At 39.6% G+C, this 144,179-nt stretch overlaps 1 protein-coding gene across 7 annotated transcripts; it reads right to left on the bottom strand.

Annotated features, from left to right (window-relative positions):
* Positions 1-39,304: 39,304 nt before the first annotated feature.
* CCSER2 (coiled-coil serine rich protein 2) lies at positions 39,305-104,971 on the bottom strand. Of its 7 annotated transcripts, none has more exons than XM_029964833.1 (13): positions 104,912-104,971; positions 104,105-104,289; positions 91,160-92,637; positions 90,082-90,284; positions 74,659-74,749; positions 71,555-71,717; positions 70,742-70,937; positions 63,909-63,992; positions 62,311-62,397; positions 60,905-61,003; positions 52,742-52,826; positions 48,221-48,260; positions 44,172-44,342 (listed from the first exon to the last, which is right to left on the bottom strand). In XM_029964833.1, exons 3-13 carry the CDS (start codon positions 92,595-92,597, stop codon positions 44,279-44,281), a joined length of 2,550 nt encoding a protein of 849 aa, XP_029820693.1. In that variant the 5' UTR covers positions 92,598-92,637; positions 104,105-104,289; positions 104,912-104,971; the 3' UTR covers positions 44,172-44,278. The 7 variants fall into 7 exon arrangements, with proteins under 7 accessions (XP_029820691.1, XP_029820692.1, XP_029820694.1 ...); XM_029964837.1 differs by having other exon boundaries at positions 90,082-90,281; XM_029964834.1 differs by lacking the exon at positions 48,221-48,260 and having other exon boundaries at positions 44,067-44,342.
* Positions 104,972-144,179: the final 39,208 nt, after the last annotated feature.

Raw genomic sequence — 144,179 nt, 5'->3', positions numbered from 1 at the left:
GAAGTAACTGTTCCCAGGATTTGCCTGGGGGTTATGACTGTTTAAAATTCAAGTCAATTTTCAGAGTCCTAAGTGTCAGATCTGAGGGGAAAGGTTTAATATTTTCAAAGCTTTTGTGTGTAAACCGAATTTGCCATTTAAAGCCAAGATCTTTTCTAGAGCTTCGTAATTAGAGAACCATATACACCCTAGAAGAGCTAAGAACAGACAGTATTATATAGGATCCAGTTTCAAGTCTCTCCAGTCCTTACCACAGACTTTTGACCTTTTGGATCTCTTACTGCCCTGATCACAGGAGTTCTGGTCATTCTGTCTGGCCTTTTCCCCCAACACAAGCAAACCCTCTTACAAAGTGAATCAAACTCAAGGAACCTGCTGAAAGGTCCATGAAATCCACCACATTCTTACAGATTACACATTCTCCCAACCCACTCTAACCAGCATCACTGAAGATCCTGTCTCATAATCAACATTAGTTACCAGAACTACACAGCATAAGTTACTCAACAAAGGGAAAAAAATCCCCAATTGCAAATAACATTAAAACACAATAAAATCCTCTACCAAAGTAATTATTTGAACCACTGATGCAGTCAAGTGCAAGAGGCATCTGATCTGTAAAAGGAATTTGTTTATCCAGCAGAATCTCAAGCCTTTAAGAAAATAGCATCAGCAGGAACAGGTTGACAATTTAAATCCCAATACAGAAGAATCTCAGATCTTAAGTAAACATTTTGCCAACAACTTAGTTAAACTTGAAGAGGAGGGAATGCATAGAACCCTAACTATTTTCCTGCCTCTTAATAGCACAGAAGGCTTTTCAAAGAGTTTTTTCCTTGCACTAAATTCAATCAAGTCATTTAGTAGTTTTATTTTGACAGGGCCCATGAATGAACAGTTCCCATTCTCTCCTTTGCCAGTCAAAGCAGTGCCAGATTTCACTGCAGAGCTTTCTGAAGCACTGAGGTGCACAGAGGAAAACATGCTCAGCTTAAAAAGATAAATGTTTGTCAAAAGCAACTGCATTTCCTGCCCATTGTTTCTCCCCTATTCATTAAACTTATTGCCTTCATTTTGTCAAAATAGAAATTCTGTCGCTGCAAACGTAGTCCTAAAGTCTACAGTTACCAGATGTGAAAAAGTCTCATCAATATATTAAACATGTGTGTACACAATGCACTAAGAAACTCCAGCCAAGCCACCAGGCTTTGTATTTCTTTACTCATTCTTTCTCTGAAAAAAATGTGCTCTAGAAAATTGAAGTGCAAATGAGAACGTGCAGTTACCAACACCACTAGTGATTTACAATAAATAGCAAAAATGAGAGGTTCTCTTCACATTTGCATCCAGCAGAATTAACCAAATAAGAAGAAATCCATTTTATTCCTAACAGATTAGGTGCAGTCACAGGCAGTTCTGTTCACGGATATTTACATCATATATAATGACTGAAAAAAAAACCCACAGAAGAGTACCTGGGTTTCTGAGTTTGATTAAATTGCAATGGAAAGCATCTTTTTTATATATATACCTCAGTACTTTTAAATTAGGAACTTATATATTCGCACTGAAGATGGATTAATTTTCCAGAAGTCTGTGTTGCCTTAGGTAATTACTTATTTACCAGAATGAGAAACAGATAAACCATTGTACACATCTCCGTGAAACCAATCAAGGAAGTCTCTCCATTGACTTCAGTTAACTTAACCAATGTTGGATGCATTTCTGTGTAGAGCACAGAATTCTCTGCCTATCTCAAAAGCCTGAAGATGAGCGTTTCAGCATCAGTTTGGCATGCTTTCCAATTCAGGGTTGCTGAAGGAAGTTAATACACTCACTGGGAAAATTTCAAACCCATTTTCAGCTTTGAACTGAAACATTTTGGTCTCTTTTTTTTCAAGTAAAAAATAACAACTGAAACGTATTTGCCCAAGTGGTTCCCTTTTCTTGGGGGAACAGACATTATCTGTAGCCAATGAAGAAGGGGGGTGATGTTACCAGAGTTAGGTGGAGGCCTGTGGTTTTGTCAGGTTTCAGGCAATGCTGTCAATCAGGAAAGTACACTTACAGTTGTCTACAGCAGCAGGTGTGGTATCTCACTTTTCCAAGTTATAACTTCCCCTCACATTTTTCAGAGTGAGTAAAAAGAAAGTGAGTATTTTATTGATGTAACACATGAGATAACCATCTGAGAAATCCAATATGCTATTGAAAGATGACTATTATTGAAGATCGCAGCAGTTCAACTAGAGCCTTTTCAGAAGTGAATCTTGAAATTTCCCATCCTGTCCCTTTGTTCTGTAAGTGCCCATTGATTAAGACTACGATGTGCATCCTCAAGCACTAAGGGTTAATTACTGTGTATCACTTTTACTTAAAATAATTTCACTAGAAAAGGCAGCTGTAATAGCCTATTGTGTACTTACCTTCAAGGAGTCTGAGCACATTTTCTTTAGAAACCATAGCAATTTTAATGTTCCTGGCAAACAAAGAAATAATTACCCTTGCAGTCACTGGAATCAACTATGTGCACAAAATGAAAAAAACAACTAGAAAGAAAAATGTCCATTTCAGCCTACTCAGACTGCAATAAATTACCCAAACTTAAGATATAGTCAACTTTAGCAACGAAACTTGACAACCTTTTCTCTCTCTCCCTCTCTTTCTTTCATTTTATTCATTCTTTGTTAAAATATGGCTAAAATTTCCGTGAAGAAGCAAGGCTTTTTAAGGACATACAGGCATTTTAAAAGCTACCTCTCTGTGTATTCTGTGAGTTAGAGAGAGGTAAACACAAAAGGAAGATAGAGAAAATGAAGGAAGATTGAAAGAGTAAAGTCTTCTGACAAAAGCCTCTCCACTGCACTTTCTATAAAATTTCTGGGTAGCTTGGAAAGCATTCCTGGTTGTCCACAGAAATGAGAAACTCCCCTAAATGTGGGATCAACTGTAATGAAATTCATAAATCCCACAGAGCAGTTCAGAGAAGACAGGGACACACTGTGTCTGTGGTAGGACAAATGTTTGCAGAGTCTGGAAAGCAATGATAAAAGTCATAGCAATAAATTATAGTCATTCCCAGGTTTTCTTGGGTTTATTCTTCTGCTCTGCAAACTTAGAAATACTGAAGACAAACGCTTAGCTCTTCATTAATTCATTTGCAATGATTCCTCCAAACAAATCACAAAATATAAATGGAGGAGACAGTGAACATCATTGTCTCACAGAAATGCCAACAGCACAGAGAACTTGGTATGGACTATTGAAATCTAATGGAAAACCAGGCTTCTCCTACCACTGCAAAATTTCTGTTCACCCAATGTCCATCTAAGGTGAGACTTTTCCCCAGTTTTACCCCAAATGGTCTTCTTGTCTGAGATGGAAGAAGAACCATTCTGCCATGTTAGCAAAAACTGCCCTGCTTAATACTGATGTGCAGCATTCAAACCCAACACATACACAAGACTTGTTATACAAAAGAGAAAGGGATTTGAAGAAATTATCAGTAAGAATAGAAACAATTTATTTTCTTAGGGGAAGCAATTGTGTGCAAATGATCTCCCCCGTACAATTAAACTTTTTCTTCTTAGCATGCTAATAAATGTAAAAGGATGGACTTCCTAACAAAATGGTTAAAAGAGGGAATGGGGAATAACACAGCTTATTGTGTTTCAGATTAGCTATGCTTTCACAAAAAGACTGCTCCAGCAGGCTGAACAAAACACCATTCCCTTGTGGGTTAGAGAGGAGAAATTACCTTTTCAGGTTTTTAATTTTAAGCTTAAATTTATGAAACGCTAATCCACGATCCATTAAAGATAGAATTTACCAGTACAGCCAGCAAAGCAGGAACGCTTACAAGCTTTCAGAAGCATATTTTTAAAGGAGAAAAAACACTGGAGTCAGCCTTTTCCATTGTTCACATACTTCCCTCTTTGGCAACACTTCAAAAAAGAATTGGCATATGAAGCTGTACAATCTGTTCTCCTTAAACAAGCCAAAGATTTTGCTTTTCTTTCGTATTCTTTGATATATAGGGATTTTTTGCAAAGGGAAGGGGCAAAGCAGAAGTCAAGACACTGCTTCTTTTCTTTTTTTTTCTAATGTACAGGTAGAGGTAACCATAGACCAGACCAAAGAGTTCCCATGTCCAGCAGCCCAGCCCAGCCCAGCCTGTCTGATATATCACGAAGGAACTATACAGGCAGGACAAATGTAGTGTTATTTCCCTGAAGTACCCTTTCAGTCTCCAGCAAATTGCAGTTTGGAGATTTCTAGAGCCAGAAGCAATGTCTTGATATTTCAAAGTCCTCAGAGGAATTGTCCCCCTGGTTTTCTGAGCTCTTGTAAGCTCACAGCATGCAGAATATTCTGCAAGCTGTGCAATCTACTGCTGCTTTTTACCAGTGCTGAACTGACCACCTGCTGATTTCATTTGATATCCCTTAATTTTTCTATTGGAGGAGGAAAAAAAAATTAACAAACTTTTCCCTGTCTCTGTCTCTCCATTATATTCTCTCTCAGACACTTGTTTTCTGACCTAAAGAATCTTCCTCTGTATCACTGACTGTGCAGAATTTTCAGTTCCTCCTTAACACCTTCTTATGCAAGTTATTTCAAGTTATACCCAGAAGCCTACTGAGCAGGGAGAACCAGGGACGGGCACAGGACTCTGGATACTTTTGATTCGCTCTATTTCTTCCACAATATGCCCAGCATATTATTTGCTTTTTAGGAGACTACTGAGAATTGAGCTAATATTTTCACCACATCATCCATCAGGGTGCTAAAATCTGATTGCTAATTGAAAGAGACAGCTCAGAACCCAACATTTTATATGTACAGATAGGATTTTTTTTTCACTTTGCATTTATCTACACAGAGTTTCATCTGCCATTTCTTTCACTCAGTGACTTCAGCTCATATGATTTTATTTGAGGTTGGTCTCTGTCATTAATACCTTGGCATTCTTAGGACTGTCAATAACTGTCACCTGTCTATTCACTCAATTTCCAGAATTATTTTGACCATGATCTTTTGAAGATTATATGTTGATCAGCACTGACTCAAATGCAAGTTTCTCTCTAACAACACCAATACTCTTTGAAATCTCATCATCCATTTCTATGTTATTTTTTTCCATGCAATGACAAGGATATGCAACTTATGGCAACTCAATGGGCATGTTCATTCTTGAAGTTCCTTTAGTGAAGGCTAACTGTCAAGCACCTCTTCAATACTAAGGTAATCTGCATCACTGGGATTGCCCTTATCCACTTGTTTTCCAGCTACTCAAAAAAAAATTGATAAATCTGTGAGGCATAACTGCCCTTCACAAAAATGATGCTATTTCTCCCTCCTGTTGAACCCATTTCTGCAGAGAGATCTCCTGTAGAGCCTTTTCAGTGGTTTCCCGGTCACAGGGTCAGTGGCTGATATGCACTGGTACAGGCCCATGAGACCCCAGCTAAAGAGCCACAAAACTAGGAAAGAGAAAACCCTGCAAGCACTTAAAGGGGAAAAAAAACCCCAAACCAAACCAAAACCAAACAGCAATTACAGAGTCTTTCAAATGTGATAAAATGAAAGGAAAAAAAGAAAGGTAAATCAATAACGTTTTCTCTTTGTACTATAACTTATACCCAGCTCCACTTCTGTGTACGACACATTCATTAGCCATGACAAATCTTTGTTCTCAACCAATAGACAAAGGCAGACCAGCAGAGTATATGAAGGATCCATTTGGCTTCCCTGTAGTAGTGGTGAAGACACTTGTCCCTCTATTCCCGCAGAAACTGAGCCAACAGCAATAATACTTGCAAAGAGTATCTCACACAATTACAATGTATGTTATCAAAAATCAATATTTGCAAAATATCTGAACATGAAAATCATTCTGGACAATTTCACAGGAACAAGAGATCGGAGAAATTTACTCCTCCCACACTGATACTTTAATGACCATAGTTAAAATTAGGTATTTATCTGCAAATGTATGCTTCTCCAAAACATTCAGAAATTATCTCTATATTTTTATGACATGATTAAGTAGCTTCAGTCTGCTACTACTTGCTCATCAGTCTTTGACGAACAGTTGTTCAAGAATATTTAGAGATGTTAATATTCTCCTAACTACTGTAGTAGCATGGAAGTGGAATTGTGTATTTAGGTAATGTTATTTATTTTGCCATTAGTTTTGAATTATTTAACCGGTTAAGAATGTTGCACATTATCTCTCCCAAGCAGTACAACTCCAGTTAAAGATTAAATAAAATCAGAAGTATCTACTTTAGGATGCAACAGAAAATGCACAGATTTTTTGTGTCCCCATTTGATTACTGCTTAGATTTTAAAATAAATACATAAGTCATGCCAGCATATCAAAATTCAGAGAGTCAGGTGGTCCCAGATCAGAGATATGGGGTTTGGTTTTTTTTCTGGAGTACAATAGCAGTCAGAGAAGGAAGTCTTTGAAAAACGGGTTATTGTCCTTTTCCCCAAATACCAGAGAGAACATCTGATGTACCAATAAAGTTTTCCAAATTCCTTTAAATGTTGCCTCCTTTTTTTTTTTTCCAATTCTGAACTCAGTGCTTAAAATGAATGAGTCATCTTTTTAACAATACCAACTGAAATATCCACATAAACTGTTGCAGAAGAGTATTTGTAAAAAGATGCTGGAGGGCAAGTGAGCCACTGATAATGGTCTTATCTCGATGGCTTGGAGTCTGGGCTGAGGGCTCAGTACACTTTACCAGGTTGGTCAAATCACCCCATCTTACAGACTGAGCTGCTGGGCTGACACAGTGCAAGGCACTTCTATGAACTGGACAGGAAGGGAAGCCTTTGGCAACAGCACTGAACAGGCATTTGCTAAACAAAGATATCTGAGCTGAAGTCATTGGTAAAAGTTTGTCCCCAGCTTAGTTTAAGCAGCTTTGGAAGTGAATGGACACAAACTGAACTAAATTTCAGCTGGTTAAGTTTGGGAGCATCAGCAAAAGGATTAATGTGAAGTAACTATTCCACTCAAGAAAGTAATTCAGATTTTGTCCTTTTGTTTTTGTCCTCACCAAACGAAGAAGCTGTTTATAAATCAACCCCCCACCCCCATTCAGCTGGACTTTTAAGAATACATGGTTTAGAAACACAAATAATTCCATCAACTCCAAGAAGCCCACCTCCGTGCTTAAAGGAGTTCACTTCTAAATTAACTAAATTGGACCTTATGCTTATTTGCATACTTTTCCCTTTGGCACACAAACTTTTACATTAGTATTCAGAGAAATCAGAGTAAGGATGTTCTGTATTTAAGTGTTCCACTCCAGGGAACACTATTCGTATCTTGTATTATTACCAGCATACTCAAAACACTGTCTTTTTAAAAGAAATGCCCTAGTCAAAACAGAAATTAGGATTTTCTGCAGAGATTATTAGGAGAGATCCTTTGGTCTGTGCTGTGAGGAGGTCTGATCACACCCTTGTGGTCTTCCCTTCCAGCCTCACATCTCCAGGAAACCAATGGAAAGTGATTATTGTTTTAGTCACAAGTTTCAATAACCAACCAAACTTAGGGCAGCTTCTCTCTATTAACAATACAGCCTTTCTTAAACTCTTCCATTAATAAAATCTGTTGGAAACCAGAGGAAGCAATCATGTATTTTGTGCGACATTAAAATAGAAGTACCAAGATGTCTCCAGATCCTCTTCTTCTTGCAAAGCTAGAGAGCAGAGTTTCTCAAATATTCATACCTTCAAAATGTATTTACTGAATGAGAAGCATGAGCCCAGAAAAAAAATTCTAAATGCAAAGATCAATTTTTTAGTGAAAGAGAAATCAATCTGTCCAAACCCTACTGGAGGACACTGTTGTAACAGTCCTGTGGCACATGGTGATCCTCTGATGGATCTTCCAGTTGCCCCTGTGTCCAATCAGCCTTTCTAAACTTTTAACCATCAGTCTTGTCTGTCTGGATTGGTGCTCATCCTGCATCGACAGCCCTCAGATTCCCCTGGAGCCCAAGTGTCTGAAGGCACGGGCTGAAGATGCAGCTGTAACACTCGGATACTGTGAAACCATCTGTGCAGTCTCGCAGCAACTGTTCATCTAAATGTCTTCAAAACGCAGCACTGATGAGCCTTTTCACTTCTGCTCAGTAGGTGATAAGAGAGCATTTTACCCCAAGCTGTGGCCCAGATGTATTGGACAGTAAATACATTACTTCTATTTTGTTTTCATTTTACAGTGACAATTAATAAATGCTCCTCATTGCAATGCATCAGCTCACTCATCTGTTAGTTACCATGGAATTTTCTGTGTGGTTCCTTCTAGTCACTTCCTGACACTGAGCTACTACAGAGTCGTTCATAAACCTCAAAAAACCTCCAGGTCACTTTGCTTATTTTATGAGTGAATTTTCTGCATGCATTGGAAGATGCCTGTACTGTTCCCTGCCACCTCCTCTTCCCCCTTTCTCTCTGTCCCTCCAAGCTTCCCAAGCTGACTTTGTTGACATGCTGTCCAAAAAAGAAAGCTCTCACAGAAAGTCACTGCTTCACTAACTGATATCTCTGTTCTCGCCTGATATTGCCTGAACAATTTTATTCTCATTTACATACTTATCTTCCTATTGCATGTAATTGTGTGTCTATCTAAGTGGTTAATGCAAGGGTAATGATGCCAATTTCCAGCCTATCAAAGTTATTCCAGGGATACAGGTCAGTGGCTCTCCTACTCCTCCCCTTCATTGAGCTGATTGTTATAAACTCACCCTAGAGACTGCTAAAGCTGGAGGAGAGCAGAGGTAAACCAAGCAGCAACTAAACCAGAAACTATGGAGAGCAAAAAGAGCTGGGAAATATTTTATTCATTCGTTTTCACTCCACTTACTCTGAACGTCAGAGCTTTCTTTACCTCTCTGGTTTTCCTTTTAACAGTGGAGCAGAAGGTGAGAAAACAGTACATTGTTTGTACAACTAGAGATAAATGGGTTATCTATCTGAATACTTGAGATCTGCAGTTTAAGCAGCAGCAAAGGGATGTTATGTCTAGCTTCAGACTTTCTTCTTTATCTAGAAAGGCAGTAGAGGCTCCAGAGGAATGTTTCAAAGGAGTCAGGCAGTAAAAGCAAGAAAATTGGGCTAGAGGAGCATGAGGAATAGCAAGTTTGGAGACTCAGCAGCATGTGGAAAACCTCCAGGGAGCATTTACCTCATTTACATGATGTTTGCCAACACGTCATGGCACTTAGGAACAGTCACAGCTCCAAGAACAGAGGTAATTTTCAGGGCAGAGAGGAAGGACCATATGCTAGAGCAGAGTGTGAAAGGTAGATACATAAGGTAAGAGCTTAGATGGTACTGGCAGCCACAGAGAACTCCAAGTACTGCCTGGTACTCATCTGCCAACAGCTTAATGGCAACTACTTGTTCCAGGTAAGAACAACACATCCAGGTAGCTGAAGAAACAGCTCCTTTTGCAACCAGTCTCTTTAGACAGGTCTTCCTGCACTCCCCTGCCAGAGGGATCTCTCTTGACCATCTCAGGAGTCTTTCTTTCAAAGGATTCCAAGAATTCCCTCTGTAGATGAATCTCAGTGCAGTTCTTGTTCAGATCTAAGACACACATTTTTCATTTTTCCATGTAAGATGCCACAGGAAAAAAAAAATCTCTTGCACTCTATCAGAATTTAGGAATTGGAAGCCTGCCACATCTTCATTTGCACTAAGAGAAGTGCAAATGGTAACATCTAGTGTGTTGGAGGAATTTTGGAAGATGTAGTAGTAGGTAAAGAAATCTTTGGACTTGGGTCAGACATGAGAGTCTAGAAGCATAAACAGTGTTCATGTTTTTGAAGCTGAAGATTTTGAATTTCACTCCCTACTGTTGACAAGATGCTGCTTTATGAGAGACAATCTGTTAGGAAAGGCAACTCTTAGATACCTGTAGGGACTACAGGGACACAGAGAGTAGCATAATCAGGTTTAGTGTGAGAAGTTCTCTCCCTTCTGGATTATGAATGGGATCACAGCCCTTGTTTTGGGATAGGCTCAAGGTCTTAAGGTCATTTCTCAAAACTCAACCACAATTCAGCCCGAGAGAAAGTTTGGAGATATCACTCAGGTGCTCCTACGTTGGCCCAAAGGACAAAGCTGAACAATGTCCTTTGTCTGCTGCTACCATTTCTAGCACTTTGCAAGGAAAGGACATGTCCTATCTGTGCTCACTTAGAGAAACAACAGGAATCACTGCAGATTGATCACTATAGAATGACCAGCTGCCCCAAACTAGCAAGAAGCATAAAAATACATAGATAAGCTCAGTGTTCTCTACCTAACACCCACCTTTTGCAAAAACACACATTGCCATATCTTATCTGATCTTGGAAGCTCATCCAAGACACTGATTGGGAGAACACAGAAAAACACCTAAACTGATAGCTTCCTTCAAAACCAAAAATCCCACTAGCACTCATGCAGAATGGCCAACAGACAACCCAAATCAGAGCACAGGACCTGTATCAGGTGCTCTCCTGAATCAGCCCATAAGAATGAGGGCAACATCACAGACAAGATCATTAAAAGCAGAGTGCTGGGCCCTGGCCAACAGCACAAGTAAATGACAGGCTGCAGTCTACTGCAAAACAATTCAGTTCAGTTTATGGAAAACTACCCCACAGCAAAGCCTTCCCCACAACAAGGAGGAGAGGGAGAGGGGGAAAGAGAGAGAGAGAGGGGGAAAGAGAGAGAGAGAGAGAGAGAGAGAGAGAGAGAGAGAGAGAGAGAGAGAGAGAGAGAGAATATACAATGGCTACACTAACTCTGGGGGAAGTGACACCGTGCTAATGGGTTTTGCTGAATTCAAATGAAATGGCAGGATAAATCTACTGGAAGAAAAGTTGTTCTACTCCTTGCTGATAAGGGCTTAGTGATTTAAAGGCTCATCAGAAGGACAACTGCTGAGGTCTTGAATTGCTTGTTTGGAAATAAGTTGAGGAAGCTGTGATTTACAGAGATTCCAAGATTTGCCTGTTCGGGCTTTGTTTTATTGTTTTGGTGATTTGCTATTTTTCTTTGTTTGGCTTTGGGTTGTTTGTTTTAAGCTAGTAAGAATTTAGTTTTATTAGCTATGATAAAATAACATTTCAGGGCTCCTTTTTTTTTAAATCTGATACTGTGTGACTGGGGTTTTTTGTGTGTCTTTGACTGGGTTTATCTCTTGCCTCCAAAAAAACAGACAGCTATACCTTATGCTTTACACAGCCTTGCCTTGCAACCTAATATTTATAACATTTATATCCTAACCTTTTATACCAACAACTGTTAAGTTATCTCTCTGCCCTTTACTTGACTTTATTACATTCAGTGAGAACAGGGTGGATCCCAGGGGTATTATATGCTCAGTAACAAAAAATAAAAATCACAGTATTTGATTTGTCACGGGTCTCATTTCACATCTCATGTCATGTGCAATGATTTGTGCATTTCTTATTTTTTGATTCCAAACTGCCCCAAGTCGATCCACTGATGTTCCTCCGCACCACCAGATAATTGCAGTCTAATGGGTCTGACACACAGAGCGTGTCTGCTCAGCACACTGGCATTCCTCGCAAGGAAAAATGGTTTCTGTGAGGTTACTTTCCTGCCAGTTTAACTCTCGGAACCCAGCACACCCAGGACAGGATATCACCTGAGGGAAGGAAGAGGAAATAGGTAGCTACACATTAGACCAGGTTGTGTCATCAGCCTGCATCTCTCCCAACAGCTTTACTTGAGGCACAGGGTATCAGGAAGACTCCACTGCACCTCCTGAAGGGACCCAGCCATTGAAAGTCCAGCTTCACACTGCACTGTGGCTCAGAAGAGTGCCTTCCTTTCATTTGATGTGTTCACAGCCATCACAGGGAAGATAGCAAAGTGGCTAAAGAGATACCCTGAGAAGGACAAACATTTTGGTGGTATGACCTTGCTTATCTGTAGAACTGCATAGGCAGATTGTAACTACTTGATTCCAAATGCCACCTGTACTAGCAGGAATGGGAAATAAATGGAATCTAACAGTCCCAGTCTAACAGTAAGATCACATTTGTACGTAAGATTTGGCATGAAAGATAATTCAGTGGAGTTTTGATCAAGCATTGTTTTATTATTTTATGTTTTATTATTATAGACATTACCTTGGAAAACTGCTAGATGGTGCTAGAATATATACATATTCAATACTATGCTACTACAGTAGTTTAAACTACAGTCCTTCTCCCTAGAATTAGTCTTTGATGCAATTGCCTTGTGATTGCTTGTTGTATATAAGACAGAAAGCTGTGTCCAGGATGGCAGAGCCTTATTTTCTCTGCAGGGGGGGTGAATGTAGAGAAACACTCAGCTGTGATCACATCAGGGCCCAGGTCAAGGAGATTAATTGATCCATACCCTGCTCAGTGAGAACATGCTGGTCACAATTCACACACATGACAAGCAGGCAGCTGTATGGATTCTATATTGCCAAGCACGAGCCATCCTGCATAAAAAGAGCATCTTTCAGACACCATTGTGTTCTTCATCAATGCAAATATTCTTGGAAGAAGAAGAAATAAAAAAAAAATAAAAAAAAGAAGTAGTGAAAGCAGGAGAAGGGAGGGAAAAAAAAACCCTAACAAACAACAAAACAGAAAAATCTGCTCCTAAGCCTGTCTACAGCAAAGGAGAATTTTGATACCCAACGTGTCTGCAACTCACATTACCGGTCTATCTGATGTTATTAACTTTAGAGTGGTTTGTATGGGGAAGTTTAAACATGATATAACATAAATACATGGGATTATAAATGAGAGATGCACTTAAAAAGAAGTATGATAACAGACAGAGGAATTGTGTTACTCTGTGGAAATTGGGGTTACACAGCACAGACTTGGTCCATAATCTAGTAGAGGTTTTATGTGAAAAAAAGAAAAATAGATATTTTAAAATGATATTAGTACACTTGATTCTTAACATTAATGGCTAAGCATGTGGACACTGAGGGAAAAGAAAGCCCCACGCAGACTAAGAGTAGCTTTAATTACTGTTAATCTGCAGAGACATTCACATCAGAAATATCACCCTGGCATTTTCCTGTTTACCAGCTGCAGATCAAGCTCTGTAACATTTAATCTTTGTAAGTACTTGCCCTTTGAAAGCCTCGCTTTCCATAGTCTTTCTCTCGCCTCCTCTGCTCACGCTGCACAGCAGTTTCTGTCAGCCCCTCCCTGACTGTTCCCCCACAGAGAGAGATGGGGAGCTCTTCTTCCTAAACCCTCACCCTCTTTGTAGTCTTTCCTTCTTGGAAGGGGGTATCAGCTTTACCCTGGCAAATAAGCACCCTGGGAGCCCAGGGCATCCATGGACACACTCCTAGTGTCTGGAAAACAACCTGATTTTGCCCAGCAGAATGGTACAGCTGTCATTAAAGACAAAGTCAAGTGCCTGAAGAGCTGTTGAGATCAAAACACACTGGCCAGCCTAGAAGCACAAAAGCTGCTTGAGGAGGTCTAGAGCTACTTTGTTCCCAGATAAAGGCAAAGTTAGCACCACCTCAGTTTAACAAACCTGTAATTAATTGGGTGGCAAGCACCATGACCACAGTGGAACAATGTTTATCCTTCAGGCTGCCAACATCTGAGACAACTAATACCTCTTCACATTCAGTTTTGCCAACCTACTGTATCCAATAAATTTTAGTATAAATTGGGATTTTTTCAACTTTTTATACTTATGTGATTCTCCCATACAGAAGAGTTCTTCAACAGAAAATTTCAGAGCATCAGATGCCCCTGAAATTGTTCAGAATAAGAAGTAAAATAAGAACAGAAATTATAAAGTTAATTCACTTCTCTGAAATAATTGTGCAAGACTAATCTATTCCCCAGGAAAGTAAGCCTGTCATCATATACATCCTGCCTCTTATGCTCTTTTAGAGCCATAAACAACTGGACATACCTCCAGAGGAATGCCAGAAATATCAGTTATGTTTCCTGCTTTCCAAGACCTAAATTGCATGGAACCACCTTGACCTTTCCTTTTCCAGCATGTTATTTGTACATTTTTTGAGAAGCCATGTATAATCATGATAAAATTATCTGTTAATACTTACTTCTCTAGGTCTTTCAACTCAATATTTTTTTGTAAGGCTGTATGACATTTCTAAGAAAACAAATTTCTGGCATTGCATTTATCAACTTCTTTTTGTATTTTCAACATGAAGCATAAGAGAAAATTTTCATTTCATGGAGAAGAACAAACAAGAAAACAAAAGAGAAATAAAAATCTTAGCTGTCCTGTTGTTACTTGGACTGAGGTGAGGATTTGTTCTTCGCTAAATATAAAAAGATGAAAAAAAAACAAATGGGGAGAAAAAGTCTGTGAGAGTAGCTCAGTTTTTCTAAAACCACAATTTCCAGTTTCTGATCAAAAAGCATCTCAGGAGTAAAACAGCCTTATTAACTTTATTGACACTGTGGCACTATTATTATCTGCAAAACACCCACCAAGAAACATTTTAATAATTTTTCCTCTGAAAAAAATTAACCCCACTTGTTCAAACAAGTCAAATTGAGGATTCAAGCAAAGCATTCAAGCACATTTCCAGCCACTGTTCTTTACCTGTAATTGTTTTTGCAGTAATGCAAATATCCACCCATACCAGGCAATAGCTATTTTCCTGTAAAGGGATTTACCTTGAAAGAGAAGGTCCTTTTAAATACAGGAGAGAGCACTAAAATACCAATAAAACATCCAGATTTGGAGAACTACAGCCTCTGAATGGTCGGCAGAACTTTCCAGAGACTATGAATGCCCAGGCCACACAGCTGATGAAATCAGCTCTTCATTACCTGGTTTTCCAAATCAACAGATGAAGTTCAGGTGACAGCTAGAAGAAAATCAAGATCACCTGTTTGTTATTACCCAAACAGTCTTCATGCAAGGTTAATTGTTCAGCGTTAATGGCAACACCTTCACATGTCATTCAGCACATATTTTTCCCCACTCATAGTAGTAAAAAGACTAGGCAAGGAAGGGTGTCATGTATTTTAACTAAAATTTTCTTACCCCAGTGCTCATGGCATAAGTGTGCTTACTGCCTTATCATTAAACCTTATCTTGCTGACAATTGTTTCCATAACAGCCACAGGATACACAATGGCAAGAGATACACATGGTCTGAATGGCAGCAGCTCCTAAAGAGTTACCGAAAGGCCAAATCATCTCCTTCACTTTCTGACTCTGAAACAAAAGCCTGAGCTGCAGGAGGAACGCTGAAACAGTGAAGAAGCTCTGGGGGTGTCAAAGGATGACAGGACATGTGGAGATGTAGCAGGAATATAGACTGACAGGAAGGGAAGGCTGAAAGCTGCTACCAGTGACAAGGAATAGCCTCCCTTGCACAGAAGAGATCCCATGGGGGCTGTGGACTGCACCAAGGGGACAAGCCTGCGTTACTCTAGACCACCTTGCCCTCAAAGGGAGGAAAAATGCCTGGAGGCACACAGGCAGTGCCCAGAAGAGCTGCAGACTGGAGAGGGGCCCCAATCCAGACATTCACAGCTCTTGGGTCCTCTGCAGCTTGAGCCCTTTGGTTCTCTGGCAGGGAGTAATCACGATGCTTTGATTCTGCTGTGTCACATCAGGGTCACCAAAGAAAAGCACTAACTCACCAAATGACCCCCTGCCACACACACATACCCCCTATTACCACTCACTTGGGAAAGGTAAGAGAACTCATCAATACAGAAATTAATTTGACCAGTAACCTTGAGAGAGTTCAGGAAATTCTTTTCCTTGTCTAATGGCTACAGAGGGACCTTTTGCACCGGGATTTCACGTAATCTAACTGTTTGCTATTTAAACAAAAAATAATCTTGTAGAGCCTGCAACTATCTCGGACTGAGTCCCCTTGCAATTACAAAAGTGATTGTGTTTGAATAGCTGACTTTCTCCTTTGCTGCTCTGCTTCTCTCTCCACTCTGGTGACTTCTACAGGGAAATCATCTTTTGGGCATCACGGTTAACTGCTGCTCCAGGCATTATTGGGTTGGCCAAACCTCAGTATCCCAGCCTTACTGCTAGTACTAGTCAGGGCAGAGGAGAAATGAACTGTTGCAAAGAAGGGCAGTTGTTTAGATACCTTTGAGCCCTTAAGCGCGTTGGGTAAGTCTCCTATCAGCACTGGTTACTAGGAGTCACTTAACCTTTCACTACTTAACACAACCAAATTCCATGATATATTGGGCCACCACTGTAGAAATAATTAAGGAAGACAGTAGAGGAAATAATAATTTACACTGGCATGTCTGCAATCCCAAGTTCTCAACACATTCTACAGCTGTTAATGAAAAATACGTAGAAGACCATGGGTTGTGTGTTATGTGATTAATGTTACAGTCCATCCCAGTGCAGAAATGTCATGGAGGGAGGATGACACCCTCAAAATTGAATGGAAAAGGGAGAGTGCCTGGGGTAACAGAATGCACTTCTCTTGTTTTACAGATGCTACTTGCTTAGTTTTACTTTAAAGAGGAGCTAAAAGGTATGAGGCTGTTATAACTTCATGCAAGCTTGCAAAGTTGAGTGTCCTTATAAAAAGAGCAATTATACACACACTTTAAGCACGAAGCAGCACAATAATTAAATGAGTAATTACCTTCCCACTTTTAAGCTGTCATGCAATTAAACTTAATTAAACATTCTCTATACTTCACTAATCTTGTACAAACAGAAGAAGGTAAGAAGGGTGTGGCAAAGAAAGGGCATTTGGCAGAAGGTTGAGCCTATTATTCTGTCTATAATATAAAATAACACTGTACAGGCAGCACTAGATTCTCATGTAATTGCCTTGTTCCTAGCCAGAATATAACCTGGCCTGAGCTGCAAGACAAGCAATACACTGAGGCAATACAATACCATTTAATTTTATGTAGCATTCTTCTATGTACTATTGCAAAACACTCCTCAGAAGAAACTATTTCAAGGAAAGGGAAATGCTGGTATTTTAGAGCAGAGGAAGAAAAGAATTCCATGCAGAAAACCAGTGCAAATGTAAAAACAAAACTCTTAATGTAAACACAAGTCCAAGGTTTCTCTTTTCCCCAGGAGAGGAACATTTGCAAAGACACAGTAGAGAAAGGGCCAAGAAAAGACATGGGAGTTTTGTTGACAGGGAGACAATTGTGAACTTGCTCCTATCCTGGTCTGAAATACAAATGAGCTTTGTAGGGGCACAGCCCACGTATGTACTTCTGCTAATTATTTATTCGTTCCCAGAAAGGCTGTATCACCTCTACTTTCTTTAGCTGCATGTTATTCTTATGCTAAATGATAAAATTAAGACAAAAAATTCATTCTTTCAAGTAAAAGGTTTTCTGTCTTCCATCTCTCCCTGAGGCAAAGGCCAAAACAGGCAGCAAAACAGGAATATCTGGAAGCAAAAACTGACCACGCTCACTCTGCAAATATAATTTTTATTGACTTCAGACGTCCTCAGGATCTGGCCCACCTTCATACCTACATATGTATATACCTCTTCCTGCTCTTTTTCTCTTCTACAGAGTCCTGGTTCCAAGTGCTACAAAAGCAACTTGAGCACATCTCAGCAAAATGTAGCTGGGAAGATGAATTTTGCCATTTTCCACCCTTACATTCTTCCAGCACCCAGAGCTGTTCTACAGAACTGGAACCTGCCATTAATATTAGCAGAAGATTCCTAAACATGAGTTGAGCCTATCAGCACAATGATGGGACAAACACAGTGTGCTTGAAGACAAATGTTAGGTGTCATTATTAAAACCATGGGGAAAAAAACCAATAACAATACTGAGCAACATCCCAAGACACTGACTGTGACTGAGTGCTGAGAAACCTGAAAAACAGATGAAAACCACAGTGCTACACAGCCACCTTGCTGCCCCATACTAACAGAGCTATTCATTTACCATTGCCTGATGATAAACTGCAACTGTGGTTAAAAAGTGTCAACAAAAGTTTTGATGGTTGGTTCTCATTCCACTTCCCACAGTAAGTAAAAAATTACAGTTTGATAAACTCTAAAATACAAATTATCCAAAGCACAGGATGGTAGCAGCTACTGAGAAGAAATTAACTCCATTTCAGATGAAACCAGGACAGATGCATTTCTTTCTGGAAGATAATACTGTTTCCTGTGCTCTGTAGGCCAAAACAAGTAAATAAACATCCTGGAGAACACTGGAAATGCAGCTTTTAGGAAAAGACTGCTCTGGCTACTCTGTGTTTGCCAGCAGACAAGAATGACAGCCCAGGGAACTCTGCTTTTGGCTGCTGTGCCCCTGCTGTCAGCCCTCTGTGCAGGCAGAGCACACAGGCACACAGTGACAGGGCCAGTCCTCCAGCTCCCTTGGTCCATGGCTGATTTAGAAGCTGAGGACGAGGGCTCCAGTCCCAGCTACTGCACAACTGCAGGGAGCCTTCAGGAGCCCCAGCCCCAGCTGTTTAACCCAACCTGACAAGTCCGAAAGGATGTTTTATTTCCTGTCTGGGACATTGTATCATTTTGTTAATGGCCTGGAAGTCAACAGTCCCCCATAGCTGACAATAATTAAGTGCTCTGTGATTTAAATTCAGAATCAGTGGCATAGAAACCCTATCAAAGTTATGGTTTCTGCCTTATGATTCATTGCCCCACCCACACCAGCACGTTCAAAAAGAAATTCCATCAGACCAGAACTCATCCACAACAAATATACCCTTTGTTTTCTCTGATTTAGGCTCCAGTTTGGAATTACTAGGTTTTATTTTTTTTCCCCTGCTTCTTTTATTTCCACATCTTTGCCTTAACTCTTGCTGCTCTCTCACACAGATGCAGCACATCTCCTTCCAGCCTCATGAGTGTGACTGTCATGTGCCACCGAGGAACTTCATTCTTAGGACAGCTTCCACGTTACCTTATCTGTGGGAACAAAGGAAACACTCATGTGAAACTAACTTTCCAGATGGGAATGCCCAAGGCAGTGCTATGGAACATCATGGTGAACTAACCCACACCATCCTGCACTGCTTGGCATAGCCAGCCTGAGTTAGTTTTAGGATATCCATACAGGATGTGAGAGGGATTGTTTCCACACCTTGATTTCCTTTTTGAGTGGTTTCCATGATGATCCTGACATATTTTACTGCATATCTGCAAATATCAGAAAAAACAACTCCTCCTGGACTCACAGTGTGCAGCGACATTGAGGCACAGGCAGGACAGGGATTCACACTAGATTTAGCAGCATTCCTCCCTCTCTGTCACAGCTGTTCCCTCAGGATTGCTCAGAAGGCACAGGCAGGTTTCATTAAAGATATTGGCCTTTTTCACCAAACAGGCTTTCACACTGCTTCTCCAAAAGGCACAGAAACTCTCAGTGTGTGGTTGGGTTGTACAGCGCAGTCATGGGAAGCTTAGAAGCAACAAACAGAGAAAAAGTAAGTGCAGAAGGAATCTAGAGCTCTTCTAGTGCAACCTGCCCTTTGATGCAAGGTCCTCTAAGGTCAGGTTAGTCAGCTGAGCTTTACTGTCAGGGCAATCTATTTCAATATTTCACTACCCTCATGATCAATTTTTCTTTCCTAATAACTAATGAGGATTTCCCTTGTTGCCTCTGATGCCTTTCATCCTGTCATTAAACACCTCCAGGAAGATGTTGGCTCTATCCTTTGTACACTCTCCCTGCCATTACACTGCAAAATAGCAAGTTCATAGTTGAGTTCATAGCGAGACGGACTGAAACACCCCACATTTCCACTTCCACCTTTAGGGTACAATTGCCATTCCACCACCATCTTGCCTCTAATCTATCTCTTTTCCATAGCATACATAGGCAAGGCCTTGTACTCTTGACAGCTCAGAGAACCTCAGGTCTAAGCAGTAGATCAAGAGCTACAACAGCACATTACCCACCTTACATTGGAAAAACATCGTGACTTCACAATAAATAACTGCACTAAACATTGAGAAAATACACAGACATGGATATGCCCTGCTTGAAACAGCCTCCCTGCCACACTGACATGTAGAAAAACAGAGTAATAAAAGACCCCTTCTGGCTTCACTCTGGTGGAGTGACATATGTGTTAGCTGCTCTCACAATCTTTGCTACTGCAATAACAAATACAAACCTGAAAATGAGAAAGAGAAAATCCACTCAGCTCAGAGACTACTTCCTGGCAATCAATACATTCTGAATAACCTACAAAATTGTGGTCTATAAGAGGCAGTCAGTCAAGTCTCACTGTCCATCTTCCTTTAAACACTGATGTTCATAATGGCTCCTCATTAGAAGTGTTCATTTCCATCGCTGCTGGAGCTTGGCTTCATTCTCTTTCCCCAAAAGGGAAGGAAGAGTGAACAGACTGAGGTAGCCTTTGACTACACACTTTCACTTACAAGGCAGTTCTTACCCTTGCCTCTCTGAAGTCTCCTCTAAGCTGATTTGCAAAGATCTGGGGGTACAGAAAATGGGGCAAAACCTGCAGAATTACTCAGATAATTGCTAACATAGTTCAGTAAGGAGAGAAAAAGCTTCAGAGCTCTATTTTTTATAAACCTGGTAAATTAGTCTAGGGAAGAGTTCTTTTTTTGCAAGTCAGTGTGACTGAATCATGAACGTTCATTCTTCAAGCCCAGTTCAGGATATTAGGATGGAAAAGCACACAAACTGAAATCAAATTCAAAATGAAACCCAGAGAGATCTACCTTTTATAAACAGGCATCCAGAAATCTTTTGTTTAGCATTGTTGGAGAAGGTGTTGTTTCTCTAAAGGAAAATGACCCCTTACTCCAGGAAGTGTTCACTGCCAAAACAAGGAGGTGCAAGTGTTTAAAACACTGTTAGCACTACCAGTCCTAGACCACAGATTAGGAAGTGCACTAAACCTTCATGCCAAGCATAAGACAAGGTTTATGAATGCTGTTTCATACTACCCAGAAATGGAATGTTCTCTATTTTTATATACCGTGCTTCTAACTTCTCTTAAGTGCTTTCCTATATAACCTATTAGGCTAATAATGTTGTTTCAAACATGCTAAGGATCACTCCATTCCATGCTGTCTCACACTGCACCTAAACCTTCAGTCCCACTGGCCCATGTCTTCTTGGGGCACTCTCTCCAATCCTTCAGACATAGCTCTGGGTGCAGATTTCTCATTTCCTTTGGCAGTACCTCCCACTCAGTACCAAAGCTATGAAAGCAGCTTTAAGCTCCCACACACGCTCCAGCAAAGCCAGAATTCCCTTGCAGCAGTTCCCACTGCACTCATCAGACTATGGTCAGAGACAGAAAGCCAACCTCAGGCACAGAGCAGCTTCCCAGCCAAAAGAAACTGGATGCCCACGTGTTTTAACAGCACATGTGAGCTGGAAGGTGCTTCAAAAAAAGACACAACAAAGAAACGCTGAAGAGTCAGCTTAAGGCAAGGAGAGAGAATATTTTGGGAAGCTTCCAACAAAAAGCTGTAGACAAGAACTCCCTCGTGCCTCCTGTGGCCACTGGGATGTTAAGAGACTGTTCTTTCCACCCTCAGAAGGAGTATGGGCGTCTATGGACAATGAGTACTAATTAACATCGATTCATTAACTTGGAATTCAGGATGTTGTTCATCACAGCAGCATAAACGCTAAAGGCTGAGAGAGATCGTGCATTAGGCAGCAATTTCACTGATGAGAAAGACAGGTTTATACTGCAAACAACTGTTCACTAAAGGATCAGCACAGGTCATAGATCAAAGCAGCATGAGGACCCAGCTCTCATCCAGCAAAACAGATTCATGACTGACCCAGGCTCAGTTCTTAACTACTTAAGGCAGTAATCAAAGGGTGGTAAGTTTGGTGTATCACAGTCCTAATCCTCTAAGGCAGCTAATCCACAGTTAAGATTTACATTCAGGGGAATGGTCCAAAATGCTGTTAAGGCTTTTATTCAGTTGGCAGCCTTTCACAATCTAAAACTCATCAGCAAGCCTGGATCCCTGAGCATAATTTGGTCAATTTAGTTTACAGAAACAAAACTCAGGGAAAATAGAGAACACTGGTGGAGGACTGATGAAACACAGCTGGAAAAGGGAAAGCAGACCCATCTGAAGCCATTGCAGAGCTGTGTCTGACAATGCTGTCAGCCTGCAGACATGGTTCAGCCATGACAACAGTAACAGGTACTTCCCAGACTGGAGAGCAACCAGTTTATGCCATAGTCAGTACCGGGAACCAAATCTAGGACTAAAAAGCAGAGGCAAATGAGAAGCATACGTATACAGCTCACACAGAGTAAGGTACACCTTGTTGTTCCACAGGGTGATGTAGTGATAATGGCAGAGTTGTAAAGCCCTGCCCTCTTGTTGGGTTGGATGTTCAGCTCCAAGTCCCCCAACTCCCTCCCATGGAGGTGAATAACAATTTCTTCTTGTGAATGAAAGAGCATATCAGAAGCAGCTTGCTTGTTGAAAACTGAAAATGAACATTTCTCCTTTTGACCCTTCGACCTTATTGAGGTATATTGTGATGACACAGTATTCAATCTCTATCTTATTTGTACCCATAATCAAGCTTGTGAAACCTAAAACCAGCAACAACACATTTTTTTTCTTTTAAGAAATGTGCATGATTGAAAGTTTAAAAAAAAGGTGCTATCTCTGTCTTATCATTTGTTATAAAAGTTCTGTTTATGATTTCAAAATGGCAAAAAATACACAATGCAATCCACTGATAAAATTTCTGAAAGTGTCTGAATTACTGGTAGCAACTGAAGTGCTTTGGCATCTTCCTCTTCCGAATATCCCCATCTTTGAGAGGACATAACATCTTAATTCCATTGAGGAAGTCCATGAACAGAACAAACTGTATACATGTAAAAATACATCACCAAATGAGATGGAATAAGCTTCTAGCCCTTGTTTTCATTCCAGGATTGAGAATAATAACATATTAAAGACAGACATCACTGGAACTGCCTGAGTATTCACACTCCAAAAGCAAATCAGTGAGTAGCTTTCAGAGATGAGAAGGTCACACAGTGTCAATCCCAAGATTTGAACTGCCAGTATGGAATTGACCACTAATGAATCACACACAAACTGAAAAGATTCCCAATATCAGTGAGAGAGAAAATCCTATAAATATTTACTAGCACTTTACAGGCTGCATTTATTACCTTACACTGATAAGTACACCTCACAGGTTTAAATTAGTTATATTGCAATTAAGATGTCGAAAACAGCCTCTGAAATGGACATCTATTAACTCTTTCAATAGTCTAATTAGGATTACAAAACAAGAAACACATCACTAGGTAATATAAGTTTCAGCCAGTTAAAAGCAGGAGCTGGCTGAAAGTGAGATAACATTACAATTTTTTAAAAACTTGGAGAAAAAATCTATAGGAAGAGTGAAATTTAAAGGCAATTCTTCTAAAAAACAGTTAGCAAATTAAAATGTTTAAAGACAAAAGTTCTTCACTAAAGTCATCTATCTGACTTGACTCTTTCACATAAATTCCTATGAATTTATTTAAGTGCTTCTGCAACTAAGTTATTCCATGCTAATGTGGTTTGGATTTGGATTGTAGATATGGATTTGGCCTGTAAATATTCTAGCCATAGAAAACTTCTTTTCCACCTTATACCACAAAACAGTTTCTCTGCCATTCATCCAGTAGCCGAGGTCTCTCCAGCTCACTTCATATTTTGGCTAAGACACTTTTCAGTTAGAAAGCCAAGCTGAGAGCAAGTCCATGCCCAGCTGTTTTCCAAAGTGGGTGTCAAAGATTGCCCAAGAAGTACTTGCTAGGGCCATGCCCACCTGGACAAACTGGTGTCATGCATTATCTTCCCACAGCAATCACACCAAGGCTGGCCCTGCAGGTTTGCTGTTTGGACTAGCAGGATGAGAGATGGCCATGCTAATCCAGGAGTACCACAGGGGCTCAAGGAAAGGCCCAGCAGACAGGCAGTTTGTGTACTAAACACACTGTCACAGTTGCTCCTACTGTGCACAGGGGAGATCCCAGAACACCACATACCTGGAATTTAACTTCCTTTGACCTTTTCAGGTTTTCAAGTTCAGGATTTAACTGCTTGACTCCATTAGGAACAGCAGGAAGGGAGCAGTTAAAACCCATAAAAAGGCTTTGAAAGCTACTTGCTAAATGTTCAGGTGTCTCTCTGCAACTGGCAAGAGGGAGGGGAGGCTGAGGAATGGGGGAGCAGGTAGAGTGGGAAAGGGGACAGGAGGAATATATGAGCAAAGTTTGGCTGTTACAAAACCAGCAGCTCAAAAAAGATCTTGAGGAAGAGTCTGGTAGCTCCACCTTCATGCTTCATTACACAGGGCACTATTCTTCTGCTAAGCTTCCCAGATGTGGGAGAAGGTACTGGAGCTTCTGAAGCAGCAGTTCATTCTGTTCTTCAAAGACAGTTTGATTTGGGCTTTTTGCCCCCTGCATCATGCATTTTGACACTCAAGCTGTAAAACTGCCTCTGCAGCTTCAGTGGCAGAATGGATCCTCCAAACATCCCTGGCAGCAAATCAGCAGCTGGAAGTCCTGCAATGCATTTCTCGGCTAAGGCCATTCTGTGTGTTGCTTGTCAGGGTCAGTTAAGAGCAGGGAGGGATGCCTTCCAACATAACACTTATTAAATCCCAGAGAGGTGACATGTCATTTCAACAAGGCTGTTATCTCAGACATAGAGAAGGCTATACACTGCCAGGCAATACCTACAATTCTCCTTCTCACTGCCTTGGAGCCAGATTTGTCTCTGGTCAGTACAGCTCAATTATTTACTTATCCTATTTGTAGATCGATTCTCCTGATTGATGTAGACTTCTGGATGCTGGGAACAAACTTGTGAAATTTGCATTGAAGGACAAAATTAGGTCACTGTTACAGAAGCAGGTTCCTGGAAAGATCACAGCAGAGACCCCACCATGGCCACTCCTGCTGGGATGGTTGGTCACCCTCTCAGTTAGTTGTTCAAGAACCTGCTGAGAAGGCCAGTAAAGATTCCCAACACAGTAGCAATTTGAACCTCCAAGCTATAGGTCCTACAAACATGAGGAATTTGCTTGCCTCTGTTGCAAGAAGGGAAGAAAATCACCAAAATATGCAGAATTAGGCACAAGTTTCATTATTTTATAGCAGAAAATTCTTTGAATGTTCTTCTATTTACAGTGATTTCCAAAGTCTAGTTCAACCATGAGTGGAAGGAGTCCACCCAGCTCACAGTTTTTCTGTCAACCTTGTTAGCAGGGTTACAGATGTGGGAAAGCAAATAACCACACAGAGGTATGACAGACACTACAGACAGACTTGCAGAGGTAATTTATTCAGGGCAGCAACAGTTTAAAATCCATCTGCATTTCTGTATCAATGGGTGAGCTTTCTGTCTGTGAGGGAACACGACTCAGGATGGGAACAGTTCTGGGTGTGGAGAGAAGCGTGCAGCGATTGGCGGGACTTTGTCGTGTGGACTTTGCTGTTATTACGTGATTTCATTGTACTCACACTGCACAGTGCACAGCCTGGACAAGCCCAGGCTTACCATGAGTTTGCCCCCCACTCCTCCCCCTCTTGCCGGTGTCCCTATGCTGGTTTGTCCCTCTGCTTGTCTGTCTCATGCTCCACCCTACGTTCTGGCCCGAGCAGATAAAAAGAGAGTGGGCACGCCTGAATAGAGAACTCTGCTTGCACCCTTAGAGAGTGGGCACGCCTGAATAGAGAACTCTGCTTGCACCCTTCCTCGTGTCCCGTCCCCACTTCCGACCGTGGCATCTGCCTAAGTGAAGGTCTGTGGGACAGTAATCAACACAAACTGCTGATGGTGACAACTCTGGCCTCCTCTGAAAGACTAGTTCAAACTACTCCACTGTGGTTGAAAAGAAGTGGAAAGAAAGAGACTTTTGAAACCACACACAGAGAAAGGCCTGATGGAACACATTCTCCCAGCCATGCAACAGAGAACGTGTGTCTATAAGAGACACACATAGATTATGATTAGTAATGTCAAAAAGCATTTTTATTTCAATGCTTTTATCACAAAAAAAGAAATAAAAAAAAAAAGAAAACATGTGTGGGCTTTATAAAAAGAAGGAGGATCTCTGGTCAGTGCAAATACTGTCCCTGTGAAAGTACAGATTTACCTGAAGTAAAGAAACTCATAACTGTTGACATAATGGCTATACAAGCCAAAGGAAGTACAGTCCTAGAACTTTACCCAGACTACAGATAAAGGAAATCCAGCCAAAGAGGAGAGAATTAGAGATCTAAGGTCTAAACAGAACTGCCTCAATAAATACACAAAGCACTAATTTTGCTCTAGCAGTGCTGGTGCAGATGCCACTGACCAGAAACAGTTTATACACGTTTTTGTTAAACACAAACTGTGCAACTGAAAGCAAATCCCTGTTTGAACAGCAATAAACAGAAATCACACCCTGCTCCCACACAATTATCAGCCAGCACAACATACACAGTGACCAGAGCAGGCCAGTTTAAGAGGCAGTCTGAGGATTTGCTGCTGTACCTCATTAAGGGAGCCTGGCTCAGCACTGCTGACAGGCTGCAGGTAAGGGATGAGTCTCTCCATCACTTCTCCAGGTATCAGATGACAGTAATTTTCCTTTGCAGCACTATCCTTTGCAGTGGACTACTCACAAAGAAATGGGAAGTGTAGGGCACTTGTAAATACATTTAATATCTCTCCAAATTTACTACTACACAGCTTTTTCTGCGAGAGTCAGCAAGGAGCAGGGTCTAGAATGTCTCTCCCCAGTGATGACTAACCATGGGAACTGCTCCTCCCAGTTCATAACTCCTGCAGATATTGTAAGACACAAGACAATGTTCTGCACCATCTTGAGCTTTTGCCTAATGCACAGGCACCAGTTCTGACCAGGGGACTTGGCCAGGGGGTAAAAGACAGCAGGTGTAGGTGCTTGTTAGCATATTACCAGCTTTCAGCACAAAACTTCTAATGGCAACCAGTAGAGGTCAATCAAAAAATACCTGGTCACCTGGCAGTTAAGCTTTTGCTAAAGATACAGGTAGAAATGGGTGTTCCTAAGGGAATTTCACTTTGCATATTATTCCAATTCACAGTCAAATCAATATCTTGCTTTATGTTCCTGCTAGTTTTCTTCATTTCAGCATCCTTATGTCACTTCAGAAAAGTGACATATCTGTATGAGTTTACTCTTGGCTCCATTCAGTGTCACATCTATACACCCCTCTGAGAACACACATGCACACTTGCACACACTTCACTTCTGTCCCCTTAAATCCATTTAATCCGTTCTCATGCAGATATAAAGTCACTTCCTAGAAATGCTTGCAGGATCTGGTTTTGTCTTTCAAGGCTCAACTTGCTTTACTTTCCCTGACTTCTCTCAATTTACTCACTCACTGCAATCTAGCAGTGAAAAAAGGGGACTTGGGTTCAGCTCCAGGTGTAGTTCTCTCAGGGCAGGTACACTTAAGACAATCCACAGGAGAGAAAGGATAACATAATATTACCACTGGCATTTGCCAGACTGTACAGAAAAATGACAGTAGCAATGGCTCTGCAACAGTCCTTACACTTGATTCTGAAGCTTCCCAAATATGTTCCAAGATGAGCCCCATATAAAGCCCAGGAGGCAGCCATACTTTCACATTCTGCACAGGGGTTGAAAACCATGAGTCAAGCAACACCTGAACTCTCCATATTAACGCAGTGAGACAGGCCTTGCACCAGAGAAAAAAATGCCTGAGATCAAATAACAGACTAAAGAGGTAACCAACTGTGGCACCCTCCTGATTCTGAGTGCTCTGCATTGCAGTCTTCATGAGTTTATTTTAATTATTCTTTTAGTGGGCTTTTCTCATGGCCAAGGAAATATCCATGTATTTAAATCAAGGATTCCCTCCAAAAAACATGCATGTTCTTGTATCACTAGAGTGGCAGTCTCAGATGCCTACAGGTAAAATGAAATATCTGAGATAGTTAAAATACTTAATGAGATCAGTTTTTTTCCCCTGGTTAGGCAGGGAGAGTGTGTCTAAAGCAGCTGCAAAGCCTCACTGGCTGTTCACAGGGTCATGTACAGCTCTGACCTATGGAAGCTGTAAAAGAAAACTGGCTACTTTGCTGAGTAAATCTTCATCACCAAAACAGAGCTCAAACTGACAGGTTCCAGTTGATTTCCCTCCCCAGTCTCCATTAATTACAAGCTCTTTTAATTGCTACATGCATGCTAGGGTTGGAAACAACTCTGCTGCTCCTTTGAGATTTAATTACCAAGCTCACACCAACAGTGACCCAGCTTGGCCCCGTGCAGCAGGAGCTGTTCACTCTCACAAATGCTGTTCACTAACACAGCAGCTGTCCAGCACAGCAGCAGCATCCTGTGGCACTCAACCCAGGCAAGCAGTCACTGGTGTAAGTGGGGAGATCTCCTCCATGGCTGTTCCTCTTCCCATTGAAGCAGGAGGTTGGCACAGCTGGTCACCCACAAAGCTAGAGCACAGCTGATGGCAAGGAAAAACTTTGCAACTTTCTGGATGGGCAATATCCATGCTGATTCTCTCCCCACAACTTCTCAGATTCTCTTCTTCTAAATCCCCAGAAGGCAGGGTACAAAGTTCAGGTGTCTCCTGTATGACCCTGACTTCCATCAGCATGCTTTTCCCCTCCTGACACTCACCATGGCTGGTGTCTAAAGCAGACCTGGGCAAGAAGAGAGGCACTGATGGCAGCTCAGCACACTGGAGGCAGCTGTACTTGAGAGGGGGACAGATGGAACCCACACCATCTCCAGGCCAGCAGCCATTTCCCTAAAGGTCATCAGGCCCAGACCCCTGGAGAGGAATGAGTAGCCCTGGTGGGTCCAGCTGCTCTGACTCAACACAGCCTATAACTTTAAAATAGTGGAACAGGGAGACCAGCTCAGTCCACGTCAAACATATCAAGGTATCCAGAAAACAGAAACAATGCAAATAATTTCATTTTGCTCTTTACAGCATGCACATGCACACCCTGCACTCTGCAAGACCTGTTAGCAATACCACCCCCCCGCTTCCCCCCCAAAAAAGGCAGGGAATAGTATGGATTGAAACAAGTGAACACTGCTCAGCCCCTCTGAACAGTGCATCCAGTCCAACTGCAGTTCTGTTGAGAAAATCCTTCTCAAAAAGAGCTTCAGGTAGCAGCTTTATGGGTTTCAAATTGCAGCATGATAAACAGCATGTACAGAAGCCACCACAGTCTATCAGGAAGGATATTAAGACCTTCTGGTAAAGGAACTTCAGCAAAAGCTTAGTCAGCCTGAATTTATGATCTGATCCTTCAGTTCTTGGCTCCATAAGTGACTCGCCCTTGGCTTCTTTATACAAGCTGTGCTCATTCCTGAGTGTGGCTTTTGGAAAAGACAGATGGGAACTCAGCTGAGCACCAGCTCAAAACACTTGGTTGCTGTTTTACTTACTGTTTTCTAGTAATTCTTCCATTAAAAAAAAAAAAAGTGTTAGCTTCCTGCATAAGAGAGGAAAAGAACCAGCAGTAAAAGCTGATAAAAGAATAATTCAGACCTGTGAACATGGATCAATAAATAAATTGCAGATCTGTTCAGTCACTGCCTCACAGAGCTGAGGAGAATTAAAAGCCAATTAAAAACTGCACACCTGCCTCCAAATAAGTCAAATGGAAAGTGAAGGACAATCATAGGGCAAAGATTGTCAAGAGAAAGTGGATCTTTCTGGACCACCTTTTATGGCTGATCAAATAGCAATTAACTTACAAATAAAATAAATCAAAAGTCACTGTATTATAAAGCAGTGGTTCCGGTTTTAGAAAGCAACAGACCCTCATTGATCAGCTCAGCACAGCTTGCATTTGATTCCTGAAACTGTGCCTGAGGTTGCCAAGAACAGAGCTGCTCCTTAATTAATAATAATGAGCACAAGCTCAGGAGCCTCACACTTATGGGACCCCAAAGGGGCACTGGCTGAAGCAGGAATCTCAGCAGGCAACTTCTAGTCAGTCAGAAGCAGAGGCACAAAGATATTAGTAAGAGACAGTGTCTACAGAAGATGCACTAGTGATCTTTGATGTTTTTTCATAGTGTCTCTACCGCTGCCAAGAATAACCTCTTCTTAGTTTTTAGCAAAGCACCACAGCTGATGAACCTACCTAGAAGGGGCTGCATCCATAAGTTTAACAGCCAAGTTGTTAATAAGCTATCAGAGAGTAGCGAGCAAGCTCACAGCTCCTGAGAAATAAAACACATTTGTTTTTCTGTAGCAGATTCTTCTGGAAAGGAGGAAAAAATGAGGCCTTTGAATGACCAAATAACAGGATGTAAAAGCATTTACACACAAATACAGAATGAAAATCCACTAAATGCCCACATTAGGCAGGAATCATTCTGCCTTCTAACTTAGGACACCCACCATCAGCTATATTGCACAGACCAGGTCACTTGTTTGCAGAATTAAATCCACTAAAGCAGAAGTGGCTGATGGCAGGTCAGAATTTTGTCTCCAGCTTCATCCGCAGGGATACACCACCAAAAACTCTGAAGTCTGTCACTGAATCTGACATTCAGTAGTCTGCTTGGCTCAAGCAAAGTGCTGGCACCCAAATGGGGAAAAGCAGCATCTTTTGGTCAGGACACTTATGTTGGTAAGCTCTTCAAGAGTACATAAGGTGCTGTTTAGCTGTTTGTGAAAGAAATAAAAGGTCACCTGAATTACCAATGCTGTTAAAAGTAAACAGAAGCTGAACTGGCTTCCATGAAGCATCTGAGGCACTAGGACAAGAAAATCAGAACCATTTTGCTTTTCAAAACTGAGACACCTTTTTTTTTCCTAGCTTCTTCATTTGCAGGGGAAAAGTAACAGGCATTTACAAGTGCCAAGAAACCTTCTGTACCTTTCAGACCCTGCATGAATCACACCCACATATAGCAACAAACATCACTAATCCTTTCCAAGAACCTGGATGGCCCAGCCTGGTCAGGTGCTGCAGCTGCACCTTTTAGCTAAAAACCTCTGCACAGAGCACTGTGTACCTTGAGACTACAGGCAGCTCCCCCAGGAACTCCCAGGTCCACCAGCAGCTGGTTATTCACAGCCCTTTCTGCAGAGCAGGGGGTTCCCCCTGCTCTCCCAAGCATCCCAAGGCTCCTGGCTCCTGCCCCCAGGAGTGCCCTCTGTGCCATCCCACTGTCCTGCAGCCATTGTCACCAGTGGTCAATGGTGCACACACAAAATGGCCAAAGGGGAGTAGTTGGGGCTTCTCACCTACCAACATAATGCCTACCAATGGCAATTCCCCTTCCAGAAATCTCCAGAGATGTGGATATTTGCACCAGCCTTGATCTCACTCCAATGTGAAGTTCCCTACTGCTCTGACGTGCTCCTGAGGATCACAGAAGTCTCATGGCTGTCTTCAGCAAAACCACAGCCTCTGCACAACATCAGCACAAAAAGTGTCAGAGAAGCATAAAAATCACAAGGGACTCTGGGTTGAGGGAGTGAGTTTCCTTAATGCCTGGCAGTGGCACTGGCACTGCAGGTCACATTGAGCATCATGAGATTTGTCAGGTCAGTCAGGACAGGTGGTCACTGTGACCAACACAGAGCCAAAGCACTAGAGTGCATCCAACCTGAACCTAACAACTGCTGAACAGGCAAATAAAATCTGCAGGACATCCAACACTTGGGCAAACGGCCAGAGATTTCCATGTACCTCCCATCATGGCAGCAAGGCACCTTAGCATTGTGCAGGTAAAAACCCAAACAAAACAAAAAGAACTCAAGGAACCAAAAAAAAAAAATCAACCAAAAAGACCATGTCTGAATAAATGGGCCACTCTGGGAAACAATCTGTTTGACCCTTGGCCATTAGCTTCCAAAACACAAGAACAAAGCAAGGCACAGCTCTGCATAGACCTGTCAGCAGCTGGGCCAGCTGCTTTTGGGGTCAGGGCTGTGCCTTTCCATCAGATCTCACCCAGGTCTCCTGCCGTGGCAGCAGGCTCAGCTGTAGGGAGTCATAACACAGGCAAGTGCCAAAGGTGTGCTGAGAGGTCATACATGTTTTAATGGAGTAAATTAAAGGGAGAAATAGAGGTGGAACCCTTATCGAAGCTGCAGCTTTCAAGAGACTTGCAAATAGCTGACTTTAAATGAATTCAGACAGTGTGTGCTTTGTTTCTCCACAAAACAACCCAAACCCCTGAGCTGAGGAAAATTAATTATTCTTATACCTTTGATAGCACAGAGGGTGACAATGGAGCTTTAGACATCAAGGAGACATCCCCGAGGAGCAGACTTGGGACTGAAAGGCCATTTCCTTGGTTCCACTACTCAGAGGTTAATTCACTGTCAGTTTGCACTCTGCTGTTGAAAGGCTCGTGTCCTTTGTAGTTAGGCAATGAAAAGACAAACTCAGTAATGCCCATGGCTCACTGTGGAAGAGAGCAACAAGGAAGTAGTTACCAATAACCAAATAACTAATTGCCAAGACCAAATGTAACCTCTGACAGGAAAAGCAGGCAAAGTGATCGAAAGTTGGGCTGAGTAAACAATCTGCAGATGGCCTTAAAAAAAGAGAGGAAGACAAAAGCTTTAGAATTCTTTAAGTTATGGGCCGATACATTTATTTATAATTACAAATAAAAGGAATCCACATATTTAAACGGCTAAGAGTACTGTTGATGCATGGCAGGTGGGAGTGAGTAGATGTATGAAAATATCCCACATCCACCACAGGTATCAGTTTGAGTGTGATACAGCTGGCAAGACAGAAGACATCAAAATGAACCTTTGATTACTCCTTTTTTGTTAAAAAATACCTCCACAGATACAGTGCTGTTCCAGCTTGGTGAGGTACCTCCTGCATCCTTATGCTTCCTTTGGAAGTTCAAAAAGGAGCTTTGTGAGCCTTGTTGGCTGATTCATTTTGTAAGGTTGGAAAAGGGAAACAGAGAGAAACAAGAGGCACGTGTATGCCCAAACATGATGGAGTTAACTGGTGCCTACCTGAGCTGATTTATTTTTTCAGCTACTGAGCATTTTCATTTAGTTGGGACAGGCAGAGTTATTAACATTGTTGTTCTGCTACTTGTCTTGAAGTTACTGCAGTCTCAGGTAAGTCTGCTCAGTATTCTGCTACACAGCAAACCTGCTGATTTTATGTTCATTCCTTCCTCCAAGAGATTTTACAAGATTTGATGTTACAGCTTTCTCATACAGTTTCAGTAACCCAGCACCTTTCCTGCCCACAACAGCTCCTGGCAAACCTTTTATAATGACATGAGTCAGCAGCACCTTCCTGTCCTTTAGGCTTAAGTGTTGGGTTGCAACAATAACTCTCACTGAAGCATCTGTGGGACACAGGAGAAAAAGCCATCGTTATTTAAAAAAAAAAAAAGATTGAAAAACTCCCTTTACTGGATTCAGTCTGAAAAAAAAATGAATTTTTCTACAGAATAGTACAAAGCACCACTGTCCTGAGAGATCACACAGATCAAGCAAGAACATGTTTGCTGAGTATTATGTTGTATTTCTACAGAGTTAACAGTCAAGGTATAAAGCTCTGGTTGCTCACTGTTAAAATTCACATAAATTGTCATTTGAGAGTGATTTGTTTGCTACCAGTTCAAATAAGAACACCATCAGAGAACAGAAGCCAGGAAAAGTTTTCTAAATAACCACTATATGGGTAAAGTTGTATGAGAATGTGGGGACAGGCTAACATGGACTTCATTTACTTTAAAGGGATATTTTCACAGTTGCATTTTAGGAGTTATTAAAAATCTTTTTGTTGTGTATTGGAATAGAACTGCTACCAAAAAAATGGTTGAGTCCAAGGTTTCCCAGAGCTCCAAGTCAAACCAACAAGCAAGTCCCAGTGTAAAGCCCCAGGTCTAATACAACACAAATTTAATTCCCTGAAAAATTGCTTGCTTATATCTATCCTAATTCAGGGCAGCAACGTGTAATTCATATATTCTTCTAACCTTAGTTCATACTCACTCTACAGACAGAAATGTTATCTTTAAATTAATATGATCACAACAGGCCTTGGGCTTAATATGAATAAAATCCAAATAATTAAGTTTTGATCCTGAGTTTGTTCCATGTTAAATATTCTTACCAGATTTCAGTGCATCCTCAGTGGTAAGCAACTCAAACCAAGTTCTCAAGCGTGCTCGTATGTAGAAACCTCCTCCTCTGCAGAACAGGAGGCTCAGTGCAACTCACTGTTGTGGCCCCTGCACATCAAACTGCAAATCCTAACAAATCCTAACAGATCAACAGGCACCCAACACCACTGGGAAATGAAATGCAGCAGTATAGGCAGGCAACACAAGTGATGGCTTCCGTTGCTGAAGGTCTGAGGAGGAAGTGTTACCTACTGTATCTTAATTTATTTTTTTTAAAGATGTAACAGAAATATGCTCAAGAAATCAGGCTCATTTAAAGCACACTGAAAACAGGACCCATTAGCGATACTGATTTGTGATTATTTCATCTGTGTCATGTATAGTGAAGTTTACCTACAATTAAAAGGGAAAGTAAATATACACAGGTTCTCCCTGAGTTATTTTCTGAAAGTGACCACCAGGAAAACAAATTGTGTCAAGATAATGAAAAGACCACCCCTTCCCAGGCAGGAAGGATTTTCTCTGCAGGGTATGTGCACTGAAAGAGTGGTTCAAAGATTTCTGCAAGGGCTTGGAGTTGCCAACATATTTACACATTTAGTCTTTATCTCCCACATCCCTTGTGGATTTCCAACCTGAGCAATCAGTGAGCTTGAATGATAAATAGAGTTGGCTGGAACAAGACAAGCCTGTCACAAAGACCGAGCAGGGAAAACAACTAATTTATTCCAGTTCAAATTACACAGATTCTTCAGCTGAGGTTATCAATGTGTGTTTTACCTCCTCCACCTCCTAACAGACCACTGCTTCTTTCCACTGAAACGTTGCTCCTGCCCACCGAAAATAAGTCCGTGCTGTTTAATTTGGGGCTGGCCCCTCGGAGCAGGGAGCGAGGAGATGGATGGTCTGTGCCAGGCAAAAAGTCACAGCCCCCCCTATGGCTGGGAAGGTGTTCGGCAGGCAGGGAACGGGCGGGCTGTGAGCGCCGTGCCCGGCTGCTTGTCCTGCACTGCCCTCTGCTGCCACAGCAGCCGCTCCGCCCGCACCGAAACCGGGCGAGCAAGGGCGGCAGCGCAGCTTTGCGCTATCCAAACCGGGGGAAACACGAACGCGCTTTTAATCTGAGCTGAAGAGCGAAAGGGAGTAGATCGAAGTGTTTCTCCATGGGATTTTTCCCAGACAAAGCATGTCATCTGGCTCGTTCTTATCCACCCGCCTGCTATGCACTTACAATTAAATGCACTTACATTAATAAACTTCATTCCTGTCTTTCTCTGTCAGTAGAGCTCCAGGTGCTTTACCGGGAAATTGCAAACTATTAGACTTCGTTATTTACCCTACAGACAGTGACTAAAACATGTTTGCTGAGGCCTGAGCAAGTGGTACTCAGCTTAGAGCACTTAGCACAATGCTCCAACTTACAGTAACAGCTGAAAAGCCCCTCTGTAACATTTATCCTGCGGCCATTAGTGTATTTCTAACACCCCTCCTCAAATTTCTTAGTTCCTACTCTAGCACATTCCAGGATATGACTGAAGAAAACACACAAAACACAGGTGATGTAGTGTTCTGTGTCAGCAACGTAAGAAATGTAATACAGCACTGAAAATTACCTCCATCACCCTTTTTCTCCTTTAAAAGAAATAAATTTGTATGAAATCAAACAATATAACAGAATAATAACTTTCAAAGATAATACCTTGAGAAAATTAACACCCTCAAAGCAGCTCAAAAAAAAGTGTTATTAGAAACACATTTTAAAGGAAGTACACATTTTTCATGCATAAATACAAACTACAAATACACAGTATTTTTTCAGTGCCCTGACTATCCCAGAAATGCCACACACAGAGCTTTCAACAGCTGTTAATATAATGCACACACAGAGACCTTAACTAATTCTTTTGAAGTCAGAAATTGAATGCCAGCATAAAAAGCACAGGAGAATTATTAGCAGAGATCTTGTGTATCATTAGGCTTCCCTGTATGGTAATGCCAAACCTGCAACAGCTTATAAGCATATGGTTTGAACATCAGACTTTCTAGAAACATAAGTTCAGATCCTGGCAGATCAGCTCAGCCTGACAACCTTCTGCTGTGTGTCTTGAAGCAATAACTGCTTCCCTACCCCTGTATGATATAAACCATCTCACTCTCCACTCTGGTACAGGAAAACAACACAGCAACAGCCCACAGAAATTGCAGAGCAGAACTTGAGGGAATTATAAACCAGGACTGAGCTCAGAGTTGCCTGAGCAGTCTGAGTGACACGGAATCACTTGGTCAAAGGTGAGGGGAATTAAAAGAAGTATCCCACTAATCCAATTTGTTTGTATAAAGGTAATGTACACCTCTGCATAAATGTGAAGTAGATCTTAAGGATTCTCCCAGAAGATGGGGACACAGGTTCCCATCACCCCACAAGACTGCCAGTGTACTGTTTGGGATACGGATTTCCATGAGAAATTCTTTACAGGGCTTCAGAGAACTTCTCTGCTGTGCTGCACGTAACTCACATTAAAAAAACATTCCCTCTCATTTACACTTAACAAATTCCTGCAAATAACTGCTGTGGAACCCTTTTAAGGTGGAAATTCACTGGATCTTGTAGTAATAAAATAGCCTCAGTGAGGTCCACAAAAGTTGCATGCAAGGGATTACTTACAACATTTTATTTAAAGACTGAACAGGCAAATGCAGGAAGATTAATATAATGTTCAAGAACATAAGGGAGGATTCATTTCCCCAGGGAATTGTTTTCATGCTGTCAGCACAGAATCTTGCAAGTCTTGACTTTGCTAACACTGGTATTATACTCATTTTATACATGACGAAACTAAGGCAGAGAGATTAAAGGTAGCATGGGATAATTACTGCAGTTTGTCATACTGAGTAGCAATTAAAATGGAGTAAAGAATTGTGGGAATAAAAGTTGGACTTTTATATTATTGAGCATTGAAATCTATCAAACCAGATGGTCCAAGCCTTTAAAGGCTCATAGATTTTATATACATACGTTTGTGACATAGCTGAATTAGTGGTATTTACCATTCCTAGGCTGATCACTGTATACACAAAAGGTGTTCTACGCTGATGAATACAGGGAGATGAGAGAAATTTGGACAGGCTTATTTTGAAGGATGTCTCTCTCTAACTGTAGCACCCAAGACAACAATGTTATCAGGTCTCTTCAGAATAAAATATAAGTAATTGTTTTGACTGGAGAGGTGTTTAGAACCACATTCCGTCAGAATGTGAAGCTCCACTGAAATCTAAATGTTTCTCGCAAATTGCCACATTTCTATGGAATTTTCTGGAAAAAAAAATTATAAGAACACATAAAGTAACTGTTGGAGTGTCCCACGTCTATAACTGTTTTTGAATGCCTGCCATCTTGAGCTATTTCAGAGGCTTTGCACTGTAATGGGCTTTAAAAGCCTACCTCTGTCATTAAATGCTCTCAGTAATTGAAGGGATTCTCAGAGGCTGTGATGGTGGAAGTATTTCAAACAGCTTAGAAGTTTTCAGATTGTGCTCTGCTTTGGCATAACCAAATTCAAAATCATTCTTAAAACAGAGTTTCTGGTCAATCACTTCTGCCTTCAGCATCTTACTAAGAATTCCCACTGTATTCAGTGAGGACTTGGAGTAAGCATGTATTGTACTAGACCAGAGGGCTCTTACTGCCTGTGGTTTCACAGAAAACAACTAGAAATCCTAACAAAAACCCACCCTTTGAGCTTTCAGATTGAGTGATCAGCACTAAATACTTGAGTAAATCATTTTTAGAGATGTAGCATTTATGTTTAGTGCCCTCTGCTAAAAGTCAATTCTTGCTTGAAACAGCAGCTAATATCCATAAGCCAGAGAAAGCAGAACTGCAGAAATCTGGTTGATGCTACTTGTGCTTCAATATTAACTTGTCTTGTGGTTCAGCTGCCTTCAATTGTGCTCGTAAAACCCCAAAACACTTCTACAGAAGGAAAGGTGCCGAGGGTGTGGATTCTGGCTTGCAAAAGAAGGGAAACGTCTGAAATTTCTCACCCTCTATCACTTTCTCCTCACATCTAATAGTCTGCCCAGTGGCAATAATGCAGGTCTGCTCCAGGGTCAGGAGACCACTCCTCTCAGTCCTGTCAGCAGAAGATTGCTCACTGCTGCCAGGAAGCCTTTCCCTCTGGATGAGAGTGTGCAGGGAAGACAGGGAAGCTGTCAATCACAGCTTTTAGGGACATTACTTACATAGTCATTGCACCAGCTGTTTAAGAGCTGATGATCACACTGACAGGATTAGACATCACTGTAACAGTCTTGTCCACCAAAGTGACAAAGAGCACACTTACCCAGCAGAACAAGGCAGGAGGATCTAAAGTATCTACCTACTTTTTAGGGCCTTGAGGAAGGTACCTAAAATGTGTTTGGGCTTGGAAACCCTATGCAGGAGTTCTCCCCACTCCCAAAACCCACGAAAATTTTCAAAAGTCATCTTAAAGCTCAAAATAAAACCTCAGGTTAAGGATTACAAGTGTCTGCCTGCATCATATTTAAAATATTCTTACTTCAAACTACAGGATTATCCTCCCTTTACGAACTCCCAAATTTTGATTGTAATTTCAAAACTTGAGCTTCCATCCACTGAAACTTGCCTGATTAATTAACAGAGCAGATTTCCTTTCATCTCAAGAAGAGTAAACCATTCAAACCATGGACAGAATACTGACAGACAATTAGGAGCTTACATGTATGCATAAATTGTACTGATTTGGACTTGTGTGGGGAAATAACATTCTCAAAGTAACCTCTTATAATAATGACTTTAACTAGTTAATTACATAAAAGAACTATTAAATACTCTTCTCAACTGTGCACTACAGGTGACATGACATACTTTAAGAACTAGCCACATCAGTCCATGTTCGCCTGGAATCAACACATTAAAAATGTTTAGTCTTTTTTTTTCTCCTTTTCTTTTGTCTTTAATAAATAAAGTCTCACACAAAGTCTGTGGGAGAAAGACAATTCCATGAAAACACTGTAAGCATAAGCATAATCTCCTTCTCTGTCTACATTCTGAGCAATGACTTAAAATAACACACAAGTGAAGAGTCAGGAGAAAGAGATACTTATTAGAATTATGACTTTTATTTTTATTCACTAGAGCAACATTGAGGAAAGAATTTTTACATACAGGTTTTCAAATCAACTTTACAAGCAAATTCCAATATACAGTATTTACTCTGGCCTGGGTTAAAAAACCAAAAACAAAGCAGATAGTAAGAGTACCTCTTGTTTTAGCTATTACTGAATTTAAGATTTGGTTAACACTGGAATTATATTCGTTTTACGGTGGTGCTTTTACAGTTAAGTAGGCAGTGAGCAGCTTTACCACAACAGTGACTGATTTTCCTTGATAGCATCATTGTAAGATGACTATACTGAGACCTACCACCAGGATCATGTATTAAACCCACTCTGCTCAGAAAAAGCCTCTGTAACGAGATAAGGAATAGCTACAGAAGCCCAATTCAAGAACTGATTTCCATTTGTACAGCAAGAAAATGTCCATATTAAGAGGATTATGTGCTGTGCAAAACCAGAAACACTTCCCCCCCAACATGCAACCTACCCAAGTATGACACTTTAGAATGTGCATATGGTTGTGACATGCAAAGGAAATCACGCAAATGGTACTCAGCTTTCCAGCATCATTACAACAAATTGGCATTTAGATCAAGGATGAAATGAAGTTTACTGAGCAATGATGCAGTCTACTTGCTATGTGCAGTCTCACTGCTACAAGATGTAAAGTTGAGGAACACACATGTTTTTTGGAACTGTATCGAAATTCGGTGTCGTTTTGGATTTTCAGGGCCTTTGTGATTATTTGGAGAAAGTCTGAGATAATATTGCACTTCTTTTCTCAAACAAAAACATGGGCTGGGGCCATTATTCTTTCAGAGCTATGCTAGTCCTAGGGAATTTTAGCCATGGGCTTTGATTGGCAGTAGGAAGTGCTGGTTTCAGGGAAGGGGAAGGTAATAATAATCTGGCTGCATCTTCAGTGTTAAAATTCCACGGTTAAATTAAAGTCATTGCACAACAAAAACTCAGTACACTATATGAATATTTTTTAACATGCTAGAGTGCGTATCGATTCTGTGAAAGTGATGTGAAAATACCTTGGAAACAGCAACACTACCGGGGAAATTGGTTTCAAACAAAAGCCACACACAGCAGGAGGCATCTAGATTATTTTAGGCACAACTCCAAGCAATAAAGCTCATTTAAAGTGCAATTCTGTTCTTTTCTTTTGTGTTTATTCACTTGTTAAAACGCGTAATTGCCTCTGTACACACATACTGAACAGTAGTTTAATACTTTTGTGAATATTGCACAAAAGAATGAGAAATCAAAAACAAAGAAAAATGGCAATACATCAGTTTCATAAACCTAAAAAAACCCCCTGAAGATATCAAACACTTAAATTTATGCCTTTTGGATAACTGCACCAGTACTGATGATATATCTGCACCTTCCATAAGGTAGGTTCGTTACCTGAAAACACTTAATCCCATCTGAGAAGCTCTACTCAGCACCCTCTCACCCATCACCCCCCAAACCCAAGTGAAGCTGCAAACTTCACTTCACCACTACTCTTCCAGTTGCCCATCTCCTGACAGGCTTTGCTCATACTCTGGACTTACTATACATGCAACAGAGCCTTCCCTGGGAAAGTCTGAAGAGCCAAAACATGGAGTTGTCTTTAGAGGGATGCGAAGTTAGCAGCTGAACACAAATACAAGTCAGGCTAGCATCTGTCTCATCCATGAGCAAATCCTGCTGTCTCCAGCTCATCATCTCACTAATCTGTCAGAACAAAATGGGGAAATGCTATAAAAAACCCACTATAATCTACTTAGGTTCCTTTAACATAGACACCCCCACCCTTGTATAAATATAACCTTTTTCTTCTGGAAAGAAAAATTAGGAACTATCTTTTTTATGAAAACCTTGATCATCTCAATTTTCTTTGCTTAATTTGCTTTGATCATCTCTCTCCTTAATTTTCAGTAAAGGTGCAGATAGATATCTATACTTTTAATGTAAACATAAAAATTTTAACATCACTAGATCAGGCTGGCGATACCTCCAGAGTAAGATGCAAAAGAATTCAGGATGAAATATCTCTGTCAATACCATTAAATGAAAATCATATTTTTTACACAAAATCATATACATGTAACAGTAAAATCAGGTTGTCTTCAAGAAAAGTAAACTTAAAAAAAACACCTTCCATCCATAGAAATCTACATGGACCAGAAAACAAACCAGGAATCAGATCATTCCCTCAGCAGTCTTTAAACTCCTGAGAAACACAGTTAGCTGCCAGGAGCTAGTTTTGGGGAATATAAGTCAGTTTTATTTTCTTATTGGAAGTAAATACTTACACTAAAGGACATCCAGTTCAATGCTTTTCAAGGAAATAAATTATTCCAGGAGAATAATTGTTACTGAAATCTCAAACTGTAGTTATTTGATCCTATACCAACTGTAACAATTAACATTACACTCCTTATGCCTTGCTCACATTGTCTTTGTCACAGTTCCCAGAAGGTCCTGCAGGTCCCTTATTTCAGATTGATACAAGTAGTTCTGAAATGGAACTTCCCCCCTACCCATTTTCCCCCCAGCCCTTTAATTTTTTCACTTCATTGTCAGTTAAAAAAAAATTAGTGTGACAAATTCAAAAACTTTCTTGAATATTAACTATGCATTGAAAACTCAGATGAGTGTTTTTTTCCTTCACCGAACTGAGGTTTCCATCAGGATACCCCTGGTTAAAGGACAGAAAAAAAAAACCCACCCAACCAGTAACATCAAAGAGAGTCATAGGAAAGAAGGGAAGAATGGTAGATGGGACATAACATCAAATTTCTGGAAAGCTTCACTGGATATGTATATGTTTAATTCCCATGACATGTCATGGTCCCACAGTGCACCATGATGGGCGTATATTTCCAGACTACTTTCAGAAAAAAATACTTCTCCTAAAGAGCACAAAAATGTTTGTTGGGTTTTTTTTGCTTTATTTCCCCAAAAAGCTCCTTCCCAGTTATCATGCACTTCTTCAGAAATTACAAAAAAAACCCAAAAAAAACCCCAAAAAATTACAAAAACCCAAAACCAAAATACACATCTCTGAAAAACTCTTAAGAGTACCAGCTCTGGATTAGGACATAATAGGATTGCTCAAAGCAAATAAGTGGGGTTAATTAATTTTTTTTTCCTTTCTTAAAAATAGTTGCATTTTTAATACAAGTTTTATTCTGTAAAATAGTTTCAAATTCTTACACATATGGCAAAGTTTGTGCAAAATTTCAAGTCAGGTACTTCAGAGCCTTTCGATATTAAACAGAACTCAATAAATACAAGTAATACAATAAAAGTTTAAAATATTAATTAAAATGCATGTTGTGCAACCTCAACATAGGTGTTATGGACCCCATATTCCCAGAGGCTCCCTACTTACCAATTCATAAGAGCCTGCATTGGAAGGTTTTGCACAAGTATCCTTTGCACTGCATTTTAAGAATCTACCCGGTAATGTGTCCATTCAACACAATAAAAACATACCACAATCTTTTAACAAATGATGATGTTTAAGCGAGAAGACTTGTTTCACCCTGTGAAATCTGCTTAATGTCAGTGAACAGTGAAAACGGGATAAATAAAGAACAGAGCAACTTCAGATTACAGCAAAACGAAAACAACACAACCCACCCAACCCATCAGATTAAATAACATTAAATATGTCAGTCTTGAGATAATGATAAATACAAGGATTTTTGCATAGGCCTCTGGAATACAGAGTCAGAATTATGGCCAATAAAACAGCTGCTAGTAAGTCTAACTTTCCACCACGCTGACCTAACGAGTACTCAGAACCAAGAAGTTAAACAGAACAGCAATTTCATTGTCTAATAACTCAAAGAAACAGAGGTAAGAAATAACTTCTGCCATCCTGAAATAGGTAGTGCAGCATTCTGGCATTTGTGGTCACCACAGACTTCAGCATTTGCTTAATTACTAAGACTGCAATACAATCTTTATTACAGACTTATGAGAAGATAGAACACTCTCAAGAGAAACTGCACAGCTCACAACATCAGCCTCAGAATGTCGCAGGGTGGAGCGTGCAAACCCTGAAAAGAAGCTGCTGTTTTGAACGTGGGCTCGGGATTTGCAGGCTGTGGGTCCGGCGGGCTCGAAGGCAGCCGCGACACAGGAAGTGAGTGGTTTGTTGTGTGGGTCGTTGGGTGAGATGTAGGTACGTCCTCAGTGCGTCTTTGGTTTAGGGAGGCGGGAATGCCGGCTGGAGGGCACGCTGTCCCCAGAATGCAAACTGGTGGGGTGTGTTTGCACGTTTTCCTTTCTCTGTACCAGTGGCTTTGGGATGTTAGACTTCAAAGAGGTGTTCTGAGGCTCCGGAGATAGTGGTGTGGATTTCTGACCGCTCACTTGCTTAGCTCTAACAAAGGACATAGTTGGTGGGCGAAGTTTAGACACTTTCTGACTCTGTTTACCCTTTAGGTTATCCTGACCAGATGTTGGCTGTAGCTGAGTTGAACTACTTAGTGGTAGAAGCTCACGTTCCTTGGAAGCAGCGGAATGATTTGCAGATCGTATGAGAACGGCCATTGTAGGAGGCACTAAAGCATTTGGGGGCTTTGCGATTCTTAAAGTCTTTGGCCGAGAAGCCTGGTTTGTGAATGAGGGCTGAACTTTCACAGGTAGTTCAGTCTGCACCTCTCTGGCATCAGCTCGTGTAGAGGTCTGAAAACGGGAACGAGATGGCAATGTACCTTCTTTATTACTCATCACCTCTCCAGGGTTTTCAGTGTTTTTGTTTTTCAAATTGTCCAAATATGATGCATTTTCATCTTTTATGTTTAACTGTAGGCTTGTTAAAGAGTTTACATCATTCAGGCTATCTGGGAGAGAGACATTTGCAGCATTTGGATTCTGATGATTGCTACTTTCATGCAGATCATGTGTAGGATATTCACTGTGGGCCTCGATATGTGGCATTTTTACTAGTTTTCCCTGGGCGAGGTCTGTGGAACTGGGAAGGCTGCTGGAAGGCTGTAGTACTTGAGGCTGTTAAAGAGAAAATAATACAAGAATATATTAGACCAAAAAGACACCAGATAACATTCTGAATCCAACGTGCACTGGCTGGATGTTTGATAAGGGCTGTACATCTGTTTTTTTTAAATCAAAACTTTGACTTCGGCAAAACAGGATGGTTCATGGGACGCATACAAATGGGACTTGTAACTTAAGGGAAAAAAATATATCAGCACTGAAATAAACAACAACATAAAAGACAAAAAAGAAACCAATAAGCTTAAAAAGGAAACATGAAAAGGCATGGTTGATGGTTTCACCTAAATCTGCAGGACAGATCGCTGGTGCCGATCAATTCTCACTGGAGTGCTCAAACCAACACCACGGCTATCAGGCTGTACCCATCTTTTAATTTTTATTCGGGGCACACTGAAGTTAACTATCCCAACCCTTTTACTGCACAGGCAGGAAAGGTGTTTAATGGACCACATGAATTTATAGGGCACTTTTCTTGCCTTAGTGAGGCCAGAAAATTTGATGCAACTGTGTGGTAATCAGGCTACTGACTAGGCTTAGGGAACTGTTTTATCTTGAATTGATTTCAAATGGGCTGATAAAGGAACAGAGTACATATGAAACTAGAGATCACATACTACTACACTGATAACCAAGGGATAAAAATAACTGAATGAAAAGTTTTTACATTTGATCAGAAGATACAATCTGATCAGACACGCATCAGACAAGAGAACTGCCGGTACCTCTTCTGGGTCATTTCTATTCTCTTTGCTCTTCCCTGTAAAAAGACTTGAAAGATTAATGTGTGCACTAACTTCACAGCCATATCCTAGACCTCAAACTTGGATACAGATCTTGGAAGCATTATTAAAACTTCTGCAATTCATGGCAGAACCCAAAACCCATTAAAACTTAAACTGCAGTTTAAGCAGATTTGGATGATTTTCTCATTTTCTTTAAAAGGAGGGGAACAGAACTACTACAAATTGTCATCACTCAACTACTTGAATTCTTAGCAATTGACAGATTGCATGTACACAGCAAACAGGCTTATTCTGATTCTTTATTAGAGAAATACAGCCAACAAAAAAGAAGCAATGTTTGTGTTTGAGAGATTTGACTAACAGCCACTAACAGTCACTTCAGTCACCTTCCTGAATTGTTCACAATTTCCAAATGAGAAAACCAATTATTTGTCTGCTCCTTTCAGCTCTTCTTAGAATCAGCAGGAGGAATGCAAAGATAGCTGTGCATGCCAGACTCCTGTTACATTTCTAGGGTCATAATATGTCTCAGGGTTCTTTAAACTTTTCATCTTTTCCCTGGTAGGATTACTGACAACTGAATCCTCAAAATTCCTCATCAAAAAGTTTAATAGTAATGTGAGAAAAATCAAGGTCTTTCAATCTAATTTTTATTTAGTCGAAGTTTTTCCCTTTAGAATATACTAGTTCTACCTGTAAGCAAGGGAAAATCTAAGCTGAACCAGTGACAGGTACATAAGTGCAAATATCCTGGACTGTCTGAACACAATTGTTTTGGAAACATGAAGAAGATTTAAAAAAAAAAAAATAAAGCAAAGCAGCCTCCAAAATGATGTCAGATGAGTATCAAAAGATCATTCCTTACATGACCCAAAACTAGCTTAGCTTTATGAATCCTTCTTAACCATACGTGATCCTAAATGAAGGAAGTACTAAGCACAAGGAATATTCAATATATTGAGTTACAGCTTAAATAAAATTAATCCTCCAGATATTTTTGTCATTTTCCAGTGTTTATGTAATGGGTTACAGGAGTTATTATGCTTCCAGCCTAGGAGCTAACAGGCAGATGTTAGCCAAAATTATTTACTGATTTGAGATCTCATCTGTAAAAACAAAACTGCTGATAATGAGTGCAGAAACCAAAGGAATATATACCTGATTCTCATACAAATACTTCAACAAATAAATCAAATTTTCTAATCCTACTTGAAGTAAAAAATTAAAATACTTATAACAAACACATAAATGTCAAATATGGAAATATAATTGTCAGAAACCCTTTTCCCCTCACCTAGAAAGGGTTTCTAAATGCCAGTCTTCAAAAACACAGACAAATATCTAATCTGAGCATTATAAATCCTAATTTTATATCAAATAATCCTAGTTTTACTGATCAACAAAATGAAAGAATGTGTAAGTTACAGAAGAAACTAAACTTGTACGGAAAGTTGAGTTAAACACAAACACATCTGAAATAGAACAAAGCAGTAAGCTTTCATTAATGCTATTTCGAGTTCTTTTGACAAAGACTAAGTAGTCTTGAGCTTTTCCCTCTGGGTAACTTTGCATTTTACATATAAAACCAGCCAAATACGTGTTTTACTCATTATCCTTCATAACCTAAAAAAGTCTAAGCAGCTTAATATGCAGAAAGTTAGCAATCCAAAGGTAGAAAACAGCTACATGCTCTGAATTATGACACTAAAGCTCTGCTATCATCTTTGTGAAGTTGTTTTAGAAACACTGTTTTTTAATTTTGTATTTCTACTCTAGTTCTGTCCAATTATCATTAGAGATTTTAATCTTTTCAAATTGCTACATACATTAACATTCAAGATGACACTGAAAGCAGCAACATGCCACTTGCACAATATGCAAGTAACAGTTCATGAGGTATCTCACACTGACAACTGCACTACTGTCACCCACAGCTCACAGCTTTGTCTTATACACAAGTTTTCCTTTTATTAAGGAAGTCTTAGAAATTATGTTTCTAGTAAAAAAACCAAAAACAACAACAAACCAGTTGAAGGATTAGTACGTGATGAATTCCACCACAAGAAGGAGGAGAAAAGATAAAGAAGCATTCTACCTTCCAGGCATAGTACTTTATTTCATGGAAGTCTTAAAAAAAGGTTGCCATCTGCATTGCTTTGAGTGCACTTCTGGCAATATTTTTAGGGGGGACAGACCCCACGACTGCCGTGCTAACCCGACTTCTTTTTGTGTCCCACAAAGAAAACGTGCAGGTGGACAAACACCTGCATTCCTCTGGGATGCTCCTACTATGCAAATTTGGACTTAAACATTTTAAGTACAATTTAACTGAAGAAAATGAGTTTTCCCCAGCCTGAAAGTACATTACTGGAACAGCCTCCCCAGGGCAGTGGTCACAGCCCCAAGGCTGACAGAGTTCAAGAAGCATTTGGATGGCACTTTCAGGCACAGGGTGTGACTCTTGAGGATGGTCCTGTGCGGGGCTAAGGGTTGATCCTCATGGGTCCTTTCCAACTCAGCATATTCTAGGATTAGACAAAATGCTTTTTGCACGTGCTCCTTTCTGCACAAAGAAACAGATTTTTCTGTACTGGCAAGAGCTTCAAAGCCTTGCAATATTGACACACTAATCAAAATTACTCAATTACAGTCCCTACCTCAGTAGCTTAAGAGATTTTTCTATTATTTCTATCAAGTAAAACTGGCTGTTACACCATCCAGAGAAAAATGACATCCATGATGAAGATTACCATTACTGCTCAGTTATCAAACTACTGAGACTGTATTAGTTTTGTGTTGGAAAACTGAAACAGGTATTGTACTGATAAAGAAGTTAAATCAACGTGGTCATGACAGTGGTGTTTATTTAATATCAATACTTGAAAATTCCCTTCAGTTTTGCTTTGCTTCTCTCGATCTGCAACTCCTGTGCAATACCTCTGTAGAATGAAATAAAGGCATTTTCTCCCTGCAGTATCCTGAGGAACAAGGGAAGTGATGCAATGAAAAATCCGAGAACTGCATGCACATCTCTCACAGACATGCATCATGCACAGGGCAAAGGAAAAACCCAACAGTGAAAACGCGTGGGGAGGAGATGGGAATAAATCTGAAGTTGTACTGTACCACGCTTTATCACAGAAGTAATGGACTAACTTCTCAACTCCTTGCCAATGGCATAATGGGAAAGCAGAGACAAGAAAAAGACAAGGACAATGATGTCAGAGGACCAAGACAAAACAATGAGCAATTGCCATGACAGAACTGCAACTTTTCACCATTTCAATTGCAATTACCAGGTCCCCCCTCGGTTTTTAATCCTCCTTCAAGAAACAAAGGTAGCAATAGTGTTTAAGTAATGCAGTACAAATAATACTTATAGCAAGACCTGCATGGAATATCTTTGCTCTTATAACTTCAAGTTCTTTAACACAGTTAATCTCTTACACTCCAAATACTGTAACTAGAACTTGTGTGTATCCTTACAACTGTACACATCAGAAATATTTGCATCCATGCACATACATGTTAGATATCTAACAATGAACAACAATGTCATAAAAACACTGCATTACATCCTTGGATCATGTTGCCCATACTGTCAATAACTCCTTTTTCTACCAACTCACAAGTTGGAAGAGACTCCCAACTCCCATGGTTTGTTTTTGGAGAGGGGCAGGGCAGAAGGGACACAAACAGTGCTACATAATTTTTTCATTTCCTCATCAGTTCTGACATCCCTCATCTCACTGCTTTGGCACAGGATAAGCTGTCATTTCAAAGGTCTGTGCAGACACAGCCCTACTGTAGGGTTGCATTGGAAAGCTCTCATTTTCTACCTCTGGAAAATGTCAAGATTTCACACCTTAAATCTGTAGCATTTGCCAGTACCTTAATTTTCAATTTTTTTTCCTCTCTCTTTTATGTAGCTATATTATATGTGTAGTTCAACACTGTAAAATAGGATTCTGCAGTAAGGAGTACAGCTTCAAAGAATGATACAAAACAACCCTAATTTTTTTTTAAACCACCACTCATCACAGCATGAGAGTAGTAAAATAATCAGTATTATGCCAAAGCATATTTTTTTTCTGCGTAGTCCGTATAGAAATCCCAACTTAGAAAGACTTTCACAAAGAAAAATTACTCCAAGTAATATATAACTCCATCAAGGCAAGTATTTCATCCATAATTACAGACATATTTGCAAAATTAAGTTTTGTTTGCAAACATACTTCATTAGGTACAAGAGACACTTCTCTTGCAGTTGAATCTACAAATATCTAATTTGGCAGAAGGGAGTTTTACCTAAAAGACATTTCTTCATAAAGGTGAACACTTAACTCTCGGAGCAAAAGTAATTACATATAAAAGACAGTAATGTAATGATTTCAGGACATTTTAATAATATGTCACTTTCTTAACATGAGTCACGTAACTTCCTTGCTAATGCTCTGAAGCAGCTTTGTTCTGCTAACACAAACACTTTCTACACCCTACAAAGAACCTGAATTGGTTAATAAAGGTTTGGAAACATTTCAGTGTTGAGAAACCTTTTTTAAAAGAAAATGCATGAAAAAGCACAGCCTGGACCTGATTTCTAGTCACCATGCATACAGTAGCTTTCTTTCTGGTGACAACAAGCTATGTGTCACCTGCTAGAATTGCTTAGATTACCTTTATTTGTAATGCTTACACACAAAAAGTCTAAATGCTTTTTTCATGAAGTGCACAGTAAGCAGAGATGTGAACAACTGCAGTGCTTGAGTAACAGAACCGTTTTCATCAGCGTTTCTGTGTGGAGAAGCACTTGGGACAAGGGGCCTGGAGAAATTGGTACAATATTCTTGTATTACAACATGAGCTCATAACTGGTTCCTTACCAATGTGTATTCTAAGTGTTGTGTTTCTAGAGCTGCATCATTAAAGCTCCAGAATACAAATGGAAAAGTTTTTAATTATATTGAACAAAGTTTGATATATTCTATAACCAAGAGACAAATAAAGGACCATTACCCAGGAGTTTAGTTCAAGACACATGGGAATTACAGGACCAAAATTATATGGTTTTTATTCCTGAAATGACAAAAATCATGTACTATTATCAAAGTGTTATGAAATGAAAAGTGCTGAATTGCTTCCAAGGCTAGTGAAACAACATGAAGTTAATAAATGTGAAAGTATTAAAAATTAATTGTCACTAAAATTGAAAAAAATACATCCAATTCTGAAGTGTGTTGAAGTGCAGTGACATGGTAAATCCCTAGGGCAGTTCAGCAGCAGGTATATGCTGACATGGTAAATGGTGTTAATAGAGAAGAACCATAAGCCTACAGTAGTGTTATAATATTACCTAGCAGGGATATATGACCTGTCCTGTACAGCAGGAGTGAAAATTATATTTAGTTGTTTATGTACTGTAATATGAACAGTTTACCCATTTATACCCCTATAATCTACAGTGCTTGTAAGTGATCTATGTGTTCATCAGCTATCAGAAACCTGCAGTATTCACAGACACAGATGATATTTAGGTTCGGGATCCAGAAATTATAAAAGAAGTGCTTGAATTCCAAGTTCTCCAGACAGAAAACACAACTGGACAAAAGCTGAGACTACTTCACGTTCCCATCGCCTTCTCTATATTACTGCAAAAGAACACTGACAGTGTCAGTGTTTAAGGCTGTGATACCCAGCTCACCACTCGCCTCGAAACCCCACAGTTGGCATTTCTTACCAGCTCAAAAACCTGCAACCTAAAACCACTGAAACAAGTGGGAAAGAAGGATACTAGTGAGAATCCCAGTAATGTTCTACTATATAGAACTCTTCACACAGTGATAAATCATTGATTTCACAAGAATGTTGTTAAAAATGTCCAAGAACCTCATAATTTACACTGTATTTTTATTCCCAGTATTTATCTTTTGATTAAACCTAAGACTTAATGAAAAAAAGCTATGAACACTCTACTAAAGGAAACTTATTTTCCTAAACAATATGTTAATTACAGTTTGGATTAATTAATCAAGGGCCCACTTTCACCTACTTTATTTTCTTTACTAGTAATTCATAGAATTGAATATATAAGATGTATACTAAAAAAAATCCAACCTGCTTTAGTAACAAAAATTTGCTGTGGAATACTGAATAAGAAGCCACTGTCGTTGGTTGAGGAATGAGGCTGGGGCTCAGCATAAGAGATCAGCAAAAAGTTTTCTCCTTCAGTGAAGTCCCTGTGAATGATGTGACACCAGAGGCTCCCACCGGGCAGCTCAGACACCATCCTCTGGTCTGACTCTCCAAACTCTAAGCCCCAAAACCATAACATGTATACGCTCTTCAGGTCTAAAACTATCTCTTTAAACTCAGTCTCTGCTGATAGGACAGCAAATCAGCCAGGTTGTGCTACTGCTGGCCCTCCACTCAGTAACAGGTGAGAGGATCATCAGTTTTAGGGGTTTTACGTTCTTTACACACACAGAGTCCCACATCAGACACCACAGGAAAATGAAGCACACCCCTTATTGCACAGAGAAAAGCCCATGAAATAGACTGTGCATTCCTGATGAGTTGTTTAAATGACATTGTCACAGAAATGCCAAGAGAGTATTTGAAACACAATTTAAAAAACATAAGATTTTTTTTTCTTGTAATCGAATTAACTAAGGATTATTGCAATCTGAAACATGTGTAAGCTTTGTTTTCCAAGGTGCAGTTTACTCTTCAGATCTCCACTGGCCCTGGAAATCTTACCTTGTTTTCATAATTTTACTTTTTCCTTTATTTCTTGTCCAAATACACTCTTGGGCTTTGCTAGGCAAACACTGTAATTCTCAAATTACAGTACATTCAAAAAATATAACTTTAGCATTATGAAGTAGTTATATTTCTTCAGACACTTATCTGTTTATAATGCAATACCAAAGCACAAAATAAGACTTACCATTTCTCTATGTCTATGTAAGCATACAGTTTTAAAATCAGCAATTGTCTTTTGTTTTGCAGATCCAAGCCAAGAGAACAAATGCATCTTTACATCAGCCCACATTGTAGCTTGCACATAAGGAATGTTAATAAATCATGCAAAAGTTGTGCAACAGCCACTTCAATGTATTAAAAGCCTTTTTACAACAAATACCAAGAGAGGAATAAAAAAAAAATTAGTTTGAGTGAAGCCATTCTGAAAAGGTAAGAAAACTTCTTGTGAGAGACAATGACACTTTCTCACCAATATTTTTACATACAGCCACAAGGTATTTATGTAAATACATCCACAAATGCAGGCGTGCAGACGGATGAGCAAACAGAACACACACAAACAGGAGAGTGTATTACGGCCATGGAAAACAGGGAAAATGCAGCAAGCAAGATTTTTATGTTAAGACAAGACCAGAAACAAGGGCCTACTCGGGTTTGCCTGAAAAACTGCTGAGGTCTATCAGCATTTAATAACTGTTATAAAGCTATAAGTTGGAGCTGCTTTACGCTGGCTGAAGGATTGAAGCATGTTGGTTAGCCACAGACTATCGTGTGTGCCTGGAAATGTGCCTGAGAGAGGAGGATACTACGAGATGAACAGTGCGTGCAAAGGGGAAGCTTCTACTGGAACACGGTGAGGGAGATGAGTGAGAGGTACAGACTCACTCTGTCTGCGGTGCGGTGGAACAGTCCGAGGGATGCCCTGGAATGAGCCCTGCCAGGGAGAGAAGGAGGGAGCAGAATACCCACCCTGTGCAGAAAGAGAGAGGGGGAGAAGTATAATAAAAAAAGAGAACAGGGAAAAAAAACAAGACACCAAAAAGCCACACCATTTTTTTAATTTGCCCCACAGAAAGGTATCATTATATTTCCCAGTTGTCCAGCTTTGTAAAAGCAAATGCTGCATGTTACTGAAGCCCAGAGGAAAAATGACATCGTGATGTCTTAAACTAGTCATAAATCTCACAAGAACCCCTCCATTTTTATTCAATACATAGGCACACATTTCTTTCAAAGATGGTTTTATGGGAAGAGTATAGAAGCTGAGTTTTTCATGTTAAAAATACATGATAAAAATGTATTTATACAGCTTTCAAAAATATTTTAGAAATGCCTCACCAAGCAGTACCTTGCTTAGTTCTAATCTAGTGGAAAACCAATCAGCTTTAGTTTACAACAAGAAAATTCTAATACATAGAAACAAATTTTCTAGCAAGTCCTGGTGCTTTAGAGTCCACTCCTATTTTGACATTATTATTGAACGTGGAAGAGGAGAGGTGACATAAAACTGTTCTCCTTGCACTTTGCTCTTGGAGCTTTAGTCTTCCATTAAAGGATCAGAGAACTGTGCACATCTGTGGCATGCAGGGCTTGCCTGTCAGGTGTCTCAGATCACCACAAGTGTGACACACTGTGGTTGCTGCACTCTCAAAACAAGAAAAAGTCATTTTATGCAGTGTATCCTTTTCTCCATACCCTTACCTTTGAAAAATCTACCAAAGCTGCAACTTCACTCTTAAATAACCATCTTGATTTCCCATTTCAGCAGGACAGACTTTACAACTCCTTTACTGTTTGAGCAGCTGAAAACTGCTTTTATAAGTTCTGGAATACTGGTACTGACAGTGACAACTGCCATTGTCTCCTGGCCAACAGCAACCAGTTGTGGCTACTGTTTCAGCCAGGTGGTTTAAGATACTCAAATGAACACCTGTACAAAAAGAAACAGGAAGCCACTTTGCCCCTTCTCTCCAGTTTCTCTGCTGCATATCAGCTGCAGATCATACTGCCAGGGCAGCACAAACAATAAAGTATTTTCTCTCCATGCTTCTTTTAATGTAATGTTAAAGATCACATTACTTCTATAAATAAATATTCTGCTTTTATTTATCTTAGCGAACTTTAAACATGTCCCTGATCTTCCAGTTCTCCTAGTTAGGTATAATCCACCACTATTCCAAGCTTCAGCACTGCTAAGATGTAACTTCACACATTTAATCACACATTTAATCAAGTTTTAGAATCAGCTAGCCAGAACACTTAATCTAACATAGGAAATAAAGGGAAAAAACTGACAAGATTGCTTTATTCTTCTTCAGAACCTGAGAAAAACCAATTATTGGAGCAAAATCTAAGGGAAAAAAATGAAACAAGTTCTTCAATTTGATTATCTCTAGATGGAAATATTGATTACCTAATGTCTTCTTCCAGTCCCCTATCAGTGGAGGACAACACAGTTTTTAACATCACAGTATTTAGACTGCTAAAACAGTACTAGTTTCAGTCAAGTAATATGACAAAATATTATAATGTGTTGCATCAGCTGAATAGGTATTAAATATAGAAATATTCCCGGGAACAAGATTAATCAATCAGCGATTGATGAGAAAATGATCAAAAGCTTTGGATTTTCCCAGCACCGTACCAAAGAACACTATATTTTGCAGGCTTGTTCACATTTCATCCTAAATTGTGTCAGGACAGTAGAACAAAAAATTCTTTCCATTCTCAAAAGATAACTGAATCTCCACATTATCATCAAGAACAAGTCTGGTTTTGCACAGACTTATCTGAGTTGGCAATGGGCTTTTTTCAGATTTCTTTGAAATTTTTAACACATTAAGAAGGGAGGTGAAAATTTTATATCCTTTCCCTTCCACTCTCTGAAAAGAGAGATTAAGACAAGCACAAGCCAGCTGAGCTACATAACAGTTATGATACTGTTGTAAAAGCAATGAAATATTTACATGTCTTGATAGACTCAGGAAATTTTTAAACATCCATATTAGCACTTCAAAGCACAGCACTAAGTACAGTCTTCTCAATAATTCTTCACGGTATTTTATCATCACTCTGACTGAAGAAGTAAATGAAGGAAGCACAAGTAACTTCCTTGAGTCTTTTGCCTGCTAAGCTGAACTGCTCTCCAGGCATGGTGCAATCCCCTTCTCCCAAATACTACGGTTGACACTGCTCCATATAGGCAAATGTCAAATAAATGCCAGGGGTTTTTTTGTGAAACAAACAAAAACTCAACAAAAAAAAAACACCAAAAAAAACCCAAAAAACAACCAAACAAGGACTGTTCAATTGTACATCAAATAAGGCAATTAAAATCAAAATCAATTGAACCAAGTAAGAACCAGGAAATACAGCACTGAGAATTTATTGAGTGTTATGGCCTACACTGATTTTACAAATTATAATGGATGTACTGATCCCATTGATACAGCACATTAAGAGTACTATCTGCAAATAAGCCTGGTTTATGAAAAGATTACTTTTCCTTTAATAGTATTTATTGCACAAAACTCCAGCAAATTTATCAAGGTTTCTCCTTTAAACAACAATTCACATTCATCTCCTTATATTAGTCAAATGCTTACTGAGGTTCCCAAGAAATCCAAAGAAGAGGAAAAAAGAAACAGACTAATAAACACATATCCTCAGACAATGGTGCATCTTCAAAATACACAGATTTTGAATTTTTGAATTTTGAACTTACCTCAGCTTCTATTAAAAAAAAAAAATAAAAAACCCCACATGTGATGGGATTCCTCTGGGTTCTGAAGAAACTCCTTCCACTTACACTTTAATGTTAGACAGTAGTCAGAACAGTTCCTCCCCTCAGCTGCTATGTGCATCCAGCTACTTCACTTAAATCCCATTCCTCTCATTTCCCAGATACTGGAATTGTGAAACAGTAAAAGTATCCCCAAAGGGAAGCGAATCACAATTTAAAAAAACCCAGGAGACTCAGGAGTTGAAAAATAAGAGCAGCTGAAATAAAGCAGCCTCCAAACCAGCAAAAATTATGAATGTTCTTCAGAGATCCGGATGAAATGTACTATTGCTGCCAAATGCTTTAGGAAGTTCTGACTCCAACTGCACTGGGAAAACCTGTTGGCTGTCATTTGTTTTTTTAAATGCTACTAGGAAGACTTAAAGGCCAGAGTTTTCCATTGCTATGAGCAAACCTCAACCTTAGAACAAGCAATCACATGAACAAAAGCAATTGTTCCTAGCAGAAAAGAGAAATATTTCTAAGTTAGTGCTGCACAGTAATTTTAGCCCAACAGACAAATATTCCAGCTCTTTTCCCAGGGATACCCCAACATTTTTTTGCTGCAGAAACACAAAGATCCATTTTTGTCCATACAACTGGAGCCTTTGAGAACTTTGAAGAAGAGATGATTTTGGCTGCGTCTCACCTAGCACTGCCAGCTGTCTCACACAAACTCAGAGTTCCACATCATGAACAAACCTAGAGTGACACACTTCAGTGTCAGTGCAGACAAAACGTTTTTGCAGCAGACTCCTCTTGCTAGCCTAGCACCCAGAAAGATTATAAATTAGCAGTTCTGACATGCAGTAGTCTTTTTGAATGTATTCAGATAAAAAAAAACCCAAAAAACCCCCAACCCAGTCTTATGTGCTGGTTTACACTCAGCCAACAAGAACTGCTTGCGAAGGGTTCAAGGGACCTCTCTTCTGTGGATGTGCCTACCTGTCATGCAGTCACAGCACAAGACACAGGTGCACAACATGACCACCTGGTTGAGCTATGGCTCCATCTCACCAAGAAGGTGTGTAAGAATGGACCATCGAGCAAACAGCAACCAAGGCTGGATGTGAAGATGAACACTAATACACAGGGACTAGGCTTCAAAACCTGGAAGTTTAAATTCATAGTTGGGGAGTTGACACATACAGGAGGTTTAAGGCTAAGATGGAAGGAGGTAATAAGACCTAAAAGACAAAAGTACACAAAGACAGCCAAGGTATTACAAAGGTTCATCAAAACAATTGACAGGAAAGGCTTTGGAATTATGAAGTGTAACAAATTTCAAATGGAAGGCAGAGAATATCTCAAGGCAAAAGGAGAAAAAAGATGTAGATAAGAACAAGAACATGCATGTTCCCATGAACACTGACAGGTTCTGTTGTCATTTCACCAGAGACAAGAATGACCTTGTACCCACATTTGGGAAGCAAAGGTTATTCTCATCACTGTGAGCTGCTCTGATACCAGGGGGAAATACTTTTACTGTACACACTGTACAGAGAATGGAAAAGCAAACATGAACTAGGAGTTGTGTTATGTTAAGGAACTGGACCCCAGGGGTCAGAATCCTTTGCAGGTATCTTCAACCAGACTCAGGGCTTTGTAATTTGCTTGCTTGTCTTTCTCAGCATCTGCAAACAGCCTTTTCAGTTCAAGAAACGAAATCACTTATCAACAAAAACTTGACATCTAACCCCTTTACTCTCAAAGTAAATACCAGTATTTAGTACTACAGAAACAATGCTGCAAAGCCTGCAAGACAATTGTGGCAATGGATGCTCACTTTTTCTTCCTTGCAAGCTGTCCCTGAACATTAATTTCTTCAGGTATTTTTTATCTTCTTCCAGGTTTCACTTATTTTCTTCCATGATAATTAAATGATAAACTAATTGCAATGAATTCTGTATAAGAGATCTGTAAGAAATCCTTTTAGGAATGTCATGGTCTCTTCTGTCAGTGAATACTTGTAAAAGCCTTTATCCAGAGCATAGTTAATCAAAACTTATACATAGTTAGAATTTACCTAAGTTTTGAGCATCCTTTCAGGGCACTGCTTACAAGAAATGCCATGTCACAGACACAGCAGCTGGGCAACAGGTAGTTACCAATTAATTTGTAAGGTGCCCAATTTCCAACACATTCTTTTTCAGCCACTAGGTTTTACTACATGAGCACTAAGTTCCAAAAATTAATCTAAAGTTATGTAGCTTCCATTTATGTACATATTTAAGTTTAAATACTAAAAAAACCCCTAAAAGTACTTTAAAAAGCTCTGGTCCCTAAAGAGAAAACCACGAGACAAAGTTGAGCATCACATCAGAAAAGGTCATTTTCTAGAAATGTTTAGTAACAAAGAAACAGATACAAACATGACTTTTAAAAAAGAGTATGTTTAATGATATTCACTTGCCTGTTTACTGGCAGAACCATGAAGTGAGCAGAAAAATTAGTTATTTCAAATGGCCAGTTGAATAGCAACAAATGCAACTCATATGGTCTTAAATTTCTAACTGAAGTCTTATAACAGCTGATTTCCACTCTCAGTGTTTCCTAGTTTATTCTAGCATCTATTCTTTATGAAACAATATTCAGTAAGCATTTAAAGTATTCCTTGAAATGTTAAACTACTGTGATCCCAGACTGCTATTTACACTTCAGGAATAAACATATTGTATCAGTTCTGATTTGTATAGAATATATTGAATAGAAGGAATTTATAAACTGCCACATTAATCTTGAAAGTTTTGATAACTGAGCTGAAGTAACTCCTTGATATCCACAATCATTTAAAGTGACTGGTAGGTCAGTACTAATAGGAAAAAATAAAATAGTTAAATATTCATCAACACTGAAAACTATTACTAAACTTAAAGAAGCAAAAAGCTTATATGCCTCAAAGGAGCTATTCTCTCATTGCCAAGACTTCAATTACAATTCAGTTTAAAAAAAAAAAAAGTAGTCTCTATAAAAACTTCATAATTTCATAAACATTAAGATGTTTCATGATTTATACCACATTTAGGACCAATAAACCTTATACTCCTAAGTCAAGACCACTAAAATAAACTGAACAGGAATGCTAATAAAGCAAAACAATTTCTTTAAGAGCGTTTTTGGGTTGTTTTTTTTTACTAGTGAGAATACATTTTACTCAGGTGTCTCCTTGTTTCTGTTTATTGTACTCTTACCTCAAGAAAGTAAGAGCTGATTGTGTCTCCTTTCCATTACAAGAGACATTTTCTGATGTTGGGTTCTAGATCAAAACTGGTTCCATACATTTATACTTCTATTAAGCCATGCAAGGAAACATCCAAATGCATGTTAGCAGAGGAAGCATTAACCCAGACAGTTGAGGTCTGGTCATCAGAACCAAAACTTGGCTACAACAAACTATGGTCCTCCTTGAAGAAATCCCACATTAAGGAGCTCCCACCAGTTTCTGTTGGCTTATAGAAACCCTGTGACTTACAAACATGCCAGTGAAGATGTTGAAAAAAAACCCCAAAACACACCCAACACATTCTGCCCAAAACTTCGCAAGTATCACTTACAAATAAAAGCTCCTGAGAAGCAGCGTATTTTGAAATTTGTCAATGCTTCATGAATTTTCCTACGTTCTTTATCAACTTCAGGAGAAATTCTGCACGTAGATAAAAATACTGAGATGTTTGGAATGTGCATCTAATGATCATAGGCCCACAACTACATATGTGTATCATTACATATATCCACACACACAACCATAAACACAGTAGTTTTTATTTTTTTAAAGATACTGCCCCTTAACCCAAACTTCCTCCTGACAAAAAAATGTGTCTTTTTGAACAAAACTACTAAATAGCTCAAAAGAAATATATCAACCAACCTGACCAAAACAGACACTTGTGCTGAGTGATTCCTTCTGCAGCAACTCAAATTCCACATCTTCTCCAGTATTTTTGTCTTATCAATTAATACCACAAGATGCTCAAACTAAAACTTGTGTAGTCAGCAACTAACTTTCTATGATTACTAATCTGTTTCTGAATTCATGTGAAAAATGAGATAGAAAAACAGGAACATGAAAACAACAGCCACTATAACAGTATCAGTGCACAAAAACATGACATGAACATCACACACATGAAATTAAATCATAGGAAAAAGAAACAATGCAAGAGCTCAAAAGCTCCAAAGTAAAAGAAATAAATGGGGTAAACAAAGATATGACATGTACATTCTGGAGCAGAGGTGTCAAAGCAAACCAAAAGCTACTTAAGGTTACGATTTTTTTACATTGAGTTCTTATCAGACAGGAGGAGGTTAGAAAGCTTGCATAAAGCTGTTTGCCAGCACATGCTGAACATAAAGTGTGGTGCTATTTCTACCCTAGCACTATATATTTAAAAGAGTAATTTTAGAAGGATAGTAGAGGTGATTTGTCTTCACTACAATCTTAAATCAGGTAATTCAACATAGGGTAAAAACTAAGAAACAAAAAAATCAAACCCATTTTTAGCCTTTTAATAAAACCTCTTGGGTTTTCTAGCTAGAGCAGTAGCTTCAAGATCCAAATGCTATTTGCTGGTGACTGACAAAGACCTTATTTTGGATTCAAAGGTAATTTCCTATTATTACATAATACCAAATATGTTGTCTCTCCCCATCTTAAGTGTTCTATTAGTGTTCCATGAAGAATATAAGTTTTATATAATGGAAGCAAATGTGAACCATGTAACAACATATGGGAATGAAGATGTCTTTTGTCAAAGTGATTTTCACCCAATAATCTTTTTAATGAGTCAAATTATTAAAATTAATTATCAAAATAATAAGAAGAAATATTAAATAATATTAACTTTTGCTTTTACATCTATGCACTGAAACTTAGTTGCTTTTCTGCAATAAATATGAGAATGTCAACAATGAAAATCTGATCAGGAAAAACCATAAAGATATACCTATGACTTTAAAGTCAGGATATAAGAAAATACTTTAAGTATGACTAGATACACAGCTTGGACTGACTGTAACTTAAATAGCACAAAGGGTGATTATTTAAAGAGACAACTTCTAAAATTTAATTACTTAATTCAAAAGAAATGTTTGCAACAAATAAAAGGGCTGCAAAAGAATGCGAGGGATGCACTGCAGGAAGGATACTACTCCCACATACAGCACAGAATCTCTTAAAGAAGGCCAATTTGTGTGGCAGCAAAAGTACTAGAAGTGGAGAATGAACTGCAGGTGTTGGTAACCAGGAAGGAAGGGCACAGAGTACTCACAGAACTCCTCCTCCACGAGGTTTGTGTGAATTTGTCAGCGTGCGTGCGCGATGCCCCTGCAGGTTTTTGACTGTCCTTCTGGCAGTTACATCTAGTGGCCTTCATCACCCCCAAAGAGAGAAAAAAGAAACAAGAATCAGTTAGAGGTTAACCAACTAAGCCTCTTGAAAAGTACAGTCAAGGCCCAGCATTCAAACATCATGCATTAAGTGACTGTAGAGCACAATATGATTAAACTGTAGAAATACTCTTTTAAGTGCTGCACAACTGCTGCTTTTCCCAAAGTGTATTTACAAGTAATCCAGAACAAATGTTGACTTTTGGAAAAAGTGATCTGGAATTGTGTTGTTTAAACAGCAGAGAAGAAAGCCCAATCTTAACCTTTCATTTTTGTTTCAGGGGGAATGATGAAAACAAGACAGGGAGAAGAAGAGCACAGGTCAGCTCCACTGCACATATGTACAAAAGCACATGCTAGACATTTCATTATTTATCACACACAACACTGCTTCCAACTATGATAAATATGGTGTGAACCTGTTGGCATCTCATCTACTCTATCTGTAAGATCTTGCTGCGGTTTGAAATGGCTTGAACACATGGGGCTATTTTTACAAGAATTGTCACAGCAGGTGAATTTACCAGAATCAAAAGCAGAGATACACATTGCAAAATCCAAACTCAGAACAAGAGCAAAGAGGTAAAAGGCACATGTGACTTTTGCTTGAGGTCTTGTGTCTTCCTGAATCTTTTATTACAAAAGTGTCCCCATAACTTGTCCTTATTTGGCCAATTTAATCTGACTATTCAACATGCTTTTTATTGCTTTTTCCAAAAAAAAAGAATCAAGTTTGAATACTAACTTGCTCAGCTTTAAATTCTATGGTGTACTTCTCTATTAAACCAACAGACAGCAGAGGAACGGAGAGGGATAAAAAAACCACCAACAAAAGCTTCAAGAATGGTAAGCCCAATACTTGTTAATTTTTAAAACACTTTAAACATAGCCTTATCTTTGCCCATTGATAATTTTTAGCAGCTTCTAGAACTTTATGTTCAAAACAGTTTTGGAAATTAAGTACTTTCAACAGTAGTGTAAACACCCTGGCTTAGTGCCACACATACAAATTATGACTAGTCTACAGAATTAAAGATTTCAGGAGCACAACTACAAACACACTGGGACATCAGACTAGGATCATTCTGCTGTAACTGAACCTCTACAAGAGGTTCTCAACCCAAGAGCCAGGTGGGTTCAAGTAGAACCCAAACCTTCCTTTGTTATAATGAAAGTGCAGGAAAAAAAAAATAGCTGTCTAGCTGCCTTAAAGCCTTCACCAGAATTGCCTAGTTCCACCCTGCAGTGCACTCTTGGGATTTTGCTAAACTTTTAGCATTATACTTACAAGCTGATGCTCTAATTGGCTGATTGTTTCATCCTTTTTCTTCAGTTCATCTTTGAGCTGTCTGATCTCATTCAGCAGATCATCCATCTGCAACAGAACAGTGAGCACTATGAGGTTTTCTGTAAGGACTACATAGTCTAAATCCACACCCCTACAGGACATACTACATCAGATGTGCATGGAGGACTGGCAGTAACAGCACATGCTTTCCTCCTCCCATTCCCATGGAGAGATGGGCTGTAGGCAGACAGACTACAGAGTGAAGAGGCTTGACTGGAAGTCTCTTTAAGAGGCCATTATAATGAAGACATTATAATTATGCAAAGTTCAGAGACTAAAAAAATGGTAAATATGCAAGAATGAATTTTTTAAAAACTCATTTTTCATCACATGATAGTTTGCATATATTTTATAACCAGCCCATTACAGTTAGGTCATAAATTAAGGGGAATACTTCCATTTAGCAGAATGCATTTACTGTTCCAGTTTCACTAAAGATGTTAATAGTTATTGCTTCAGGATGACACCTGATTTGTTGTGCAATTTTTCAAACCATATGCTAGTATCAATTAAAGAGTGACAATTCAAAATGTCAGTTAAATCTCACAGGTTTTTGCTAAGTTAAAAAGCAGTGTTTTTTTCTCCAAGACTAAAATTCTAAGATTTTGAGGGAGGTGACTGTAGAAGGACAAGCACAACAACTACATATCATACAACAACTAAATGCTATCAGTGTAGAAACCAGGGTTGCTAAAGGATGATGCATATGGATCCACAGCTTTAACAAACCTCTAATGCCCTGAAACCAGGATTTGGACAGATGAGCCCTAAACAGGAATTAGATTTTAAGTGTTCTTCCTCTTCAAGAAGTATTTATAACTTCATTATACCTTCAGTAAATACTATTCCCCTCCCATAAGCAGAGAATTAGTATCTTTCTCTACTAATTTTACAATAAGAGGCCATGCTATAAAACCTTACCACCACAGAAAGCACAACGTTACAAGTCTGTGACCATAAAAGATGATCCTGTTTGGAATATCCATTGCGATTTCTTCCACCTTTAATATCCATTGTAAAACAATAACCTCACAACTCCCTTTGTGGGGTTCACATTGTTTTTTAGTTACATCTGCCACACCTGCATCATCCTGGGGAAAACTTAACTTACATGAAAGATATTTTAAACTAAAGCCAACAGTAAAAAGTAGTGAAACAGAGCAAGTAATTGAATAAGTATGGTATGATTACACTTCAAAGCAAAAATTGTCTTTTCAAATTCTAGTACTTAGCAAGCAGGTAAAAGTTTTTTGGAAAAAGTTACTCTACAGCTCTTAATTCCCACACGACTGCAACAAGTTATTTTAATTATTTAATCTGTGCTACCATTTGTAAGTATGTATTTTCAAAGGTCAAATAAACCCTTCTATTTTAACAAAACTGAAAAAAGGAAGTGTATAAACATTCATTAGGTTTGCATTTAAACAGAAGAAGGAAGCAACAAGCAGTACTTCAGAGTGACACACACTTTTGGTGTGTTTTTTAAATACAAACAAGTTTGTATTTTTAATTCTGTGGAGTCAGTCAGTGTCAATTACCTTAAAAGTGGACTCAGGTTCTTGTGGTTCTGGACTCAATGGAACTGAGAGGTTGATGTCCTGGAGTGACACATTGTCATCATTCTACCAGAGAACAAAACAAGAACACACACTTGAATTACTTGCTGAAACAGCTCCATTGTAAACTTGCTTTCAAGGATGGAGACACATCAGCTCTCTGCAAAACCTGTTACAATGCCTGACCTACCTTACCCCTAATTTCCCCTTTTCTTCCCTGATAGGAAAGCCTTCCTTGTGCATATGTACAGTGCCCAAATAAGGGCCATGAACAGTCTTCCTCTCCTCACAGATCTGTAGGAATAGCTGCAGCTCTGTCACACACTCGATGTAAAGTCACAGATTACTACAATTACTACAATTGGGAAGGAGTAATCATGTGAATGGAAAAAACCCACAAAACAAGACCAACCATGTCATGCAAAAGTACCTTGCATGGCTTTTAAAAGCTCTATACCTCTGGTATACTTTTTATTGCCATTAAAAAGCATGTAAGTGGAGCAATAAAACATTCCACAACAGCAGATTAAGGCCTAATTACAAAGAAGGTTAGTATGTCACATAGTCTCTGGTGATTTTAATCAGCCCTATACTATACCTGACTCATTCACTGGCAAAGCAGGAACTAAGTTCATTTGCATCAATTCCCTTACTGCTGCCTTAATTATCTCAATACACATGTAAAGAACACAGGGCAACTGAAAAAAAACCAGCTCTAACACTGTCAATGGAAACTCAGGCCTCCAATTTGAACACATGCTAGGATTAATCTATGAAATTTGGCTTGAGGTACATAGCCTGAAATATGTAAACTGATGGAGGATTAACGTTGCAGACTTCCACACTTAATGAGCTATGTAGGGATAGTCTTCAGTTAGAGATTATTTTAATTTTATATAAATTTATATACGTATATATATATATGTACATGTGTGTGTGTGTGTATATATATATTCACATGCAATGTTTAATCCAAGAATATAACATACTCCTTTAAGAAACAATCAAGTAATTGAGTAGTGACTGATCGTTTCACAGTCTTTCCCTGTTGCTCGTTACAGAAACTTATTTCAACCACTACCTTCTAGAGTGATTTTCAACTCCATCACATGCACTAGAAAGTTTTTGCTGGACTTAAGTCAACAGAACACACTTCAGCTTTTGGCTAGTTTTGGGGGGTCCTGATGTGGTTACCCTGAGGTAACCACACACCTCAAGACATGTCTTCAAGAAGCTTATAAAATTACAGCAAACCTGAAGTCAGAAACCATTAGAAAATACTCAAGCAAGACTTAAAAAACCATCCTAAATTTACTAATACCTGCATAAAGGGAGCAGGTGGTTGTGGTGCAGAAAAATACACACACACATTCTCTTCACTTTTGGAATACTCCAAGACTAAAAGCTTGCTCTGAGAAAACCTTTATGCTAACTTTTGAAGACAAGTATGAAATGATGTGATTTCCCCCCAACAACATTTTAGTATTCATCAGCATAGTGCCTACACAACAAATCCAGAGAAATGTCTAAAGTTTTTCAGTCATGGCTATCAGAGTAATTTGGTTTAATGCTGAATATTACTAAAGCTTCATACTCCTTTGCAAAAGTTATCTGCTGAGAAAACAATTACCATCTCAATTTTCTACAAAGCAATTGATCTTACTGTTTTAAGAAAAACTCAGTGAGAGTTACAGATACAATTTAAGTGTACACATAGGCAAATTATGTAACAATTATTTCTTCCCCACTGTCAGGCAACTGTATTTCTCTGGACAAATAATTTTCTACATGTCAAACATTTTTACAAACTTGCTCCCAAATGTTACAGTCTAACTGAAGCTCTTGATTACAGTCTCAAGTCTTCATCTGTCATTTTTAATCCATCTCAAGAAACATGAGCTAATATTCATTGGAATAACTCTTCACCATGGCTGTCACAGGGACACTGCAACTCATCCAAAGACAGTCACAAATTGAACTGTGAGTGGCTGTACTTACCATGCTCTCATGCCAACATTTTACAAGTGTGAAATCTTCAGTATCAATGACACACCTGTGCTTGCTTCACTTTACAAATTTCCAAAGAACTCATCTATTGCTTTTTTGTAAACTGAACATTAAATGTTGATTTTTCCTTAGTGACAGATTACTATTTATAAAGAAGAGTATCAGATACAAGTATTTAGTAAAGAACAGACTAAAAAATCCTCACTACCTTTCCAACCTACTGTGCTGATTATTCCCACCAGAAGTTTACCTCCTATGGATTGTGGGGCTTTGAGCACTGCAGTTTTTCTGAGCAGTTCAGCAGCTCAAAAATGCCACATTTGCTTGTATTTTCTTCTATCCTCTCAACAGCTACATGTTCTCATTTTATGTTGTTTATTTCAAAAATTAAAGATTAACACCAAAAATCAAGCTCTGTGACTCAATACACCATAATAGTCCTGGGAACATATTTGAACATCATAAACATGCACCTCTATACAGCATACAGCTGTTCTCACTGCCTGTCCTCTCCAGCTTCCCTTTTCCCCTTGCTTTCTTTGGGTCATATTACTTGCAGGCTTTAGTTAAAAGCACATGTAAAATAACAAAAAACTACAGAACTTCTAAAAGAATAAAAGAAACAAGATAAATGGTATCCTCTCTCAGAAGAAATCTCCCATATTGCCTGAGAGGAAGATATAAAGCTTAAAGCTGAAAGACAAAAGTTGCTCTCATTACACTAACATATTTTAAGTTCTTCTGCTGCAAAACCCAACCCATTTGCACTTTCAGCAATTATCTTGTGGTTCCCTAACAGCATATGTTGCCTTTTAATACACAGGATTTTAAAATACACTACTAAGATTATACAGATAATTTCATCTTGAGAATTCTTTCAACATTAGACTATCTTTATATTTATTACACTATCTATAGTGTAATAGGAAGTTGAAAAATGCTGAAAAAATGCTTCTGAAGTTTACTGAGGTTTATTAAATTTTTATCAAGGTCTAGCTTTCAATTCTCAATGCAAAGCTTCCTTCAGTATGAATTACTCATTTGAACAGTGAAGATGTGTTAAGTGTCCATCAAGCAGAGGGTGCTATTCACCTGCTTACTTCTTGGCCCTTCAAGTGTAGTTCCATTCAGGTATCACTACAAACCACTGCCATGTAGTTTCCATTGCCCACTGTGGAATGCTGTTATTGTGACAGTCCAAAAGTTAACCAACTGCTGAAACTTACAGGTTTTCAGTTTGATTTTGCTACTCTTTGTTGATTTCTTTCGGTTCTGTTTCTTTCAAGCACAGTTAAGTCACTGAGGTGAACTACTCTGTGGCTAAGAAAAAATAATAATAATTGTAGGGGTAATTTATACAACTTAATACATGACACAAAAAGTCTTTGTATTTCATAAACCTGTTTCTTCCTTATCATCAGGCTTCTTATAAACAAAGATAAATCTCTCTTACAGATCTCGCCAGATGCAAAAAGAAAAGAACACAATGAATATGTATTTCAAAGATACACAAGTGACTCACTAATCTAAATGTACTGATGCATTTAACAATTTTGCACTCCACGGTTCACCTTCTCATTCACACCTCTTCATACAAATGTGCTGCTCATATCTGATAAGTTACAAGGAAGATCTGTGGTTGAAAAATAGAATGTCATTTCCATTCATGAAAGGTAAGATGAAAAGAAACATTTTTTTATAAAACGTGCTTCTCACATTAAAAAGGGCTTCACAGATCTCACAGTTCTGTGAACCGCTTCATTTCAGTCCTCCCTAAAGCAGCAGTCAGGGCTGATCTGAGATAACACAGGGTGGTTGCAAGGCATTGCTGCCAGTCTTGAAGGAAGTTATTACAGAGGATGGTCAATCCTTGCCTAGATCAAAGGCTCCAGGGCATTAGAAAAAGAACATCCTTACTTAAAATTGTATTTACACATTAGCTCTGTAGCCTCAACCCAGAGCAGCAAGTTTATGAAATTAATTGAGGAGGAGGAGGAATAAACTTTTAAGATCAGAAGAAAACTTATTTACTATTAAGCATGCAGATGAAGTACCTTAGTCCATGTTTAAGAGGCATTAACATTTACATGTCAATTATTACCAGAATTAGACTTCCAAAGCATTTTCTTTCTTACAACACAAAGGCAGCGCTCCAGTTAAGGATTAAAGAGAGAACATTCACCTGTAGTACATCTCCCTGTAAATAATTACAACTGTATTTAGTGTAAGAAGAATCTACATTTTTCACTCCATATAAGTAGCATAACATTACTGTGAAGTCAGAGAAGGTTTTACTACCGTGAAAATTTTTAAAAACTCTGCATGAGAGAGAGTCCTATTCCTGATTTCACTGTTTGAAGATACAGGGATTTGGTAGCACGTGAGGAGTAAGCAGACAGCACGTGTACTGCTGGCATTGTTATCCTGGCCACATGGAGTTCAGAAAAGGCTGTATTACTCAAATACCTATTTATTTTTCCAAGCAGAACCAGGAATGCAACACCAAGCTCATGCTGCTGGTAATACTCAAGGTAATTTATATACAGTTATGTGAGCTGCAGTCACAGCAATGAATCCACTACAGCACATTAAGTCTCCCTAGGACTCTGCTAGGTACACATTCATTACATGCTGTGCTCTACAGTAAGTCACACTACAGATGATTAGATAATTGTATAAAACTGAATTTAATTACTAACTCTTCCTATTTCACTATAACTGTTCCTGTGAGACCTCATGCCTAAGTCCTGACTACACCTCTATTTCTACCTATTCAAACTAAATATTATTGCTGAATGCCATAACTGGAGAAAGGCAAGACATACACTTAAATGCATAATGCTGGTGAAGCTAATAGAAGAACTTCTGCTTCCTTATTAGAGCCAGAGTTTGAAAGCAGTCGACTTTGTACCTTGCTTTTTTATATTTTGCAAGAAGAGATCTGTCATATGACCCAGGCTGAGATCAAGTCCTAGTTCAGAGTTCAGAATGCTGAAGTTCAACTAATTGTTTTCAAAAATGTATTTCTATTCTTTACAAGAAGTTAAAAAAGTTGCAATATTTTTACTCATTCCTGTTAGCATGGAGTTTGATGTTTACAGTAAGAATTTAACACTTTACGCAATGAAAAGATATTTCATACAAGTTTTGCCCTAATTGTTTAGTAAATGAAGGTAGTAAAGGTCTAAAGTTTTCCACTCTGCAGCAGGCTAATTTACCTTTACATTACTATTCATATTGTTTGATTAAAAGACTAGATAATACACAGGGGAGTAGAATAAACATTCAGAAGTCCAGTGATGAGGTTTGGAAGCAGTGAGTCAAAATAGGGTTAGGTTAGGTCAGGAAAATAGAAGTATGAGTGACAAAGTTTGAAGGGAAGAGTGATACCTGTTATTACTAATAACTCACTGCTAAAGGGACAGAGGGGGAGAAGATCAAGCTTTTGACATGAGAAGGAGCAAATTTTGAAAAATGTACTTATTAGGAGTAACTGTTTCATTTTGTGCATTTAAGTTCTTTCAAAAAGCTTTATCTGAGCTTTTGAAGGCAAGGTTTTGTTCTACAACCTCTTTGGAAAGTCTGGCTATTATAAACTAGATCAAGATTTTAAATATGACATTCTGCAGGGCTACACACTATTTGGCTATAATGCGCATGCCTTTACACAATGAACTATACACACACACAGAGATCTTCTATCAAGTTGCCTAATTGTCCTTGCGTTAAAGGCATTAAAAGCTCTGGATAAAAAGTCCCCTGCTATCTCTGTATTAACTGCATGCTTGGGGCTGTTGGGGACAAAGTTTATGCAGTCCACCAACACACCTTCCCACTCTGACAATACATTATTTTTGTTACAATTGTTTTTCCACTGACAGAAGCAGAAATACATAGAAATACATCTCAGTTACCACAGGATGCAAATGCTCCCAATTTCTAAAAGGCACAGTCACACCCTTGAATTAGTCTCAAGGTCTATTTGCTTTTTGTTTTGCTATGTTTTGTTTTAGTGTCTTACTTTTAGGGTACAAACTTCTTTTCATTACATTATCCTATTAGAAAAGAAGAGCAATAAATCTACTCTTAAAAGAGAACATCATACAAATACTTCCCAGTGCTAATCCGTATATGCCTCCAAAGAAGGTCTCATGGACTGTTCATTATTTTCATGGTAACAAAGGAATTTTTGTAGCTGAAATGTCATACTTCTGCTGAGTCATTTAGCAGTTTACTCCCACAACTTGCTACATTTTGAGGCGAAATGAAAAAGTTCCTTAAAAGCTTATGACAATTCATAAAATAGGAAGGTTAAATTTGAACACTTCCAATAGAGATGACCCAGTAGGATTTGCTAAGCTTCTTGTCAAAACACACAGAAAGGATGAAAAGAATGAGCAAAACAAAGCCTTAAGAAAAAGCTCTTAGCATTGACTTGCTAAATGCAAGTTTGATCAATGGGATCAATTTTAATATTTTTTAATTTTTTCTTAACTCCCAGTTTTTTTGGATCTTACTGAATAAAAGCTGGTCTTCACATCCACAGATATTCTTTTTTAATTTGACATTTCCTCAGGGAAGTAAGATAACAGTATTTAATACTTTTTGCAGTCAGTATAGCACTCAAGAAGCAGAAAAAGTACTATCTGAAATAGCAATAAAAAGGCCCACTTTCTTGAACACTGTAATTCAATGTATAAACGAAATGCCAATAGCCTAATAAGGTCAAAAAAGAAAAACAAACATAAGCCCACCTAGGCTCACTCTCCAATGTACTTTACCACTTTTCTTCCATCTAAGCAGCTCACCTGGTGCAGTAACCTCTTGAGCTTCAAGAGCTGAGTTTTGACAGCTGTGCAGTCCTGGACCATGTGCCGCAGGGTCATTTCATCCAGCATCACAGTATTCTCCGGTAAACCCCCCAGCTGGCGGGGAGCCTGGTACAGATTGGGTGCTCCGTAGCTTTCCAAGTGACCAACAGGAGATTCCCGGTAGTTTGATCCCCTAAAAAAGAATTCAAAACTTAAAAACAACAGCAGTGACAAACTAGAGTTAGAAAGCATTTAGTAAAAAAAGGAGGGCGTTATGTAATGTGGGCTATACTTACATGCTGTGGCAGAAAATAAATACATCAGAACATGTCAATGCCATTTCACTTAAATGCAGAGCTTTCCTTCCTACTTGTGGGGGCCTCTTGCAGACTAACAACTACAGTACCCTCAAACCAGCTTGGTCATCAGGATTTCTACAAACTGTCATTCAATCCTATTAAGACTGTAGGATTACGTTGAATTTACCAACAAATTAAAAAGTAACAAACTGCCCAAACTTACAACATGCAAGTAGTAAGACATTGTAATGGTTTTCCATGGAACACATAAGGTATTTTAATCAAGCTTTTATAGTATCACATCAACACAAGTAACAAGTATTTGGAATAAAAACAGAAGCATAAGTTTTGTAAAGAAATTGTTACAACCCTCAGTGATGCTCCCACTCAGACATACAACTATTCAAAAAATGTCCTGGTACTCAGTATCACTTGAGACCCTTCAATGCCAAAAGGAATTTCTCATTAGTGTTTGTTGCATTGTTTGGGAGAATAAAGACAAGTCCTTTACCTGTTCAAATCATTTTTACCATGGATATAATGATCAGTATGGCCGAGATGATAGTGATCCTGTGCATTCCATCGCTGCTGTGGTGTTCTTTTCCAGAATCCTTCCTGATGTTGTCTAGCATTTCTGTCTTGTCTATCATAACGGCTCATATTTTCACATTCCTCTACAGAGAGCATAGAGTTAAAAAAGAATTATAAAATTTGTTCCCAGGACCTTGCAAATAAAATATTTACTATGTGCTAGTAACAAATGCAGTGTAAAATCTGGTTGGTTTGTTTGTTTAACTGATACAAAACTGTGTATTTTAGAAGTGTCAAGCAGACTTATATAATGATGTCACATTTTTACCAACATATAAACTTGTTCCAAGAATAAGAGTAACCTGTAGCAGAAACTACAGAATCCAGCCTTAATAGTATTTCCAGTTCAAGTAGAAAATCATTAGGAGGAGGCAGAGCTTTTGGGAAAAAAAGAAATCCAGAAGTAACTGCTTCCTGTCTTTCTTAAGGACCGTATTGTTAAGCCTTTAAATAGTTCTAACAACCCATAAACACAGCAAGACAACACTGTAAAAAGAGAAGAGTACTGCACTCCAAAAGAGACCAGTTTCATTACTTAGAATACAGATATAGCTCACCCTATTCATGCTTGTTTTTCAGTTTCAGAGGTACTTTATTTATCTGGACAACCAGCATGATATAAAACAAGGAAACCACATAATCTCTTCAAAATACTAACTTCTACAAAGCCCCACAGAGTCCACAAACTTCTTAAGGGAACAAATGCTAAATTTGGCAACAGCCTGCAAACAACTAGAGAGAAAGCCAAAACAGCAAAACCGGGCAGTCAGACAGGGCAAAAACAGTCAGGAATTGCTATTTTGCCACCACACTTTCTCCTTCACTTACCCAAGGAGTTTTTCCTCACATTGGCAGTCCTTTGCTGGGAGAAACTCCACACAAGAGAACATTGTTTACTCGGCTGCCTACTCAGACAAGTTGCGCACAAGCCGCTCACAAACAGGCCTTCCTTCCTGCTCAGCTCCCAGCCTGCGTGTGGTTGGGAAGGGAGCCCAGCCTTACCCTGTGATTTAAAACTGCCGTCCTCGCTCCCTGCATACTTGCTGGGCTAGAACTGTTTCTATAAATAGTGGCCAAGCAGCATCCCAGACTCCAAAGTGAAACTAGGAGAGTTTCTGAGGACCTGGAAAGCCTTAACAGGCTGACGTCAGTGAGGTCACACAGAATTGTGGAAAAAGTGTTGGCAAAAAGGGGTTTACACATCATTACAACAAATACTCAGAGCTACGTAGTTTTTATCGCATAGCTCAATAACCAAAAAATTACATAAGAAAATAAACTTATTCACCTTAAGTAACAGAAGGTTTATTTTCCTTTAGCAATATCCTTCTACAGGTCACAACACATGAAAATTAACAGCAAAATAAGCCCTCCTTAAGTTTATAAGTAACCTTTGGAAAATTAAATTGAGATACTGAGTAAAGACACATGGATATTAACCAAGAAGTTTTGCTTTTTCAGGTGGTCAGGTTCACATAAGGGAAAGCCTGGAAGTGGCTTTGGAATTCTGCTTTTCAGACCCTCTTTGCTAAAAATAGAGTGATTTCAAGAGAAGAAGCAGAGATACCCAGTTTATGCCACATTAATTTTATAAGGAAACCCAACCTCTAAAAACATGCCAAAATTAACAGTAATTACCTTTTAATGTTTTTGTGGCAAACATTCACTTTTAAAACACATGCCTTCCTAGCAGTTTTTAAATAATTTGTAATGGAATTACTGATGCAAGTGCAGTGCATGTTTTATAAACAAGGAAGCTTATGAGAAATTGATCTACCCTTTAAAATCGTTTCTTAGTTTTTCCCAACAGAACTAGAATTACCCTTATTGAAAGAATATGCCCTAGGCTGGGATTGTTACCCATTCTGGAAAATTAGTTATGTAAAGAATAAAAATTTCACACCTGTCAGGGCTGAAAAGTTTCATACTGGCAATGTTGTCAATAATTGCCTTTCACACAAGTCCTTTAGAAGACTCATTCTGAGATTTACAAGATTAAATACTGCATTTCATATGTACACACTGTTAGAACATGATGTGCCACCATAGTGGTAGATGGAAAACTATGTACGTATTTACTGTTATTTTGCCTTCATATCTAACATACATACAGGAGTCTTCACTCAAAGAACTCAGAAGTGCTCTCAAAACAAGCCAAATTTCCTCCAACTTTAGCAGGCAGCTGAACATTACACACAATAAGGAAAGCCTTCTTTCTCTCAGTGCCTGTTTGCACAGGGTAGGGCATTAACAGTATTCCATGTTCAGTGTTTCTGTTCATTTGAAAATATATTGACCTCCACTGAACTTGGAGGTAAAGCTAATACCCATATTCACATGACAACAACAATTCCTATGAGTAGGTCAGCAATAACTAAAAGCAAATGCCTCAAAGTTTTCCAGTCTAGGATTTGAGAAAGTGTAGCTGTAATTTCCTTTACCAATTTCATTCTGTTCTGGATTTGTATTTCTTCAATAGCATCTAGGTACCACTATTCTCTTGGTGAAGCTGGCCAGCACCCTCACTGAAAGTAAGAGTGCATAAAAGACAACTTGAAAAAATCACACCTTTAAGTTTCTGTTACCCTGAATTTGTATACAATATATAGGAGATATTTTGTAGAAGAAAGCAAAGACTTATCTCAAAGAATGACACTGTCATTCACCAAAGCAAAAAAAAAAAAAGTTGTCCCAACATTTTCAAATGTATCAGAAGCATGAGACTGAAAGACTAACTTAAAACTTTGTAACTGATTCTACTGAATAATTTTAAGAAAAAAAAACAGTATGAAACAAGGTTGCACCTTTATTAAAAAGGCAGTAAATTTCTAACTTTAGAATTCTTCAAATATGAGTTGTATTTGGGGAAACAGAAATACCACCCTTCCTGTATTTCAGATAAGAAACAGTTATTATAAAAAAAACCAACCAACACAATGTGAAGAGTGCATTGACTTATTAAATCAAGAGTCAGAGCCCACGAAGCAGTTTCACTGTGTAAGATGGCTTGGCTGATTTACCAACCTTTGTCACGAGGTGGGTCCTCAGGCAGGTCCACATCAAGCATAAGATCATCATCTTCAAGATCACATGAATCAAGATTATTCAAGATATCCTGCAGGAAAGAAAAAGTGAGATACAACTGTGTTATGATATTTCATTTACCATTCTGTCATAAAAGGATTATTTCAGTGTTTTGTTACGTTTGTATTGTACACACGATGTTACCAGCAACCTCCTCTTTAGAGAGGTATCTTACCTGAGACCATCTATACAAACAACAGTCATCACACCTCCAGTGATATGAAACAATAACAGTGAGAGACAAAACAAAGATGGATTAAAACTTTTTTTCTGCCTGACACCAATGGAATACTCCAGGTATTTTTCTATTCATTAATATCCTGCCTTCTCCCCAGCTGGAAGCATGCTAAAACTAAATTACTTTGCTCACTTAGAATTAAAAAAACAGCTTTGTGAAAAGAAGATGTTGAATCTCTTTATTTCAGCTCTCATACTATCATGACATCATTGAAAGGAAGTGGGGGGGACTTATGATATCTTGACTTTTTGGGCCAATAAAACTTCAAATATGCTATTATCAGCATTAAGCTCTGCTTCCTTTTGTCTTTAACACTGTGGCTCATACAAAGCTGTTCCTATAAGGGCTAACAGTCATATTGCATGGGTGTGCTAACAGCACAAAAAAAATGTAATATAGAGTTAGTACTAAATGGAATTATACATATTCAATATAGTCAGTCAGGAATATTAAAGAATAAGGACTGTAGTGTAGGCAAGTCTAGTCTGTGTTAAAAAGACAGACTAACCCCTCTTCCTTTAAGAACACCAAGAGCAGGAAAAACTCAAGATCAAGGTCATAGAACCCCAGTTCATGGCACAGTCAGACACTGCCAGCACCACACAGCTGAAAAGTCACAGAAGCAAATGAAGTGCAGTACCTGACCAGAGAACCCAGACAGTGTTTTACTTCATTATTCAAAGAAAACTAAACTTACTAATACCAAATGATTATAACACAAAGTAGGTCTGAGGAAACTGCTAATGGATATAGAGCTCTAACTCTTGATCTCACAAGTAAAGCCAAAGCTTTAAAGCCCAAGGTCAGACTTGGGCACTTGACATCTGCCTTTTTTCTAATAACAGAAATGCAGATTTTTCTTGGGTTTATCTGCTACCCCTAAAGGTGATTCAGAGGACCAATATCGAAAAATTTACCAAATATCAAGTGAAACAAGTGTTTTATAATTATTTATCAAAACATGATCATTAAATACTTAACAGAACACAGACTATGAGTACACTACAAAACAATATTCCCTTGGAAAGTTATCCCATTGCTGGCTATCATTTATGATATTTACTTTATCACAGATGTATGGAAGATGTAAAGGAACAATATTAACAGGCATTTGTCTGAACTGCTGTTCCAGCTTTTCTTCAGCAGCCTTCCTACAGTGCTCACAAAGGACTACTGTATTTTATTAGAAATGGTGACAAGAGCTAAGTATATTTGAAGATTTTGGGGGGTTTTGTGATATAGAACATTAAACATTTTGCATTTCTGCAGGGCAAGTAATTTACTGACTTAGGAGGGAGAGTGTGAGATTAAAATAGTTGATATGCACTTTGGAAAACATGAGCAATATAAAGGAAAGATGGAACACTTGAGACAGAACCATCTGTTTTTGTTATATTTCAAAGTCCTACTGGAATTGTTTTGTTTACACATAGTATTCTGTGTATCTACTGGAAAAAACAGGAAACCTACATATCAAGGAATTGTGAATAATAATAAATCCAACTATGGACAAGCTTCACAAAGAAATGGAATCCATTTAAAAGAAACATGGATTTAATATTTGAGAGAACAAACTGCCTGTAGAAATTTACTTCTTTTTTTTTTCCATTTATTTATGTTTTTTTCCCAGAACTAACAGATTTTTAACTAACCCATATTTTTTTAAACAATTCTGTGTGTTTGAGAGGCAGTTTAGGTTTTTTAGTTGATAAATTGTTTCTATGCCATGCTTTGATCTTCAAAATTAGTATGAACATGTATTATTTTCCTCTACTGCAGGAACTTTAATGAGCATGACAAATAAAGTGGAAACCGTGGCCACAAACACATAAAGTAGAAAACTTTTGCCATCGCATTGAAAAATGCACAGTATAAAAACATAGTATGACAGAGTGTTAACCAATAAACCTGGGTAAGTCACTTTACTATCTTTGTATCAGAACTTTGGAACTTTAATGGTGTCAGAGAAGGACAGCACTTGAGATTCCAAGCATACTTTTCTGTCAACAGCACATTTCATTATGCTTCTGTAATTATACATTCCTCACCACACCGAGGAAACTCCGGGAAAGGAAACTCCATGCTGGAAAACACAACTGCGAATACCAAGTCTTTGTAATCACTGGACCATGTGTGAAAGCACTTGGAGCATTTCCCAGTGCTGGTGACTTGGGAAACATAATATCCAAGTAGATGTCATCTTGAAATAGCCATAAGATAAAGAGGAGGTTTCATCAGCACATTAGTACACAAACCCCCCTATATTTAAAGTCTTCCATTGTTATTCTTTCTACTGCAAAAGGAACTGCAGTTAACTACTTGGCACTAACACAGTCAATAATATGTGCTTAACAGCAATTGGCATCATCAAGTGATTTTGGGCAATGAGCTCAAACAGAACAGGAAATAAAAAATTTTTTTAAAAGTGCATCAACTCCAGCCCTACAGAATAATATGTTTCAGCAATTATTACAAGTTACAGAAAAAGGAGAATTCCACTTTATTTCTATAGTTGAAAAGAATGATGCATATTGAAAGGGGTGTGTTTTTCACAAGGCTGATTTAGCATTAGATTTTCAAGATGGTACAACCTAGTCATAGATTAAGTTTGGAACTGCAAAATCCCAAATCAAACTACAATGCTGTCCCTTGACCTCTCTCTCCACAAAGCTTTTCCACTGTCCACAGGCAGTAGTGCTTTGCTTGCTTCCCGTAATAGAACAGGGAAAGGTTTAGGTGAAACACAGATCTGTGAGTACTGGTATAAGAACTGAGTAACCCAAGAACCCCAACAGCAGGAAACCCTCATATTGAATAAAGAGATGGCAAAAGACTAAAAGAGGTGAGAATAAGGCACACCACGAGTGTAATTACACCACATCCAGCAAGTTTACTTCCATGTTCTGCAAATTCTTTCCACAGTGATTGTCCTCAGGTGCTATGTCTTACCACAGGCTCAACAAGCACCCAACAACTGCTCAGGGTTTTAGCCCAATTTGTTGGATGTGTGGAGTTCAGCACCTCTTCCTCAAGAGACATATCAATAAGTTAAGACTAATGTTTTGAAGACTGAGGTACTGTAGAGCAGGTACTTTTGCTGAAGCTGAACAACTTTAAATTCAATGTAAAACAATGTCAACCATAATAAACTGGAATAGCAAAATATTCTTCTCATAAAGCTCAGTTTCTAAAAATTCCTCATGCAACATGCATCATAAGCTTTTTCTTCCACTGAAGAGCAGTGTTTTTCAGTCCACCAATTTGAGTTCCATTTAGCTTAACAGCCTAGGCAAGAGGCCTGATTCTCAGCTTTCCTATTTCTCAAGCTAAGTATTGTGAGGTTATAACGCAGCCAAAAATAAAGCATAAAATGCCCAAGTTAGAAGAGAGAGAAATATATTTACATTTTCTCCCTATTAAACATAGAAAACGTGGACCAGTGAAAGTTTACAACACAATGTATATTACACTGGAATTAAGGAAAAAAAGGAAGAAGTCAGGAATTTGGGCTAGTGCAAAAATACAAAGCAGTTCCAGATAAACAGCCCTCAAATAATTTCAGAGAGTGTTCACAGAATTGAGAAGAGCCTGAGCTCCAACTACCAATGCCAAGTTATGATATTTTGCTTGAAAAGCAATTGCTTTGAGGTAGTCACAAACTGGTGGTGAATATTAGGAACAGTACTTTTACCTGTTTCCACAATTCATGAGCTCAGACCTCATTTGTTTGTTCTACCTTTAAGAAATAAACAGTTAAAGGAACATAACTAATTAGTTTTGTTACTGATTTACTGACTTAGGTGTTGCTTCTAATGATGATGAAAATGTCCACAGCAGAAGATAAGCATGAGTAAAAGGAGAGAATAACAGAAGAATCTGGCCAAAAAACTCAAGAGAAGTGAAGCATTTGAGAGTAGCACAGAAACCAACAAAGTATCATTTCAGGTTCTTGAAGAATGAAAAACGGAAGTAGCTTTTAAAAACAAACTCTAAACAGACCGGGTAGATAAGTCATCTGCAGGGCAGCTAAAGGATAACTGCCAAAGTCAAACACAATTCAAGGCTGACAGAAGAAAAGAAGGAGACCTTCAGGGTCTTTCTCAATGCTATTTTCAGCATTTGACAACACCCCTGATAGAGACAAAGAAAAAAAGAAACAGGAATTCAGTACAAGTGTTCAGAAAGGCAATATTTTATAAGAACTGAACAGAACTGTTAAGTGAAGGCAGAAAACAGAGACAGAAGATATAAACAGAGGAAAGCACATACAGTACTATAGGGCTGAAGAGAAAAACCCACTGTAAACAAAGTCCTTAAAAAAAGAGAAAAACACCCAGAGGAGACAGACAGGACAGAACTCTGCAGGATACCAAAAATAGGATAAGAAGTTATTTTAAATGCTTTACATTACAAGTCACATTAAAGACAGTGAAGCAAAACATCCAAACAAGTATTTTGTAATTTTGTCCATGCTCTGTAACACATTTGTTGTCACAGCAACCATCTAACATAAAATGTTTTGGATTCTCAGAACAAAGTTCATGTTCAACTGTTAAATTCAACGGTTTTAAATAAATATTTACTATTCCTGAAAACATTTTTATAGAGGCATTGTATGTTCCACCTAGGTTTACTGTAAGTATACACGAATTAATTATCAGCCGAAGTTATTACCCACTGTATCTTAAGCTGTTATGCTTGCTGCTCTTATAATTTTATTTTTTTTAATTATAAAATCAGATGTCAGACTGTGTAAGGAATCTGAAATTCAAAAGCACGATGAAGGAAGAGAAAGAAGAAAACCAAAAATATTAACTATTCTCTTGAGATTTCACTAATTCATAAACAAGAGCACTTTCAAATATACAGCCCAAGCTCCACCACAAGCAGCATTCCTTGACTGCCATCTAGCTTCCAGTAATGAGCCCACAAGGAAAACTGAACGGGAGACAGCACTTTAACCATCTTTCTGCAGAACTACAGCAAAAATTAAGATTATTTTCTAATTTTTTTTTAAACAGGCAGATGCTTTTAAGCAGTGAATTTCCTGTTCACTATTAAACATGATAATAGAAAGCCATGAGCAGCAGAGGCAGAGGAAAAGCAGTCCCTCCTACTCACTGCTTCCAGTCTGTTTGCACAAAAACTAACTATACCAGAAATTCAGCATTGCTTTTACAGTTTACCCAACCAACAATGGAGGGTTTTTTTTACACTATAAAGCAGTATGTAATTGCTATAGCTACTCTTAACTGGCAGAGTTAATTGTCAATGATTCTCACTCCATTGACTTGCATTTGGATCAGAAGTGCGAGGTTTGGCTTAGAGGAAAATAGGGAGGCTTCAAATAATTCCCAGCTGAGAAAGGAACAAAACAATAACCTCAAAATTCAGAGGATTTGGGCACAAGCTGCTACCAGGACCTCAGTTAAGTTTCCTTGTGCAGTAAGCTTTAACTCCACCCTTGAGAGACTTCTGGACTAACCTGAACACACCACGTTACACAGCATTAATGTGTTCTATTCTTACAGTCTGCTTAATATACTTGTTTCTATTTAAAACCAAAACAATCCTCAAATACATCCTAACTACCTTGGAGCGATTCTATTTTGACCCATCTCTGAATGAACTGTTAACAACTCAGGAATCATCCTGCTGCAAAAGTGTATTCTCACCACACTTACCCTGATACATTTCGACAGTGTGAGCCAAGAACACAAAAACACCAAAATGCTCTTTACTCAGATCCACCTCACATGGGGGAAAGTGGTGCTTTGCTGACTTTCTAGTTTCAAGAAGGATGACAATTAAGAGTTATAAGGTGATATCAGACTTCAGTTGGTATCAACATGGCCTGAATGCAACGTCAAGTGTTCTTCAAAAAACAAGAAAACCCCGTGTTTAGAACTGGGGGGGTACTAAGACTGAAATTGGGTGTACACACTTCATTCAGAGGGACCAAAGCTGTGTGCATTGCAAAAACAATTCACCCCAACGTGTACAAGACAATGCCTCTCCCCTAAATTTTTGATGCCTCACAAAAGAAAATAATACAGAAAGATTCAACAGCAATGTTCCAATAACTTATCAGAACATCATTTGAGATAAACAGGAAGAATAAAAGGAAACTCTGTGTCTGCCCAGGTGTTTTTAATCAAGTTATCTCTAAAATGTTCCAAAAACCATTTAAATGGGTTAGATATATGTCTCAGTTTGTTTTACATATCTTTCAAAAAATGCTTTCTTGTTTATACTAGATAGATAACTTTGAAAAACACTCCAACTTGAACAATACTGTAATCTGAGCACCTGCTCACTGTTTTGAAGAGTTCCTAGGAGTAAGGAAAACAACATGTGAGACTTCAAAAAAAATCAGCAATACAGCTTGATGAAGTACAGTAGAATAAATCTGAAGTCTTTCTGTCATTGTAAAATTATGCTACTTGGTGGAATAAATAAAAAAATTGGAAAGAATAGCACAAACTCACATCAAAACACAACAGTGGATATGCAGTTACCAACTCGTACAGGAAATGTTCCTTACAAGCTTATGAAGTAAAACCAGTGCTAACTTCTACCAGTACTTATTCTGATATTTCACATCAGCTGTTGCTGTCTCCCTCTCTCCAGCATACAAATCCAAAAGTGTCATTAACAGCTACCACAAACAAAACACAGGAGTATAAGTGAAGCTGCCTTACTTGGTTTTACCAGTCCAAAGAACATTCAGAACTATGTCAGTTCTGAATCAAGCAGCTCTCCAAGGCCTCCTCAGCCCAAAGGGAAAAAGGTCATTTGCCATAAAAGCTTGTTCACAAACATCTGAAATCTGACATCTCAAACCAACATCACAAGAGGTTTGCACACTATAATTCAGTTATATAACCTCCTAATCATGTTTGACAGCAGGGACACCTACAGCACACAAGACACAGACAGAAGAGCCATCTCATTAAGCAGTTTGGTGTCTCACTACCTCCCCTTGCTGTTAAACTCTGAAATTGAATATCAGAGCAGAGGTGGGAGGGTAGATGGTGGCTGTTTTCACTCTGAAGGTAGTGCCTCTGAAATCATAGTCTCTGTTTTCATGACATTTCCTTTCTCTGCCATGAGCAGAAGAGTGCCTGCCAGCAAACTGAGCTGAAGGGATGGCTCAGGAGCCCTGCTAACACATCTGAAACCAGTTCATACTCTCAGCTCTGTACTGACAAACAATACAGACTGAGTTTTCTGTAGCAGTTTTCTACTAAAAGCTTAACTGTGGACATGTTAACCAAAAGATGCTCTCCCATTAATTCAGTAAGCTCGCAAATATTATCTGTTCATAATGAAGACTAAATGCAAAAAGTTGATATTGATTTTTGAGGCTTTGAAGTCAGAAAGGAGCACTCCAGTGGTCTTCCAAATACAAATTTTTAGGCATGCCAAAGATTCTTAGAAAGCGAGAATATGAAAAAAAAAATTGCCACAGATTTCTATACTTGTAATACTGGAAAAATGAAAACAATTACATTGACCTAATGAAAACTATGAAGTTAGAACAATACAATTTAAGTAAGAATAATTTTCGTCAGATTTGGGAACATGGCCTTGAGTTGTTGGGACAAAGAGTTGTGGAACTTGGACATGAAGTTATGAGCTTAAACAGAGGTTACCAACAAGAGCAGCTGCTGGAAAGCTGCATGGGAATGAAAAACACCTTTAAGGCTGACACCTGTATTAGATTCCAATCCCAGAATCACTATATATCTGAGCAGGAAGTTTGACCACTTTATAAATTTTAGAAAACTGAGTAAGAGAAAGCTTTTTCACGTGGATAACCTAAACAGAAACGGCAGCTTACCAGATTATGTATTTCTACGGAATCCTTCTGTATCAGAAGTAAAAATTCAGACATGGTGCTTGCCATTTTCTAGAATGCATCAGTAAAAGCTAAAATCTCACTGAAGACTTGCTGTGCTTCTTTGATATCTCTTGCCAAGAAAAATATTGGCCTAACCCAAAAGCCAGGCTTTCAGGTAAAGGAGTGTGAAGGACCAGTGAATTATTCAATCTGTCCTACAGGACAGAACCACCTCCACACTGCCCTTCCACATTACTGATGCTGTGTGCTATACAGCTCTATCAGAAAACATGGTCTCCAGTTTGTTGGGCCCAGAGGGAAATGCTGAAGGAGGTACAACACAGATGCAAAGTATCTGACACCCTCTGGGTTTGCTCTTAGTCACTGCCTGGCAGGTCCACAGATACTTTGTACACTGCAGTGTCTCCACACCCCATCAGACATTCCTGCCACCGAGACTTTCCCTTACTGCCCATACACATCTCCTGATTTCTGAAGTGCCTTTACCATTGGTTTGCTTGAATGCTTTCTGAGTAACAGGCAGATAAAATTACCTCCCCCTGCACTGGCACTACATTCTCACAGTCGGTCCCATTATCTGACACACTAACGAATCCTGTTATCCATTCACTCACCTACAGGGAGAGATTGCCCAGTTTCCTCCTCTGTGGACCAGTTCTGTTACAACAGTGACCAGATAAACTTGGCAGCAGCGATAAAGACTAAAACCTCTGAGGTCTTACAAACTTGTTAGGCAGCATCTTCAGGTGCCAAAAAGGCAACAGGTACTGCAAAATCCAAATTACCCCAATATAGGTACAACAAGATTCCCCAAAACTAGAACAATTATACTTAACTAAATAGTTATACCACAAGAACAATGCCTTATCCTTCCTTTCAACCTCACACCCTCACTAACATGCTGAGCATCAAGTAGTGTCATCAGTTGTCACTGTACCAAAATCACTATCAAAAAAAAATTAAACTAACAACAAACAAAATTAGAACTGTGTATTTATTAGTGTCATAACGAATTTTAGTCAAAATGGTACTGACTGAGGTGAAACTATCCTTTGCTTTCAGTCACAGAACAAATCCAGACCCTTCTTAAGGAAGTGCCCAATTGCAGTGCACAAATTACTTTTAGGAAGCATCATGGGAGCACAACTTGCAATTAATTCTCTGCATTAACCTTTTGCCAGCCAAAAACATGTATTCTAAGAAAGGAGGAAATGCAATTAGTTAACACTGTGCATCTCAGCAGACTGTCATTATAAAAAGACATTTTTTGCTGTTCTCAGCTTTGCGAAAGATCTTTATTGCTCCTTGCAAGATGAAAAGTATAAAAAAGAATCAAATTTTAACTACCTCGTTGATGAAAACTGCTTTTTATGTGTGCTTCTTGTAACTAGTTTGCACCCAAAGGATTCATTTCACAACTGCTCTTTCAGAAAGTTACAGCAAAAAAAGAAGTCTGTGTAGAGAAAAGATACATAGTTTCACTACACCCTGTTAATGAATGAAAATGAGGCACAAGATCTTCTGAATACTCTACGGAATGCCCCAATAAATCAGCCACTGCTTCTTCTGAAAAATTTCCTAACAGTGCAACTCATTTTCAGTATACCACTTAGACTGTGTTCAACTCTGTAAACATTATTTCTAATTCAGAAAACAATCGTGCTGAAAATGCTTCTAATGGCTGTTATACAGTGTTGCTAGCACAGAACAGAGGCTCAGTGTTCACCCTATTTGCAACTGGAATTGTACCATTTCCAAATTAACTTCAGCACTTCTATCATATTATTACACAGTTCCATGAAAAAAATCACGGGGCAAGGGATATCTTATCTCAGGTGGTAATCTCTAAGGGATCACAACTGATAAAAACCTCCCAAATAATACTTTAAAAACAGTCCTTATGGATCTGGATAGCTGCTTTATTCCACACTTTTACATTACGTTAAGTTTACTTGCACTTTTATTTTTATTACAGCTGCAACCCAACAGCCCAGAATTTTAAAAGCCTGGCTTCTCACAGAACAAGAACTAAGGCTTTGGCACTAACCTCCTGAAGAGAAAGTTCAGCTAAAGGAAGGAAGATGGGTAGAAGACAATACCTAGAACACCTCACTCTAAGAAAATAAATGTACTAGAACTACAAATGCTACAAGTCTGAATTCAGGTAATAAATTACTCATTTGAGAAATCAAACCAGCAATTTAAAGCTTACTATAAAGCCATTTTAGAAGTGAATTATTAAAGAAAATTAAGGTAATTAACACTAAATTACTTGTAAATAACTTAATTACAGAAAGAAATAGTGACTGAACTAAACAATTCTATCTTAGCAATTCATTTTCTCTTTCTCTAGGAAGTAGAGCACATTTCACTGTGAGTACCAGTGCTTCAGGAACCAGAAAGCACTTTGACCCATCTAAAAAGAACTGCCCTTTCCCAAGTTCTAATCACAAAATGGAAAAATACAACAAAACAAAACTTACAAGATTTCAAAAATGGCCCAGAAGAAGAGAAAAATGTAACTATTTCATACTCCAGCTAAAAGTCTGGCCACGTGTCAAAACAGATTCATTCCAACGAGATCCACCTTTCATCCCAAGAGCAATTAAATTCTCAGCAAAGCAGTTAAAACCCATCTGTCTCTTCAAGCCAGATTTCAATTATTATTCAGTAATCCTATGTCCTTATAATTACATTGATGTTCACTCTGCATATACACAAAATACTGGGGTTTTTATTTCAGTAAGAACTAACACAGCACAAAAATTCAGATTTTCCTGGAGCCTACAGTAAAAAGGGGTCAGAGGACTCCATCTCTTTTGTCTTTTTGTAAGACAGGGTCTTAATATGATCTGATAATACAAGGAACACTCGTAAAAGCTTCCTATCTAAACCTATTTGCCCAAATGAAATTGCTTTAAGAGAAAAGAAGAAAAACCAAATCACATCAGAACAACTTGTTCCCTAGAGAATATTAAAGAAAGTACTAGTGAAATATTTTCAGTTTAAATTTTTACTTCCTGCAGACTATTAAGCACTAGAATAGTTTAAAAACAAGCACATACTTCAGAAGAATAACAGCTCTATTATCTATCCTACTCTAAATGTAAATAAGGACTTGCACTTTCCAAAAATATTCAAAGCCTTACGCTGAGCAAACACTTATTAAAGCTTATGTTTCTCATGTGTCTACTTAATGCAATGGACAGGAGCAAACACAACAGCTCAAACCTCACTACAACAAGAGAGCATTTCATTCTGGTTAAGCAAAGGAGCCACGAGACTCCAGTCAGGATGCATGTTTTGGGCTACATTGCTCACATGTATGGTAAACTGTATTTCCAGAAACTAAGGAAAACAACAGTCCAGCAAGGTTGATATATTAGACTACAGCCCAAGTCCCCATTCCGAGAAACAGGAAAAAACACGTTTATGTTTCCTGCACTCCGAAGTAAAATGACTTCAGTCCTAAGCAGCTATTTCCAAGATCACAGTAGAAATCAGACACAGCCCTGCAGATGTGTAACCACCAGACATTTACTGAGGGACTGCCAGCCCTCTCAGCTGCTGAATAGGCACTGGCAAGCAAAATACTAACAGTCCCCTCCTTCAATGAAAGAGAACTCATCTGTAGGAACTACAGATCTCAATCACTGGTTTCAGCTTGGCTCTGTAAACTGCAAAGTTTTGTTGTTTGCAATCATTACAATCATGAGCAAAATCCAGACTTAGAGACACAGTAAATGTGTAAATCTCCATTAAGGTTGGTTGCTTCGTTGGTTTTTTCCCCTTCCTTTCTGCCATGTAACTCCTTATTTTGTTTCAAGGCTTTTTTGCTTTTAATTATGATGTAAGCTTCACTTCTAACTACCCATTCAGTGGCTGTGAAATGAAGCTCACATTGCTAAGCAGCTTTCTGCCACACAACAGTGAAGCAGCTGGGTGTTACAAGCAGTGGCTGAAACACAGGACAGGAGCAAACAGCACAGCTAAACACGAGTTGGAGTACATACAGACAAATATTGTTTATGTTGCTAATTTACAGAGCCATCAACTGCTCTGCTAATCATCAGTCCTCTCACACAGAACTGAGCAGGAATAGCATCAGTGATTTGGTGCTCAGCAGCAAAGACCAGCTGATGAAAAGAGTATAAAGAATACTAACGAAATCAATGCTTAGAAACCTGAAAGGAGTCCAGCAGTTAGAAAGTCAACCAATCCACTTGTTGCCCTCAAACTGAAAATGGAACAAAAGCAGGGATAGTGGAATAAGTTATTTTCTGTTACATAATTAGAAATAATAAAAATGTTTTCATCCTCACAAAATATCCACACATTTCCCTCCAAGCTGTAAGTCCCCACAGCATCACCTTATGATATTATTCAGATTTGTATAACTTTTAAACCTCTAACACTGGATTGCACATTTTCTTCATAGCTGTTCACTCAGTGAAGAACAGAAGGACTGCCCTAAAAGAGACCAAATTTATTTTCTTCTTTCCCCACTGTGTCCTTAAAACCAAGATGTACTGGGAATAGCAAAGTTATCTGCTTTTCTTCCTGCAAAAATGGAGCAATAAGCTTGAGGGGCCAGTAAGCTCCTTCCACTGCCTTCCTATGCTGGTTGTCATTCCAGAAGCCCAGTTAAAACCCCCTGTGCAAAAGCTGCCTTTTTTTCAAAGATAGTCCATACACTCCAAATCTAAGATCACCCAATAGGAGTTGCACTGCCATCTATGGAAAAGTTTAGGAAAAGCATTTAGCACTTTGTATTTGTTGATACCAAGGAGGATACAGTTTAAAGGACAAACAATACAACAGCAGGATGGAAATGAAAAAAAAAAAAATGCAAATTACACGACCAATTAGTCCCCATCTAGTTCCCTGAATTGCTACTCAGCCTCATTGCTTCTACTCACCCCAGCCTGTGCCACAGAAACTCCAGAACCAACAGTCTGCTCTGGTGATTGCCCTGGAAACACTAAATCCAAGGGGCAGTCCGGATGGCATTAGCTCCAGCACTCCAAACTCTTAAATCTGACTCTCATCAACTGGATTTTGACACACACATATGAACTGCTTTTACCTCACCACAGGAGAAACTGCATAATTTGATCACGTTATCTCCCAGCAATCAAAACATGAGATGTGTTGACTAATCACAATAATTATTCTTTTTTTTTTCTAACCTGTCCTTATACTCCTTGCTTGCAGAGAAAAGGAAAAACATGGAACAAAAGCTTACAGTAACCTATCCAAGAACCTAATTCTTCAGAAATAATGAATAATCACATCAGAAATTCATCTGCATCTTCAGATTACAAACGATAATTGTTTAATCTTTAGGCTAAATAAATCAAATATATCATGATTTCTGCCAAAATCAAAAAGCATAGGAAAAAAAACCCAAAAAACACTACTAAAAGGCAACACAACACTTCAGAGCTACATTTTCCCCCCTCAAAATCCAAGCTGACTGAAAATACATGTCTGCCTTGTAAAAATAAAACAAGTATTATTGATGTTTTTCTCAGATAAAAATTCACAGCACAGTAAGCACTAAAATTCTGAAGCACTAACAGGATCAAAATCAAAATGGGTGGAAACAAAACACGACTTTCTAGATTCAAAATCAAGCCTTACAACTTCTTCCTTTCTCCACCTCCTCAAAACCTAGTAAACACATTCTTCCATTTTTAAGCCCTCTCTAAAAAATATTTAATTTCAATAAAGAAAGAAAGAAACCAAAATAGCAAACAAAGGCTTCTAATGTACCTCTGCTCCACATGGCTTACAACAGCTTCTGTCAATCAGAACATTGATCCACTATCAATTCATACACATGCACAAATTAATGCATGGAGGTCACATGTGTCAAAACCCAGATATATAGTCCAAAAGCATGGTAAAAGAAGTATCTTCCACTTGTTTGTTAAATTACACAGTATGTATCAAAATATCTATATTTATAACTTACCAAGGACAAAGTTTAAAAACTTCTCTCTTTTCCTGACATATGCAGATGTATCTGTGGATAAGGGTGCTCGTTTTTGCAGTGGCCTACATTAAACTTGGCTTTTTCCCTATAAACACCAATAAAGCTACAAAACTGATAGTACAAAAGTCTCAAACTGCTTTTCCAAGTTGGCCACAATTGCCACAAAAAGTTAATAACCACTGCTAAATTCTTTCAAGCCTTACATCCCACCATCATAATTTAAGACTGAGCAAACAATACCACAAGCAGCTAAAAATATATCAGGAATTCATATGTAGTTATACCTAAAGAAGATAATTACATATCTATTTCCAATTTTCAGGAGCAATCTCTGCTGTTCTGCTCTTGGGCTGCAGCAAAGAACCTTACTAAAATTACAAATCAAAGCCTAAGTAGATGCCACAAACTCTGTCCAAGTCTGAAAGGGGTATCTACATTTCTAAGTTGGCAGTGGTGACACAGTATCTGAAACACACATTGATTATATCAAATAGGTTTTGTTCGATGTTCTGATTGTTAATAATGTTTTATCATGTTAATAAAATCCAAGTTGCTTAATTCAAAAGTCTTAATTCAAAGATAAGGGAATATGAACAGGACAGACAGTATTTTCCTCAAGCCCACCAAAATCTCAAGTTTGGCTCCCTGACCTCAGCTGGAGGATCACAGCACAGCAACTCTCCATCCATCCCTCAGACTGAATGACGCTTCCTGCAGTTCAGCGTCAAGTTTAGCAACAAGAAAAAGGTTGTGATGCACCTTATGCATCACAGTTGAGATGCACATAGTCCTGCTACAGCCAGGTATCTACCTGAAAGATTCTATGCCTGAACAAACTGAGAAATCAAAAATCATCTTCAGTTCACAGGGACCCTCTAGGCACGTAGTACAGAAACAACATACGTAAGTTAGAGAGGCAATAGCTACTTTCTTGCTTTTTCACTCCTATGTTTAGAGATTATTTAACCTATCATTTGCAGAAATTAAATTCTTTTATTTGTGAGCACTACTATGAGATTGCATATGGAGTGACCTGCTTTGTCCTTACTTTAGAGAAAAAAAAAATGTATGTTAACAGCCTCATCAAGGCCACCGGTCCAGAAACAGGAGTTTCTAAACAAAAAATTTCAAAAAGCTATCAACTACAGAAAAAAGAGGAAACAATTATCAAATAAAAAAATGCATCGATATTTTAAAAATACACTTAATAAGCAATAAATTTAACCCAATATAATCATTCAAGTTCTGTGTATAAATACATACTATGCTGTTCATCTCCGAAGAGTCGTAACTTCCACATGGATGGACGCTTCCTATAGGCTCCAACCCTTCTTCATCCCACATATATGTGCCATCAGAACTGTCAGATGGAGAAAGCTCAAAAGAGGACCCAGCTCTATAGTTCATCTCTGAAGAAATGACATTCTCGGTAGTATGTTTTGTGCTTTCGCTGTTGTCATCCACTGCTTCAAGAGAACAGGAACAGTTAAGGTTCCAAAAACAATCCAATATTCAAAAAATAAATGTTACAATGCGTATTACTGGGGTGTTAACTTTACTATACTGTAACAGAATATCTGAAAGCATTTTACAGTATTGTTCCCTTATCCCAGAGGGGAAAAATGCTCAAGCTGGTTTGGTAGCTACAACTAAGTATTCTTCCAACCTATATCTTTGCTAACCTTTTATGTTGCCCCAATTCACCCACAGTAAAAGCTACTTTCTAGAATTCTGTATCTCTTTAACATATTAGAAGGTGGGTTCAAAAATATATGCTTTGGATCTAGTCTTTCAATTGCAATATCTTTCAAAACAAGCTTTTATCATGAGCAGCCCATCAAAGACTTGAAAATGTGGCTTTCAAAAGCATATTCTAGTGTCTTCAGCTGATGTTTGAAGAATTAATATCAGGAAAAAACAAAAAAACAGCAACATTCCTATTCATAATTTAACTTATTTAATTAGACATCCTACACTTATTTACACCACTTAGAAGCAGTTACAGCTGTTCTCTGCCTACAGAAGTGGAAGGAGGAGGAGTTGGAATTTTCTCAAAATATCACCATCCCAGAAAAATGAATGGCAAAGCACAGATACAACCATATCACAAATGTGTTTAAAGGAGGTAACCTTCATTCTTATCACAAAGACAAAGAGCTCTAATGATTGGGAAAGAACTATTATGCAGAAAAGGCATAAGAAAACAAATATGCCAGCAGAGAGCCAAGTTGTATTCTGAAACAATTCACAAGCAATGGGCAATTACATTAAATAACTACTGTCAGAGAATTTTGATTTAGTACCTAAAATTTCAAACAGAACATAAAAAACAAGTATTTACCAGACACATTTATATCAAGCCACTCATCAGCATTACAGCGAGATCCTCCACTTTCCTTGAGAGACGTGAACGGCTCAATGGACGTGATGCTCCCGTGCTCTAATTCCTGAAGGCAGCTCTCCTTCTGCTGTATTTGTATAGTTCTGTTTGCATCTTCTATATCTATGAAGTCATCACTGAAATCTTCACTCAAATCATTCTTCTCAGAGGACGACAAAGAAGATATAGATATTTCATCTCCATCATCGCTCATACACATGACTTTTGACCCATGTTTTCCCAGACTTTCATGCAGGCCCTCATCAGATCCTGTTCTTTGAGCACTGCTCTCTATAATACTGTTTTTCTCAACTGCTCTGTTAATATTTGTTGAAATTTCAGAGCTCTCCACGGCATGTGTGTCAGGAGAGGTACTTTTGCTGCCATCCACAGCAGTATTCCCAGCAAAGCGCTGCCTGGTAGGCTTGAGCAGAGAAGGACGACTTAATCTGTATCCAAAGGAAGGTGCTGACCCAGATCCATTTGACAGTGGGGGTTTCTTGGAACAAGGAGCTGCCACACCAGAGTATGGTCTGGTAAACCCATACTTCATCGGTTCATTTCCATTGGGTACATCCAACTGACACGCGTTTCTTGACAGCAAAGTAGACCTCTGAGACGTCCTGGCAGCCAGATTTTGACTATGATAAGGCCTTGTAAGATCCACAGCTTTATTAAAGGAATGTGACCTGGTTAGAGATGCAGTGGGAAGGAAAGAATTCTGAATGGAATGTGAAAAACTTTGTGATCTTACCATTTTTTCACAGGAAAAAGCCTTGCTATTGTCTGTAGATTGTGCTAGGCTTTCTCCTGAACTTGTCCTTGTGGCACTGGAATTAGCTCTAGGTCTCTGCAAACCTACCACTGGCCTATTTCCATAAAATCCATTTAAATTTGATCTTGGAGCATTGAGTCCAGAATATGAGGTCCTTCCTGGCAGGGTACCTTTGGTGAATTTAGCTGAACCAGAGAGTCCAGGTAAAGACTTTGGGTTTAAGTCCTCGGTAGAAGACACAAACATATTGGTTTGCTTTGCTGCTTTTGACGCAACCGAAGCGGGACTGTTCAAACCCACCCTGAGCTCATCGCTGCCCAATGCTCCTTGAGACTGAGGATACTTCTCAGAATCGATTAATTTTTCATTGCAGTTGCGTTTAGAGTTGGCCTCTCTCCCATTCTGATCGTTAAGCTGATATCTGTTAGATTTTTTCCAGTTGAAAGAGAAGGAAGACACGCGGCCAGTGCCATTGTGCTTGCCGAAATTTTTGCCCCCATGACTCCCTGCTAAGTTAAGGGCCGTCCCGTTGGGCACAGGTTGTAAGACACTCCCTAAAGTTTTCGTTCCATATTTCGGTAGCCTGGAAACCAAGGATGTTCTGGTTTGATTTTTTTCTTCCATGAGCTATTTGGGTACATTGGTCCTTAAAAGGTGCTTGAATCTAAGAAATAAAAAAAAAAAACCAAACAAACATTAAACAACATAGTTTTATATACATTTGCATCTGTGTGCTTCCTACATTCCTGTGTCTAACTGTACCCTGCTCCCTCTCCCAGCTTTCCTTCTCTACATAAACTGCCTTTTCTTTTCCTTCCTTTTGAAATCTATAAAATAAACTTAAAAAGGGGTTGGGTTGGGGTTTTTGGTTTGGGTTTTTTTTTTTCATTTCCCCATTTTGACCAGCAAACTGCATTTTTCAATTGTGATACAATTATTAAATTACAAGCTTTGATATTTAGGGTTTGTTTTTTTTTTAAAGCCACAAATATACATAGCACGAACCCGTGGTCAGCAATGTAAACCTGCAAAAATAAAATCAGACTGAAAGCTAATTTTTTGAGATTATTTTCTGTTTCCCCAATGTCGATGTTATAACACAGGAAATAATCACTCATCATATACCCTCACCATGAAATTTTTTTCCCAGACCTTACTGATATCCTCAAATCAAGATTAACATTCCTAGCCATTTTTTCCCCTTCTTTGTATGGAAACTGTTTTGGAAATCTACTTATTCATGTACAAGACTTAAAGTACAGGGCAACAGTTGCATAAGGTCAGTGTTAGTGAGTGTATTCTAGAGTTTTACTTCTGTGCAGCAATGCACTGACACAAAATCCCAGCTAACAAAGTGTGAGATAAAAAGATCTTCGTAGAATTCATGCATTCCCCGTATCTTGAATTTTGCTTCCATCCACCTGATTTGGAATACAGGGACTCGACCACACTCTTTAATTGAAGATTTGTATATCTCAACTTACAGTCACGTCATTTTGGTCTATTTTATATCAAACTTATTTTTTAAAACCATTTCTGCTTTACACAAATATCCTTGCCTCAAAAACTTTTGCCTTGAGAATTGTGATCTCCTTGCTTTGAGGTACTTTCTGTTTCTTTCCCACTCATGAACATTACCAGCCCCATGGTTTGGATAACTAACTATGCCTCCATCACCCTTTTGTAAGCACCAGTCTGCTGGTGTGCCTGGCTATACGATACAATCTTGTCTAAATGCTATTATTAAAGACTTGTAATTCCGACACCACCACCTTGAGAAGTCCCCAAGTTTCAATGTTGCATCTTAAGACACGTTTTAGCCTTGTGTTAAATTCTGTATTTGCAAGACCAGGTTTCTGGGGTTTTTTTCAGGACAGTTGTAAAAGGATATCTTGTCTTTGCTAGCCTGGATTTTGTTTTTATCAGTTCCACCCATTGGTCTTAGAATGGTGTAAAGACAGAATTTCAGTCATTCATATGTTATTCCCTTAAACCATTACCCATATTTTTCTTTTCCTAGACCTATTACACATCTATCAGACTGCAAAAAAAATGAAAATCTTTAAACCATGACAATCACAATGAGAACCAACGCATAGCAAGTAACATTATACTTATTCAAACTACAGAAATTATCCTGTGTAACCACAGCAAGCATCACCTTAAAGTGAGTCACTCCCCAAGCTGCAAGACCTCACTAAAAAACACTTTAGATAAAATCAAAGTGGCATTAAATTCATGCAAACTGAAGTGCCTTTAGGATTTTATCAGTGAATAGGATGCCCCAGAGCATCACTTCTGGAAGGAGATTTCCATTACAAAGATAGAAAGAGAAATGTACTGGAGACGTGGCTTTTAGGGGCTCCTAACTTGTGAAGACATCAGAATCCACATCCTACAACTGAAATACACAAATCCCGAGCTTTCAAATACTCAGGGAATTCTTGCACTTCGGAGACAGAGCCCTCACCCAGGTTTACAAAGAAGCATATAAGTATTTCCTCCCCAGAAACAGCAGAATATTTAATTTATCATGTATGACACCTGCCTCTATGTGGATTTAGGTGTCTAATGTTAGATTTTTGCCTGCATTGTACCTGCACACTTTGCAAAGGAAAATATCATTATGCTTTAAGAGCAAATGTCAAAGATATTTACTTTATGTCAACAATATACAGTAAAGGTAGTGAAGTACACCTTTTTTTTTTTAAAATAACTCCATGAACAAAAAAATGGCCTTTAGCACCCGGATGAATTGACTCCCAGCAAGCATCAGAATCCTCAGATCCCTCAGAAGATAACCCAACTCTAAAGAAAAGGCAAGTCTTGTAAAGAAATCTTCCAAATTAAAAAAGTTAAATTAGAAAGTTGCTAATTTAACTTTCATGCTTTATGGATAATTCCCTTTTCACATCTGTCTACCATCTCTTAGGTGACTGCAAAATTTAAATTAGGCCATTTAATTAGATTACTTTAATCCTCCACCAAGTGCTGCACATTAAACTTGAAAAGGAGACTTTTCAGTTCTCTAGGAAGGGTGCTTGCTCATTTATCCTTGATTAGGCAAAGACAGCACATTACCTTCAAGAAAACTCTACTGACTGCTTAAAACACTTCAGATAATTAAATTAAAAGACAAACAATACTGTCTGTATCTTATAAGCTATTTAACTGTAACTACTGTGCCACTTTTTCAAATTTGGGTTACATTTGTTTTGTTGAAATATAATGCCATCAATAAACACCAAAACTAAACAGCATCACGTTTGGCAGTTTTTTCCCAGAAAATGGGAAACTAAATTCTCTAAAATATCCTTAATCTTGACAAATATTTACTGCTAAGGATTACAGTATCCTAACAAGGAAACTCCCTTATCAAGCACCACAGTACCTGCAAGTTATAGAATGATTCCTGCATCCCACAAAATTCAGGTTCAATGTAAATTGTAGTCTGCTGTATTATAAAGAAATTCAAAGTATTTTTAGACTTAAGCAATCTATGGATTTTTTAAAACAGACATTTGGGCAAACAAGTTTTATATTCTTTGCCTTGGGAAATATATTATCTGGTGCACACAAGCCTAATCAGGAATTAAGCTAATTATAAGGAGCCTAGCCTTACATAATGATCCAGGGAAAAGGAATTAAAACTCACAGACCCTCTCTGAAGTATAATCTGAATTAACTGAAAACCTGCTACCTCCTTACCTTCAAGGATATTCAAGATCCTGGTGATAAGCAAAAGGATATTCATTCTCACTCTCCTTTGTACTTTCTCTATAGGATTATTTACACCTCAACAAAATCCTCCACCATTAGTTTCAACTAGAAAGCAAAACATTGACTCTCACTTCATTCACAGTTTGTTTCAATACCCCCAGGAAGGCAGTTTCCTACACATTAGCTTCTCAGCTAAGTTCAGCTTTGCATCTGAGACTCTGCCCTACGTGTTGCAGAATGATTGTCACAGCAGAAGACAGCTTAAGGTTCATACATTTCAAAGTTTGGGCTCCTTAAAACGTTGTGATCCCTATGATCCACGCCACCAGAAAGCTAACAGCATTTTCAAGTTCCAGACCGTCATCAGTGGGACTGAATTCTTCTCCTGTTGTCACAGCAGCGTGGAATATACAGCTGCTGGATGAGGCATCTCTGACAGACTGGTGACAGGAGAGACCAATTCCATTCTGCAGACCCATTGCTATGCCAACAGCTCCAGATTTATGTTTTAGTCACATGAATTTAAGTGCACGTGCATTTCAACTCTGTCCTGTGCACGACTTACAAAACCAGCTCTCTCTACATCTCTGGGTTTTAGCACCACAGCTTCTTATTTATTTATTTGTTTTTCTATTCAGGACACACAGTATGAAGATCTTTTCACCACTGATTTGTAGTGAAACAAGCATAACTTAAGAACTATTTTTCTTAAAAATGTAACTAAAAATGCATTAGGGCATTTATGTGAATATATCATATTTCCAACAGTGTAGGGAGGTGTTGAATGTCGTAAGGGAAAAATCAGGGAGGCCCCTGCAACAGATGCAGCAAAAGGCTTCTTTATCACGTACTTAAGAACGCTGCAAGATGAGGAGCACAGTTGCAAATCAGTTGTAGCTTTAAGAGAACCATGGGAGCTCAGCAGAATGCAAAAAACTGGCAGATCTGCCCAGCAAACAACTGCTCTGAGCAGGATAAGCGTTGGGGAATCAAGGATCATGAGTCCTGAGGAAGTTTTGCATGCTGTACAAATTGCATTGAATCAGAATGCAACTAGAAGTTCTGATGGCTCCAAGACAGAACTCTGAGTATTCACAACTGTCGTATATTTTATGTTGTTTACCCAGCACAGACTGGTTTCAGCTCAGTCAAAAATGCCACTACTTCTCAACTGCAAGATCCAGTAAAATTTACCAGCTCTGCAGTAAAATCCTCCAACCCTGCCTTACTCCTCCTCTCTTCAGTTTCTCCAAAACACCTCTCATCTTGAATCAATACCCAATGCTTTATGAAGGCATCCATGAATTTTAGCCTCTCTCCCTTTCCTATGTCCAAGCTGCAGTGGTTAACACCAGCTTCCTTGATAGTCTGATTTCTGAAGGTACCACTGCCACGAAGCATGGCAAGAAATTCCAAGACAGTGCTTATTGTTCTATTTCTCTGCAATCACCTTGTTCTTCTGTTGTCTGAAGTTGTGAGATTCTGTTTTCAGATCTCAAGACAGCTTAGAGGCAAGTCCTTCTCTATTCTTCCTCCCTCAAGCTTATGATGTTCTATCCACTTGTAAGGGTAGATCTATCAAACACCAAGCAAACCAGTTATCCAAGCTGCTCTTGTGCTGAATTTTACTTACTGTCAGTCAGAATGCACTAGGACAAAGAACACAATAATGAGTAGAGATAAAGGGAGAAGAAAACAAGAAATATGTCATGAAGAGATTGAGGTTTCTGTATTTCTAACACTGAACAATATCTTCAGTCAATACAGCAAAAAATATGACATCTCTTGCCATCTTTAAAGGCATTGTTGTTATTCATCAGAACAGGGTTTCTTAATGCTTTGTAAGGCAAGAGGACACAAGCACTTACTGGAGAAAAAGAAATAGCAAAATGCAGCTCTGTTTTGTAGAAGAAAGCTACCAAAATACTTCCAGAATAAAAAACTCTGCTCACATCCCTAAGGGCCACACTCTCAATTCACTCTGCCATTAATGCTCTTTACACTGAGCACCTCAAGGAAGCAAAGAAGAGCTAAGTGCTATCTGCACAGACCTGAATGCTTTCTAATCATTTGCCCATTTGTGCTTTGCATATTAGCAAAACAGAGACTAAACATTTTAAACCCCAAATCTTTACATCAAGCGTTACCAAAAGGTTGAAACCAAACAGGATATGAGCTATCATAAACTCCTTAAGATTTTATTGAAAAAATGTCATATAAATTTTATCTGCAAGACAGCCGTCAAGGTCCAGATGCTTCGCCAGCTGCAGCAAGGAGCAGCTTCAGCACAAAGAAAAGGAGATGGAAGATGATACCTGGGGGTAGGGTTATATTACTCCCAATAAAATAGAATATCAGAGTCTGCAAAAAGGAAGAAAGAGAATTAAAAGTGCACTTTCACATTCCTCATAAATGTTACTGCAGATTATTATAGTTCATTCATAAATAGACATGAAGTGAAATGACAGTTTCTTCTGCATTAGAAAATGACAATGAAGCTGTTCTCAGGGACAGAGGTCAGCCAGCAACTGGAATAAACCACTGGAGAGGCACCACTCCCCTCTGAAGCTGCTATTCATCTAATGCATCCTCTTTGAGGAAGTCTTCAATTCCCTTCTTCAAAAGGTCTTGTTAAACCTGGGCTACCAAAGTCAACTCTGTACCTGCACATATAAACACCACACGGTCCCTGCATGACCAACTCCAAAACACACGACCCAAAACACAGTGTGGCTGTCACTGGAAACCCAAAGGACACAAGGTGCAGCTGACAGAGCACTGCATTAGGTACGCTGATCCTGAGAACACCACAAGAGGTGGGCGGGATACATTGTAATCAATCAGAAACAACTGACATCCATTGACATAGCCATGAGAAGTATCTAGCTCCAGTGATGAAACATGGCTGTTAAAGGGAATTAAATTATGTGGATTACTTCATTTGTTACGTTACACAACAAACAGCCTTCTGTGAACTGAATCAATTCAAGAGATTCAATCTCAGCGAGCAAGTAAAGCTTCCTCAGTAGGGTTGCTTAAAAGCTCTTAAACTGCAAAAGACACATTGTTCTCAACATCTTTGCTGGAGAGACACAAAGAGCCTTTATTTGCTTCAACTCTTTGATGACACTTTAAATTGTTACCAAATTTGCAAGGATAATAAACAGAAAGGGGAAAAACCAAAGTAAGGACAGACAGACAGTACCTGCCTGCCTGACAGATCTAATGCCCTGCGACCTAAAGACAAAGTCACTCGGCTACAAATAAGCAAAAAACTATTCTGTTACTCAAGCATTTCCCACCACCACAAAAAACCCCCAAACAAACATACTATAACGCACATCTATATCTAGGTTCCTCTCCTTTGCTGTCTTAACACTCCCTTGTATTTGGCAAGATTTCTGTGGCAAAATAAACCACAATTGTGTACATGCCTCTGTGTGTGTACATACGTATTGGAAAGACTCTGATCTCTCCCATCAAAGACTTATTTCTAAGGTTTCTCAAACAGACCCCTGATTTTTGGCATTCCTACATGGCTAATAAGGCAGAAGGCAGTCAGAAAGATATCTTTCAGAACAATTTTAAAGGTGACATTCCTTGTTTATATCATAAAGGCAAATTAAATTTTATGCTGTGGTTAAGACTTACTGAAAAACCCTAAACATCAACTGCAGTCTAGAATTAAAGCTTTCTACAAGTGAAATGGTGGATGTCGATCCCTCCTTTCAAAAATTTTGTGATTGTGTCAGCATCAAAGCAACTGAGAGCAGAAACAGGCCACTGCTTTTGCTGATGGTATTAGTCCTTCAGCAATAGCACTTCACATTGGTAACTTAATCTGCCTTGTAAGAATAAATCCAGAAAGATCACATCTGTCTGAAAAGCAATGTCATACTGCAAACCAGCAAGAATCACCTGCTGTTCTCTACAAATATTTCACATAACAACAGAGGAGCATCCCTTTTTTCCTCAGCACTACCCACTGTCACCAAATGCTTCCAACACACTATTCCCACCTCTAAGTCTCCTTGGAAAGACTTCACTATTGATTCAGTAATACTCTCCAGTCAGCTTCCAGTTACCATTTTCTGCTACTTATGTACCTGGAGCAGGATTTTCTTGCTGATAAGAACAGGCAGGCTGAAAGCCCAGTGAAACTTGGAATGCAACTGATTTTAACTGGAAATATCCCTTCTAGACTGCCATCTTGTCCATCCTACCCCCCTAGTTTGTTTATTCAACTGATGCATCTTCTCCATGGAAAAACATTGAGATGCCTTGAGCTAGAACCATCTTACAGTGGTACAACCAGATATTTTTCAGTATGTATTTTGTAATGATTAAATAATGACTAATGACAGAAACAATATTGCCTGTCTGAACCACTGCTGAACAGTTTATCTATGTGGGTATTTAAAGATTAAGAATTTCCATTAGTTTAAATCTGCAAGGAGGCTGTGCTTTCCACCAATATAAAAGCATTTTCTCCCCTGCAGCCACACATGATCATTCTTTCTCCTCCTGCCTAAGAATTATAGTTATAGGTTAAGCTGAATGACAAGTGGAATAACTGGAGGAGACTGCATGTAATTCATAGAGCCACTGGTACTGAGATATCTTCTATAAGCTTGAAGAGGTTCACAGGTAATAAGTGAGCAAGATTAGACAAGATGAACCAGAAGGAAGACAGAAGAAAATAGTTCTGAGATCTTCTTTTCTACATACTGCCAATGCTATTTCAGCATAGTTTAGCTTTTTACATAAGATCACAATCTTCAGGCAAGAACATGTCAACACATAGCTACATATCTAAAAAAAAAAAAAATATACTGTTAAGTCAGCCGCTGCTGGATTAAAAAAAAAATACTAGAAAAAGGACTGCCAAAGAAAATCTTCAACACTACTATCATGAAAGATAGACAGTGAATCTTGGATAAGCTGGAAATATTATACAAATCATGATATTTCCCTAGGTTTGGATCATGACACTTCAATGCCCAGATTCAATTCTCCATATAGTTCTGACAGTCAATTTTATTTTAAAGGTGAGGAATACAAAAATCACATTGTCTCCTAGGGTAGCCTTAAAAAAAAAAATGTACCAGGGAAGGGATGATCAGAGCAAATATTCAATGTGCTTCCTCAACATTCAGCTGCTTTCAATTCATAGGATTTCTTGAATTTGATGCAGCTTGTTTAGGAACCCTCCACAGATCTCTTGTCCACTATCTTATGTAACCTGTCCTTGAGCCCCTAAACTTTTCATCCATGACTGCCTCAAGCAAGGAGTTCCAGAGCCCTACTAGTAATTCTTTTAAAGGTTATTTCACTGTCTTGCACAGATTCCCAAGGAAAACTACTAAAACTACTTGTAAACTCCCTGCATTGCAAGGAAGGGCCACTGATTTCTGCTCTCCTTGCTAACAAACACAGCAGTTTGTTTCACATCCACATGCTTTCAAGAAGATCCTGTATTATTTGAAGTTTGACTTCTCTTTAACATCCACCCTTAACCAAAAATACTGCTGTATTACAGTTTTCAGTTGAAACTTGTTAATTTTTGAACCACATGTTCTAACTATCATTTTCTTGCTATTGAATTTAATTTCATTAGTGTTAGACACATCCAGCTTCTGGCTAATGCACTGCTATAAATCAGTTCCCAATCTCAAAACCAAACTCCCTAAAAATATTTGAGTACCAAACAACTTGGCATAACAAACACCAGTATGTTTTCCCCACAGACTGGCAGCCTGTATTTTGTGTTTTCCTACCGATTTTCTGATACAGAGCTATCCTGGAATGTATCCACCGAGGTCAGTTTCCTGGGAAAAAAAAGATTCTCCAAGAAACCGACACTTGTAACTTCAGTTACCAGCGACAGTTTGTCCACAGGATTAGTTTCAGAGTTACTCATCTATGCTTATTGTTTCCTAAAATTTACAGGAAGGTGATAAATATAATTTGTTTTGGCTAATCAAGATCTCAAATTTAGTCATTGTAAAGTTTTATTTTTATAGATTACCATTTCAGAATGCTTTTATGATTAAAAGATCGTTTTTTTCTCTTTTTAACTCTACTGATGGACAAGGCTATGCAGGTTGAAAGACAGTGGCAGGAGACTTGAGGAGAGGAGCACAAACAGCAGCAGCTTGGGCCTTGACAAATTCCCACCTATGCAAGTCTGCCTTACTGAGATGAAAAAAAGTCATAGTATCCCCCAACTCATCAAAACTACATATCAACATGTCTACGTGATAATTTTAACATATAAGACCAAAAAAATGCATTTAAATAAAGCCTATCTTTAACACAATTTACAAAAAAAATGAGTCGGTTTTGTATCATAGTAATCCACATTGTAGTGACAATCTCTGTATCTATCTAGAAGAGATTCTTGAGTGTCCAGCTTAAAATACAAGGTATTTTTAAGTAAAGAGAAACCAGGATTTTCAGTTCTCCCTGGATGCTTCCCCTGTGCTGTGTGTGTCACAAGCCACCTGGGCTGATTAGCCTAAAAGCACAGAATTTCTATGGCTTCAGGGAATAAATTATTTGCAATTTAAGGGTTATTCCTGATCTATACTTGTTCAACCACCTCATCAAAGCAAATCCTTATCAGCCATTTCCTCTGGCTAAGAAGCCAAGCCTCCCTGCAGCGAGAGCCTTGCCAACATTGCCCACACTTGGTCAATCAAGGCCATTAAAACACACTCTGCAGAGCAGGACCTCAGCTCAGCACAAAGTGCTCACACAAAAAGTCATTTTACTGAGAACTTGTGACATCAGTTCCCCATGTGACCAGGGCTAAGCACTCCCACCCTGAGAAGACTTTCTTCCTTCAATTACTTTAGGATATTATCAGCAGAACTGCTGCAGCTGAGATCCTCCTTTTAGGACAGAGAAGAGCTAGTGAGTAAAGTCCAGATCTCTGCAAATCCAGGTACTTTTGATCAAGGAGGAAACAACATTCTCAGAATGTCTTCCAAAATGCACCTATTTGATAGCAGTTTAAGAGTGAACTGGAGTATGTGCCCCAAAGCTATGAAGAAATGCAAAGACCTGTCTTGCCCAGCTAAACTTCAACTTTGGGATAATTATTTTAATGCTGTTGGGATTTTACTGTAACATACATGTGTTCAGGTATCCAGAGATTTACATAAGCTATTTTTTATTGCTCCAATTGAAACACAATACAGGATTTTAAACCTAATTATCGAAAGCGCCATTAGTATTTTGATCTCCTTAGTGTTCCTGTTGGCATGGAACTTAACCCTGCCTGAAAGCTTCTAATTAAGAAGATGGTGCTGCTGTTTACACTTCCAAATAGTGGCTAAAAGAGAACACCACAACCACTGCTCTAACTGGCTACCTTCAGTTAGAAGAGTTCCTTCAACTCTTATCCATTTTGAGACACCAACACTTTCTAACAGTTTCAGTGTTCATCTGAAGATTGATGGCATGATGGTTTTTTATCCAGAGAGACCGTGCCAACACTTCTTACTAACTGGTTTATTCCAAATAACCAATCCCTCTTAAAGGATGATCAGGTCCAAAAGTAATGGATTTTACTCCAATAAGCTTTTACATGAACAGTTCCATTAAAAAGGATTACTCATTAGTATAACAATACATTAAATGAGATCATTATGTTAATTGAGACATTTATTTTTCCTGTATTCATATACAGGAAATTATTACTTCAGTTCAAAAACACGAGGTGTTATAGTGGTCAAAAATATTAAATATAAAGTCTTCTAAACCTGAAACATTTCTACAGTTTCAACAGCTTTACAGTTAGAAGACAATACTGGGCAGCTTTTGGAGCCCAAACATTGATATTTCTATAACGAAAAGTACTGTCCGTGAGGAAAAATTAAACTTTGACTTTAAAATTAATTTTTCTACACTAAGTTGTAATTCACATAAATCCTTAACATTTAGGTAGCTGGTTATTACTAATGCTCATTTGTTTGGCAGTCACTCTTCAGCTTGGAGGCATTTAATTCAAAATGGGCCTGAGTTATGTGATCATTATATACATGAGAAAACATCTGGCAATTTTCAGTCAGTATCACCAAACAATGTAAATATTTACTGCCTCACACTAACCTGATGAAGAGTTTTTCATTTCTGATTTCCTCAAACACAAAATTTTTAAAGTTTCAGAGAATATGTAAAGTGGTTCTCAATTATAAAAATGTAACAAAATGAGACCTTACGTCCAACTTCATTTTTAATACCTTCATAACCTCTGCATCAAACTGAGGCTCAAAGCCCACAGACGCTAAACCCAAACCTGCTAAAAAAACGAAGTACAGACCCTGCAAGTTGAACCAAACCCCCTGAGAAGTGGTTAACACCTTTACACGGCGTACCAGACAGAGAACCAGATCGACAATCCTTACCTTAATTTGTTGTCTGGCCTGGACACTAACACTCTGCTACAGCACAAAGTTCCCATGCAGTTTTGCTTTCTTTAACCGAAGATAAACAGTTCGACCTCCTCCAGCTCAAAGTTAAAGGCTGAGGTTGCCTACGTTTCATTGTGTGCCAAAGTACATCTGACAGAACGCGATGTGAACAGCAGGCTCTGGGTGACGAAAGCAGAGTCTCAGTGTCATTAAAGTGAAATCACCACAACGTACACAACACCCCCTCGGTACAAACCTGAACAGCTAAACTGGATACTCCAACATTATTATTATTATTATTATTTTCCACCGTTACTATCCTTTTTTTTTTCGCTGTTGCCATTGAACAACCACACACTGGGTACTTTTGCTCCTTCCCCTTTTCGGAGACGCAAAACCTCGAGATACAGAACCTCGAGATACACAACCTCGAGCCACCAGACCTTCGGGGCTCGCAGCAGCTGTTCCTGCAGGTGCGTGTCACCCAACACGCACCCAATTAAAGGACGCACAAACCTCCGCGGGGCCGGCACCGAGGGCGCTCCCCGGGCCCGCCGGGACACCCGCGGCCGTGACACCCGGCGGGCCGTGACACCCGGGGCCGGGGGCGAGCGCTGCGGCCGCGGGGACGCGCAGGGGGGGACGCTCAGGAGGCCGCCCCGCCCGCTCCCGCCCTTCCCAGCCCCCCGCGGCCGCCGCTGCCGCAGCATCCCCGGCCGGCCGCGACTCCCGCGCCGCAGCAGGGCAGCGGCCGCGCCCGCAGGCGAACAGCCCGCGGTGAGGGGCCAGCCCCACACTCACCGCCGCCCTACCGCCTCCTCGGGCAGGGCCGCTCCGCGCCCCGATGCCGCCGGCCCCGCCCGGCCCGGCCCGCGCAGGGAGGGCGCAGCGAGGCGGGGACACGCAGCCGCCCCTCGGCCGCCCTGACGTCAGCGCGGCCGCCCCGCCCCGCTCGCGGCGGAGCCGCCCCCCCCATGGCCGCTGAAGCCCTCAGCGTGCCCGGCGGCCCGGCAGCCCCCGCCGGCCCCCTGCGCCAGTCCGCCCGAGCGATCACCGAGCCCCGGCACGGCCGAGGGCAAGCGAGCGGGCCTGCGGGTGTGCCGGCCCTGCGGCAGGGAATCCTCGAGTCATCGGGGCTGGAAGAGACCTTTAAGGTCGTCCAGTCCGACCGTCAGCCCAGAACTACCGCTGTGACCCCTAAAACGCTACACCACCTCACCCAGCGCCAGATCCAGGCACCGTGCTAATAACAGCAGGGTTGTGGGTTTGATCCCCTCACGGGCCATTCATTTAGGAGCTGGACTCGATGATTTTTGTGGGTCCCTTCCAACTCGGAATATTCTGAGAAACCTCCAGGGATGGTGACGCCACCACCTCCCTGGGCAACTATTCCAGTGCCCGACCACCCAAACAGTGAAATATTTTTTTTTTAATATATAACCTTGATCTCCCCTGTCTCAGCTTAAGGCCGTTTCCTCTTGTCTGTGCAGGCACAGCAGAAGAGACCGGCCCCCACCTCACTGCAACCTCCTGTCAGGTGGTTGTGAAGAGAGATGAGGTCGCCCCTGAGCCTTCTGGAGACTAAACAACCCCAGCTGCCTTAGCCCTTTCTCACAAGGTGTCTTTTTAAACCTTTCACGTGCCTTGTTGCCCTTTACTGGACTCACTCCAGGACCTCAATGTCCTTTTAAAGTGAGGAGCCCAAAGCTGAACTCAGCACTCGAGGTGCAGCCTCAGCAATGCCAAGCACAGGGGGATGATCAGTGCCCTGGTCCTGCTGCCCACACTGCAACAGAGAGCACTCACAGGGGAAAGGCCTCACAGATGACTCAGCTACGTGGAAATCCCTATGGACTCTTGCAGTCAACCACGGGAGACCAGGCTTTCTCCATGCTGGTGCTCACAGAATGAGCTGAGACTTCAATTTCCTTGAATTTTCTGCCTGTGCTGGGAATTAGAAGGCACTGACAGAAGGTTCAGGAAGTTCCATGCTGGTGGTTACATTAGATGGATCAGTGTGGTTTCACTGAATCACTGTTTAACACCCCACTGGGGCCTGTATTTCTGCACCTCCCCCAGTTTGGGACCTTCATGTTTGTGTTGTCACAGCATTTCAGCATCTGTATTGCTGTGCCTCAACTTCAGGGATTCAAAGTTTCTTTTCTTTCAAAAGTTTTTTCTCTCAAAAATTTGTCTAAGTTTTTACCTGCCTGCTTCTCCAGGCCTCCCAGAAGGGAGGAAGACAAGCAGTAGCTTCAAGCTACATTTGTGCAGGACAAAAACAACACCCTGTAATCGATAAGCATCATTCACCACAGCCTCCTCACTAGAAACTGGGCACATGTCAGCACAGGCACTGCAAGTGCCTCCTCATCTTTCTAGACACAGGGCATGAAGACACCAGTACATTTGCCCCATAGGCAGCAGAAAGACCTTTTAGAAAAAACAAGGAACAAGAACTGAAGCTTTTGTATGTCTTTTTGCCTAAAGTTAAGTGTACCAGCCACACTAATGCATTTATTCTTAGAACAGTCTGAAGCATAATGACTCCCCTGTGGTACAGGAAGGAGAGAAAAAAAAAAGGTAACCAGAGAGATTAAATCTCTTGCTCAAAGCCGAAGAGATAGCAAAGCCAGGAAATGAACTCAGATTTCCTCAGTCGGGCATCAGTGCTTTAACCACACAATCGTCCTTTCTTGCGGTCCTTCTCAGCTTCTGAGCATCAACTGCACTAGCATAGGTTTGATTTTTCTCTACTTTGTTCATCAAAATGACTTCACTGTTCCCACTGAAATTTCCTCCAACTAACTTTCTTCTCTATTTCCTTCCCAAAAGTAAAAGTAATTATATTACAGACTCACTTAGGGGATGAAATGATATTACAGATTCACTATGAGAGTCTTAAATTTCCCACTGCCTTTCTGTAGGCACTGGCAGGTGTTTCTTCAATGCCAACACTTGAACATCAGCTCACAAAGCAATTGAGCAGCTTCCATGTGCATCTCTGAGGCAGGTATGCAAAGGCACAGTGGAGGAGATCAAGGAACAAAGATCAGGGAGCTGGGAACAGTTATAACCAGTGCAAAGGAGGCACATAAACTGTGTGTACTGACCTGGAAGTGGTGGTATAACTCATATTTTATTATCTGGAAATTATTATGAAACAGAACTCTGAAAGCGAAGTAGATACATAAAAGAAGAAAACACCTAGAGATATTTTAGGACAGATTTGAGAACTTCCTCTATTTGTTTAGACATGTAACAGATTTTCACATGTTTATATAGGCTCTTCAGATTAAGATCCAGTCTTGAAGCAGAATTCATAGTTTTTGAAAATTAACTTCAAAAAAGGGAAGCATTACATACACGACTCCAGCCTCTGACTCAGAAGATAGTGTTAACTCTCCTACTGACAGACTGCAAACTGAGATCTAGCCATGATCAAGTGCAGTATCTTTTCTCGCCAGTTTAATATTTGATGTCTTCAGCTTGAGGTCTTCACCTTGCATTGATTTTATATTGAATTGATTTAAATGGACCTTATATTACGCTGGGAGATGGACTAGAAGCTTATTATCCCCTTCACTCACTGGCATTGTGCTTCTTCCAAAACCCAGAGACAGAGCAGAGGGTAACACCAAGTACCAACCACACCAGCTGCACTGCTGGATGTGCAGTTATTGATGTTCACATGAATATTCTCCTTGGGGGTCTAGGTGGACTTTTGATTAAATATATGACAGTACATGAAGTTGGTTAGGGGTTGAAATTGTTCATTTCAAAATGCCTCATGATTCTGTAAAATTTATTCATCGACAGGTATCAAAAAATGAACTGTTAGCTGCCTTCTTAACCTTGTCTCTACCAATAATTCTTTCATTAAGGAACACATCCTTTATATTCTCCAAGTTTTATTTTGACACTAAGGAGTCACTGTCTCCAGACTTACCTATTTAGTTTGCAACTTGTACTTTTTAAACTAGACAGGTAACTTCATTTTTGTACTACCTTAAAAATTATGTACTAAAATTAATATTTCAAGTTGATGAACTTGTTTGCTGAGATAATAAAGAAGGAAAACAATGGGCTAATGTCACATGCAGAAATACTTACATGAGTGTGTTCAGATGTGTGTATATGTATTATTTACATGCATGGTGTCCACAGGTAACTAAACTTTGTAGCATTCTGCAATAAATAATTGTATAAGAATAAAATAATTAATAGGAAATTCTGCTTGGTGCAAGTTGAGATCTTTTTAGTGGTTCCCCATCACTGCATCTTCTTTTGTTTACATATGGGAAAACACAGAGATGAGCTCAAACTCATTTGGCTGAAATACACATTCACCTTATCACATTTAAGACTAAGTCATTTATTTTTCTTAGCCTTGAAAAATAATCCAAATTAAGTACTTGAACATTTGATATCTTTTCAGGCCTTATTGATATCTACCACTTGCTAAATATTTAGGTAACATTTAAAGAGGGTACTATTTAAATGAAGAATTGTTCATTGCCAGTTGACAGCTGCTTTGTTATTTAAACAATTGGCTCATATGCCTACCTTGGATGTGCAAAGGCAGTGTTGCTATATCTATGGGTTTGGTGAGTGACTGATGAACTCAGCCTTCTTATCCTTCTCATGCTTGGAAAAACAGGGAATTTACACCGGCCTAAACTGCTTTTATTCTTCAGTGGTGCTGCAGCAGAAGAAGCCTGGACCAGTTCAGTAAAATCTGCCACTGAAACCTTAGCCAATCTTTACACCTTGCTGCTGCTGTACCCTTTCTTCTAAGGGCTGACCATGCATGATATTTCAAAACACTACTTTAGTCTAAGTAATTTAGACCTACTTAGATCTAAATTATGTAAACAGAGTAGTTAAACTATTTAAGAAGTCTAGTTAAAGCTCCTTCTAAAATACAGGCATTTTTTTGCTCCGCATCTTCAGAGGCCACACTCCAACCTTTCCAAACACAGAAATGCTTTTCTAGGCAGTGAGTAAAATCACGTTGCACATTTCCAAAATCCAAATGCTCTCTCTTTCATTTATTTTTAAAGCAGATAATGCTTCTTGCTCTCTAACCGTTAAAACAAATTAGGGTATTATATATTTCATGTAAGTCTGATAAGGTTTCTTCTTTATGTGTCATTGCAACTTAATTTGCATTCACATAGGCTGAAGGGCCAGAGGAATACAAATACCTAACATTTCCATTATTCAGTGGGATTTTTGAGGATTCTGAAATGTAACTAAAAGCTCTTCTTTCAGCTTAATTTACAGCTGCGGAAATTATTTCCTTCTGTATAATTAGAAAATATTCTAAATCAGGCCAGATAAAAATTTTTATTGCATTTCGTTACTGAAAGGTTGGCTGATAATCTCAGAACTCAAAAAATAGCCATTTACTAGTGACATTGCTAAGGGAATTTATCTAGTGTGTTTGTGATTTTTTTCTTTGTCTGTGAAGTCATTCAGGTGCACAACAAATAACATACTTATAATGGCCTCCAAATTTAACAGAATGAGAAAAGTTGACTGGAATTCCATGAAATCTCAGTAGAATTCAGTAGAAACTGTGAAAATATATTTGGGATTGTATGGCTTATCTTTATGTAAACATTGTTAAAAAGGATCCTGTTTTAAATGAATGCTAATCCTAAACCGGCTAATGTGGATAATTTGTGGGTTTGCTAATTTTATTATTTAATGACAATTTAAATACTACAATCCTTAAAATGTTTAATGAAGATGAAATGAAACCTTTCCTGTTTGTATAACCAGTGCCCTCCATTTTCAATATCATTATAGTATTTAATCCTGAAATTTGCAGAACTAGTAATCTTCTTATAATCAGCACAGACCACAGTGGATAGTGGAGCAATAGAGCTATACACATTTATAAATAAAATGTAGAAGGAAAGAAAGCCTCTAGGAAAAGAATACCTACAGGAAGAGCATCACATTTCTGTGCTTGTTTTCATTTGACTGCTCAAAGTACAACATTCATGTTAACATTCATTCACAGAGAACACTGTCTGCATCACTCACAGCTGGAAATGAAGAGCTAAATATGATTCTTTTGAGTCTTGTTCAAAAAATATTTAGAAAGCATGGGACACCTGGATGGTGTGGTGAGCAAAGATTCCTACATGCTATATCACAGTTAAATGTGATATACAGAGTGCAGTTGTTCCTTTTTACCCTCACTGATGAGGCTGTACCTTGAACTCACAGAGAGCTGAGACACCAGTTGGATTCTTGGCAAACTCGGTGTTACCCTCTCTGCTACGACACCCAGTCATTTCACCAGCCCTAACAATAATTTGATTATATGATGTTCCCTCAAATCTCTTTTAAATAAAATTCCTGCATTTTGTCTGCATCTGTTTCATTGTAACACTTGATATTTTGCTTTAGAGGTTTAAGGAGTTACCTTTAAAAGCTATACTTTTATTTCTTTAGGTACTGTTTTTACCAGTGTCAGATATTCTATAACATTGTGAGAAACTATATAAGAATCATAAAGTGATATCACAGAATGGTTTGGGTTGGAAAGGACCTTAAAGATCATCTCATTCCAGCCTCCCTGCCATGGACAGGGACACCTTCCACTAGACCACGTTGCTCCAAGCCCCACCCAGCCTGGCTTTGAACACTTCAGTGATGGAGCATTCTCTGGACAGCCTGTTCCAGTGCCTCAACACTCCCATAGTAAAAAATTTCTTCCTTATGTCTAATCTAAACCTGCCCTCTTTCAGTATAAGAAACCTAAGACAGATATATATGTATTTTGTGTATAGCAAGGAGGCATTAATGATCACAATATGTCCTCTGATCAATTTAATTATCTATTTATCAGTGCCGATGGATAACAGAGATCAGAGGAAAGCAAACAGATCCTGCACTGTAGCTGTACTTCCCAGGGATTTTGTCCACAGCAACCTGAAATGATGAGGCTACAAATCCTCCCGGAGAGGCACAGTGACAGCTCAGTGTCTCGCCTGATAGATGCAAACCATATTCCACCTCCCTGATCCTGGCTCATCTCTCAGCCTACTCAGGAGTCCCTGCTGCCTGTGCACCACAGGACAGTCCTTGGCTGAGCAACTGGTTTATGGAGCAGCTGGACCTTGTGCAGGATTCCAGCTTACCAGAAGCTGGCACAGGGAATACTTCCCATTTGCTCAGATGAAACGTGAATATATTTTAAGAGCAATCATACATTTTCCAAGTCTTGATTCATAGCTGAAGCAGACTGCAGGAAGGAATTGACTCAAACAAAATGATATTGTTTCCATGTATGCTACTTCAATCATGCTATTTTTTTTTTTAGTATACAACTAATTGGTTTAAATTAACTTAGACATTTAAAGGAAAATACAAGCAGACTGTACCAGTAGCAAACAGCAGTTTCAAAACATAAGTCAGGACTTCAAAAATAGTTTTGTTCCATGTATGTACTTGACCCTAATCTTTCATGTCTGGACATGTCAAAGCATCAGAAGATAAAAAAATGAAAGCTGAAATTCCATTACATTTACAGTATTAAATGGCAATGAAAAAAACAGAGCTCAAAGATACAGATTAAAAGATGCAATTGCTTTCCTCTGGGCACGTGGCAGTAACATGTGCACTGAGAAATGAGTTGACCTTATCCAAAATTATGTATGTAACCAAGCAGTAATTAATTGAATCACAGTGTTTCAGAGCTCCACAGGAACGTCAAGGACAGTAACATTATATGCCCAAAATCACAGTAACTTGGAAAAATCATGAGATATTATCTCAAAAAATACCTTATAAGGCTTTTTCTCTTTTTTACTTACTCCATCATTCCTATTTTATTAACTCTAGTTACTCAGGAAATAATGTTTGTATATGCATGTGTGTACAAGTAAAAATATATTTCTATAAAATGCAACTTTTACATAAACCTTGATATACATGTATGTGTATATATATAAAAATAAACAAAATTGTTCTAGGTATTGGGATTCATCTGGAGAATGCTACTGGATAATTAGATGATTGCTAGACAGCGACCCTGGGCTGTTGGAGTTACAATTTACCAGGGTCATTAGGGATTGCTCCTCCTTGTGGAGTTGAGTAGCCCAGCCTGGCTCAGGCTGGACAATAAGCCATCAATCTGTCTCCAGGGTCCTTCCTTAACACTGAATCTTTCTGGAAACTGCTTTCAAGGTCAAACAAAATTCAGTTGCAATGAGTGCTAAATACTTGATTTCCTGTCAAGTGGGAAAGCTGGATTTTCATAAAGAGAAAACAGTAACTTTATTATTACAAGCCAGTGCCTGCCTCTGATATATTGACTTCTGAAGACATTATCCCAAGAGATTCTGACAGTTTCCTGAAATACTGGCACCAGAGATTCAATCACTGCTTTGTCTAGTAAGGGTTCTGCTGTGCTTTTAAACCAGGAGGTGTGGAAGATGTTTTCATCTGAGTTAGTAATTGCTATCTGTAGATAGCAACAAGTTGGAAACAGACTAAACTATTTTAGAAATGTGTGCAATAAATAATAATGCTTTCCGTGGTTGTCACAAAGCTCAAGGACGAGTTCTAAACAGCATGACTAAAAATATGTTTTCAATCTACATTGGGAGATAGAAAATGCTGGCACACAAAAATTTACATGCAAAATCATGAGAAAAACTGCTGCTCTTTCAGTCTCACTATCAAGATAGTTATGAGAAATATTTTGTGCTCTAGATCTCTTGAAATCAAGGAAATCCTGGTGCTCTGCAAACATGAATGTATCCTCAGAATTTGCTTTAATAGAATCACAGAAGCTGCCAAGTTTGAAGGAACCCACAAGGACCATCAAGTCCAACTCCTGGCCCTGGACAGGACCATTTCCAAGAGTCACACCACGTGCCTGAGGGTATGAACCAAATACTTTTTGAGGTCAGTCAGGCTTGGTGCTGTGACCATTGTCCTGGGCAGCCTGTTCCAGTGCCCAACCACCCTCTGGGTGAAGAACCCTTTCCTAATACCCAACCTAAACCTCCCCTGACACAGCTTCAGGCCATTCCCTTGAGTTCTGTCACTGGTCACCACAGAGAAGAGATCAGTGCCTGCCCCTCTTCCTCCCCTCATGAGGAAGCTGTAACTGCAGTGAGGTCTCCCCTCAGTGGCCTCCAGCTGAAGAGACCAAGTGCCCTCAGCCTCTCCTCACACAGCTTCCCCCCAGGGTCCTTTACCGTCTTTCTTGCCCTCCTTTGAACACTCTCTAATGGCTTCAAATCTCATATTGCAGTGACTAAAACTGCCCCAGTATTCCAGGTGAAGCCACTCCAGTGCAGAGCAGAGCAGGACAATCCCCTCCCTTGGCTGGCTGTGCCTGATGCCCCCAGGACAGGGTTGGCCCTCCTGGCTGCCAGGGCACTGCTGGCTCATATTCAACTTGCCAGTGACCAGGACCCCCAGGGCCCTTTCCTGGCACAGCTTTCCACCATCTCATTCCCCAGTCTGTCCATACATCCAGGGTTGCCCCATCCCAGGTGCAAAAACCGCCACTTCCCCTTGTTGAACTTCACGTGGTTGGTGATTGCCCAGACCTCTGATTTGTGGAGGTCTCTCTGCAGGGCCTTTGAGGGAGTCAACAGCTCCTCCCAGTTTTGTGTCATCAGCAAATGACACAATGATACTCAGTATCCCTTCCCGTCTGTTTATTTGATTGCGAAGATGGTTTAGATGTCTGCTGGTTGTTTTTCTATTTATGTTATGTTTTTAAAACACAAGGCCATTCTTTTCCAAGAACAGTGCAGTACTCTGGTAAAATGACTCTAAGTTGCAAGAAAAAGTGAGGGCAAATATTCTAGAGAATTAATCAGTAACATAATGCCACAGTAATATATTAGCTGCTATTAAATCAGTGATATAAGCTGCTGGATTTGAATACAGTATCTATGGGGAATGAAGTACCTTGGTGAAAGGGGAATGTTTTAAATAATTCACTTACCAAAGTGAGAATGGTACTACCTGAACTAAACCCTTTCCAGTGCATGCAGTGACATGCATTGTTGTATGTTTACAGGATTTAATTCCTACTAAGACTCATGATTCTGCTGCTGTGTGAGTGACATACAGTGTTACACACCTTTGCATGGAACATAATTTTCTTGTGTTCATCAGAAAGCACTTCAGGGGAAAAAGTTTCCTTTTGGGGCCAGAACTTCTAATCATAATTAGCTCAAGATGCACTGTGGTGTCCAGAGGGAAAAGGGGTTTTGAGCCATTTTTATTATAAAAGATATACCTTATTAATCCTGTGAAAATCTGCCAAGATGACAACCCTAACTGATGGGAAAATTCAGCAACTGAAATTCTCTTACTGATTCCAAAATACTTCACAAGAGAAAAATTAGATGGAAAAAAAATTTAGTGTTATATTTCTTTAGGACAGAATTCTTTACAGGTACAATCACCTATATAAATACCTGCACCCTTCATCCCTGTAGAGGCAGTGTGAGAGTGTGCATTTAAAGTGAAGTATTTCAATACTAAAAAATAGTAATACGTGCTGCTGATGCATCTAAATCACAAGAATTATTGCAGGCTCTAGCTAAGAGAAATGAGCCTTAGTTTTCCCTGGAACTGTGTTTCCCTTATAGTCCCAGTGAAAGGCTTTTGCTTATGGAAAGCATAGAAGCAGCTGCAGGTAAGAATATGAAGCATTATCTCTCTAGATGCAGATGACACAGAGTGGTCCAAAGGTGGGAGAAAACAGGGGGGAATAAGAGATTAGGAAGAAGGGGAATCAGAAAATTACAAAGGAGACAGAAAAAAGTTTTCCAAATCAGAAGGTGATTCTGTTAGTAAGAGAAGAACAGGTCTCATGAAGTATTGAACAGAGAAGTTAAAAAAAATAGGCCTGTCATTTTTCCCTGGAGGGGTGGAAGCCCCTACTTTGCACTCGCTCCATGATGCTTTTAATACCTGATGTGGGATTGCTCTAATGAGAGAGATAAACAAGGGTATCACTGGGGAGACACAAGTACAATCTGCAAAATTTTACACCTGAGGCCAATTTTAAGTACTTAGCTAAATATACAGTTTGCATATTCAGTGAGTGAATTAAAATGTATGTGTCGGATAGAAACATGATGGTCCTTAGATCTGCCTTCTAAATCAGTGTTTATATGAATCTCCCTTTGCCACTGAATGGATGCCATTTCATGAGTGCTGGAAGTCCACTGTAGTTTTAAATGCAGAAATGCTTACCTGACAGTGTTAGTACATTAGTAACCAAGGTTACTGGCTTTCTAAAAAAGCTCAAGAAAGGATCTGCAGTCCTGTGACACTTCTAGTTCTGTCCTGCTCCTCCACGTACAAATTGTAGGTTCAGTATCAACCTGAGTAGTATTTTATTTCAAATATTTTATTTTCAAATATAATTTCAATGAATTCATTTTAAACACATATTTCCTGTACATGCATGATGGATATGGAAACATTTCCTCATAAACTTTTGGCTTAGGCACAATGAACATACAAAATTATTGCTTAAAATAATGTGCCCTCATAAATAAATTTTAAACATTAGGATTTTAGTTAAGGGCATATTGGAAGACACAATCATTTTTCCTGCATCCTCAAGAGGATTTAACAAGAAAATTATACCTAGTCTCTCACTACTGTTAGGGATCATAAAAATCACTGAGCTTCCTGCTCTCTTCCCCATGTTGTTTCCCAAAAGTATGTTGATTCCAGCTTCCATGCACCAAGAGATCCACAAGGGATCCACAGCTGATGACAAATGTCAACTCTTACAATAAAAGTTAATATAGATGAGAAACAACCCACAGATATACTGATGGTTCTTTTCAGATCTTTCCATGATTATTAATTCAACAGAGGATGATTTGAACTTCTTACAAATTTAGAAAGCTCTGATGATAAAGGTACCAGATTAAAGAAGCTGAAAACCATAATCCTGTAGTTCTACATAACTTTGAAACAGCTTTAGGGAATACATATTGCACTGCCAACATATCTCTCTTCTAAGCTAAGAAATCCTCTTCAGCATCCATGTCTAATTAGTCTCTGGCCTTTTTGCCCAAATACTAACATAAGATTCGACCTTACAGAATAAAGAGCACGTGGTCACGAGACTGAAATGCTGATAACCACTAAGAATACCAGTTTCCACTGGCAGTTTGATCTCCAAGGACTGGGCTGGGACTAAAACTTACTCTGTTGCTCTTTTAATAGCCATCAGACCATATTGTCTGTCAGAAATAATACATCGCCTGCACTGAGATGTGACCCAGTTGGTGACTGCGAATTAAATCTCTCTGTGTTCCCTTTACGGCTCCTCTGAGATAAAGATCCTATTATCCATTACCTCTGTCTTTGCAGAGCATGTAATTTCATATGAAATCTACTCATTTCAAAGCTAATAATATGTTTAAAGCTCTGTATTAGATGGTCTTTGGTCACTGCCAAGAGGGAATGAAACTGGCAGTAAAAGTTCATCCATGTGGATAGTAAACAGAAAGAATAAAACCAGATTAGAGAGAATGGATTTTATATTTGCTCTGCAACACTGAGTTCTGTAAAATAATATATACAAGTCAGAATATATTTCCATATCAAAATGCAGTCAACTGCAGGAGACTGTATTTTAAATAGCATAGTAAATTCTGTCTTGTTTAGCTTACAAATAAACAGGGGAAGAATAAGAAGGAAGGAATATACTGGAGACCTTCTGTCTACAAAGATGCTTCATTTCTTACTGAGAGGACAAAAATTATCATTATTACAGGCCCTGGTGCTTCTTGTTTGTACTTAAGAATAAAAACTAGATCCGTATTTTAGTTTTTTGTTTATTTCCAGCATTCATTTTCCTGCCTCCATTTTTTACATCTATTTATAGCTATAAGAATATATATATCATATATATTTCTATATATGATAACCTTGGCAGCCTATTCTTAGAGGAATGAATTCAAGCACTCAGTCCCAGGCTACTCAGAAACTTGGCAAAGATAAACCGTTGCTGAGCCATTTCAGGCATTGCTTTTAGCTGCTTCTCAGGCAGCTTATGGAAATACTGAGACAGAGCAACTCATGTCTTGCAAATGCCCAGCTTTTTAAAGAAAGAGATGGGAGAAGAAAATTAAGGCAGAGAAGAAAAAAGAGGTCTTCCCAGGTTTTGTTTGCTCATGCAGACGAGACCACAATCTCAGTGTTCCTTATCTCTGGCTTACCTAATCAGTGTATATCCCTAGATCAGGCCCAGTAATGATGCAGTTTTGAGGAGGGTGTGGGGGAAGCAGGTGTGCTTCTCCAAATCCCAGGGATACTAGAGATGGTAGAGATGACAGTAAAATTCCTTCCATCCTCCCAGCCTTTTCTCCACGGTCACTTCCCACACTTTTTAATCACTGCAAAAAACATAAGGAGCAGAGTCATCCCCCCATTGCCCTGCCTGCCAGTTAGTTCTAATTGCCTGCACATCAATTATGTTCCATTAATTTCTGGTTCCATTCCTCCCTTGTTTACCAGACATGATGTCAACACAGTGCTTGGGTGGTATCAGTAGCTGTTTTTGTTTCCCTTCCTTCAGTAAGCACCCTCTCCACAATCTCTCTCATCCACCACTGTTTTAGGCAAATAGGACATTTTATGAAATGTCTCTCACATAAAAATCCATCTTACAGTTTAGTTCTAGTATGTGAATGTCTTCTAAGGATTGATCATCTTTACTCTATTTAAATGTTAAAGCTAATGCCATTACAAATTCAAATTACCCCACCCTCTAGACCTGTAATAACATTTAAGTAGGAAAAGTATTATGCTCCACATTCACTCTGACAACTGTGTCACTCCTGAGTTCTCCTGGTAGTAAGAGTATTTCCACAAGGGCAGTATTGGTTTTATTCACCCACTTTGTGCAGCATGTCAGGTCATTCTTTTTCACATTATGCACTAATTAAAAAATAAACATGTAGTAAGACAACTTGGGCTCAAAAACCTCTGAAGGACAGACCTGCATACAGCAAACCAGCTGATACTTTGTGCCCTCAACTATGACTTATTCCCATTCTCTTAAATTACATTCGAGTGGCTGATCAGTTCATAAAGTAAATGGACAGCTGCAGCACAGAGCAGCCATTTCAACAGCAGAGTGCTGTAGACATGGCTGCCTGCCAAAGAACACATTGTTAAAGCAAGCAGCATAAAATGAAAAATTAAGATATTGGCACCAAGACCTACTGGTAAGAGCTGAGGGTCAGTAAAGGACACAGCTATAATCTAAAAGATTTTTTCCAATAGATTAAATTTAGGACAGGCAAAGCATCCTTGCTTTGGAGAAGTGTTCTGCAGTGCCGGGAACTGAGGCGAGTCTCCAAACAGACATAAAAGCCCCTGTTGCTCTCCTGGCCACCACGGCTCCTCTGCTTGGCAACTGGCAATTTGGTACAATCCTTCTTTATGGCACAGCTGTCGCAGCTGGACATAACACCACCTCAGAGCAGTTCTGAAATGTACCTTCTCAGTAATCAATACATGTTTTAGAGTGTGTGTTCCCTTTACTACTCTGTTTTGTTTATTGTTTATTTTGTTTTTTTGAAAAAATGTCAACAATTTATTGAAATTGCCTTTTGCCTGAAACAGATGCAGAACAACAGCAGGAAAGGAAAAGAATGTATTGAGATGCTCCTTCCTCAGTGGCTGTCACAGTTACCAGCAGTTAACATACATTGCATATGAAAATGTTTTGGAGAAATTCTCTAGTTAAATGGCTGAGCATCCATTATTCAGAAAACTCCAAGCATTATGAATGCATATCCCTTCCTCTGGGTACACACACTGTGCTCCAATCTTTACTTACTTATCATCATGTACTCTCAATAGAATCATGATTTTTTTATTGCTGTCCTATACAATGATTATGGTACAGCCTGTGATGTGTCTTTATTCCCCTTAGTAATTCTACTGTCACAATGACCTACTGCCTCTTCTTTGACTCTGATTTCTTTACATAAGCTGTATTTTACTCCACAGACACATTTAAATGGTTTGTCAGGATCTGTATGCCATCCCATTTACTTCTGTGCCTGAGAGTACTCTTTTCTTTGGAGCAATTTAGAGCTGAAGCAATTAAGCAAACAGCTAAAATTGAGATGGTGAGACTCTTCAACAATGTCTTATAGGACCTGTGATAATATTTCAGTATAAACTGAATATTTTTTTTGGCTTGTTTGTTTATATGGAGTCTGTCTGGACTAATCCCAGTGGTCCCTGGAGAGTACAACTAAGAATTGAGTCTTCTCAACCTGTGGCTGTTCATCAGCAACAGGCAATCGTAACTACATATTTCATTATTTGCAATCCAAAACAAAAGATACAAAATATAGCCTGTGTGTACACCAGGAAATCTTGTCAGCTTGATGCAGGAAGAGTTCCTCTTGCAAAACAGAGCATCTCTGAAATTTCTAAGGTGAATCATCAAGAGTGCCCTTTGGTGAATCGTTGTAATAAAGCAGAAACATCACTGACTCTTTCAATGATTTACACAGTGTGCAGGGATTGAGCCTGAACATCTCCAGCACGGTATTCATTATTCATCCCTGTTAGCTGAGCACAGCTCAGCCTTCCCTGTGTTGCACGGGGTAAGAAAGCAGCATGTCTGTGATTATCTGCCGAGCCAGAGCCAACCCTGCCACACAAGGTGATGAGAAGAAGGAGAGAGAAGGGGAGATTTGCTCAACCACGTGATGGCAAACACCTCCTAGGACATGGGAGGTTTTGTGCCACATCCCACTGTGCCCACGTGGGAGAATGGGATGTATATGCCTCCCTTGGTTTTTTAGTTTCCTCTTCACCCTGCCCAAATCCAGCATATTTACCTGGAGGTTCAGACTGTCTTATTGCAATTCTTACACTTTAAGGTTAGGATTTTAATGCAAGGTATTTGTCTGACCTTACTCCAGGTTATTTTTACACATCAGGAATGAATTACTGTTATGAATAATGGTGCTTTCAGACATTTTGGATGAGGAAACTATATAGAAGAGCTTGGGAAACTGATTTCTTTTTGGCAGCTTAGTAGAAGCAGATGAAAATGGAAAAAAAACCCAACCTTTTTCTCATTACACATTTTGACAGGAAAGCATGTGACACTTGTACCATTATCTAATTTCTCTTATGCAAATCATCTCAACAGTGCATCAAATGAAGAGTGGTAGATTCATTCTCCTAAGCGTCCTCCATGGAAGTTTCAGCTTGGATAACCCAGTGTCTGACACCCCAATCAAAAGGTGTTTAAAAATGTAAGCCTCTAAGATACATAACCAGATATAGATGTTTTATAACTACGTCCATATGGATATTTTGGGCTTATCCACACTGGCCCTAATTGATTGTGACTGTCAGCTCACTTTGTTTCAGAGCAGTCAGGTAGGCTGGCTCAATTTCTCATTAGAAAATTGAATTACGTTTGCATTACGTTAATAGGGAATGATGAAACAAGTTGAATATAACGTCAAAATCTGGCACAGAAAAATCAGACTCTGCTTATGCAAAACTTCCTTGTCCTGAGCTGTACCAGTGAGGGCTGCTACAAATGCAGATATTAAGCTTCCTTCCATCTTAAGCAGCGTTATTAAGACCTGAAAAAGTGGGACAACTTAGCAGCTTAATATCACTCTCACTCAACGCGGAGGCTAATCTCTCATGTCTTTGTTCAGGACGCTCCTTCCCTGGGTTCTCTGCCGACCCCGTTCCCCTCGGCCGTGTGGCGGCTCTGGGTCCGGGCCAGCCGAGCCCCCGCCATGCGATCCCGGCGCGGCAAAGCGGCCGCGGGCTGAGCCACATCGCGGCACGGCGGGCACCCAGGCGGGCACCCAGGCGGGCTCACAGCCCAGCCACACACCCCGCGGGTGCCCCGAGGCCGGGGAACAACGCCATTCCTCACCGATCCTCAGCCTCCGTGAGAGCAGGAGGCATTTTGAGCATCGTTTGTCACTGTTATCTCTGAACAGAGAAACACCACTACTAGTAGTTAAGTGGCTATATTAAAAATGCTACAGCAGCATATTCCTCTCTGAAGGCTGCATGGAACAGGCTGAGTCTTAGCAGGGGCTGAAGATTGCAGGCTAATATGAATAATCTTTATCTGAATGCCTCCTACACATATTATTGCAGATAAAGTTGAGCTATAAATGTGAAAGGATATTTTAAGGAGAAAAAATTAAACACGGGCATAAATTAGTGAAGCTAGAGTCAAATAAAACAGTAAAAAATGCAATAAAAAATGTCAATTTGTTGCATCTTCTAGAGATGAGAATCTCAGAGTAATAAAAGTAATGTACATGCTAAGTATATTCAAGGTTAAAGTAACACCAAGGCTCATTTGTTTCGGTTCCTCTGCCTTCTGAAATCCTCTCTTAAATCTTAAGGCTTCAGTGACATCTGCTGTTTGAAGACCTATTTAATTAATTAGTTGTAATTTAACAGATATTCCCTCTAAGTGAACTCTTCTTCCACACAGTTTCTACTATTCGATTCTATTGGTAAAGATCCCTACCAAAACCTTTTAAGCTGATCAGAAAACCTCTGAAATTGAGCTCTGTTGTTGTTCTGTTCATCCAACAAGGTGTTAAATCACTCTCAATTTTCAAAGCAAGAGAATTTTTCTCCCTGCTTCGCTCCTGCCCTCCCTTCCAATTTGAATACATGGAAGTAGCATGAGCACGTGTTTAGCTGCCAATAAAGTTACTCCCAATGTGTTCAAATCTATTGGTGGAATACTAAGATGGAGTTTACGATCAAAAAGCAACCATGAAAAAAGGCTCTGTGAAACATGATCCTGAAACTTTGTAAATTATTTCTTCTGTGCTCTCACAGTAGCCTTTAAGGAGGGCTTGCAGAAAACAGTAATTAACCTGTGGTTCCCTTTCATGTGTGACTTTAATGCTCCCGAGAGCAGAACAGAAAGGTTGACAGACTCCTGTCAAACCCCAAGTTCAAGAAAGGATAAAAGTAAGGCTAAAATTCTAATTCTGCACCTCAGAGTAGAGACAGAAATATTCAGAATCAGACTCCCCACACTGCAGATTACACCTCCAGTTATGTGATATGATGATTTCCATCCTGAATAAAAGGTGTTGTTGTCAACATGGTACTCCATCAACAAGATATGGCCCAGCAGTACACAGAATGCTGCTGTTTAGTTGCATTTCTTTCTTCTCACTCTGAAAAAAAAAAAACAACTTTTTTTTTCCCCCACTAAAATTAATGGCCCTGGCTTTTGTGATGTCTTAGAGTTAAGGCCAGAATTCTGCATCCTGTTTCTGCTATAAAATTGCTATATGAACTTGAGTAAGCCACAAAGTCAAATCTTCAGAAGCATTCTACGTCCCTGGATGATCAACTTTAGACAGCAGATATATCTTGCTGAAATGCCTGGTACCCCCATAGCAACAATGGAAGTGGCTGGAACATGGGAGTGGTTTGTACCCAGGAAGCCCTTAGACCAAAGTGTGCCAAGCTGCTCACCCAGCAGTGGAAACATTCAGCATTAAAGTATTTCTTGGAAATACAGATCTCCTGTCCTATTTCACAGGGATGGTGTGGCTGATACATTAATTCCCCAGTGTTTAGGCCCTGTTTTAGTATTACTGAGCTGTCAATGAATGAAAAATAAAATGTGATGTAAAACCTAAACTACCACAGCCCAGAGCAGGTAGTGACTTTTTAATTTTCTTTCATTAGAGCTCTTAACATGTTAGAAGTCAGAGGTGAAGGAGTGAAGTAAGCAGCCAAGGGGAAACCTGCCATTGCCCCATCCTGCTTTCAGTCCTCCACATCATTGTAAGCCAGTGGAATTTAAACAGTTACCAAATATAAGATTGCATGATTTATTTCTAATCTTTTTTAAATTGTGGTTGTGACTGAATCATCCCTTCCTTTGAGCATTTTGACCTTGGATACAGCTGTAGTAAACAGAACTAGTTCAATTTAATGTTTTTTCCTCACTGGAAGGTATCCAGGTCCAACTTTAGCACCATTTGTAGATGCTTAAGAGTTCCTGTACAGCTGCCTAGGCAGGGCAGGGGCCAAGGATGTGAAATATAATTGACTGAGGAAGAGAGACCTCTCTACCAAAAAGAGGTAAGCATCAGCAATCCATAAATTTAAAGAACTGAACTAAGTGGGGTAAGGAATCTAAACTCCACTTTAGCTAATCCTTTTAAGAACAAATTGATGAACAGTGTAGAATTATACAGGAAAAAAAATAAAAAGGAGGGGGAAAAAGACAATTCTCTGTCTTCCCAAACTGTTTTTACAATGCACTTTGAAGTTGGCTATGTTATGCATTGCTATATATTGTTACATTTTAAAGCTGTGTTTTTCATAAGACTTTTTGCCAATATTTATCAACTGAAGAAAGCTGCTTTAATATGGAAAGCTTACTCCAAGGTTATTTCCCTATTTTTGGAATCAAAACCACACAAGTGTTGTACCAGTGAGAGGTTTCTCTTGCACAGAATAAGCAAATATTGCTCAGTTTATATTTTGGACTTTGTTCCTTCTTTAATGAAGTATTGGTTGTATTTTTACGTTTTCTATTTCTGTTAGGTTTCTTGAGCTATAAAAAAGCAAGAATTACAATGTTACAGGGTCACACAATATGCTGAGTTGGAAGGGACCCACAAGGATCATCAAGTCCAACCCTTAGCCCTGCACAGGCCCATCCCCAATAGTCACACCATGTGCCTGAGAGCATTGTCCAAACGCTTCCTGAACTCTGTCAGCCTTGATGCTGTGACCACTGCCCTGGGGAGCCTGTTGTCATATTTTAAGAAATTAAATATTATATTCCTATTTTTAAATATTCTTATTTTCTAATATATTCTTGTATTAACCTACAAGGTCTAATTAGTAATATTCTATTAGTGATATCAATATTCTGATAAGTCCTATGATACATTACCCAAGAAATTCTTTTCCAGTTTGGACTGTATGACAAAGTCTTCCTTAACTGTGATTATCATTAAGATCTTGATTGCTAGTTGTACATTTTCATAGAAGTTAAACATTCCAAGTTTGACTTGCAGCAGTTACAGTGAGACTGCAACACACTTTAATCCTTGCTTTCATATTTTCAGGACCGCATGGGAGTCCAGCTGTGAACACCTGGTGACAGTTCTTCACCATGTACCTGATTTCACTGCTGATTTAGTCTTCACTAAGAGATTATAGAACCAGAGTGCCAAGAGTACACTCTCCTCTGAAAACTGTGAAGGGATTGAGTAGGGAGGTTAGCAAAACTTTAAATACCTGTTTTCTCAGGTCTGTTCTGGACCCTTTCTCTTGTTTATCCAGCTGGTTTAGACATTCCTTCACCCCTCCTGCATCTGCTGTAGTTAATGTGGAAAGCCTCCATTTGCTTTTCTGTTCCCTTGAAATTATGCTCCAAAACCTAATCATCTCCTTTTAAATGGTTTAAACACTCTTTTTTAGTCATTTGACTTGCAAAAATGACCAGAAATATGAGATCAAAGGGGAAGCTAATATGTTAATACATGTTCAAGCCCAAGACCACACAAAACAATCCATTAGTTTGAGAAATGGAAACTGGTGCGTTCACCTGAATGAATTGTTAGGTCATATTACTTGCAGGTGAATATGAAAAAATGCTTAGCTAAAGTTTCCAGCTAACACATTTATGACAATTTTGACCTCTTGCTCCCCATTTGCAGTTATCCAAAGTGCTATGTCCTACCCAGGTAATTCCCTGTGTTTGACTGGTTTTAGTATAAAACAGAAGCTTATAGGTAGCAATTGCTAGATAATAACCTGATTTCCATCCTAGTGCTGGGAAATATGCTTGGATATGTTTTAGTGGTAATGCTTCTTTCAATGAGATAATTTCAATTTTAGTTTTATTTGAGCTATGTAAGGATCTTAGAAACTGTAAAAACAACAGCCAGTAGGCTGATTGCTTGTTATCTCTTTGTACTATGATTTGCAAACCTGTGGATGTTGAGTAACTCTGACCAGGTGATGGAGTTCATATTTTAACCTACAATCCGCAGCTCTCAGGCCACACACGGGCAGTAGGTTGGCATTGCCTTGGCACCATTTCTGCCAGGATGCTAAAATTTTCCCAGTGATCTAAGTGAGAATTAAAGTGATTGCCCTCCAGAAGCCCAGCTCACTCCCATTTGTGTGAACAGACTGAAGTTTGAAACACCACAGTCCTAGAAACACCCTTAAGCACGTTTTTGTGAAAGGCTGGAAGGAACAGATGGCTTTTGAACCCTGATGCTATTGGGGCTGTCGGCATGATGGAGCACTGTATCCTCATTTGTACTGATTGGGGTCAAATCAGCTCTAGCCTTTAATTTACCCTAACCACTGAGTCTTTTTTCTAATTAGAATATATGTCGTTACCTATTCCTACAGTAATGATAACCTACTGAACTCTAATGAATCAATCCCATCTGCCTTGCTGTACATATACTTGGCCATTTCACTGCTCAGAATTAAAGAATTCACTAAGGCACAGGAGCCAGGAATCACAAGTGCTGTTCCCTGTATTGGAATGTAAATGGAGCAGTTATTCTGGGGTTTGCTGCAATTTTCTGCAGAATTTTATTACTGAGGAGTTTGTAAGGTCATTCCCATGAGACCCTTTGACAGCCTGCAAAGCTAAACACAAAATCAAAAAGCACAGGTTCTGTTCTTCAGCTGAGAATTGAAGGTCCTCTGTGAAGGAGAAAGGTGAAGGGCACCAGACAGATGCAGTCCATCTAAACACCAAATTTTAAACTCCACTCAGAGTCCATACATTATAGATTGAATTCGGCTGACTTTGACACCTGGTTTAGATCAGAGGCACTTGAGCATCACCCCAACAGGTAACAGATGGGATCCTGGCAGCTGCTACAAAGTGATGTTCAGAGCCCTCACAGAGCAGCTGATGTGCTGGAATGCTGGTGCAACAGTTCATTTCATCCTACCAAAGGTGCCTTCCAGGCAGGAGAGCCATGGAAGGCCCACATGCCATGTGTTAAGCTCAGAAACAATTTAGAAACTGCTGCTTATTTAAAGAGGATTTAACTACTGATTCCAGCTCATTCTGCCATGGACAGGAGCGTTTTGCAGGATAAAGAGGACAACAGCAGTTAGATTACTAACATTGCATCCGGTTTAAAAACAGTTTTCACAGGTCTATGCTTTGGGGGAGAACAGCTTTGCTATTTTTCCCCCCCATAATTGTGCATACTAAATATATTTTATTGCCTTACATTTTTTTCCCTTCCCGCTTTCTTTCTTGCTTTCATGCTCAACCTGCTGTTACTTTAGTTAAGACAAGATGTGGAAAAAAGCTCAGGAACTAACCAAATTGATTCAGAATTGCTAGAAACAATTGTATTTGATAGTTGAACTCATTACATGCAGGAGGCTCCATTCAGCCGGGAGGTCAGACTGGTCTGCTCGCCCTCGTTATTTTGATCTAGAACATTATCAGCAGCCATCAATGAGAGAGTTTTAGGGAACAGGGACACCATGACCATGTTTCTTCAACCCAAGTCACTGGCCATGCACTTTCCTGCCAGAAGGCTGGCAAAGAAACCCTTCAAAATCATACTTTTAAATTTTTGCCCATAAATTATATTTTACTGTTAAACTGTACAGCAGCCATGGTGGAGCAAGGAGGCAACCTGAACGGGAAAGGGATTGATAGATTAGGAAAATTTAGGCTGGCAAATACTAATCCTTATCCATTAGCTCACACCATAACCCAGGTGTCCCAATGAGTTACAACAGAGCAGCAGAGCTGCACAGAAGTTGCTTACTTGTGCATATCAGCAGTGGCAGAAAAAATCTGCTTTGATCAGCCCCACAAGACCTTTATGGGAATATTCTCTTTCCTCATGAGGGTGTTATGTGACACACAGCCTAGTTATGCTGGCAGAAAGGTTTTTACTCTCAAGACTGGCTGCTCTGAATTGGCCTGCAGTTATACCAGAATGAGAGGATTGATTAAATTGTTACATTCTTTTGGCTAAACCACAGTTGTTCTTACTTCATGTGCAGCTCAAGAGTGAAAAGAAATGCTTCCAGCTTTTCAAGTTCAGCAAAATTCACCCAGGACAAATTCCCTCTATCATTTCTCAAAGGAAAGGCTTAGGAAAATTTGCCTTGACATGAGAGACATTTTCTGATCAAATCTGTATTGGTAGATTTTGGCAAGAAACTCAAATTTAATTTCCAGGTCCAGATATTTTCTTCTGGAGCATGAAGAACAAAAGGCTTGTTTCTGGATTTCTCCACTGGCAGCCAATGAAATACAGATGCAGCAACAACCCCCAGAGATTTTGTCAGGATCAGGCTGATGAACAACTGGAAATCTGTAATGACAGATTCCATACCAGCTTCCCACAAAAACGATTCACCAGAGATGGATTTTTATAGGGAGGGATATTAGATTAGTGTTGTACAGCTTTCCACTGTCAGCTGGCCTGAGGGTCTTCTGGATCCAACAAGCCAAATGGCACCAGGAACACCAGTGTCCCATTAGTATTAATTATCAAAATAACAAGTTGCAGCTTGGTATACTTTTTTTATACTATACACAGTAACAGTATAGTACAACATTACATGCTGTGCCTCTGTGGGACTATGTGAGTTCACGAGAAGGATTATCCAATGTGTTTGCCTGCAATGCCAGAGAAGGGGACAGAATGGCAGCATAAGCATGGATCTACAGCTTCTTAGGAGCCTGGTCTAAAAAGGACTTTAAAGGTTGTTTGGGATTCAAAAGGTGGTGTCTGGGACAACCTTACTCCATCTACACTGATGAATTCCTGGAGCCATTTATCATCTAGAGAGTGACCCTGACAAAGGGAAAAGTGCAATGTGATATCTGATTATGACATTACATCCCATGATGCAACTTCAGGACTGGATTTGGTGGTGTCTGTTTGCTTCTTACACAATTGCACCAAGCCTGCCAGAGTTCAGGAACTGTTTGGACAATGCTCCCAGGCACATGGTGGGATTCTTGGGGCTGTCCTGTGAAAGGCCAGGAGTTGGTCCCTTCCAACTCAGCATATTCTGTGATTCTATGAACTGAACAGCAAGCCTGGCCTGGCACTTGAGTATTATATTACTCTTTTCCATTTCTTCACTTCTCTGAGGTTTTAAAAATTAAAAAATCTGTGTTTAAATATTACCAACAATAAAATCCAATTCTATTAACTGTACCATAGGGAAGTACATTCATGTTCACAGAATAATGATCATATGACTTAAAATAGAATTTGATCTATACCTGGTTAATCATATAATGGAAATGTCATTGTTCTTGTACATCATGTGTTTATAATTCCCATACTTCTACACAAAATCAACACTTTGTGGAGGGCTGAAATATTTTTCGTATTGCCTATTTCATATCATGACCGGGACAAATTCAAGCAGATCATTACTACATTGTACCATTTAAAAAAAACAAAACAAACCTGCTAAAAAAAATAATAAATATATCTGGGCTTCTATGCTGGGTTGGCCCAGGCTGGACACCAGGTGCCCACCAAAGCCCTCTTCTCCTCAGCTGGACAGGGGAGAGAAGATATAACAAAAGGCTTGTGGGGTGAGATCAGAAGGTAGAGATCACTCACCAGTTACTGTCATGGGCAAAACAGACTTGGCTTGGGGAAATTAATTTCATTTCTTATTAATCAGAGCAGGATAATGAGAAATAAAAACTAAATCTTGAAGCGCCTTTCCCCCACTGCTCCCTTCTTCCCAGGCTCAGCCTCACTCCTGATTTTCCCTACCTCCTCTCCCAGTGGTGCAGGGGGATGGGGAATGGGAGCTGTGGTCAGTCCATCACACATTGTCTCTGCTGCTGCTTCCTCCCTAGGGGAGGACTCCCCACATTTTACTGTGGTGCTTGGAGCACCTCCTCCCCCTCCTTCTCCACTGACCGTGGTGCCTGCAGAGGTGTTTCTCTCTCATATTCTCACTCCTCTCTCAGGCTGCAGTTTCTGCTGCATAGTTTTTCTCCTCCTTCTTAAATCTCTTATCCCAGAGGTGCTACCACGGTCATGGATGGGCTTGGTCTTTGCCAGCAGTGGGTCCATCTCAGAGCCCACTGGCACTGGCTCCAGTGGATGTGGGGGAAGCCTCCAGCAGCTTCTCACAGGAGCCACCCCTGCAGCCCCCTCCCCTACCAAAATCTTGACACACAACCCAATATAGTTTCATATCAATAGCTACAGTAAAAGAAATATTAGAAAATAAAATTATTAAGTAAAGTGTTTTTGTAGAATGTCTAGATTTTCTTCTAATTTTTATCTTTTTCCCTAGGATTAAGAGAAGAATCTGAAATCCTGAAAAATTTTTCCATCGACAAAGGATTAACACAAATGCTTTGCAGCAAGGTGTGGTTTCTTCTCTAGATTTCAGTTTTGAAAAATATTAATGAGTTATTTCACCATAACTGTTACAATAATTATTACACATTTTATTCTCCCTTGTTTATCAATGGCAACACACCTATGTTCACAATATATTTCAGCTTCATCTTGACAGATATGTCAATACCAACTTAATTAAATTCTTTCCATTCCTTTACTAACTCGAAGCTTGTAATTACTAGACACTTTTCAGTCAATGGGATACTTGACAGCAATGCCATATAGCATGGAGTAAATCCAATTCACTCAGTCACTCCTGAGAAAAAGCTTCAGGTGGCTTTTGACAAATATTCTGGCACCAGTGACAAAACAGGCCAATTTCTGTGCAGTCTGGAGGTAGGGATTTGCATGATATATTGTTTCGAGCTGCCCCAGCAGAACAGAAATAGCTTTCAGGGTCTGTCCTCACGGTGTTAGAATGGCAATAGCAGGAGTTGCTCTAAAGTTTTATCTAAAGCCACTGAGCTACAATTTTCAAAGGAGCCTATGAAAACAAAATGTAGTGGAATAGACCTATGAACACTTGCTGAAATCCCTTGTAGAACCAAAGCTTTAGATAACAAATGAGATCAGGAAAACCTTTCTGTGAAACTAGGAAATCCTATTTCAGTTCTTCCCCCACTAATTGCCAGAGAGTTTGACACATAACCTTAAAAAGGAAGCACTATTAGCATACTATGGAGCTGCAAATGTTAGCAATTACTTCCAGTATAAGCACGGACAAACATTTTGCAAGCAAACCCAGGGGCACACTTATACTGCAAAAGCTTTTACCTCCCATCAGCTTCCAGTAAGACTTTATTTTCACACTTTCCAATCAGCAAAGCTGCATATTAAAGTGCAAACAGAGTACAGACTTTTCTTTTTAGGCCACAGCAATGAATGTTTACTGAAGGTCTAAACTATTATTTACAGCAGTATTTGCTTATGCATGTGAAAACAGAGTTTAAGTCTACAAAGCCAAATTCTCAATAGGTACAAAATCTAGCTCTCTTTCAAATAAAACACACCTGTGGTGAGCAGAAAGTCTGAGTTCAAAAGTGTTCTCCCACCCTCAGAGGCAGGGAAGTGAAGGTGAGCAGATGACAAGCAGTGGAAAATCTACACTTACTGTCCCCCAAGAAATGTTGTGCCAGCACCTGATCTCTCTTATCCTGGTGTAAAGACCTGTTTCTCCCTCTCACACTGGTACTGACAACATTGAAAACAACAGCACTACTTACTGGAGTACCCCGAGTACACATCAGTCAACTGGCAGCAGTTGGTAGATGCTGTCAACTTAGGTGGTGCAGCAGCCAACTTCATATTTGTCTCATTTCTGAAGCGATGGACTTTTAACTTTCATGGGACAACAATATTTTACATGTGTGGAAAGACTGAACCCACATGCCATGTCCCACCAACCAGCTCTACAGTGCTGCCTGTGCATTGTTCACCATCTGTACCTCTTTCCTTAGCAGAGAGTTCCTCTTGTACTGGCCAAAGAGCAGGAAAAGGTTCTCCACTTGCTGAGGAAGCAGTGGGTATCAGAGCCACATGGGTTAACTGAATGGGCCAGGGAATTGATTTGTCTGCAGCAATAGAGCAGAACAATGCATCACAGGATGACACTGCAGAACAAGGGAGTCATATCCCAAGGGATCCAAGAGGAATTTTCCTGGTATCTGAGCACTGTGGGTAGGTATCTAAAATAGATTTTAATGTGCTCATGAGACTGAAATGGACCTGTGTAAGGGCATCCAGCAAATTCTGCATCAATAAACAAAATGTTTACCATACAAGTGATATACAAGTTTAACTTGCAAACACTACAGAATTTTCCTTATGTTTAATAAAAGGGACAACAGTTGCAGGACCTTGATGTAAAATTAATCAAAGCTTTTTTTCCCCCCCCTTCAGTCTGTACCAGCTCTTCTGGCTGCAGCCTGGAATACATTCAGCTCAACCACTGCCTGATCCAATTTCACAAAGCAGCTTCTCTTTTTCCCTCTGACTTTTGCCTGTTATATGTAAATAGCTTGAAAATTCGAGAAGCTACCTAAACTGGGATCAATGGCTTATTCTCTTGAGCTTTTGGCTCTTACCGTCATCATAATTATGACAGCAATAAGAACAACCAGAACAGTAATAACAGTCATTTCTGCAAAGCCTTTATCCTGTGGCATCCTAAAATCCCTGTGGTCTCCAATGGGAGTGCTCAGAGGGCAGGCTGTGGAAAGGCAAGGACACAGCCATCCTCCAGGGACCTGGCCAGCTGCACAAGGGTCATATATTTTCTCGTCTTAGTCATTTGTTATCAGTCTGGCAGCTTCCAAGCCAGCACAGAAATAGGCTTTTTGTGTTAGAAGCCTAACCCTGGCCACTTCAGAATATTATATGTATTACTTCCTTCATCTTGATGTGGGGGGCTTTCCTTTCTGAGATACCATGTTCAGGAAGAACACAGAGTGGATGCTGAAGTTTCCATCCAAAGAAAGTGCGAGGAGGGCAGTTGCTGCCCAGTGGCCTCAAGAGCTGCATATATTGAGCATGCTGTTACCTTGTGAAGGTACTCAGCCTCCCAAAGATCACTTCCCAAGGGCACTGTCCAGCACTGGAGGAGCACAGAGCATTAGTCCTGCTTCAACCTAGGCTACAAAACCAGTTCTCCATAAAGCTGTTTATTATTTTAAGCCTGGCTACACACAGTATGGTGAATACATTTCAGGGTTAATTCTGCCTAGATGTATGACAGTTCACAGCAGTTGCTTCAGAATATCCAAAACCCGAAACCAGCCTAAACGAAAGGGGAGAAAAAATTCAAGGAGAAAAGGAAAAACAAGTTTCAGCAGCTAGCACACTGAACAGAGTATGCTGAGCATCTGCTTGTAAGCTACTGCAATGACACTTGTAGCTAAATTGCTAGATCTCAATGGTGTTGCTGTAATTATAGTTTAGGAGCTTTTTCTATTCAGAATAGCCATTTTCTTCCTTTTATAACTGTCTCGAGCTATATAATAGCCTGAAGTAGATCATGTAGGTTCTGGCCCAGAAATACCAAATGAACAGCATAACCATTTTTAATTAGGTGATTTAAAAAAATTTTATTTTAAAGTACCTCCTGCCACATGCTCCTGCTGGTATGTGCATCTACCTAACCCAGCTCTGCTCCTTCCCAGCTCATAAGCCTACTCATGGCAGTACCTAGAGAGGCAAGATTAACACTTCCCATTGCATCCAAACCCCTTCCCCCTGCACACAGGCAATGTTTAGTGCAGTCTTAAATGACCATCTGGATCTTAAACAGCAGGAACCTGGGTAGGACAACTTTATGGACTGCCTTATAAACGTGGGACTATTGCCATGCAGAGCTGTTGAAGAAATGCTCTTCTCCTCTTGATTTTCTAGTGTATTCACTGGGGTAGTAGTGGGATGTGCAGGTTTTAGAAGTTTCTGGATGAGTCACTCCTTTCTATTCTGGTCACAAGCACCTCAAGGACAGACTTTTTCCCTCAACTATCAGATCAGCTGCATCAATAACCCGGCGCTGTGGTGGATTTTGTGTGCAGAGGGATACTGGGATGGATAAATCCCTGGCACTCAGATCACATTAGAGCACCAAAGCACTCTTTTAATCTGCATATCCCGAGATAGAGCCTGCACCTGCAGCAGCAGGGGAACAGCCTGGGCTACACTTCCTAGACAATTTACACTGTGGGCACGTGGCCCTCGCTGTGGGTGGGTGACAGTTTTGCCCTGCAGGAGCTAGGGAAGCCCTGGGGTCAGGGCAAGGTGGCCCCATAACAGCTTAGTGCTTGCCCGGTCCCTGGTTAATCCGACACTATCCTGACACTGTTAAGGACTGCAATTTATAGGAGTTCTGCCTGCTGGAGCACAGACTTCCAGGCAATCCTCTTCCCACCCGGGGTGATTGACACCAGTTCCTTGTGGGGCTCATTGGAGAGCCAAACACGGCTGCCTCACGTAGCCCTTGTGCCAGGAAACTTGTAGAGCTGGTTGTGCAGCCACCACACAAGGAAAACAACATGTGGAGCCCATTCCCACATGACTTTCAGGAAACCAACTCACTGAGATGTGCACACTGATGTGCTGCTTCATTGCTTGTCTTTTTTCAGTCATTCCTTACAGCTCTGCTATAACCACAAGCCCTACCTGTACCTCCTGAAGTCAATGGAAGATTCCCACCGAAGCAGTAACTTTGAAGATATTTTTTTCCTCCACAGTCAATTTAGATTTGAATTAACATTACAAATTTTCTACTGTATTAATTCCATCATTTAAGTCCTTTTATACAGTTCAGTAATTAATTTCATTTCTCAACAAGGGCTTTCATTAAAAAATTGCTATTGTTGAAACCCTATTTCCACAAAAGAATGGGGTGTTCTTCTCTGCAAAGATATTTAAATGATTCCTCAATTTTAGATGAAGTAACAGTGTGATTGAAATTACTCATTATATACTACTCAATTTAAGTTTTATGATGTTTCCAGGCCCATATCTAAAATTAAAATAAAAGCTAGCTTTTTTCCAAAGCTCATACAGGAACTGCTTTCTTTCTGGCTCCTTAGTAGCCAGTTGTTTTGATTTGAATTCACATTATACATAGATATCTATAATAAAATAATTTAACAAACTGATATGCTGTACTTAATTTCACATTTTAAAATAAATGTAAGGTCCAGGTGACTGCCTACATTGCCTCAGTAGCAAGAGATTTAATTATTCTATTGAGTTTTATAGAGAATTGAAATCTCTTCTGTTCTCTTTTCCTTGCATGCCTCTGAGGCACTGACCAGTGTTACAGCATTTTGTGCACATGTATTAAAGGCTGTAAAAAACCAGCATGTGAGAGCCCAGTTCTCTGGGCTCCACTTGGGGAAAGCAGCAGGGAAAAGAGGTTGCCCTGTAAAACCTTTGTGCTTTGAAGTTGTTTCTACAAACCTGGTCTTAATCCAGATTCTGCACTGCCAGTACAAACTGGAACCAGCTTGGGGTATCTCAGCATCTCCTCTGCTCTGTATATCCACTGAGGGGTGAAGAACAGCAGTAGTTCAAGGTGTTGACCTCCACCCTCCCTCCTCTATCTCCCACCCTGCCTGTCCAAGGCTGGGCTCGGACCTGCCCAGTGCCTTAGTTGCAGCTCCAGGCTTTCCCAGCTCTTCCCAAATCCTTTACCCACTACTAACCAATGAGAGGGAGCCACAAAAAAAAAAAAAGCAACAACCCTACCCTAATGTCTGGAGTGGTTGACAGCAAGGAAGTTACCTGGACCTGAGGGGAAGAGGGGCCCATTCCCAGTGGGCAGTGCTAGGTGCTGGACTCTGACCTCAGCTGCAGCACCCTCTCATCCATCTGCTCCTGGTGCTGCCTTCTGCTGATCACCCTCAGAGCCCAGGGCTCTTCTGGGAGGGGTTCTGGATGATGCTGTGAAAGCAGTACAGTGTGGTGTGGGGAGCTGTATAAACTGATGTGATGTCTGAGTATAGACTCCCTACCCTGAAGGCAGAGAATAGAGCTTGACCTCTCCCCGCACACACGGTGGTTGCCTTGTCAGCTCTGGAGACCTGGGATAAGTCTACATGCTTATTATTTAACTTCTCGCATTGCTTTTCAGAAGCAAGATTTTTTTTTTCCTAGAGAAAGATTGGAACAGGTATTTATTCTGTGAGAACAAACATGGTTTTTCTGTCTGTGTTTTGAGAAGAAATAAAAGGGCAGCAGTAAACAGCAAAGCTTCAGATTCAATAAGCTACTTAAAGCAGCTGTGGTGATGCCTCCAGCCAGCAATGTGCTCATTTCAGCAGCTGCATGGCATAAATAGAAGCTGCTCACTCTTATCTCTCAGCTAAACACAGGCCTATGGGGTTTAACCCCTGTAAAAATCCTGTACTGTTCCTTCAGGGGAAAGCGATTGTTTCCTAATTGAAATGCCTCCAACCACATAAACAAGATACTGAATGACCAGAACTTCTATAGCTTCCTCTTTTGTACATACTGAGAGTCCCCAGGGTCTCTGCTGGGGTCTGAAATAAGGGAGTCTGACCTGCTTACTTATTGCAGTATGGACAGTGTCCAGATGATTTAAAAAACAAACAAACAAAAATAAAAAACCACTAACAAAGTACAAAGCAAAACATTACTTCTAACAGTTGCTCTTTAAGAAGAAATAAACAAAATGTTCCAGCTGCAAAAAAACCAGATAGTGGCCAGAACTGTTTGCATTCCTTTATGTTCAATAAAAGCTTTTTAGACATAAGGAAAACATTTTCTAAATACAATTTCCACAGTCATCTCCCATATCTCTCATAAACTGCTTTTCAGTTTTTGCTAAATGAAACTCAAATAGTTTATTGGATGCCTAAATTTGTGTAAATTGTTCCTGAGAGTTTCCTAGTGAGGTATACAGACAAAAAGTAAAATATAGAAGTGACTGTTCTGGGGTAATTGCAATTTCTTCCTAATGAAGGGAGCTGCTTAACAGCAGGCACTGTGATAGGATTTTATTGCATGGACGATCAGGGGTGTTAAGTACTACTTTAAGAGGACAAATTCTGCAGTGCACCTGACACCACATCTTCAACACAGGAATAAGGTTACCCTAATTATACAAAAAATATGTTCTAAGATGAGGAATTTTACATGAGAAAAATGAAAAGGGCAGAGGGGGCTTTCTTTCTGCTATCTGCTGAATTAATATTATTTCAGAGTATTTAATAATGCCTTGCAATCAAAAGTTGAGGCATGAACTATTAAAGTTTCTTTTAATAGAAAAATCCCAAGGGGCTGTTCATACATTATCTTCTCTGTGCTGAAATTTATTGCTTTAAAATCTGATACTGTTTTTCAAATTGAAAAATCATAGCAAAAATAGATGTTAAAAGTATTTCCAGATGCAGCCTTGTAATTAGCATCAACAGCTACTTAGAACATTTTGCTAATTATGTTCCCCAAATACATGCAAATAATATGAAAAATTGGGGGACACACGTTCTTAGCTGCCTTTACAGCACTGGGTGATTATCCAATTAAGACTAAAAGATGCCTCTAGGCTAATCCCTGCCTGGATGTTCAAGACAGTCAGGCATTTTTAGAAACATTACTGATTGTCTGGAACTGTAATTGAATTGTAAAGCTGCCTGAATTTTAAGGCTGTAAGCACTCCCCATCCAGCTAGGATGTGAAGGTACCACTACAGAGAAAACCAGTACAGAGAGATGGGGAAACAGGAGTTTCAGGGGATGTGTAAGAGGATAGCAAGCTTTTTACCCTTATGTCAACGGTTCAAATCCTGCCCAGATGGGAATCGAAAGTAACCAGAGGCCTTGACAGCTGGCTAAATGGGTTTGTATTCTCAAACCAGTCTTAATGAGTGAAGTCTCTCCTTCAGAGCCCTGGCACTCCTGCAGGCGTGAGCACCTGCTCAGAGCAGGAGCTCTTCCTTGACACACTGCAGTTATAATCACTTATTACCAGTGCAAAGCCCTTTAAGAGGCTGACAAATGTTGTGCAGTGCAGGGAACAGATGCTCTGGGGACCTCGCCTCACTAAGCAGCTCCATTTGTTTTTTTCACGAGGATTTGAAATCACGACTGGGGCAAAACTCACTAATGGCTGCCCTTGCCACCGTTCTGATTGATTCTAATGGGGGCAGGACAGGGCTGCTTCATGCTTCAGCACCTCCTCCTCAGACAGCAGACTCACTGTAAAGTCTAGCCCAAACTGAAAAAACAAGACTGGAGCAGCAGTATCAGTTACAGGGCTGCCTGTGATTATATGCCACGATACAACATCACTCCCTTCTCCTCCTGTGCTCCTGGCACATGAAAGCTCCCAGTGTTGTGAGCTGAACTTTGCTGACCTACTAGGCACACACCACAGCCCTCAGAGTGCTTTACAATGAATCTTTATTTTGTATGTAGCTGTGTTACACTGCACATGAGAATAAATGGCACAGCTGTTAAGATTTATGGCAGACTTTATGTTACTGTGCCCTGAATGTACAGACACACAAGCAACTTCTGTTGCAGTACAGAAAGGCTTTTCACTAGCCTTATTAATCCTGAATAAATAATGATGATAATCACCTACTGCAAGCTTAGTTTATAGTTTAATTAACCTACATTTGCTCCCAGGAATCAAAGGCAGAAAAATATTGTTGAAGTGTTAAATAATAGCTACATTTGTTCTTTCAGGGCATTACACAGAATTGCAGACCCACAGCTCTTACTGATTTTAGAGAGAATTGTGGGGCCTGAGTGCTATGTAAGGCTTTGAAAAATCTAGGAATTAGAAGAATCCATCTGACTTGCTCAGCATACTGAGCATCCAAGAGCAGTAGTGAACACTTAGTGCAAATAACTGAGGGACAACAGGTTTAGAAATTATTGAGGCTCCTAATAGGCACTTAAAGATTTGAACTGTATAGACATCTCCAGAGAAACCTCTGAAAGAGACAAATAAAACTAGGAAATTCAAGACTTATTCTGGAAAACAGTACAAGGAGGCAATGTCAGTAAGGAGTATGTCACAGCTTTAATATGTAATACAGCAGTACTATTAAGTGATACCTAAACATCACTCAGGAACTCAGGGCCCCAACTCTGCAAGTGGGTTTATACACCAGCTGAACATCTCCATTCTCAGAGTCAGAATGTAGCATCAAGGTGCTGGTTCCTAAAGCAAGCACTGCATTTTTACTTTTAGATTTGTTAACCCATCTTTGAAACAGAGGAGGGCTGTTCTATCCCAGGCAGTGTAGATAATCTTCCCAACTCACACCTTGATGTGGTAATTCCAGGGAGATTATGCTGCGAACAAAAAAAGACAGTTATGGCTATGGTGATTTTTATGGTGAACTCCTCTAGTTTTTGCTTAGATGGTCATTTTACAAATAGCAGTGGGGTGCATTTTGTTCATTACTCTTGTGCTTTCTATCAGACAGAAGGAGGTATAATGCAGACAAAAAAAACATGAAGGTTCTCTGTCTGCCAGAGGTTTACACCTAGTACAAAACATGACGTAAGTGGCAGAGGTAAGCACAGGAGTGCAAACCCAATAAAACAGCACTGGTTATCATGACAGGCAGTGATCTCAGCACACCATCAGCACCACCTGTCTCTTAAACCTCGTCATTTGTAGTTGAGACAAAGGAGAAATTCAAGAAAATTGTTGTCCTGAAATCAAACATAAAAAGGTCTTTGCAGCCAAAGGGTTGGTGAAAGTTGTTGTGGGCCAGTGAGAAGCAAGTTTTGACATCTCACTGTCCAGGGGTCAGAGGCACTAGACTGTGAAAGCAGTCAAGGAAGAGATCAATAATGACCCATGTGCTAGAACAGAGTGGGTGAAAGATGGAAAACTCAAAACAGACTTGAGGATGCAGGAAGGTTTGTTGAGGATGGAGAGGAACATGCTACAGTAACAGAGATGTCAAAGAGTTACAGCCTGAGTGGGAGTTTTAGTGTGTATGGAAAGGAACACCTGTATCCTTCACAGCTTTCATTCAAGGTCAGCTTGTGAAAAAAATACCCAATTTTGGGCATAAGGACATATACAGAGGTCTAGATGATAATCCACACAATGGATGTCACCCTGTGCCACAGCAGGACGTGGTGGCACCTGCAGCAATGAGAAAGGAAAAGCTCAAAAGCAGTGCTAAGGTGGACACTGCGATGGTACCATCAGAACTGGCCAAGGGAGGGATCACAGGAGGAGGAGGGTGCTGAAGTGTGTGCATAAAGACAGTGATTACCTGGGGCTTTGCAGCAAGATTTCCCACAGCCAAGCTGTCCTGGAGGAAGAAAATGGCATCAAAAGTCCTGTGATCTTGCCAACAGTCTCTCAGACCATTAGAGAAAAACTGTCCATTAGGCTTTGCTGAAGGGCAGACAAAGGGCTAGACAATGACAGTGTCACACAGAGCAGAGGACACATTTGGGGGAAGAGCACAGGGAGGGATGTGGAAGGCAGCTGGCTGGCCCACAAGGATGAAGAGGGTGTGCTTGATAGGAGGTCTGTGGGGTCCAAGAGCCTTTAGTGGCATAGGGAGAATTACTGGAGAAAACCCAGAGCCCCACAGCCAGGCTGGGAGGAAAGGGACTCCAGCCAGCAAGGACAGCCAGCAGTCACACCACACAGTAAAGGGGAGAGCAGGCAGAAATTGGAGAAGCAGGTGGGGATCACGTGGAGGTTTCTGAAGAACATTCTTTCCCATTTTATGTTACCAGACGCATGTTTCACATCGTCAAGGCTGAGTTCCAGCTTCTATCATAACACCTCTTTCACATCCTCATCACTCTTTGAAACCAATTCCTTAAGGATTGTAACTTTCCACGTTTGGTTGCAGCTTAGAGGGTGAAAGGTGCAGAGTGCTGAGGCTCAACAAATGCCTGCACTGCTTGTGGTTGTTCCACCCCACTGTGCTACATTTCTGTGGCTGCCTACACATATCCATGATTTAACATGCTCCATATGCTATTGATAGGATTTGTTTGACAAATAACATGCAATAGGGAGGTGGTATCCCAAGTCATATAAAAAGCAACAGGGTCCATCTTGGCTTTAAACCTCAGTTCTGCATTTCCATCTCACTTGATTTCAATCTTTAATTGCATTTCCTGATAAATGCTTGGTTGTCAGTTTTACTACTCATGTTAGCATTGTATGAACAAAACAGGAAGACAAAAGCATAAATACATTTATATATGAAATATACCTACAAAACACCATTCTAATGCTAGATAAAAGAAAGTATTTCCCAGATGTAATGTAAAATTCTATTAGACTTCAAGCTGAAAAATGCCACCTTTGTTTCTCCCTAGCCTGTTTTTCTAACAGTGTATTCTGAAAGTCCTATTTTTTCCTGGCAACAGTTTTATTTCACTTTTCCACACGTACTTCCTCCCAGATGGGATCACAAGTTTGGACTGGAGAAGTTAACAAAATGGCAATAACATATTCTCTTAAAAATATGAACGCAGCTCACGAGTTTGCACTGAAATATTAAAGTACTAACCTTTGCTTTGCAGAGAGGGAGAAAACTAAAATCCATGGGGATGTCACAGAATGACCCAAAATGGGGGAGGTTTGTTGCCTGTGTCCTTGTGCTCAGCCCCCACTGTCACAATGTCCCAGAAGCCACCCAGGCTGCCTCAGCTGTGCACAGTGAGGGCAGAGGGGATACGGTTCCACTGGCACAGAGCACAGGAACCCTTCTCAGGGACAGCCCAGGGACTCTGCCCACACCTTTGGAGCCACACAAGCTCAATATTACTGACAGCTGTGCATAACCTCTGTAACAAACTGCATGAATATCACACCAGCTGGGCAATACTTGTGTCCCAAGCTCCGGAACAGCAGAGTAGGGCAGATTTCCCTGCTCCAAGAAGCTGGCAGGGGTGGCAGCCTGCTCCAGGATGGGACCCAAATGTGTGATACATTCCACGTAGCAGGAGTGGGGAGAGCCTCTGCAGCCCCAGCAGCATTAGCCTGCACATCCTCCCAGCCAGGGACAGCTGGAGCACCTACATGTTGAAACAGGGACTAACACAGTGAGGTCGTGCCTAGGGCTTGCAGAAATAAGGAGCAATAAACTGGGAAAGGCAGAGTGTGACCTTTGTCCAAGCTTGGCAAAAAGCCTGGCTGGAAAAAGGTAGAGTAAAGGGGTCTAATGCCCCTCCCAGTGCAGGACGGACAACATCTGGCAATGAGAGATGGATTACACCAGCTGTGACATAAGAGGAAGTGAAGTGGAGAGAGGATAAAAATAGTGGGTGAAAACTCCATGTTAATCTTACAGGATAAACACTTAGATTGATGCTTTCAAGCATTTGCTTTAAATACACATACTTCAAAGTAAATTCTTTTTTTAAAAGAATGAAATCATGACTGCTTTTATGGCTTTGGTTTGTTTTTTTTTTAAAAAAAAGTCTAATTATTAGCGTTTATTAATTTCTACCAAAGATGCCATCAAGGATGTGAAACAACATACACTGCTAACTGAATACTGAATAAAATCAGCTGTCTTTTACATAACTGGCAAGTTTTAAATTAAAATGTTTTATTCATAAACAAAAGAAAATTTGCATAGAAAGGCAGTTTGAGGACATCAGCATTTCTAATTGGATTTTGTCGGTTATAACGCCGTTATCAGAAGTACAGCTTTTATACTCAACTTTGAGCCCAGACTGACAGCAAAAGAAAACTTTTCCCTACATTAACCTTTCATTTAGTACCCTCTGCTGGCCAAAAGAAGCATAGACAGGGAAGCCAAAACCCCAACCTCCAGTAAGGAAAAAGATGCTGAAAAACCGTCAGTGACCTTCAACAGGGATGACCTAATCTGTCGCAGGGGAGAAGGCTCACAGGCACACTCAACCCGAAGGACAAAAATCAATACGACGAAATGCAATGCGTCTCCCACAGCCTAAGCACATTTTCACAATGCAGGAAGTGACACAGGCACTCTCAGATGTACCATCAGCTCTGTTCACTGTCCTAGCATTAGCTTTTGTTAAAAATAAAATTGCTGCTTAGTCACCTAGAAGGAATGGTGAAAGCCCGAGGCATTTGTCTGCTCCTTCCTCCTCCTACTCAAGGAGAAATGTATGTGAATCACATCATAACCTCATCTTTCCTTCTCCTGCCTTTCTACAGTGAATCCTTTGAGTGAGAAATTTTTCAGTAGCTATGCTGTATGAGGATTTCTTGCCATGAACTGTAGTGCCTTTGGCAGGAGCCACAGATGCTCAGTGAGCAGCCAGGCAGGGAGCACCTCCCCGCTCCTGCAGGCTCTCACTGCCACCCGTGAAGCACTTTCCTTAGGGAAAGCTCTGGGGCATGGGGCACCTTTGAGCAGTGCCCTGCCTTAGTGATTCCCAGCCCAGGCTGCTCTCCTGGAGGCCACTGCTTTGCCTTCCCTAGTGAGGAGGCTGTGCCTTGCCTACACTCAGGTTCAGGGCAGAGCTGGCTGGCAAACAAGTGGTTCAGAGTATGCCTGCTCCAGGTTTGCCATCTGGTGACAGAAGAGTCACCATCACTCAGAAGTGACTATGAGCAGACCCAATAGTTATCCCTAATCCAGCAGGCTTTAATGTATCATTATTTATGATCAAGGTAAACTCTGAGCAATTGTCCTCTATCCTAGACTTTACCTCTCCCTTCAAACTGCAAGGATGACTGGCTTGACTCTTGAGAGAGTCACTGACCAAGCAGAGCAACAGCTCCTAATCCAGGGCTCCAGTGCAACCTCACTGCTGGCCCTGCCAGCTGATCTTGCAGAAGTGTCTGCTTTCCCCTTGGAATTACCATCCCTGGCATGAGCAGCAGAAGGCAAAGGCATACCTCTCCTCTTGCATTCCCTCTCCTGTTTCAGGAAGAAGCTGTGCAGGCTCACAGAAAGCAGCTAAGCTGTTGGACACTCATGTCAAATACTGAAAGCCAAGCACAAGTCTGAAGTGTATGTGTGCATTGCCAAGCCTGCCCCAGGCCAGGATGAGACACACGATCCAAGCTGGGGAAACTGCAATGGTACCAAAAAGCTCTGTGTACTCAGTGATATGACATGCAAGTCATTTTCATTTTCTAATGCACCTCCAAGGTTGTTGAGGGCCAAATATGGCATCAGGTAAGAGCTCTCCCATGCCTTGCCACAGAGCCAGCCTTATTTTCTATCCCATATATGCTGGTCACTTGTCCTTTTTGGCCTGTCACACAGTTTGCTGAGCAATGCACAGCAACATTTCAGCGTTTTTCCTGAGCCACTTGTTAATCAGCTAACAACTCTTCAGGGCTCTTGCATGGTTTACATTAATTCATTCTTTCCATTGGCATGACATAGCAGTTATTGATTCTGTATTTAATTTGTCACTGGAAAGCACTGAAATCTCTTTGGAGTTCCTATCATCTCCATCTCTCTTAGCCTCAAAAAACACTGCTCCTTGCATACTGTGTAATTTAATTATAAAATCTTGAGGTATGTCATAGTTAATGCATCTTTGTGGTGAAATTTGACTAAAAATCTTTTCACCACTTTGTATTTTAACCTGTATGTAATCCAGCACATTGCTTTAATCCATTATAGCTTAGTATTTTAACAGGCTCTTAAGAGCAGTTCGGACAATAGATTTTTTTTTTTTTTTTTTTTTTAAGATTGCAAGCCCTGTTTTGATGGTGTACTTAAAGTTCATCAAATTAAAGGTACATAATTTCCTTTGAAGAAGCCGTTATCCAACAAAGGTCATAAAATTAGAGAATATCCTGAGCTGGATGGAACCTTCAAGTATCGCTGAGTCCAATTCCTGGCCCTACACAGGACAATGCCAAGAGTCACACCATGTGTATGAGAGCATTTTCCAAACACTTCTTGAATTCTGTCAGGCTTGGTGCTGTGAACACTGCCCTGGGGAGACTGCTCCAGTACCTAACCACGCTCTGGATGAAGAGCCTTTTTCTAGTACCCAACCTAAACCTCCTCCGACACAACTTCAGGCCATTCCCTTGGGTCCTGTCAGTGGTCACCACAGAGCAGAGATCAGTGCCTGCTCCTCCTCTTCCCCTCACAAGGAAGCTGTAACTGCAATGAGGTCTCCCCTCAGTCTCCTCCA

The sequence above is a fragment of the Manacus vitellinus genome, unplaced genomic scaffold (assembly GCF_001715985.3).
Source record: "Manacus vitellinus isolate BGI_N305 unplaced genomic scaffold, ASM171598v3 scaffold_80_pilon, whole genome shotgun sequence".
Classification (NCBI taxonomy): Eukaryota; Metazoa; Chordata; class Aves; order Passeriformes; family Pipridae; genus Manacus; species Manacus vitellinus.
This window is presented reverse-complemented; position numbering and strand designations above follow the sequence as displayed.

Coding starts and splice junctions, on each gene's coding strand:
- CCSER2 (XM_029964831.1), bottom strand. CDS start 92,597: ATGGAAGAAAAAAATCAAACCAGAACATCCTTGGTTTCCAGGCTACCG. Junction 74,750..90,081: donor CTTCGGAGATGAACAGCATA/GTATGTATTTAT, acceptor TCTTTCCTGCAG/GATATCTTGAATAATCTTGA. Junction 70,938..71,554: donor GGTAAAAATGATTTGAACAG/GTAAAGGACTTG, acceptor ATTCTTTTTTAG/GGGATCAAACTACCGGGAAT.